The 144,179-nt window shown below is 33.7% G+C and overlaps 9 protein-coding genes and 3 long non-coding RNA genes across 37 annotated transcripts; 7 read left to right on the top strand and 5 right to left on the bottom strand.

Moving 5' to 3' along the window:
• Positions 1–14,157: 14,157 nt before the first annotated feature.
• LOC128158503 (uncharacterized) lies at positions 14,158–18,855 on the top strand. The gene is made up of 3 exons (XR_008240005.1): positions 14,158–14,269; positions 17,429–17,594; positions 17,732–18,855. It is a non-coding gene; the product is annotated as an uncharacterized LOC128158503 (long non-coding RNA).
• Positions 18,856–24,544: 5,689 nt separating this feature from the next.
• LOC128158501 (uncharacterized) lies at positions 24,545–32,512 on the bottom strand. 10 transcript variants are annotated; one of them, XR_008240001.1, is made up of 8 exons: positions 32,335–32,512; positions 32,000–32,159; positions 28,582–29,064; positions 28,164–28,338; positions 27,579–28,074; positions 26,622–27,431; positions 26,381–26,478; positions 24,545–25,288 (listed from the first exon to the last, which is right to left on the bottom strand). It is a non-coding gene; the product is annotated as an uncharacterized LOC128158501 (long non-coding RNA). The 10 variants fall into 10 exon arrangements; XR_008240004.1 differs by lacking the exon at positions 32,000–32,159 and having other exon boundaries at positions 27,579–27,788; positions 27,905–28,074; positions 32,335–32,511; XR_008240003.1 differs by lacking the exon at positions 32,000–32,159 and having other exon boundaries at positions 27,579–27,788; positions 27,915–28,074; positions 32,335–32,510.
• A 4,447-nt stretch (positions 32,513–36,959) lies between these two features.
• LOC128158498 (uncharacterized) lies at positions 36,960–46,681 on the top strand. Of its 9 annotated transcripts, none has more exons than XR_008239991.1 (7): positions 36,960–37,117; positions 37,825–37,939; positions 42,295–42,452; positions 42,590–44,392; positions 44,654–44,786; positions 45,934–46,094; positions 46,263–46,681. XR_008239991.1 is itself a non-coding variant. In XM_052821369.1 (4 exons), exons 1-4 carry the CDS (start codon positions 44,353–44,355, stop codon positions 46,392–46,394), a joined length of 423 nt encoding a protein of 140 aa, XP_052677329.1. In that variant the 5' UTR covers positions 42,691–44,352; the 3' UTR covers positions 46,395–46,681. The 9 variants fall into 9 exon arrangements, 4 of the variants coding, with proteins under 4 accessions (XP_052677329.1, XP_052677330.1, XP_052677332.1 ...); XR_008239993.1 differs by having other exon boundaries at positions 42,590–44,424; XR_008239992.1 differs by having other exon boundaries at positions 42,590–44,448.
• A 1,730-nt stretch (positions 46,682–48,411) lies between these two features.
• Positions 48,412–54,507, top strand: LOC128158500 (uncharacterized). The gene is made up of 4 exons (XM_052821373.1): positions 48,412–49,471; positions 52,119–52,245; positions 53,328–53,488; positions 53,695–54,507. Exons 1-4 carry the CDS (start codon positions 49,420–49,422, stop codon positions 53,793–53,795), a joined length of 441 nt encoding a protein of 146 aa, XP_052677333.1. The 5' UTR covers positions 48,412–49,419; the 3' UTR covers positions 53,796–54,507.
• A 2,562-nt stretch (positions 54,508–57,069) lies between these two features.
• On the bottom strand, positions 57,070–73,423 carry LOC128159831 (carbohydrate sulfotransferase 11-like). Of its 4 annotated transcripts, none has more exons than XM_052823026.1 (6): positions 73,369–73,423; positions 65,494–65,529; positions 63,376–63,437; positions 62,856–62,988; positions 60,379–60,425; positions 57,070–59,703 (listed from the first exon to the last, which is right to left on the bottom strand). In XM_052823026.1, the coding sequence occupies exons 4-6, from the start codon at positions 62,965–62,967 to the stop codon at positions 58,765–58,767; spliced, it is 1,098 nt and encodes a 365-aa protein (XP_052678986.1). In that variant the 5' UTR covers positions 62,968–62,988; positions 63,376–63,437; positions 65,494–65,529; positions 73,369–73,423; the 3' UTR covers positions 57,070–58,764. The 4 variants fall into 4 exon arrangements, with proteins under 4 accessions (XP_052678986.1, XP_052678987.1, XP_052678988.1 ...); XM_052823027.1 differs by lacking the exon at positions 73,369–73,423 and adding an exon at positions 73,115–73,316; XM_052823028.1 differs by lacking the exon at positions 63,376–63,437 and having other exon boundaries at positions 73,369–73,403.
• A 2,987-nt stretch (positions 73,424–76,410) lies between these two features.
• On the bottom strand, positions 76,411–81,556 carry LOC128161233 (tripartite motif-containing protein 5-like). Its single transcript, XM_052824460.1, has 3 exons — positions 81,340–81,556; positions 77,387–77,582; positions 76,411–77,071 (listed from the first exon to the last, which is right to left on the bottom strand). The coding sequence occupies exons 1-3, from the start codon at positions 81,465–81,467 to the stop codon at positions 76,628–76,630; spliced, it is 768 nt and encodes a 255-aa protein (XP_052680420.1). The 5' UTR covers positions 81,468–81,556; the 3' UTR covers positions 76,411–76,627.
• A 457-nt stretch (positions 81,557–82,013) lies between these two features.
• Positions 82,014–86,400, top strand: LOC128159586 (protein rolling stone-like). The gene is made up of 2 exons (XM_052822716.1): positions 82,014–82,249; positions 84,927–86,400. Exons 1-2 carry the CDS (start codon positions 82,172–82,174, stop codon positions 85,719–85,721), a joined length of 873 nt encoding a protein of 290 aa, XP_052678676.1. The 5' UTR covers positions 82,014–82,171; the 3' UTR covers positions 85,722–86,400.
• LOC128159587 (uncharacterized) lies at positions 85,907–105,315 on the bottom strand. The gene is made up of 2 exons (XR_008240161.1): positions 104,917–105,315; positions 85,907–87,164 (listed from the first exon to the last, which is right to left on the bottom strand). It is a non-coding gene; the product is annotated as an uncharacterized LOC128159587 (long non-coding RNA).
• Positions 91,511–94,194, bottom strand: LOC128159585 (uncharacterized). The gene is made up of 4 exons (XM_052822715.1): positions 93,033–94,194; positions 92,612–92,743; positions 92,391–92,518; positions 91,511–92,293 (listed from the first exon to the last, which is right to left on the bottom strand). The coding sequence occupies exons 1-4, from the start codon at positions 93,887–93,889 to the stop codon at positions 92,268–92,270; spliced, it is 1,143 nt and encodes a 380-aa protein (XP_052678675.1). The 5' UTR covers positions 93,890–94,194; the 3' UTR covers positions 91,511–92,267.
• A 121-nt stretch (positions 105,316–105,436) lies between the features above and the next one.
• On the top strand, positions 105,437–118,880 carry LOC128159583 (uncharacterized). Of its 3 annotated transcripts, none has more exons than XM_052822712.1 (2): positions 105,437–105,589; positions 116,965–118,880. In XM_052822712.1, the coding sequence occupies exons 1-2, from the start codon at positions 105,536–105,538 to the stop codon at positions 118,531–118,533; spliced, it is 1,623 nt and encodes a 540-aa protein (XP_052678672.1). In that variant the 5' UTR covers positions 105,437–105,535; the 3' UTR covers positions 118,534–118,880. The 3 variants fall into 3 exon arrangements, with proteins under 3 accessions (XP_052678672.1, XP_052678673.1, XP_052678674.1); XM_052822713.1 differs by lacking the exon at positions 105,437–105,589 and adding an exon at positions 106,151–106,306; XM_052822714.1 differs by lacking the exon at positions 105,437–105,589 and adding an exon at positions 106,166–106,311.
• A 4,203-nt stretch (positions 118,881–123,083) lies between these two features.
• LOC128160664 (uncharacterized) lies at positions 123,084–131,253 on the top strand. Of its 4 annotated transcripts, none has more exons than XR_008240317.1 (2): positions 123,084–123,238; positions 125,178–126,674. XR_008240317.1 is itself a non-coding variant. In XM_052824030.1 (2 exons), the coding sequence occupies exon 2, from the start codon at positions 129,338–129,340 to the stop codon at positions 130,904–130,906; it is 1,569 nt and encodes a 522-aa protein (XP_052679990.1). In that variant the 5' UTR covers positions 123,131–123,243; the 3' UTR covers positions 130,907–131,253. The 4 variants fall into 4 exon arrangements, 3 of the variants coding, with proteins under 3 accessions (XP_052679990.1, XP_052679988.1, XP_052679989.1); XM_052824030.1 differs by lacking the exon at positions 125,178–126,674 and adding an exon at positions 129,338–131,253 and having other exon boundaries at positions 123,131–123,243; XM_052824028.1 differs by lacking the exon at positions 125,178–126,674 and adding an exon at positions 129,338–131,253 and having other exon boundaries at positions 123,152–123,238.
• A 67-nt stretch (positions 131,254–131,320) lies between these two features.
• On the top strand, positions 131,321–136,919 carry LOC128157803 (uncharacterized). The gene is made up of 7 exons (XM_052820429.1): positions 131,321–132,054; positions 132,982–133,038; positions 133,460–134,308; positions 134,494–134,616; positions 134,910–136,288; positions 136,426–136,645; positions 136,780–136,919. The coding sequence occupies exons 1-5, from the start codon at positions 131,716–131,718 to the stop codon at positions 136,257–136,259; spliced, it is 2,718 nt and encodes a 905-aa protein (XP_052676389.1). The 5' UTR covers positions 131,321–131,715; the 3' UTR covers positions 136,260–136,288; positions 136,426–136,645; positions 136,780–136,919.
• The last annotated feature ends 7,260 nt before the right edge of the window (positions 136,920–144,179 follow it).

Below are 144,179 nucleotides of genomic sequence, written 5' to 3'. Positions count from 1 at the left end.
TCATTTTGTAATAAATAAATAAAAAAGAAGAAAACTCAAACAGTTAAAATTTCTATTTGTAAGTTGCATATAGTCAAACCTTTAAATAATATTGGGATATCACACGCATTAAAGGGGGAGGGAACATGTCTCCAACGCACAATAATATAACATTCAAAAATAAAAAGATTAAGAACAAATTTTATGTAACAGAGGAAAATAATTAAAACTCGGATAGCAACAAGGAACAACAAGAAAAATAACACTGACAAGCAATTTATTGTTTACCGATTTTATTGATCAATTCTCCACCAAGCATTATTTAAAAGTAAAGGAATCATCATGCATGATTGTATTTGCATAAAAACCCTAACTACTTTATTTTTATCAAAATATCTTAAAAGTCTGATTTACATTTGATTAATGCTCAGTTGTAGTTGGTTTATGTATATGATCGAGGTCGGAACACTTGTAACAAATGTTTTATAACTATTTTTGGTAGAATTTTCTTTGATTATAATAGCAATGCTTGCTAAATGCTTGCTTGTCATGATCATGCTAAATGGCAAGTTGACTATGTTTAGATGGTGATTTTTTTTGTACCTTTTATTCTCTTTTCATTATTTCAGTTGAAAAATGTAATCTATAAAAATAATCTCATTTTTACCGTACCAAAATTGATAACGCATTTAAGTTTTTCTGATTATAATTTGCCATCTTCAAAGAAAGTGAGACAATTCAGTCCGAAGGTAAACGAAATGAAAGAAGTTATTGCATTATAGATATCATCCGTTTATTGAGGCAAACATGTAATGGTAGTGTAATATCCCATTACCTAGGTAAATACATTAAATCGGGACGTTAATCTCTGTTAAAAGATGGGTAAATATACTGTTGATTGGGTCAACATAAAACAAGAGCACCGTTTATGCTGAAAATTTGAAACACAAATATACATCTAACATATATACCATACATATAAGTAATACACCGTGTACAAACAGGTATGCGGGGACCATAGTAGTGTCACGCGGGGACCGCGATTTTGAAGCGTTGAAGGTAGGTCATCGAGGATTCAAATACTCATCGTGTTAAATAAAAATCATTCTTGATATCCAAACGTATAGCGCTGAACACAGTTGAGTATCAAGAAACTACTTCAAATAAAATTGAAGATATCTTTGGAAAAGCTGAAATAGTTTTTAAGGTGCAATGGGCGCCACGTATTTTTTTCTAAATTCGGTCAATGCAGGTTTCAAAAGACTGGTTAAAAATTGTAGCGAACAGACAAACAATCCCATATGTTTTATCCCTCATTTGTTGGTCAAAAAATGTTTAAACCAAATATAATACTGTTTGTGTTATTTGCAATGAAGGATAAAGTACATATGGAGGTAAACCATGGACTTTGTAAGTATTACAGTACCCAGTATTATTAAGGATTACTATGAAAATATCAACAGATTAAAGCGTTCATAAAACGATACATAAAATATTTATGTAAAGTTAATTTGATATGACATAAATTTGGTAATAAATGAAACAGCATAGTAAATGCTACTTTGTAGGAAACTGTGGTCCCCTAAATTAACCGTCACTTGATATGTGTTGATAATTCTTCCAAATGGGGGTCATAAAAAAATTTCAATTCTACAAGGGCATACCCTAATTTGAATTAAAAAATGAAAATTTGAATAATAATCAAATTTTACTTATCCAGTAGATTCTTAAAAGAGCTGCTGCTTAGTATTAAGTTCATCTTTTATTAGAATAAATATAACAGAAATATGCTCCAGTTGACTTTTTTATGGCCTTGGCTTGATATTTTACGTATTTATCAATTCATTATGTAGAACTTAACAAAGCAGCAGCACTTGTTATTAAATTAATCATTCCCTTAATATATGGCCAAAAGATCGTAATGATCTCTTAAGGGTATTCTCTTGTAAAAGCGGATTTAGACTTTCCGATGCCAACCACTCAAACGTGTAAATTAACAACGCTAGAAAAAATTCATTCACGCTCTAAAAAAACTACATGCTGAATTAAAACAAGCATAATGAATAGAATTTAATGGTACCAGGGATGGGATAATGGTAATTTGTGATGTTAATTGAGTGTAATTAATTACAAATTTTGATGTTATTGAAAGTAATGTGTAATTGGCCAAATTTTCAATTACATGTAATGGTAATTTAATTAATTAATGTCAAAAAAGAGGTGTATTTCCAATAACTTTCAATGACTTTCAATTACACACTGATGTACATATAAATACGCAGCACTGTTAATGTTTACTTTGTGGTTGCGCCGACCAGAAAGTACGGGAAATTAGAAAGTACAGGAAATGTAACCATGACATCACACAAAACAACAAGTCGTCAAAAATGCTAATTGTTATGGGTACGAAAACATCAAATTACATTAAAAATTACCTATGCGTGCAACTTTGTAGTCAAATAAGTCCAACAACGATAAATATAAAGAATAGACTGATCACGGTGCACTTGTCGATGTGAAGTCATATTAAAAATTTTGACGCATATTATGTGTAAAGAAAGGCGGATCAATCAATTTTTTAACATGAGAAAATGCATTTTATAAATGAACGGATCATAATCATTAAACAATTATTATACCATTAAATACTATCTACTATGCTTGTTTTGATTCGGTATGTAATTATTTTTTAAAGCGTGTATTATTTGTTTTTTAGAGTGTTTAATGTACAAGTTCGATATGGTTGACATCGGGAAGCCTATCTAAATCCGCTTTTTACAAGGGCATACACTTAACAGATTATTATGATCGTTTGGATATAAATTAAGGATATGTTAAAGTTATCAAAAAGTGCTGCTGCTTCAATGAAATATACAAAATGAATTATTAATACGAAAAATATTATGGGAAGGTCATATAAATTCCAACCGGATCTCATTTATTTGATATTTATTCTAATAAAAGATGAACTCTATACAAAGCAGCAGCACTTTTCAGAATTTACCAGAATAGTAGAATTTAATCATCATTTAAAATTTTAATTCAAATAAGGGTATGCCCTTGTAATATTGAAATTTGTTTGTGACCTCCACTCGGGAGAATTATGAACACATATCACGTGACTATCAATTCAGGGGACCACACTAAGTGTCATACAAAGTAGCATTTACTGTACTGTTTCATTTAATATCACATTTATATCATAATACAATAACTTTACATAAATATTTTGAAATAATAGATGCATCGTTTTGTGGACGTTTAAATCCGCTGATATTTTCATAGCAAGTCTTTACAGTGCTGCGTATGAAGATGATCACTACTTTTTGCTCCCATTGCTCTATCGTTGTGTCAATGGTACCAGTTCAAGGTAGGAGGAGAAGTAATAAGCATTGAACTATTATTATATTTACCATATTCAATATTTTTCAAAATTAACTTTTTTCAGTGATTCAATATCTACTCATAAGTTTCCCAAATTTAATAAATACATGTATTTTTACTTGATTTCATTTTCTTTAACAATACTTATTTACCTTCTTATTGGAATAGTTAATGTGTCAATTGACTCAATTATCATTGAATTAGTTAAAACAATCACTTTTTAAGTTACAAATAAAAACAATGTTATATAAAATAATAAAAACTATTAAGTTATACTCTGTAATTGATAGCATAATAAAATACATAGAGCTAAAATGTATGGCTTCAAGTGGGTTTTAAGTTTTTGATGCCAAACATATCCACAGGTCCCTCATTGAAAACGTTAGATAATTAGGTACAGAACATTGAGAACAACAGGTGCGAATTGTGTTTTGACAACAATTATTATAATAGTCTGCCCCTCTACCTGAGAGTAGCCTGTATTTTGGCATTGTGTTTATAAAGATTAAAAAGTGGAGATAAATGCAAAGGAGAAAATTTTCGGATAATAGATTTGCATGCAGGAAATACTTTAGTTAAGACATGATAGGTGTTGGTTAGGGATATGACTTTCAAATGTTTATTGAATGCCAAAGGTGGTATGGGACACTTACATTTAGACTACCTTCGTTTTGAAATAAACAATAAAACCAAATTTATATTTTTGTTCATTCCCAAAATTGTTACCTATCAGAGTAGTTAGTTAGCAAATTCTAAAACAGTGAAAGTATTTTGATTATGACGAACTTTTACTCCCATTATAGACATACCTCCTTAAATGTTTATTTTTTTTTTTTTTTAAATACCATTTATTGATTCCTTATAAACAAGTACATAATAACATATCAGAAAATAGCATATGGTGAAAACAGATTTACAATATATATCAGGTATTTATAAACTAAAAATGTACACTGTATATGTATATGAGATAATCAGAAAAAAGGAAAAAAATCAACATATGTTGAAAAAACGTATACGATATATATCAAGTTTTTATGGGGAAAAAAAATGTTACATGTACACCGTACGTACATTCAAAACATGTATGTGTTGATCAGAAAAAAGTGACAGAAAATAAATCCTTGCATTGATAATTTACATGTGATTTTTTATTTTTTGGCCCACACATAACAAAGGGTTTCCCTACCATCAGTCAAAGTCTGTGTCCATGTTAGAAACCCTTGTATACAACAGAGGGACTGTCTCCCTCGGAGGGTGGGCGTATATAAATATATATATATATATATATACATACATAATAGATATAAGCATAAATACATATTCATTGCATAAATGAATATTCACAGTAAAAATGCAAAATTTTGAAAAAGTTTCTTTTCTTTCATTTGAAGTAAAAAAAGATAGAACAGAACAATATGATAAAGTATTCTCTTTAATATACATTCTTAACGATTGACTTGTTTCTTCTAAGTTTTCGACTCTACAGAACATTTCATATTTGTAAATTTTGAATGCAATAAATGAGAGGAAGATATTATAAAGCTTTGTTGTTTCGTTATCATCAATAAAAAAACCCACAATGACATTTTTCCAAACAATAGTAAAATTTAAGCATTGGCTTGCCATATGCCAAACATGTTTTACATTTACACAATCAAAAATTAGATGCTGTGCATTTTCTATCTCGGTTCTACATATTTTGCATTTGTTATTTACCCCTTTATTCCACTTACTAATTAACAGGTTATTACTTAGTAAATTGTTTAGAAGTTTATAATTAAATTCCGCAATACTTTTATCTTTGACATTTTTAATTTTGTTGAAATATATTGATTTCCAAATATCCTTATCTGGGATTTGGAAATCCCTACCAAGCTTTCCTTGTGAAATTGGACTTTGAAATTTGAGCTTTACAAGCTTCGAATAAAAACATTTAGTTTTGTATTCTTCGTCATTCTGTTTCATTTTGATATAGGGGATTTTAGAAAAATCATACATGAATTCAAATTTCTTAAACACTTTTTGTATTATTTTATACTCGCAGATCCAATTGCTTTTTTTGTTTAACCTATCAAATATATCTCGTGTACTTTTTAATTTACCATTTTCTTTAAAGATGTCTTTAACATACAATATTCCACTTTTAATCCATTCATCAAAACATATCGTTTTACCTTTAAAAGTAAATGAAGTATTCGACCAAATTGGTTGTAATAAAAACGATTCGGTATTTATTGATCTGTCATTATTTTGCTTAAAATCTTTACATAGATTAAAACAGGTAAAAACTTGCTTATAAAATTCTGGAAAGTTTTTTAGTATACCATAATTTTCAGTCGATATTTCTGTTGTGCTCATTAAATAGTTTATATTGATATTCAGCGCTTTACAGAGACTATCTATATATTTTTTTACAACATGATTAGTTGTAATTAGGCGGGCAATCCACGTTGCCTTTATAGCCTTTAATTTAGAGTCTATGTCGGTAATGCCTATACCGCCATCCATAATATCACCTATCATCGTATTTCGTTTGATTCTGTCAGTTTTATTCCATATGAAATTGTATATTACTCTATTTATATCATTCACATAATTTCTTTCGGGAAGTTCTAAAATACTAGAAACATATATAAGTTTAGGTAAGGCAAGAGAATTAACTACAGTAACTTTACCGAATAATGTTAATTTTCTCTTTTTCCATGATTCAAACAAAATTTCAATATCGTGGTAAATCTTCATCCAGTTTTTATTATAACACTCGATTTTGTCGTGTCCTAACAAAATACCTAAGCATTTTACAGCCTGTTTAGCTACTTTAATACCTTCTAGATTTTCGATTTGGTCTTTTAAATTTCATAACAATATGAATGTTTATGTGTTTATAATTATGTGTTGTAGCTAAATCATGGTTTTAGTAAATTTTGATTATAAATGTAATTTGTAATTTAATTAATTACATCTACATAGTCATTGTAATTTAATTAATTACATTTAAAAACTATTGTAATTGTAATTTAAATGAAGGATTTAAGCAAGTAATTGTAACTTAATTAATTTCTTTCCATTGTAATTGACCCCATCCCTGAATGGTGCAATATTTGTTTTAAGATAAAACTCCGTTCGTGTATAAAAGGTATTTTCCAATGTTAAAAAATTGATTAATCCGCCTCTTTCTACACATAATATGCGTCAAAATTCACAATTTCACATCACATTGACAAATGCATCGCGATCCGTCTGGGGTTTTTTTTTTTTATAAATTTAACGTATTTGGACTTATTTGACTACAAAGTTGCACACAGGTATTTTATAATGTAGTTAAATGTGTTTGTACCCATAGCAATTTTATTTTGAGGCATTTTTGACGACTTGTTAGTTCGCGTTATGTCATATTCAACATTTCCCGTACTTTCTGGTCGGCGCAATGTAAACCGTAACAGTGCTGCGAAACATTAAAATACTATTCATTTTTAAGAAAACAACGATAATAACGTTGTTGTGATAGTGAACCGCCATTCTGTGCAAAGCGTTTTGATACATAAAAATAGATTGTATACTTTCATAAAGAAAATATTATAAATGGCGGGCATGTGAATGTTTGTATAATAATTATATTAATAAGTGTTAATTAATAAGTGGTCCCCCTTTGCCACAAGATTATGAGGTACATACGCAACATCGATTTGAAACAAATTAAATTTATGGTTATAAATTGTTTTATGTAAAGTTCGAAGTTTGATTGCTATTTGTTGTACATCCCACTGGAGGCCTCAATTATGTATAGATGTATGTAAAACAAGTACCCTGTGTGGGGCCCCAGTGTTTACAATTGTAGCCAATCACAGCTCAGCATCTTCATTATTCTTGTGTTTTCTCGATAGTGGCGGCTGTAATTTTAGCTCTACTTATTTTGCGTATTCTGTGTTGTATCTTAAGGGTTGTCTTGATTATAATCCTTGCCATCTTCAGGTATAATATTAACTTAATCTTTTACATCAATGAGCTACTTTGTGCACTCTCAGTGTGTTTGCATATTTTCAATCGTGCTTGTGTTTCTATGTGGAGACTTATAACGTGGGTCACGTGACCGATTGTTTTTTTAAAACAATAAAGCCAATTCGGGTTTGTGTGTTGGGACATTCGTTTATATGTCGTCTCAAAAATTTTCTTTAACGGATGTGAAAAATGAAAACTTTAGGTTAAAACCGGAGAACTTATCTTTCATTGGCAAAAAACCTAGCTTCATTGTTGGCAGTATTCTTAAGAGCGGAGAAGTTTTACTTAAAATTAAATTTATGGTAATAATTTTTTTTGGGTAAAGTTCGAAGTTTGATTGCTCTTTGTTGTACATCTTACTGGAGGCCCCAATTATGTATAGATGTATGTAAAACAAGTACCCTGTGTGGGGCCCCAGTGTTTACAATTGTAGCCAATCACAGCTCAGCATCTTCATTTTTCTTTTGTTTTCTCGATAGTGACGGCTGTAATTTTAGCTCTACCCTCCTCCACCCCAGCTACATTTTTACCACCTTTATACTTTCATTAAATAATTGTCATGGCATGGCATACATTTTTGCCTTTTGTATTATAGCTTTGGTTTGGGAGGTTCTCCTTGTTACAATTGTCATATTGTGAGTTATGATATGTAACCAATCTTGTCAAATATTTTAGTATATGTTGTTTCGAGTGGCCTCCCAATATTTTTGTGCATTATGTTTTATTTTCAACGTCATTGTTCAATAAATGACATTTATGGAACCCGATATGTCGTTATCTTATATTGGCAAAAACCTAGCTTCATTGTTGGCAATAATTTTAAGAGCGGAGAAGTTTTACTTAAAATACTTTTCAAATGTGATTGTTTTTTGTTAAGAATATTGTTTATCAATCCACAGTGACTAGTTTTGGTAGTATGCTTTTGCAGTAGGTTTTGAAATTTTTCAGAATTAATGAAAATATTGAAAATTATACGTGGCACATTCCCCACCTGTGTATTTGTCGAAGTGTTTGAGCTTTTCGAAAGATATCGCAACTCCCATGTTACTAGGCGGAGTTTCTCAATAACCACCCCTTCAGTGCAATACTTTTGGTTATCAAATTAACTTTTCTTATACATATGTCTTAGAATACTTGCTGAATTACTTTCACCGCTTCAAACTCACGATTCCCGCGCAACACCGATCACAGTTCCCACATGTGTGATTGTTCACGGTGTAATACGTATATACACCAAAACCGGTATGATAAACGTAAGGGTTCAACAGACATAAAAGATAAGGATTTATCGCGGTTTAAATAAATTTCAAGGATTGTCAACTTTAACTTAAATGTAAAATCGGAAAACCTTTTCTAAAGTGTTCATTGCATGAGCAGCACTTGTCGTGAGAAAGTAGTTTTTGCTAGTATCTACTGTTCTTAAAAGGATGTCGCAACTTAGACGATTTGATTCAGTTTTGAAACTGTTTCTGGTTTTTCGTAAGTATTGTAAAACTGGCGTGTTCTAGTTAATTCTTGTTAACTTTTAAAATCATCTCAATAATGATTTAATACGCACAAAATGTTAAATCAATCTACATTTGTCTCAAAATGTGGTTCTATATTTAAAAAAATACCTGTATATCCCTGTGTGGTATCATCTAATATCTAGAATATCCTAGCTAGCTTTATTTCAGCAATTATAAGTAAATATCCAATTATCCTTTATAAGAACAAAATATTTCAATATAAAAATATTTAATACTTTCCTTTTATCTATGTAGTAGCGTTTTCTTTAAATATGTATAAATGAAAACTCCACGTCTCAGGTTCGATGGATTTATTATAATTTCATTATGAACCCTGTAAAAGGTCAACAATAGCGTATAAGCATTCATTATAACAATAAACATATTATATTAATACAATGACATTTTAATAGAATTATACATGAATTAATTTCTTTAAATATATACTGAGTAAATTATGCAAAAGAATCATAAAAGTTATTCCCCTTATATCAAAGTGATATACACGTATAAATTTATATAAGAACTTGATCGTTGATAAGTTCACGTACACAATCATAAATGATAATCATATGAGTTATACAGCTCTTATTCATAATAAATATAATACATATTCTATACATGTATACCTGATTATGGATCAGGGTTCCAATTAGGTGTACGGCCCGATTAATGGGTGAAAATACTGAATGGCCAATAGCCCTATTAATAAACATATAAAACCGATATACAAACTTCATATACATGTACTTTGATTCAATCACAGCTTAATTTGATCACTACTAAGTGAAACTCAGTATATTGCATTTAAATTACATTAAAGGTAAAAAACAGATTAATTAATGGAAAATAAAGAATTAGTATGAAAATGAAGTCAACTTACAGTCAATGTCCTAGAGTCTTTCGTAATTAATTAATGTAAATATATATATATATAGTCAAATAACCCAGGAACCAAGATTGACATCACAACTGGCTGAAAATATTTCTCGCTCTGACTGACCAGTACCAAGAACTTGGCGGGAATTCCCCTCAACCAATGAAAATCAAGGATTTTAATAACTAGCCTCAGGACTTATATGAATAAGTAAAATAAAAACCAAAACTATTGTATGCTTTTATTAATTACGGAAAGTCATCGCGGATATTCAAAAACGCGAATTGTAGAAATTATTGGTTGCATTTAATATTTAATCATTTAAATAAAAACAAATTAAAAAATAACACTGTACCACATCTACTGCATATTTATGGATAGGTGATAAATGTATAATACGACGATTTGAAAGTATCGCTTCAATTACAGTAAAATTAGTCTGGTACCCGCCCCCGCCACTGCGTTTTCATTTCGTTTTGGGGTTAGGTAAAGGCCGACGCCATTTCCAAAATGGCGACCTCCACGTCTGGAAAGAGATAGGAATTTACCACCGAAGAAAAATTCGGGAATATCTTCTTATGACTATGAACATTAATTCAACCAACCATTACCGAGTGTAAACGAGAATCAGTTGTATCGAAAAATGTAGTTTTTTGAATATGTCAGAGCCCTTTTATTTATTTATCCCAGTTTTTTTGCAATGTGTACATACCCCCCGAATTAAATATCGATCTATGATTATTTAACCAAGGATGGCTTAACTTTCTAAATCAGTTGACAAGTTTACCGAAGCTATACACTAACAGAAATCACCGAAAAATTGGTAGGGCCACGCTTGCATGACTGGAAATGCATGTGCTATAACTCGAATTTCCTCTGTATTAGTTTTTGTGCATGAATTTGAGGTAAAAAAAATCAGAATTAAGGCTGATTATTGACTTGAGGAAAGTTGCGTGACGGCGTGGCCAGGCTACAGAAAACTGAGTTGTTATAATGGTGAAGCATGTCTACAAAAAAGGTATGTTAACCAGGTTATTTTTTTTTACAATAAAATGATGATAAAATAATTCAATTTTATAAAATGGAGTGCTGAAGCATACAAGCTATATGTACTGGTATTTGCCAAGATACTGGCACATGGAATCAATGGATTCTTTCTGCATTTATTTATATTTTGCAGCGCCTTTTATTTGTTTTAAAAAAAAAACCCACTATATTATAGATATCTTGTGACATTACATTTGCCGAGAGGCCTTCATCTGATCCTCAACTACAATGCCAATTCCTGCAATTTCATTTATTTACTTCTGTTTTACAGGTGTAAATCTTTATGTTTTCCTTTTCCTTTAACAGTTCCTGACATTAGAGCAATATTTCCATGTCTCTTGAAATGTATGACAAATGAGGCTGCATTTCATTGATATGGAGGTGTTGTCCATTTTTGCTGCATTTTTGTTGAGAATTTATACAGAGTGATCATTCTAATCTTCTATTATAGTATTGTAGAAGCACACCCCAAAATGTAAAATTTATGGATTTTTACTTTACGAAATAAAATTTTATAGATACACAAATCATATCTGAAAGTTTTTGGTAGATCTATCTGATGATTAATTTGTTGATTATCGAGCCTCCTCAAGGAAAAACTAAGATGGAACAAGTATAATGTATAGTTTCACCATGTTAAATTTTATTAGGTGGATCTGTGAATCCCATTGTCAGTTCATGCAGTGTAAATATAATAACAGCTTTACATGGATAATACAAAATTTCAAATTGCAAAGATTGACACAGCACTTTTGTCATGTTGTTTAAAATACTAAGTAAATTTTTCTACTGGACTTGCATGCTCAAAGGTGTCACTAATTAAATTTATAATGTGTTCATCACTTGTCTTGTGTCATTAATTATTAATTGTCCTCTCCCCAGTGTTTAAAGTTATTTGGTAGTAAAACAACATTTCTTCTTTTCAAAGTCGCACAAAATTGAATAGCAAAAACATGCTGTAAGCAACTGGATTTCAATGTATAAAAAAATAAAAATCAATACAAATATCTTGAGTCAGGTACATATGCCTTAGTTGGTAGGGATATACGGCAAACAAACAAAGTTTTAAATTTGTATTGACTTGCTACTGTACATATACTGCTTGATTTGGTATTCCAATACGCTGTATTATCAAATACTCATCAACTTTAAATTTTACCCAGATTAGGTGTTGAACCTAAATCCCTTGTGTCAAACAAGTGCTTTTCCATTAAGCTATCCAGGTTATTTTAAAATGAAATTGATGAGTTTCATAATGCATGTGTATCGTATATAATTTTTTCTACAGCTCATTTTGGTTTGAATATCAGCCCTTTCCCATTGTAAATATTTATGCAGTGAATTTTAAAGTGTAAAAAGTAAAAGGAAAGATTAATAATATATGTAATCCAATGCACAAAAGATGGAATTAGAACATAGCTTATCAACAAAGACAATGGCATTAGTTATTCCCAACTGATTAAAAGTTTGACGATTTTTCTCAATTCAACAGCCAAGGGCTCCCCTTTGAAAACCAAGAATATTCACAGAACTATTGTTTTAGATCTAATGAAGAATTGGGACAATATTTTACTTACCTCTCTGGAGGTTGTTAAGGATGGTACTGAACTAGCATTGGCAAAATTTGTGTGCTTCTCAAGGTGGTTGATCATCTAAGATGTACCAAGGAGTCTATTGTGCCATACCCACACTAGTCACTGTAGCTTACAATCACCCCTGCGAATGTGTTCGGAATGTTTTCTTTATCGTTGCTCAGTATGTAATAAATCCAGAGGTGCTCGAATGAGAGTTCACGAGACTTCACCGAGATTTGTTAAGTTCCTGTGAAATTTCGAGCGGAAGTATAAGTGTTTGGATTATATTCTCAAAATACGTAAGTACTGGTCAATTTTTATATCATATCCTACTTTGATTTATGTGAAAACATCAAAATCTTGTAAGATGTATGTCTTATTTCATCATCTAGCTGTTTTTTTAATTAAACGACGATAGTCAGAACAGAGTTATCGTTCGTGTTCAACCACGTGTAGAGGGTTGAAAATATAAACATTGGGTTGCTAAATAAAATCATAGCTATGTTTGATGCTTGTGATGTGCAATACTATGTTTTTAACACAAATAATGGGTGAATGTTTTGCATAAAAACTTAGTATACCGAGGCATTTTCAAGGAACATTCTGCATAAAATAGAATAGTCTCTTTCACTATTGATGTTATTACTACGTCAGGCGCGGATCGAAAATTAATTCCTAGGGGGGGGATCTCTACACGCGTGTTAATTGTTGCAACAGCAGAAAAAAAAAGCTATTTTTTGTATTGTCACATTTATTTCTAGAACACATTTTATCCACCAATTAATGAAAATTAAGTTTAAAATCAATATAGGTCTAGAATTTATATTTGACAACAAGTACCTAGATTCTATAAAATAGACTATGAACACGAGGCACGATTCTTACTGCGAAACTGAAAGGGTAAAATAAAACCACGTGGTCTAAAATTTAAATGACAATAACATTCGCAGGGGTGACAATAGTATGAGACAATTGTCAAAGCTAGGAAATTCATCTAGGAATGAAACTAGCTGAAATGACAGTGGCTTCAGTACAAAATTATATGCCTCAATCTTGCACAGAGTTATGACCACCTATTGATGAAATTCTCAGTCTTACAGATAAAATTACAATTCCACTCACGACTGGTGTGGTTTTTAACATGTTTAATATTAACAAGGGTAGCTGGTCAGAAAAGATTTCATTGTGATGGTTTTATGTATCAATAACTATCGATAAATAATTCATACCATCATGTATGTCCTTATCAAACTATGCAAAAACATTTTTGTTCATTTATTCCAAGCTATACCTTATAAATAATGTTAAATGATTGAAATAGAGGAAATTCGAGTTATAGCACATGCATTTCCAGTCATTCAAGCGTGGCCCTGCCGATTTTTCGGTGATTTCTATTAGTGTATAGCTTAGGTAAACTTAACAACTGATTAAGAAAGTTAAGCAATCCTTGGTTAAATAACTATAGATCGATATTTAATTCGGGGGGTATGTAACATTGCAAAAAAAAACTGGGATTAATAAATAAAAGGGCTCTGATATATTAAAAAAAACTACATTTTTCGATACAACTGATTCTCGTTTACACTCGGTAATGGTTGGTTGAAATAATTTCCATAGTCATAAGAAGATATTCCCGATTTTTTCTTCGGTGGTAAATTCCTACCTCTTTCCAGACGTGGAGGTCGCCATTTTGAAAATGGCGTCGGCCTTTACCTGACCCCAAATCGAAGTGAAAACGCAGTGGCGGGGGCGGGTACCAGACTACAGTAAAATTACAATGTTTACACTGTCAGTTCCGGCGCAGTGCTCTTATTACTGCTATTACTACTACAGTTATGTACATACTATGCAACAAGACAGCGCTGTTACTATTATTACTACTACTACTCATCGTCGAGGTAAGTAAGACGTTTGTAACTTATACTTCAATTTATCATTACACATTTACCATTTAAAATGTAAAGTATGATTACACGTAATTTAGTTATTATATTTATATTTTTAAAACTTTTTTTTTCTTACAATGTACATGTGTATGCTTAGGTTTCAATAAAATACATAGCATTAACTTAAGAAGATCGTGAAAATCATAGTCAAAGGGTATTTAAAGGTATTTAAAGGGCAAAGTATCAATACGTGTTTTAAATATTGCATTTTAATTGAACGTGACATTTTATTGATCAAGTCAACAACAAAAATTAGTATTTAATAAATCCTGTTGCCAGTTCAATTTCTCAAGTAAAAATTTAAAAATTTTTTCTCCTACTCATCTTTCACATTATGAATTTTGATGATTTTGCACTTTGAATTTGGCATTTAAAAGTTTCTTCATCTTCATTTTGCTACAAAACTGAATACGGATACGTTGATAAATAATTATATTCTTACACAAATCGTAAGTAGGAATTTTATGAAAGGATTCGGGTTTTTTTTTACCTGAGAGCGGAATATAATCACATATCAAATGTGAATGCGAAAAAGTATTATAATATTCAAAATTGAATATGCTTATAAATGTAGTTTGTTTTCTAATTTCTATTAGAACCTTAATGAACAGATTTAATTATAAACATTAAAATTGCATTATACGACTCAACAAAATGGGCATTTGCACTATTTAATCTTCCATATTCTTCATGCTTGCTGAAATTTGAACGTCAGATCTATACATGATATAGTATCTATACATAAGATATTAACAATAACATGAAGTTAAAAATTTCTAAATTTTAAGAAAAATTCTACTCTTTCTTACACATTAACCAACATTATATCATATCATTGGTTCGCATAAAATTGAATTACAACGTTAAAGGTAAATATATCTCAACTCTGTCAGTTTCAATAGCTTTGTGACCTACAATCGATTGCTTATGAAATGCGCAATGAATGTAATTCAAGTCGAGGGGTTCATTTCAAAGTCATAGAAGAGGATTCAGTATCAGGTTACTAGGAAGTAAATTTAAACGAAATGCCAATTGGTTACGAAATAGGTTCCAGTCTACAAAATCAATTCAAGTTCATCTGTAGATAGAATTTGTTCTTCGTTTTCAGCTACACTGATGTTTTATGAGGTTGTTGTATAAATTTAAGCTGGTTGAAATTTAAACTTTACATCGATATATATGTCTTCATAAGTTCTTAATTTCTATTTCATTTAAGTAACTGTGCTTTTACAACATGTTAAATTAGGTGACTGAAAAAACAAAAACGTAAAGGTAAATAGTAGAACGTCTTCAGATAAAGATTTTAAAGGCTATAAATGGATTTCACTAAAAAACCAGTGACGTCTGGATTTTTCCTAAAAGATTAATTTCTAGGGACTGTGGTAATATTAAAGTGAAATGGAACATAAATAAATATGAAAATTCTTAACAAACAGAAAAATTGGCAGAGTTGACATTATATCGTAAGTTACGTGGTTGGCGACAAATATGTTAAATTCTTATGTCGATACATTCGATTCAGAAATTGCATGTATACTTAAGTTAGCTAGCTGTGGGGGTTTTTTTTTGGGGGGGGGGGGGTATTTATTTTTCTTCTTTTTTTTAAAAGTTGAAAGGAGTTTATGCCTCATGTAAGGCTATAATTAATCACCGAATTGTCTACTGATTTTTGCGGGGTTTTTTTTATTACGACAATGAGTACACGGTGGATGTGACCAGTTAGCAGATGGGACTTACTCCTCCATAGCACCTTATCTTCCCTCTAGCTTAAGTAGCTGAAAATGATTTAAATATAATTTTATAGTTTATAAAGTTGATAAAAACCAAGTCTTAAAAGCAATAAATCGTTATGTTGTTTCATTAGCTTATTATTAGAATAAAAAGAAAGGAATGATTTCATTTTAGTCCAGCTACAGAGATATTTAGCATAAGACGTCGCTCAGATTTTAACAAAGTTGATCACATGATCTAATTTTATTATCAATTTGATGTTATGTTTTCTTTCATTTTAACTTTTTTTATGTATTCATTTTGTTTTTATATCTGTCAATGATTTTGAGGGGGATGTGCGGCCATCTTCTACATTTGAGGATAAAACTGTAAACATTTCTTGAAAAGGCTTGCTTCTGCCTGAAACTGACTAAATATGTTGTCAAAAGATAAAATTAGAAAAATTAACTATGAGGTACTACATATACATATTTTCTGTATACTAATTAGGCATACATGAGCAGACTACCAATGCCATATAAATCTTTTAGGACTAAGAACAGCACAGCTACAGATTGAAATTGAAAGTTAAGAAATCTATAAATAAATATAAAAGCATGGCATTAGTGTCCACTTTATAACCATTTGTGGAGGAAAATGTTTAAATTTTCTTATTTAATTTATAACTATGTTTTCGAAGAGGGTACTTTATTCTTAAAACGGGTCTCAAAAACGTTAATTCTCAAGAGGTATTCTCAGTGTATTTAGGACTGCATTGAAGTTATAATATTCTTGAAAAATATGGGTATATATTTTATTTAATATTTTAGACCCCTTCCCTTCTTCTTAAAAGATATAAATCTAAATTATACTTATATAACAGAAAAATAAACCTTGTTGTTTTTTGGGAGATGTCTGTCACATTCAACATAGATTGTTAAGTATTTACAATTTTCTTTTTTTATGAAAATGAAACGTCAATGCGCCGCCATAAACAAAGAAGTTCTGATGGAAATCGGTTACCCTATTTTAAGGCAAAGATACTAACCAAATAAAATGCAAGATTTAACCTTTTTATAAACAGCGGTTGTAGAGAAGATACCCATAAACCCTTTTCTCAATTATCAGATTTTCAAAGCCTTCAACAGAAATCTACAGCTGTTTTAAGCGATTTAGAAGGCATTGCTATATTCTTGTGTGTGCAAATTGCATACAAAACAAAATGTAAAACCTCATATTTGTTTCTTTCTCATCTTTTGACAACATTTATTTTCAGTTTTGGCTAGAAACAATGCATTTCAGGGAAAGTTTACATTTCTGTTCTCAGATGTATAAGATGACCGCACATCTCCTTTTCATTATTTATCATTTCAATAAGCAGAGCATATATGTTTATATTAGTTCTTCGTCTTCGGCTGGAACGATAGCTGGCGGAGTAATTGGAGGTATTTTTGGGCTGGTTGCTTTTTGCACCTTTGTTGCTTTGTGTGTGGCAAAATATGCAAAAAGCAAAACCGCTGCCAAGTCATGGTGCGCCCTCAGCAGCCTGCGGTCTATACTAGTTCAAGTATGTAATTTAAAAAAAAAAATAAGAGTAAAAGTCTCTTTTTGATCTTGAGCTTATCTACATCTGTTAATATAAAATGTTCAGTTTGGATTTCATTATCTACATGGTACATTTTGTACATTGCTATATAATTTCAGCTACACAATAAGGATATCAACAGCCACCAGCTCCTGCTCACCCCTATCCGCCACCATCGTATTCGAGTGGACAGCTTTTCTCTCAAAATGGATAGGACACTGCAGATTCCTTATTTTACGCGAGTTTTTTTTATTTCGCTAGGCAGTCGTTTTTATAATGATTTCAAGTAATTTGCTGTTTTCGATTCTTGAATTGACCATTAATATTTACATCAAGATCATTGAATTTTTTTGATTATTTGTCCTAAAACATTTGCTTACAGTTTCTGGATATCGCATTTGAGCTACATACAGATATATGACCATTTTTTAATAACCTTGATTATTTTATGGGCGAAATTTGGAACATCAATTTAACATGACAGCATTTGTATTCTGAATATGATTGACTTTAGTTGTACTATGGTATGAATATTAATATGCAGTTTTTTACGCTTATTTTATTGTACTTGTGTGTCTTTGATATGCTGAGTTTGGTGACAGTTTGTTATTATTCATTTACCAAGTATTTTACTCTTTTCCCTTCTTTGATTTTAAAAGACTTTTTTTCAAACATTGAATAAAATTTAAAAAGAACAATTTCATTAATTATCACAAATGTGCAAAGGTCTCAGACTGAGTGGCTCCTCATAATTACCGTTGTTGTCATAATACACTATTCAGTTTGACAAGCATCTGGGCTGCAGATCAACTGACAATTTCCAGAATGTTATTAATGTATGAAACAATTTTCGTTACTTCTCTTGAACAATTGAACCAATGGACGTGAACAAATGGAGATGTGTTTTAAATCCACTGTCGTTGTAACAATCCACATGGTAGACGCCTACTTATTTGGTTATGTTGATTGCCTTACTGAAACAGTGCACATCTTCTTTGACATGAAGTGTTGTTTTGATTTTATTTTGTCGAGCAATTGTAATTATAAAGTAAGAAGAAATTTGAATATTACTAGTTTCAGTTTGTTCCCGACTTAAGGTGGCATTCTACACCCACAGTTTATTCCAAATTTCGATAGAAAACCACACAACATATACATATCAAATATTAAAGAATAATAGTGCTACTATAGGTATCTTTAAAGAATTTTTAAATGTTTTTTGTGTTTTTGTAAAATAAATTTTAAAAAGTTAACTTTTATCTGTCGATTTATATAGTGGATTGAAGTACATTATTATTGAAATACTTTCACCTGTTTAACATTTTCTATCACAATAATTAACCAAAAAAAGTTTAAGAAATCTTTGGAAATGTAAAAAAAATTCTAATCCTCAGCGGGATTCGAACTCATGAGAGGTCCGTAGTGAATCCTCTGACCCACCGCGCTACGCTGAAAGATGACAATGATGGGAGAGAAACTATTAATAAAATAATACTTGATGTTATCATTTCGATAAATAATGCGACATAAACATAAGGTGTCTCATACCACCTTACATATACATAATGAATATTCTAATTATCAAATAAAATCTATTAATTTAACTTTTTTTTTTCAAAAGAGCGGTCCCCATACAATTTGCCTCGGTTGAAATCAGCCAGTACCGGAATTGCATGCTTCCAGATTTACTTCTTTGCGTACTGTGTCATCAATAGTGTTGTATAGAGCCACCCTAGGTAATAAGGTATAAAAGATTCAAAAGTTTAAGTCTTTGTATCAGTTCGTGAATATTTGATATGAAATTTGCTATAAAGATAATCAAGCTATTTCAGTTATATATCTTATTGGATATTTTATTCTTCATATATATATATATATATATATATATATATATATATATATATATATATATATATATATATATATATATATATATATATATATATATATATATATATATATATATTTCATAAGTTTCAAAAAGGATCTGATCTTTTTAAATATTTAGACGTCACTGCATCAATACAAGCCAAATTTTATTGTTTTACATTTATATAAAACAAATAAATGAATTTTAAATGTAATATATAATATAAAGGCTAAATAACAAACAAAACATGAAAACCGTCGAACAGTATAATAACTAGACACGATCTCGTTGCGAGCAACGAGAAGACCTTCGGTCCGATTTTCAGATTGTGGAATAAAACCTTGACTTCAGTAATCGACAAGCAAACGTGATCTAAAATTGGGGCACATTCTTCATTTAAAGAGTTTTTGGTTATTCGGCGTCAATAGCAAGAGCTGAAGATGAAAGGTCTAAGACTCTCAGAGGGAGGTCGAATAGAGCAACACACAAAAATTCCTATTATTGACAAAAACTTATATCTTAAATTCTATAAACCTGCAGGCACCTTTCATTTACTAGATCTTGACCTTAACTAGCATATTTTTATATAATCTCAGAAACTAATAATATTATAACTCAGAAAAATGCGTTACGTTTTTGAATTATTACCTAATGAATAGATAAGGTATACTATTCAATATACAAATACCATGCAAATTTTTGTTTGTTCGATAAAGGTATGATAAAGCAACTCCGACAATCAATTAAGCAAAAATTTGCTTTATCAATATGACGTCAAAATTACAAGTGTGATATTAGATTTTACTTAAAGATAGTCATTTTTAACTTTATCTCTTGTCCAAATTATAAAAACTGCAGGCGTAAAATGACACTAGAAACTCTTGTAACTGGATATATATTTTCGATTTCTCTGTGTTATGTATTATTATCATTAATGACGTCACAATAATAACAGTAGCTAAGATCAGTAACTCCAAATTTAGATGAGTGTCAGTAACGATATAATCCGGACAATTCAGGCATAGATATTTTGTTTTATCAGCAAGTGTTATAAGGTAAGCAGATAGACAATTATTTGGCTTCAGCGGCCTTTTCTTTGTCAGTGTGTACAAAAAGGACAAAAGTTTGATACCACCCCGAATATCATGAAATATGAGTTTGGAAAATATCAAAAGCCTATGATCTAAAATACTGAAAAAGTGCTGCTAGAATCTTTTTTTTCGTTTCTCATCGATCGTCTGCGTAAACATGGAAAGCCATTGTAGGATCGTAAGAATCTGGGGGAATAAGCCGTTGCAAATGCCCACGACCCTCTCATGCGTCTTATAAGAAGTAATAAACGTACGAGTTAACTGGGCATTTAAACAGTGGACAGTATTGTCCAAATGAAAATGTCCAAATGCGAGAAAGGGGCAATCGACATTTGAAAAGCGTAAATGCGCTTCAATTTGTAGTATTTACATATACTTTAAACTGGCAAATTTAGAACGACAATCACATACTCATTTAAAGAGTTAAAATACAAAAATGTTGATTACTTTCTAACAATATTGAATTTACTAATTTACCTCAGTCATCGTATACAACCCCTAACGCAGGGGAGTCGACAAAGAGTATGGGGGAGTCGATTTTCCGCTTCGGAGACAGAAAGAATTTAGTTAACTCCTCTTGTAGGTATTCAAAACAAGTATTTTTAAAAGAAATATACAGTGGCGTCGGAAGAAAATTAAAAGTGAGGGGGGGGGGGGGGCTAAGTCCCCCTTAGCCCCCCCCCCCCCCCCTCCCGGTTGATATATACCACACGGAAGACAGCGATAGTCAAACCAGTAACGTATAACAAGGGGGCTTGTTATAAGTCACTGGTCAAACTTTGTGTTGGTCATTGGTCCTACTGGTCTTTGTGTCTTTTGGTAGAACTACTATGCTTTTTCTTTCACAACAAAACACGCATTTGTAATGGGATTTTCCTGCCGATACAATTGGAAGTGAATTACTTGTCTAGTAAATCGTTGAATTTTCTTTAGGCGCCTACTGTACATTTGACTTAGCTTGTATTCTGCATTTTGTGCACAATTACATGCTTTTGTTCAACGTATGTCCTTGTTGTGTTAACAAGACTCTCAAGGATTCAAAGATGGAACGTTTTATCTCGCCATTTAATTTTTTTTTCATGCACAACAACCTTTTGTTTACAATATGAAATCGTGCAATCTCAAAGAGAATAACATACATTTTATATTTTATAAAAGTAGTGGAAAACGTATGTCAAATAATTTCAAGATATTATGAGGAAATTCTTATTATTAAGAAAAAAAGAAGGAAAATTACATTTTAACAATGTATATTATTAAGTAAAAAAAGAAAATTACATTCCAACAATGTAAACAAAAAGATAAACAAAAAAAACCCTAACGCGTACGATTCGAACACCAACTTTTACAGTTACATTTGTTAAAAGAACTCCTCGCTTAACACTACAAAACCGATTCGCTTGTTTAGATGCAATAATATAGCTGATTCTATTGTTATCAGTTTTACGCAAACGACTGGACTTAGTCATTTAAAGACCAGTCTTAAAAATTAAAAGAAGAACACTTACTTTTTACCATAGAGTGGGTTTTCGTACCATTATTTGGAAAATTGAAAAAGATAGATGTTAATATGTGTTAACAATATTCGTTCTTTAAAAAATGGTACGATGACCCACTCTATGAAAAAATATAATTTGAACATCCGATTTCTATATCATTTTGTTGCCAAATTAGCATATACATGTAACTATTTTGTTGTCTAAATATCAATTAAATGTGAAGTTTTGTGGGTTATGACAGCACTGAATGTATATGATTACATATATTTTATAAAAGTAACAAAAGTGAAATTTGCTGGAAATAAAATATTATTTTTTTTAATGAATCTATGTGGTTTTTTGCCTCGGCTTATTCCCCCAGATTCTTTACGTCAAGGGTGTAATATTTTCGAACGTAGAAAAATATAAGAACGCTGTTCCTCAAACACGTGTGTCTTTATTGAAACACCCGGAAGTACAGTACTGTTTTTCAAGATACGGGGTTAACATAAAACATAGCAAGACCATTTGATTTTACAGGGGCCGTTTCAAAATACAAAATCTATATTATTACTTCACCCCTTTTTTAAAAGAATGCAATGCTGAATGAAACACAATTATGCACATACAGATATAACACAGTTTACAAAGACAGGATAGAACAGTGCTTTACCACACGACCAGACCGAGTCACATAAGTTTCAGATTTACCAGTATTTGCTGCATGGGACACTATCTGAAATTTTAGATTTTAGATTTTGGGCCACCCATAGACGAATTGTCTGAATTTATAGTGGGAATTGCCAAAGGTGGGGCTGGGACCTTAGTAGGGCTCTGCTTAATGGCTAACGGGGTAGCAAGATTTATGGTCACGACTCAGTATGGTAGATGGTTCAAATTCTGATAGGGTATCCTCGTGGGACTTTATCAAATCGCGCCTATTCCGACGGTACTCTCAGCCATCCGTTGTTCCATAGACATATAACGAAACCGGGAGGCATAGAAACCAGGTAAACAATATGGCAATTCATTAGAATGGGTGGCAAACATTGTTGTGTCGTGGGTTGTCATAATTCCAATGCGAAAACAAAATTACTTGAATCGGAAAGAAAGCGGATCAGCTACTTTTCTTTCCCCAAGGACAAAGAATGGAGAGCTAAATTAATTTTAGCAGTGAATAGGGCAGATGCATCATTCAATCCAGACACTGCTCATATTTGTTCGGTGCATTTTGAGGACAAACATTTATTGTTTCACGGTAAATAAGTTAAGAAGTTCAACACATGTATGAATTACCAGTTCTGTTTGATGTTATAATTTATCAGAAAGTTGTATTTTCCAGATTGCTGCGCGTTGCAGTGTCTTCTATGGTTTTTTATGCATGATATTTCTTTGTGGTTACTGATATAAGTACTGAATATGACTTGTATTTTTATTCAAGCAATTCAGTTACTGTGTCATTTACTGCATTTTTAAAACTTCAATCCAGACCATTTGCCAGCACTCCTGAAAACTTCGATCAGCTGCGGAATAACTCATACGGTGCACCGTATCCTTTTTGATAAATCAAATATGCCAATTTCAATAAAGAACTTATAGAAGTAAATTTGCCAAACACTTATCCATTAGAATTTTTTCAAACTATTTCAAATTTTGAAAATATTTAAAAAAATAAAACATATTCTTTGATATGTACACTACATGACTGTATACTTATTCAGTTTAAAATTTAATCTCATAAATTCACAGGCAATGGATACAAGCTCATCACAGGAAGCTTACCAACTTTAAACCTGCCAAAAAAGAGCATAGAGACACCTTGTGCTCCAGCAAGACCAGACCCAGTAAAATTGATTAACATCATTATCTACATATTTTTTCTATTTTATCTCTACAAACACAAAATGTTCACAGAGCCAGTTGCAAAAATATTTGAAAATTATTGCAAAAATCAGAAGATTTTTAAATAGCATTTAATTTTACAAAATTAATATACAACAGTCGCATAAAACATGGATACTGATACTATTTCAGACCTCTCGCCCAACCCCCATTGTCCCTGAGAGAGTTGTTTACTACTCCCTTGCAGAGGTTCGAAAAGATTTTGAAAAAAATCATAATGGAGATTGGGTAAAGGTTAGAGATGATGCTTTGGTGCTAGGAAAGTATAACCAATCCGCAGGAACCATGGAAAAACTTGTGACAATTACTGATGACCTGGAGGTCACTGTCCGTTTTGGTGGTATTGTTATTGTCAAGTCATCCTTATAATAATAAGCAAATTATACAGTACATGTATTTATTGTAAATAACACCACTGGGTTTTACAAAAGAACTTACGACAAAGTCATAGATATTTTCAGTCTGATGAAATATCTTTAAAAAAAAATTTATGAAAAACAATTAAAGGCCCCCAAAAAATTGTTTGTTGGATTTGCCTCCCATCTCATTCAAATGCCCCTTACTGATAAATTTACTACCAAAAAATAAAGATTTTTTTTTAATACATGTATATGGAGATTTTTATTTTTTTATCGATTTTTAATTAGTTAAACTTTAGATTTAGAAAATTAATCTATTTTTCTATTCCTCCATTCTTCTATCTAGAAACTTCCAGGTGGCAATTCCAAACAAACATTTTTTTAAGGATGGCCTTATATTTACAATTATTTTGATTTCCATAAAAATCATACTTTGTAAAAAAATTATTAGTTCCTGATTAATAAGCATTCATTAATGTGGCCATAAGTTGCAATCCTTTAGTTAAACGCAGCCAAGGACTGGTTTCAAGTTAACAATTTTTTCCAAAAACAGAGGTGGTGGTCCAAGGATTCGAGAACTCAGTGGAGAAAATGCATGTCAACATATTTTTGGAGGCTGTAGACAAAATAACTAAATGCGCTGGGATTAAAGACAGCCCAGATGTCACTATCAAAAGTTCGCAGGGATACCGCTTTTTTTCCACCCACGTCATTAATGGAAAACCATCCAACAAAAGTGTGATTCGTGCCAATGGTTGCTTAGGAGGAGTTCAGGGCAACGCATTATGTGGTCCTTGTTCTAAGCTTGAATCCTCACTGAATGCACAGGAAAATGCTTCTCCCAATATGCTTCATCCTAAAACCCCTTTGAAACATGTCCCACATACAACTCTCATCAAACATTTCAAAGTCATCCGAGAAGAGAACAGAAAGCTTCAGAGTCTTGTAGAATCTTTGAGTAGAGGTAAAATAATGTCTGCAATGAAAAAAACAACCAGCAATTCAATACATTATATTTACATTCTACATATTTTTTGCTTGTAAAGTGTTGAAAGCTACGGCAGTTAAAACACTGTAATGCACACAGGGTACTCAAAGGTTAAAATGATGATTTTTATCATGACTTCACAAACGTTGTTAACTGCAACGTCACAAGCGAAGTCAAAGTTCACGCTTGCGGCTGTTACTGTAGCTCTTCCATTAATATGAACTAACCCTTAGGATAAGATAGGAATTTTAAGGTATAAATCACATTCGCAGACAAGGCATGAAGTTAGAAAAATGTAAATATAAGCATTGAATCATGAATTTTTTGAAGAATACAATCTCATAAGTGCAGCGATGTGTGCACACAAATTTTCATAACGCGCGTTACTTAATTTGTATGCACACACCGCTGCAGTTATGAGCCTGTATACTTGAAAGAATCATGACTCAATGCTATAATGGACCACAAAAAAATAAACATCATTTTTGCATACACCATAAACATATACATTCATAAAGAAACAGTAATTAAATTTATGTTCAGGCATGGAATAATCTTAATAGAGTAATCATAATCAATTGTAATGATTACTCTTCCTCAAGTAATCAACAAAAATCTGTAATTATGAAAGTTGAAGGTGCAAGATCAAGATTTCACTCAGACTCATAAACTGCAAAGTTTATGACCTTGTTTAAATTTAAAAGATTGCTTATAATTTTACATTTGAACATGCATAATAAAGTTGTAGAAATTATAAAATGTTATCTTATCAAGATTGAAATATGAAGTCTTAGATTTCCATAATAAAAATACCTTGTTAACTCATAACCCTAATGAACTTGAAGGGTTTTTACAATATATTCAGAAGAAGAATCATTTACATTATAGTGGGGGAAAATTGAAGTGATCATTTATTAATCGATAACATGTCATATAGTAATTGATTACACAAAATTCCTCTATGTAATCAATTATTAATCGATTACATTTTAAGTTATAATGCATATGCCTGTTTCAATCAAGTTTAAGTTTTAATGCCTATGCCTATTTCAATCAAGTTAATTTGCATAAATTTATTACTTTAAAGGTGAGACAGCTTCCGTTGCTGATGATGTTGGAGAGGGCCTTTTTGCAACTCTTCAAAGTTGTAAATCTGGCAACGCTCTCATGGACCTTTTCTGGGAAGAACAAAAGAAAGCATTAACAACTAGTCCAAAAGGTTTACAATAGCTAGATCATTTTCCGCAATACACATGTTTTTGTAGGAAAGATAATTATAATATTGTTAGAGTTAACAATTTTGGTATACTTAATCTATTACCGTTAATCATTATTAGGAATGAGATGGCATCCGATGATGATCCGTTTTGCCATTTATCTCCGTTGCCAAAGTCCCAGAGCATATGAGTCATTGAGAGAAAGTGGAGTCCTTCGACTACCAAATCAAGCTACTCTTCGTGACTACACTAATTTCATCCAGCCTAAATCTGGTTTTCAGGCTGAGGCTTTTCAGGTGAATATCATTCTCAGATTAATATGATGTACTGGCTTACATAAAATGTTTTTGTTTTAGTAAAATAAATATTTCTAAATGGCCTAGAAAAGATGTTCAGTGTAATTTAGATTGATCTTTCAATAAACTATTTGGATAAAGGAATTAAAAAAAGTTGCCAAGGACTTGCCATCAGAGAAGAAGTATGTGTGTCTCCTACATGATGAAATGAAGGTCAAGTCGGATCTTGTATATGACAGGAGAAGTGAGCAAGTTATAGGGTTCACCAACCCAGAGACCTGGACATTTGATGAGGTTTATACACTTAAAAAGTTTTGAAACATAATGTTAATAAAATCATGATGGCATGTATAACTTTTCCTCTGTTCATATCCTTCTTTGATCTTCTTATTTTCACTTTAACTGCTTAATTCCATTTCCAAAAAACCTTATATGTAGGATGAAACAAAACGAATTGCCACCCATGTCTTGGTTTTCATGGTGATTGGGATTAATTCCAACATCAAAATGAGCATTGGGCATTTCCCGACAAGATCTTCAACTGCTGATGAGTTGTTCCCCCTTCTTTGGAAAGCTGTGGCCTACCTCGAGATAACTTGTGGATTGAAGGTTCAATTTCTAAAAAGATCAAGATTAAACAGCTTGCAAATGATTTATCAAATTTCCCTAAAAAGAATACTCAAGTTTCTATACACAGTATCACACTATCACTTAAATCAGCTTGAAACCATACTTTTGATGTGTAAAATAAACTGGTATATTTACATTTAGGTGATCTCATCCACCAGCGACAAAGCGTCTCCGAATCAGAGGCTTTACAGGCTGCACAGAACAGGGAATGAAGATGTGGTGTTCTTTGCTGACAATCCTTTTTCCGAAGAAAAAAGAAATATCTATTTCTTTTCTGATGTTCCACACCTCATTAAAACCATAAGAAACAATGTCCACAAGTCTCGTCCAGGTGGCACCAAATATCTGTGGGTGAGCAATTGAAATAAATGTGTACAGTCCAATAATAAAAAATTCACAATTATGCAACTATCACCTTCCTATGGTTATTCATTCTTCTAATACAAACTATTTTAGAATACCAACTCAAACATTTTATGGTCGCATGTTGAGACAGTTTATAACGATGACATGCAAGGACAGTTGTACAGGACCAAGCTTAAGTATGACCATGTTTATCTCACTCCTTCATCGACCATGAATGTCCGTCTGGCAGCACAGGTACACATTTCCCAACATGCTCTAGCAGCAGCTAAAAAAGAAAATAATAAATTAATCATTGGCTTCATTTCAAACACTGAAAAATGACTTTTAATAAATACAATAAATTTTATATTAAACCTCTAGGTGTTAAGCAGGTCTGTTGGTAGAATAATGTCTGCCTATTATGGCCCAGAGATGGCAGAGACCTCTAAATTCTTCCAACTGGTGGACAGGTTTTTTGATTGTTTGAATGGGCGGTCACTACATGAGGCCATACGTACACGGAAACCTGACCTTGCTCCATACAAGCAGGCTGATGATCCCAGGTTTGAGGTATTAATAAAGACAAAGAGTCACTCTAACACTATGAGTATGATGAGTACACATAGACTGTATAGTCTGTCCAATATATTTATACTGCACAATTTCTTCAATATTTATAAATACCTCTGGGTTCAAACAATGTTCATTTAATAGTATGAAAATATTATCATATATTATTATGATGATTTTTTTCAAATTTTGGCCGAGAAGGAATATTTCATGGTACACAAACCATAATTTTGTTATTTCTTCTAGTTTTTGAGAGGCGAATTCCTGGACTATTTCAGTAACTGGCAGGCCTCAGTCACAGCAAGGCCAGGATTTACGAAGCAGGAGAGAAACAAGATGGTCCTTTCACATCAGACAATTGAAGGAATCATCATGACAGGTAAGTCAATTTACAGATAATAAATTAGTGGATTATTCTTACATCAAAACAATAATACATACATATTTGTATATACTATATATTCTAAGGAGAAATGAATCTCCTGGTGTGAATATTTTATAACCAAGCAAAATTCATAAATAAATTTTTACCTTGCAGTCAATGCCTTTGTCGAAAGTACAAAATATCTTTTGAGGCAAGGTGTGCCATACATCTTGAGCCAGGTGTTTTGTCAAGACCCTCTTGAGGAACATTTCGGGAGACACAGGGGACTGGGGGCTCGACATGATAACCCCACTGTTCACCAGTTCAGGTGAGTGAATTCCCCTAAATATCCAATATTTACATTTGCAAATATGTTTCCTAAAATGAACATTATATGAACCTTAAGAGTAGCGAAAGTTTTCAACTTTGTGTGAACTTTTTCATGATGTCACAATGATCACAGAACATGCTTATCAGTTGGATTATTGTAAACATAAAATCTCCATTATTTTAACAATTCTAAAGGTTTTCCTTCTTCAAATATAAATAATAACAGCATTGTTAAAAAGTTTACCGGGATATGAACTTTGTTGGTACATGGTCAAATCTTCAGAGAAGCCCTTTGGGCTTCACAGGATTTGATCACTTGACCAACTATGTTCATATCCTGGTGAACTTTTTAACATTGTCATTTATTTCTTAATTGTCAAGAGGAATGAAAGTTTAATCTATAGTGTGTTTTCAATGATGATAAAAATCAACATCAAAATTTCGGTTTTTCTACACCTACCAGTTATTAAAACTAACAGGAATTAGAGGTTTTTAAATTCTTTTTATTGAAATGTCATAGCCACAAAGTTAAATACCATTTATAATCATAAATTCAGCAAACTAACTTGTTTGTTTTAACAATATTTCAGCCACCATGAAAAATACCATTTATAATCATAAATTCAGCAAACTAACTCTAGTTTGTTTTAACAATATTTCAGCTACCAAGAAAACCAGCTGAGACTTCAAAGGTCCCTTGCCATGACTATAATTCCAAAGGGCAACACAGCAGGGAGGACAGGGGAGAAAAGGCAGCCAACTGTTTCAAACAGTCCCATTAAAAAAATCAAGAGACATTAAAAATCTAATAAATTCAATGAACTGGTCAAAAGCTTTTGTTATTAATCAACATTGTAGATATTTTTTTGTTAAATTATAACAAAAGGTAAGCCTTTCTAATACAATAGTCTATAATCTAATGCTGATTGGTTAAAAAAAAAACCCTGGGGGTAACATTTGGAATTTCTTTTTAAGAATTTCATCACAAAATGTGGGGTTTAAAATCATATAATTCATAATAATGTAATATACAGTGGGTAACTGACAAATACTGATATAAAAAGTGTACGATTTTTATGAAAACATATTTTTCATAGAGGCACCACTCTTTTTCAATTGATTCTGTCCAAAACATTTAAAACATTGTATGGTAGCTAAAAAAGCAAGAACCAATTATGTCATTTTCTAATACTTTAATTCTAAGACAACTTTCAAGAAATAAATATCAATTAATAGACTTACGAAGAGCTTTTTGCTTGCTTACCATTTTTGTTTTCATGTAAAAATTTTCCATAATTTGCCTGCATTTTGCATGACACCTGACTTTATGAAAAAGGGACAATATTGTTAAAAACAACTGTTCTTGCACATCAGTTTTTGACTCTGTGTGATAAGTACAATTATATAATATTGAAACAGCATCATTTTCCAGACATATGGAATCAGTAAATTGTTGAAGTGTAGGAACAGACATTGAAGTACACAACTTTCTGAACACTAACTCCAAGATCACAAAAAAATCTATAATATCTGATGATGGCTGCGTCAGAGCACCTCTAGATTTAACAGATACTAATTTGGTTGAACCATCTTTGTCGGTTAATCTATCTATGCATTGTTCAGTGTCATGTTGTGAACAAAACTTTTTTTTGCACCGAAATAGCACAAAGCCTGCAATGTAAGCTACAATATCTCTTTCATCAGATTTCAAAACCTTGCTACCTGCAGTATTACATTTTGCTGTTGCTTTACATTGTGGTTTGCTTATGATTTTCTCAGCTGTTTTAAGTGAAATAAAAGCAGAAAGCTGGCGATGTTTGATAATTTTGAAAATTTCATCAATAAGTGAAGGCTGTTGAATCTGGTAGTTATGCCAGGCCTTTTCTTTGGCGGAAGACGAGAAGATTTCTGATTTAATAATGTTGTCTAGGGACTTTAAAGCTGGAACCAACTGGACAGCTGTAATTGTTATTGTATAAATCTCATTTTTAAAAGAATAAAATATTTATAATATATTTAAAATATTTAAATGAAATTGTTTAACCTCATCCTTTAATAAACAATTAATGAATTCAAGCATAACTTTCATATAGTTTACAGTTTTTATTATATATTATCAGTTCAATTGACAGCATCTTTGTCAAAAATTATTGATAGTATTTTAAAGTTTATATTTAATAAATAAGTGACAATTACTGAGTTTCTCTTTGTTTAGTTATTGTATTAACAATGAAAATGAAGATGCAAATTGCAACATGTATAAACTCTTTTGTAACTTCAATGAATTAAAGCTGACATGAATTCATAATAGCATTAGGTCACCATATTAGTTTCGATTGCTCCTCTACTGCCATTGAGGTATATATACTATTCAAGAAAGTTACTGTCAATTGAAAACTAAATGATAGTAAATCCAAGAAAGTAACAATGTAACATCGTTTCCACGGTTTCTACAAAAATGTTCCATTTCTATAATCTATGTGATCATTGACATTGCTCGATCTGCAACAGTGCAAGGTTTTCACATGTGCATGTTTGGTGCTCTTGGACATATATAGGGGGTGTGAAGCGATGAACTGAACAATAGAAATCGACAACTTATATGGTGGTGGTCGGGAAATAATGCATATCTATTATGTAATGTCAGCTTTAACAATCAATATGTAACTTTTAAAAAGGATAAAGATTTTTTTTTTACTGTTCTAAAACAAACTTTGAAGATTGATTGGAAATTTTTGCCTTCACTTCTTGATGAAATAGAATTTAGTCCATTATTTAAGTACAAAACTGACTATCAAATTAAAGCCAAGCTCTGTACTGTTATCAGCTTTCACAGAAAAATAATTATAAAATGCATTAAGGCAAGCCATCAAAGAAAACAGCAATAACAGCATAATGTAATATATCAACAACATTGCTTCAACTGGCTCTTTAGAAAATACATTACCATGCACGGACACGAGCATTTGTTTAATGTGCTCTGGCAACAACTCGTCACATTTTAGGTCATAAATGACACCCTCAATCAATGCCTCAGTAACGCTCTCCTCTGATTGATTTGTATTAACAACAGATAGCTGTTCAGGTGGACCTTCGGCATCAAAATCCTTATCGCCAATTAAAAAACTTGGTTTTCAAAATACAAACCTGACACAATTTGAACAAGTACAATAACATGTGTTTTCGATTGAAATAATCAATTAAAAAGGGTAATGGTAAAAATATCGTGGCTAAACGCGAAACAGTTATGGTCGATATAGCAGATTGATATGAAGTACTTACCTCAGCTTCGAACACCGCGCTCAAATCATGCAGATCTTCACTCTCTATGATGCTCGCCATGCTCTTTCCGATAACAGGAAGTTCGATGTATGCCTCCCGGTGAGGGCGCTGCGAAAAGTAGAAGATAATTTGGCGCGAACGTGAGTCAGCGGTCCCTTCGTTATATGTCAATGGTTGTTCTTACAGTGTATGACCGAGGATCAACTTGACCAGTTATAGTTGATGGAACACAAGTGCCTTGTTTCTTAATTCTGACGGTTTCACCCATTTCGAGAGGTTTAAGTGCTGTGGATTGTCTCGAATAGTATTAACTTTGTTTTTGTCGACTAAAGACAAGCTGGTTCCGAAATTGCTTATGATTGACAGGTTTCGGTTGCAACTGTTCGTGAGTTGATGGTATGATGGATCGAAGACGTCGACTCATCAAAGCTTGCGCGGGGGGGGGGGGGGGGGGGGGGTATTACATATTAATGGAGTTATTAAGTATTCAAGGATTCCCAAATAAGGATCCTTACGGTCAGCCTTACATTTGCCAAATATGTGTTTTATGGTTTGTACCGTTTTCTCGACGAGACCAATAAACTGTGCCTGAGACGGACTCGACGTCACGTGAATAAATCCGTACTGTTTACTGAACTAAGCAAACTCATCGCAAGAATATTGAGGTTCGTTATCAGATACAAGTTTCTCTGGTATCCCATGATGCAAAAATGCGACTTTTATTTGTTGAATGACTGTACCTGCTAGAGTATTTCGAAAACGGTATACCGGTACCTCAAAGTGTCGACTGTTATAGTCAGCTATGGTAACAAAATCGTGTCCATCCCAACAGTCATTGGCTACTACTTGCCAGGAACGCTCAGGGACTTCATGTGGCATACAAATGTAAAAGGTTCCTTGGTGTTAGCGTTGCGTTTTTCGAAGATGTTACGTTTTTACCCCAGATCTGATAAAATTCAAAGAACAAATTCTTTTTTTTAAAAGACAATAATTTCGACGATCATTATATGTTGTCCTAACCTACCTGGGTTTCTCTTTTATTCTTATGCATGGAAATATTCAAGATATTTCTCTTATAATTAGACAGGTTCTGCTTAAGATTACTTTTAAATTTTTTTAATGACAGTAATGATAAAGAACTAATGATACTCTGTCTCTTGTTAAATAAAATAAAAATTGTCCATAAGCTTAATGCCGTGTGAGACACCTCAATGTTTTACGTTCTATTTATCGAGATAAACAATAAAATATAATGATATGTAAACTTTTTTTTCTGATCTATAAAAATTATTTGTGTAAAATAGCTAAACAAATTCTAATTACTTCAGAAATGTACTTTTGATATGATCATTTACATGGATACATCATTCCAGATGCTACACAGCAAGAGTACAAAAAAAAATACAAGCTTATTCGCCGCAAATTGATTTGGGCGGACGGAAAATGTTTCATGTACCGGATGTACTCTTTTGGGAGATTGTGTTTACAACTAACTATTAGTAGCATTTTGTCAAACATTATTTTTAGTCAATGAATGAAATATATGGACGTTTTTCAATCTATTTATTTGCCTATCAGTGATTGTTTAACCATATAACTGTTAAATAAAAGGAGCATACATGTTTATATACGGTTCGTCTTCGCCTGGGGGGATAGCTGGTGGAGTGATTGGAGGACTCGTTAGCCTGGCTTTTTTATTTGTGCCATTGTTTGTGTGTGTGTCAGAATCTGCAAAAAACAAAACCATGGTAAAATCATAGTGTATCCTCAACAGCTAACGGTCAATACCACTTCCAGGACGTCATTGTCAAATATAAAGGACTAATGAGGTGAATTACATATCTTTCTATTTAATCTAACTCTAATCTATACTTGTTTAGATATGAATTTCCTACATGGTTCACTGCTATTAAATTTCAGTTACACAACAAGGATATTCACAGCCATCGGTTCTCGTATATTACTATCTACCATCAACTTATTCGAACGGACAGCAAGGTTTCTCTCCCAGCGGATAAGATACTCATTTAAAAAAAAGTTAAAAAAAACATCGAAACTTTCATTGGTATTTAACTTTCATTCTGAAAAGAGAATGTGCTTAAATGAAATATTCTTAGCAAAAAGTTTACTAACAATTGATGTATGTAATGATTTTGTGGAATTTGCTGTCTTTATTTGTTGAATTTACATGTTCTTTATATTTACATGTTCTTTTATATCAAGCTTATTAACTAGTTTTGATACTTCGTTCTAAAACTGATGCAATATGCTTCCATTACATGTAGGTACTTAGTGATTTATTAAAATATTGTAGTATCATGATTGTTTTATGAGGAAGAGTGTGAGAAAATCAATGGAATATGACATTTTTATTTTGATCATGATTATCAGTAGTTATAATATTTTATAAATATTGAAATGTAAACCTTTAAAAGCTTATTTTATCATACTCATCTTTCATTGATATGTATTGTTTGTTGTTTTTGCTTTTCCATGTATTCTATTGTCCCTCTACTATAATTAAAAAATTTATACCAGTTGATAAAGAACAATTTAATTATTGATTGCGGTACATCTCTTAGTCACACATCCACGGTTAGGTCTTTGTTTTTAACCTTAATAGCCAAGCATATACATTATTCAAGTGCGTCATTTTATTTGTTATATATGAAAAACTCCGTTGTATTAAAGCCTAAGAAATGCTGTTATATTTACCTTATTATATTATCTTTTGACATGATCTTTGACAAAGATACATGATTTTAAGACAGAATGGTCTTTAAATGACAAGATTTCTCCAAAAGTGGGAACACATCAGCTTAGAGAATCACAGTCTTACATCATAGTGGGTTGCAATATCAACAATCTGTTATCAGATTTTGACTCCGAAGCAAAAGATGTTATGAATAACATTGCACCTCTTCGAACCAATATCATTACAGGCTATTTCATTTTACCGTGGTACAATCACTATATCCATATAACAAAGACAACTGCAAAAGACAGCTGGAACGTAAAGCCTTGAAGTGCAGAGATAGATGCTTAAAGAGCAGACCAGAGTTGTAGTGCACATAGTCAACTTAGAAAGTCCCGCTACTCTCAGAAAATCTCACAACAGCGGATACTAAAGATACGTTTTGAGTTATTAGCAGTATCATGTATAGTAATTCGGGAACCCCCTTTATCTTGGTCAGACCCTTGCGGACAATTTTCTACACCTCCTCTAACACAGAATATCAGACAAGTTCTGGACAAGGCATTTTCTCATGACAATACAGATTCTCCAGACCTAGACAAATCGGTGCCTGAACTTGGGTTCTTTTAGATTTAGACGCGAGAAGTAGTTGACAAGATCTTTTAAAGCTGTGCCAGCAAAGTGTGTTCACTTGATGTCATCTCTAATGCGCTCTTAAAGGGGCATGGTCACGATTTTGGTCAAAAATTATTTTTTCGATTTTAATGTTTACAATGCTTTAGTAAGGCATTTTCAATAGGCAACCAACATTTGAGTGTCATTTGATGAGTTATAAGCGAGTTACAGAGCTTACAATTCTTCGCTATGTAAACAAAGCGTTTGTTTACATTTCGAATGTTGAAGTGAACATTACAGTTTTAAACCCAAAATAAATGTGTTAATCGTTCAAAACTGTTTATTTATTCTTTAAATGAATAACAAAATAGACAAACCAGCTTTGAAAAGATTTTTTACTGGTATATTGAACCTATTTAAACAAAAACAGGCGAGAGCCGTGTTTACATGACGAAGGATTATGAGCCCTGTATCATGCTTAAAACTCAACGACTGGCACCCAAATTTCATTCCTAAAGCATTGCAAATAATAAAAACAGAAAATAAAATTTTACCAAAATCGTGACCATGCCCCTTTAAAGAACTATTCTGTTCTTCCTCTAGTGCTACCGACCATTATTAACCTGGTGAATGTATCAGTCTCAACTGAGATCTGTTTAAATAATCTTGAAATTACCATTTCATACTTCATAGAAAAAGACTGTAATTTACACAATTTTATTGACTATAGACCAGTCTCAAATACTTTATCAGCAGGGTTTTTGGGCATGTTGTTACTCAGCAAACGCATAACCATCTCATTAGGAAAGTTCTGTACGAAAACCTGCAGCCAGCATGCATATCATGTACTATGAGACAGACATCCTGCTAACAAAGAATGAAAGCAGACATAGACAAGGATCTAGAAGACGGTTACGCCATTCAGAAGAAAGGAGGTTTGAGTGAAGGACTCGGCACTCTCATGGATACAGATATATCTAAATGGCCACGCGTAAGGCCTGAAAATCAATAAAAAGCGTCAATTATGCCAATGTCGACAGGAATGACCCTTAAGAGCTGGGTTTTTGTCCTCTTCTCTTTTAACAAATACAAATATATCAAACAAGTTAATCATACGCCTATACTATATCAAATGCAGTATGAACTTGGTTCAAAAAGATGAATAAGTGTAAAATACGAATGTGTAAATAATTAGATGTATATACATGCCTTATATTAATTTAAAATCCAATGCATGTATTAAGTTATCTTTTATATAATTGAAGATATAAAGATAACGGTTCTACTGCGGCGTTGCTTGAATTTGAAGGACTGCCAAATGTTTCTTTATTTCAAAAACGGAAAAGATTTTCTGACGTGTGCATTGCATGAGAAGCCCTTGTCGTGTGAAGAAGTTTACGCTAATCTCCACTGTTCTTAAAAGGATGTCGAAACACGGTTTCGATTTAGTTTGGAAACTGATTCTGGTTTTTCGTAAGTATTTTACGTTGCAGCAGAAATGTAATAGTGATTTCTTGTTTAATCTATTTAAATTATTATTTGAATTTGATGATAATTTGATACTAACAAACAAGTTTTATTTAGACTACATTTTTATCTCGAAATTTGGTTCTTTGGTAAAACTGCCTGCATATCTTATTCAGGCACGTAGCATCGTTTTTGAAAGTGGGGGGGGGGGGCAGACTTATCTAAAAAATCTTGACAAGCAAAAAAAAATGACTTTTCTAAAATCTTCAAAATCCTGATCCGTGGGGGAGGGGGGGGGGGGCTAGCGTAGTCTATAACTTCAATTTTACTCCTAACTTCTATTTTTTTCATACCAATTTTTTACCTGCTCACAAAAAAGTGGGGGAGGCAACTCTATGATAATTAAATTTTTTACATGTAAATTTTCAAAAATCAGTTGCTGCGAGAAAAAGTGTGCCCCCTGCCCCCCCCCCCCCCCCCCCCCCCCGATGCTACGTGCCTGTTATTATTTGGTATAATCTAAGATATAGAAGATCCTCACTTTATCTCAGCAATACTGCGCAAATATCCATATATCCTTTATGAGAACAATACAGTGCAATATCAAAATAGTTACAACATTGTTGATATCTACTGCATATTTTTGTTAATCTGATAAATGTATACAAGTAATACAAACGTTTTAAAGGATGGTTTAATTACAATGTTTACAGTGACAGTTACTGCGCAGTGTGCTTCTTACTGCTATTACTACTACAGTTATACCTACTATACCACAAGGCAGCTATGTTACTATTACTACTACTATTACTACTACGACTCGGATAGGTGAGTAAGGCATTTGTAACTTATAGTCAGATTAATCATTTTACTTTAACCATTTAAAATTGGAAAAATTAATGCTCGTAGTTAGGTTACTACATTTCTATTTATAATTCTTTTTCTTACAAGGTACATGTATAGAATATGGTTTCAATAACATTCGGGGTATTAATTTTGTGGGTTACGTGAAAATCAATACTAAAGGGTACTTAATTTCTTGGCAAAAAATCTGTACTTTTTCTAATTATTTCTTTTTAATTTGACATGTCATTTTATAGATCAAGTCAACAACAAAATCACCAAAAAAAATTAATGTTGCATATCAAATTAATTCGTATTTTTATATTCTATTCAATTTTCCCATTACAAATGTTGATGCCTGTGCTTTTTAATCTTAAATTTAAAATGCTGCTTTAATATTGCAAGTCTTGTCGTCCAGTAAATCATTTTAACGCCCTATATTAGGATTGTGTAATGTATATCACGTTACTAGGAAGTAAATTATTTCAAATACTCGGATATATCATGTTTTCATTGGTCTAAATCGAAATTTGATTATAGAAATGTTTGCCAATTGAGCCTGTCTACAAAAACGATTCTGTAGTTCATCTATAGATAAAGGTTGTCTTTTGTTTCATGCTAGAGTGATTTTTTACGAGATGGTTGTTTAATTAATGTTGATTGCAAATTGAACGTCAGATCTACGCAAAAATAACATTTTTACATAAGGTATATATACCTTATTACATATAACATCATTGGCGATACTCGGAAATGTTTTACTTTCAATGCTTGAAAGTTTTAAGCGCTATGAATTACAATCCGTTTGCTTAAGAAATGCCCAGTAGATATTAAAAAGTCATTTAAATTATTCTAACGCCAAATAAAATGATTGAATATTCGGTTATTAGGACGTAAATTGAAAACACAAAAAAATGCCAAATGATTATAAATCAATTATATCTAGTATTATTTATAAATAAAGGGGGTCATTTGTTCTATGTTACACCGAGGTGGTAATTTAAATACCTTAAAAACTCGAAAATAAGCCTGTTTCGTGTATGTCATTTATCGTCTAATAAATGACTGGGCTATTTTTAAAGCGTCCATCAGTATGCAAACCGATTACTGCATAACGGGACATAAAGTTAATATTTTTTTAAACAAATCATAATTATTGCTTATCTTCCTACACACTGTAAAGTCCAACAGGACACCTGAAATTTTTAAACAAACATTTACCACGCGACGAGTCAACATATGGCTGGTTACGTAATGGCGAATACTATGGCTAAGACTTGTTAGATGCAAGAAACAGTGATCAGAATGCATAAATATTATAATACATGTGTAACGGGATGGGTGAAATAATGACGGACAGGCCGAGTTTCGAACCCGGGCCCCCTGAATCTCTAGTCAGGTGCTCTACCAACTGAGTTATCGGTCTGACCGTCACATTCCTTCCCCCTTAAATGATCTTCGCCCTCGAAGATCATCCCAGGCTCTTCCCCTGGCAGGAGTTCACCTGTCAGTTCCAGGGGTTGGTCACGGCACCAAATGTAACGGGATGGGAGAAATAATGACGGACCAGACATGGTTTCGAACCCGGGCCCCCTGAATCTCTAGTCAGGTGCTCTACCAACTGAGCTATCCGGCGCCGGTATTCGAACCGGTCTGGCCGTCACACATGAAATATCAAGGAAGCAATATAGCAGAAAAATACATAACCCGATGTTTTTAATGTCTTTAAAATCATTGTATCTCGATTTAAATGATTTCAGAATTGGCGCAAAGCATCACTAGGTAAAGGAGATTCATGTTTGTTCAAATTGTAACGTGTCGCGGCCTCGACCAGGCGTCTCGGTCCGTACACGGTTCACCCGAGTTTAATAAGGAATGCAGACACTTGCCAAGTGCCTCTATGATGTACAGAAAAGCTTTAATTCAAAATATACAGATATAGGTTAACCACTGCCTTGTGGTAATTCTCAATATATACAGATATATATAACCACTGCCTTGTGGCTATTTCTATGTTTGTCAACCGCCCTTGCCACCTGGCAAGGCAACTTGTCGCTCAGCCACTTGGTCGCTCAATCTGGCTATGCCACTTGGCCTATCAATTTGTCATTCGAAGAACCTGACTTAATCCTACTTTAATTAACCAATGTTTCCTACTTACAGAATTCACGGCTGTGAATTACTTTACATATGAGTCTTTCGACAGACTATACAACATCAACAAAACAAATTAGCGAAACCATCTGGCTCTTAAACCAATTGCATTGTATCTAGCACAAGTGTTTCAGAACATCCAAACATACTCTCTCGATTTATAAGTCTATCTGACTAAAAGGAAACTAGAATGACTGTTTTCGTTGTTTTGTTTTTATATAATAAAAATACTTGAATAACTCTTTTAATCATTTGACATTTTAATTACTCTATTTACAATAATTACTGATAATAAAAATACAAACAAGGGAAGATAACTCTTTCAAACGTTTCAAAATAAAGGGACACACTTTTTTTTAAAGGGGAGATAATTGAGAATTTTAACAAATTGTTGGTATCATTTAAGACTCTCAAAACATTAACCTTGTATGGAAGCATTCTTATGTAGCGTAGATTCAAGTTTCTTCAAATTATGGTCCTTAAGGGAAGGTTTGGGGTCACAATGAAAAATAAAGTTTTACTTAAGAATATCAAGATATTTTTTTTAATCTTCTCAGAAATTATTTGACCAGATAAGCTTAAACTTGTGTGGAAGCATCATCAAGTAGTGTAAATTCAAGTTTGTTCAAATCATGGTCCACGGAGGTTAGGTGAGGCGACAATGGGAGTAGGGTATTGCCACCATGGAGTGAAATTTTACATAAGATTAAATTGAGAAAATCTTTTTTCAAAAACTTCTTTTCCAAAATCATTCAGCTAGAAAAGGTCATTTTTGAGTGGAAACATCCTTAAATATTTAAGATTCAAGTTTGTTTAAATCATGGTCCCCGGGGGTACGGTGGGGCCATCATGGGGATCAAATTTTTACATAGGAATATATAGAAAAAATCTAGAAATCTTCTTCACAAAAACCATTCGGCGAGAAAAACTTAAACTTGTGTGGAAGTATCCTCATATATTGTAGATTCAAGATTGTTGAAATCATGATCAACGGGGTATGATGAGGATACAATGGCAGGGGATGGGGAGAGGGGCTCGAATATTATCAAAGGAAAATATACAGAAAATCTTTGAAAATCTTCTTCTCAGAAACCATTTTGGGGGCGTAGAGTAGGAGGCGTACATAGGAGTAGAGAAAAATCTTCTTTAAAATACTAAAACAACAAAAGGGGCTTGGTTAGTACCATAAACATATTTGGATATGGCGGATTAAAAAAATAGCAAGATCTACCTACTTAGTTGTCAAGATATTTTGATTTTGATACTGTAATGCTTATTCTTATTTTGACAGGAGTATCTAAATGTATAATGCATCTTTTGTATTTTCCCCAAGTTTGTACACGGTTACGATTGTAGTAAACAAAGGCTTTACAACACAAAATCAAAAATGTCGGTTGATCCCTACTATGTTGTAAAGTTTCATGCTTTTTATAAACACTAAATTCAGCGCTAAAACTTGTTGATTTATATGACTTAGATAACAATAGATGAAGGTGGATAAAAATAAATTATGCTTGATTTGAATCTACATTTTTATTCATTTTTTACCCAGGGCCCATAAGTGCACTTGTTCTTTTAACGTCATTTTTAATTTCATTTAATTATTTTTATCAAATGAAATTGTTTTAACAATTACTACACATTTTATTTAATATGAATTTATTTTAGAAAAAAAACTTGTATCGCTGAAAATTTAAAGTTCCTGTCTTAAACAAAACCGGCACGGTTTCTCAAAAATTTTCTAATCAATATTATCTTTTGAAAAAAGCAAATCGGAATACGTTTAAATGACGTCATCCATGTATCATTTGTGTACCGGTATATCCTTGGAAGTCATTGGGGTAAATAGATGCACACGAATAGAAAAATCTTTTAGCAGCTGGGAAAGGTGGATATAAAATAAAAGTTGATAAAAAGCTATACATAAAGAAAAGGCTTTCAAAACAGACTGTGGATTTAAGCATGGTTTCCATTGTAGTTCATATTTGAGCTATAGGGCTATTTAGCGAAAAGACAACAATCAGATGACAACATAATTGCTCAGAAAATATATTTTACATATGATTTGGGTTTTTTTTTTTATTTTCTTGGTTTTCTTTTTACTTTCTTTTTTTCATCTTAGTTACATGTACTATACATTCATTTATCAATGTGATTAGCGGAGTATATCTTATGTTTATATTTAGTTCGGCTGGAGCGATAGCTGGCGGAGTTATTGGGGGCATCGTTGCGCTGGCCGTTATTTGCACCATTGTTATTTGTGTGTGTGTCAAAGTCTGCAAAACACAAAACCATGGTCAAGTCTTGGTGTACCCTCAACAGCCTGCGGTCTATACCAGTTCAAGTACGTAATTGTGTGTCAAATATAAAGGTCTCAATAGATGGGGGAAAGAATTAGTTTTCAGTTTTACGATAATCAACTTGTTTAAATATTCACTTTGGGTTTCATCATCTACATCGAAAACTACTATATAATTGTAGCTACACAACAAGGATATCCGCAGCCCCCAGCTCCTGTCTACCCCTATCCGCCACCAACTTATTCGAGCGGACAGCAAGTTTTCTCCTATAGCGGATAGGATGTTCATCAAAAAAAGTTATCAGCTACTAATGACAGTATCTAATTAGTACTTAACTATCTGACAAACAGAATATGCCAGTATGAAATATAATTACAGTGTAAGTTAACTCACAGAAGATGTTTGTTAAGATTTTAGGTAGTTCACTATCGTCATTTGTTGCATTGCATTGACCTTTGTTTGATATCAAGTTCATTCACTAGTTTTTTTCCTTGTCCAAAATCTACTGCATACTGTTTCCATAACATTAGACTAACCTAGCTAGTGGTTTATGACATTGTTATGATAGCCTTGAGTTTTATGAGAAAAGTTTGGGGAAAAAATTCATATGCAACATTTCTATCATGGTTTTGATTATCAATATATTGTATGATATTTATATCTTAAAGTGTTTTTTTTATTGAATACATCTGTCATTGATGACAGTTTGTTCTTATTAAATATATGATAAAACATTAAAGCTGCTTGGTCCGATTTATTTGTTATTACAGTATCAAATTTTTTTTCCACACAAACCATTTATCTTAGAAAGTTATGGACTTTCTCCTATTTACACCAGCAGAATCAGTCTCCTTTCAAAGTCAGAAATATTCAAAGTAAATAAAAATAATTTCGTTTTGGGCAAACGGAAAAACAAACCAAATGCATCACGGGAATGTTTAGAAACCGAATGATTGGCGTCATTCAACCCGCATGCTATGCATCGATTGTAAAGAAAGAAAACTTCAGAAATATTAGCGAACAAAACGCATACATGTTTATTTTAATTTGTCTGATAATTTCGACCTTTATTCACAGCGATGACAGAGTCGTAATACAACCATATCCGTCTCGCCGTCAGGGAGGAAATTTAATATGAGGCGAAATAACGCGGTACCCTTTTATGTCGTTTGTTTTGTTTAGCAAATTTTGTACGAATTTTTCTTCATTGAAATTTGGCTTAATTGACTGGGAAAACTACTGCAATGTCTATTATTATACATATACTTAGCATAACCATCGTTTAAAAGCGTGCATAAAATTTGATATAAAATCGGACCAAGCAGCTTAAAATAAAATTGATAAAAACCGATTACTTTTTATCTTATTGTATTCATCTGTCATTGATAGGTAGAGTTTATTGACAGTTTGTTGTTGTTGTGAAATAAATAATAAAATATTCAATGACATTGATAAAGAACGATTTCATAATTAATTGCAAACTTACAATGGTCTAAAACTAAGCGATCTCGTCATTTATAACACAATTACCGTTGTTGTAATTATACTTTATTTCGTTTGACCAAGATAAATGCATCTGGGCTGAAAAACGACTTTCTAAAATCCGAAAATACCGTCAATGTATATTTAATGGTTGAAATTGTTTTCGTTGCACCTATAAAACATTAGAATTATAAGTCGTAAAGACATGGAGATTTAATTTCGAAATACACGAGAGTTAAATGAACTGCTAAACGTACCACCTCCTCTAATCTTCACTGTCATTGTGAAAATTTACAGGGAAACGCCTACTTATTTTATTATGTCTATTGCGTAACTGTAGCAATGTACATATTTTTGACATGCATTGTTGCTTTGTTTTGTGTATTGTCAAGCTATGATTATAAACAGGTAACGTGAAATGTACATTTCATAATTTTCGGGTTATTCACGACTTGAGCAAGTATGGAAGATTCCAAAGTCTTCAGATTGTTCATAACAATTTGTGAGTATTTGACCTGTAATAATGCCAAAAAGGTAAACTGTAATAATGCCAATAAGGTAATTCAATCATTAATAAAAGTTATTTATTTATTTTTAGTATACACTCTTCATTCTTACTTGGATGTTAATACATGTACAATACAAGCCAAATTATTCTGTTTTTACATTAATATTAAAAAAAAATTATAAGGTAGAAAAATACATGCAAATTTATTAAATCTTATCAATTAAAACAGTAATGACTAAGTTAAACTGTTTACAGTTATGGTGACAGTTCCCGCACAGTCTGCTTATTACTGTTATTACTACTACAATAGCTACTACTCATCTAGAAGACAGCTCTGTTACTACTACTACGACTATTACTATAACGACTCCTCTCAGTCCCCATTTAGGTATGTAATTCAATTTCTAAAATCTATTTAACTTCCTATTATCATTTCATTTAATTGTTTGGAGTTTTTTGCGTTATTTTCTTTCATAAGCACAAATCATAGAAAGTGCGTTATTTTCAGAAAGGTTCATAAAGTCTTAATTAATTTCCTTTAATTCTTTTAATTTTTTTTTTCTGTTACGATTTGTTCAAAAGCACGAATCACAGGAATTTTGACAATAAATGATAATGTTGCAAATGCTTAAATGTCCAAAAAAAGTATTAAATGCTACCTTTTGAAAATGCATATATATTAAATTTTATTTCATATATAACCATTGGTTCTTAGGGGAAATATTCAGACAAGTTCAAAAATGCTATATATTTATATCAGATCAAAAACTATTCTTGAAAAAAACACATCAAGTATATTGTTTTGGGGTTTTATGGGGGTGGGGTCCATTTACAGTCTTAGATATTGCAAAAAATATTAATTTATAATATTGACAAAAGTAAATAAAAGCAGTACAATAAATACACATAAAAATATGTTGTTTGTATTTTAAAAGTCTGGAAAAGATCCAAAAGAAGGAAAACCATTCAAGTGTCTTGCAAATGAGATCATAGTACAGTAAACAATCCATAGAAAAATTTAGGAAGCAACATTCTTATTACGAAATAGGACTTAATGAACTGAAATATGAATTGTTCGATTGTTAGTTTTGAGATAAAAGGTTTTTTTGTTTCAACTAGCACGATTCTTATCTAATCTCAAAGATAATTGATGTTTTGATTCACAATTTGTTTTAGGATTTTTGAAACATGACCTAATGAATAGAATTAGTAAGGTATACATGTATTGTTCAAGGTACAAATAACATGCATTCTTTTTGTCCGTTTCTTTTTAATTTTATATTTATATTTATATATGGTAAATATTTTAGATAGTCATGTCCATATAGCATGAAGTATTGTGTTGCAGTTTTCTTGAACTCTTTAATTTGTTACCTTTATATCACCTTTACCTTTTCATTTATCTATCATGTTTCTTATATATATATATATATATATATATATATATATATATATATATATATATATATATATATATATATATATATATATATATATATGGTCATTTGTTAATTTCATTATCATATATGTTTAAGTCCTTCCGCTGGGGTTATAGCTGGATCCGTCATTGGAGGCATCGTTGGTATCGTCATTATCTGTGCCGTCGTTAGTTGGGTGTGTGTCAGAATCTGTCAATCACACAACCATGCTCAGGTATTGGTGTACCCTCAACAGCCCGCAGTCTATACCACTTCAAGTACGGCATTGTATTCGTTAACAAAACAAAAAGAACCCCTCTAATTGTCTATAGAATAATAATAATTCCGGTATAATTTAAATGTCTAAAAGTTTTACGCAAATTCTTTTCTATTCACCTTAATATATTTACTTTGGATATGACCATAACATGGATATATTATTTCAGATACACAACGAGAGTACCAACGAACCTATGTTCGGGCTTCTTCGCCATAAACTTATTCGGGCGGACGGCAAGTCTTCGCATGTATCGGAATTATTGTTTCGAGAGAAGATGTTAACATGTGCATCTGCTTGAAAATAAGATATTGACACACATTATATTCATAAATGAAATCATATGTAAAGTGAAATACGTATAGTATAAATCAAAATAGCAGATCGCATTGTTTTATATGATGAATCAATCTTTCTTCTTTAAATTTCAGATGTATATAATTTATTACTTTTGTTTATCTAAATCTAGAACTGTTGTGTTGTACTTTTTTCACGTTTCGGATACCCAGTTGTTTAAAAAAATTGAAATGCTTTAAAAGTCATGTTATTTTCATGAGTGAAGGTATGTTAAATAAAAAGTATACCTGACAGTATCTTAAAATTATTTAGCTTTATAATTCTACTGATAATAGCATGGTTTAAGTTCATGCATATCTTGTTTACAGTTGTCAGGAAACATTTGCTGATAGTCTAAAGAACAGTATTTTATTCCATAATGGGTTTTTTTCTGAAAAATATTTTTTAAACATTATAAATTCAAGAGAAATAAGGAATTTATTTGGAAATTTAAAGTGACCATGGCATCATTGTTTATAGCATTATGGGCGATCGGGGGAGTTGCGCAGAACTTAAAATGTCACAGATCTTTATTCTATTGATAATGATTAAAGTCATTGATCTGAGAGAATAAGTATCAATACATATAGTCAACAGTTGAGATCCGCGAGACTTATTCTCTCCGTTAAACCACAGGATAAAGATTTGACATTCAGTTAACAATACGGTCAGCAAAGAGCAAATTGGACGGCGTAGCTCTTTTATTTTTCAAACCATTCAGTTAACATTCAGTTTACTAAATGCCAGGGCTTTATCTAGTTGAACATTCTTCACATCCATCTCTTTGTGTGTCTGTCTTTTTTATCATTTACGGCAGAACTTATTACCAGCACATTTATCCTTCACTCTTGCATATTTAGATATAGTAGCTCACTAAACAGACTTTCGTTCCTTTGATGAGGTAAAAATATGCAACTGTAGTTATGCTCTTGTATCCCCACCTTTAGTGACCCAAATTTCAATTTCCAAATTTTTTTTTATAATGATAGTTTTTTTAATAGATGAAAATTGAAAAGGATTTCATTTTCTTTACTTTAAATATTCTACGCAGAACCAATATTGATGAAAATTTAAACTCTTTTGATAAGCTATAATTGCGCACTTGTCGCGTGTATACGTAGTTTTGTGCGCTTGTTTCGGTTTGGTTTCAGACTTGAACAAATATGGCTGATTCCAAAGTTTTGTTAGTTTTCTTGACAATTCGTGAGTATTCAATCTGTAACAACAAGCTATAAACAATAGTTTGTCCTTAATGTTTATATTATTGAAGCATGCATTCTTTTATCCCTTTTCAATGAGAGGTTTATTTGTCATTTTTTAATGTTTGACAACAGTTACACATTTCTATTTAAAATGATTGTTTTTAATCAATAATCAGTTTGTTGTACAATGTAAAAAAAAAAAATGGAATTAAATAGTGATCAGTGGAAGTGGCAAGACGGGTGGACAGAAAGACAGACAGACAATCCAAAAAAATACGATCTTTGTTTTCTTGGACATTACAAGGAAGTCTGTGATATTTTTCAAACTTATTTATGGTAACTTACAGAAGGTAACGAAGACTTGATTTAATAAAAAGATTTAAAATCCAGGTAGATAATTGTCTACAAATGCAGACATACGACAATAAAGGTCATTGTACGGTGCTGCGATTAAAGAACTTCAATGGCGATTATCTGATCATACGATACACGATATTTAACAAAAGAATTGTTTGGGTTAATGATCGATTTAGAAAATTAAATATAAATTTTGGAAAAAAAGAAAACTGCATCAAAGCATTGAGAAACCAGAGGAATCGTGCATACAAAACGAAAGTTCATTAACGAAAAAATTGTCTAAAATTCAATAAATATTCATTATTTGTAAGCGAGGAAAATAAAAACGCATGTGCAAACTATAGTTAAGAGAGTAGTTTCAAGCTAATGCTATCCCACAGAAGCTGACAGCTACAAAGGGCATGCGAGTCTTTAAATAAACCATCGGTAGTTATGTTTTTTCATGAAATACTTTTTATACAATAAATATGCTTGATAATTTTAGAAGCAATTATTCGCGGCAAGAATTTTTTGTTTAAACTTTGTGGAGTTTGTAATAGCTAAAATGACTTAATTAAGTACATTGTAATGAATAAAAGAGAGAGAGAGAGAGAGGGAGAGAGAGAGAGCTTGAGCTTATATTGTTTCCATTGCATAGTCAATAAAGTATAGTGCAAGGCGCAGTGCGTGAGCAAACAGTAAAATTTGCAGGATGCCTGATGTGGATACACGTGTGATCGGCCGAAGTCGATCACAAAAACTACATGAATGTAGATACCAATCATATACTGTTGACATTACAGTGATAAATATTTTCCAAAAAAAAAAGAAGGGAAGTTATAGGAGACAGGATGAAGATATACGTAAATAACGAAAACAAAGCCGTTTACAAATGTTGGATAGATTCCGAAAATGCTTTTCATAATATATTCCTATTAGACGTTTTTACTAATTCTAAATTGTATTAGCTTTTCATTAATCAAGTATTGAATAATGTTTTATTATGTTACTGAGCGGATTAATTTAATATATAATTTGTTTTCTACGCTTAAGTTGAAACTTCATTTATATTCCACATTTAACAAAACGCTATTAGTTCTAATGGCGCTTAACTTTACCATTAATTACGCTAATGCACTGCAGGTGATACTCAACATGTTGATAGATTCTTTAACATTTAAATGCTCATTTTTTCCTTTACATTTGGTTTATAATAGTTCCAGATTTAAAAAAAAATCTTCGCTAAAGTCCAGTATACATGTACTTCAATGTTTTTGTTCTGGAACTCCGTTTCCGGTCCAGTTAATTGGCACAACTGCTACAACGATCGACATTGATTGTTAACTTTACCATTCAAACAACAATAGAAAACTCAAAGTTGTGCAATATACTAACGCAAATGATCACCTGAACAAATCTCGGCTGGCCCCATTATTATTTTATCCAAAAAGAATGTCGGATTTTAAGCTTTTTGTTTTAGTATTGGAGATTATATGGGTCCTCTGTAAGTATTTATGAATTTTGATTCATTTCGACTGTTGTAAATATCGTGTCGTTTGATAAACTATCGGTTGACGAGGATTGAAAATTATGTTAAAGGTGTATTTTTTATTGAAACAACGGGTTAAACTTGCTGATTTACTGATTAATGCATACAGTCCCTTCTAACTACACAATGTATGGTCATGTTAAAAATGTGACTTTTGTCTGGTTCACAATTGGGGTTCGTTCTCAATTGGACATTTTATTGTAAACAATCAACAACGTCACAGTATAAGTTTACCAAAATGTATCTTGCACAGCATATGAATTTAAGGTACTCCGACAAAAGCATGCGTATTTTGCAAATTTCTGCCTACAAGGAAGTCAAGGAAAGAAATTTAAAACTCGGGGTGATATCGATGAAACATTTGTATTCTGATACGATTTTGCGGGTAGAATGCACTTTACCGGTACGGCCGCCATTTTGATTTTAGATCCGCGCGTGAGATGGGGCGGCCTTCTAACTTAGCAACGAATCAACAATTATGGGCGCCGCCATTTTGATTGTTGGTGAGGCGAGAATGTGAAAGCCGGCGAATGTTTAAGCCATAATAGACATTTTATGAGAATTTAAGCGGGGGTATGGGGGCAGCAGCCCCCATAATAACGGAAATAACAAATAATTTTGAAAGCCAAGCGGCGTTTGAGCTTTATTAAAGCGGGGGTTTGGGGGCGGCAGCCCCCGATAAAATAAAATTGACCTAAACTACATCTATTTTATAAAGATGTTTAACTTACCTTCAATCAAATAAGTCAAGGCTTCCATTTAACGTTTCTTGAGACAATGAGGTGGGTTGATTTAGTTGTACTTCCGTTAGAGGGGTTCTTTTTTTACAGGGGAAAACGCGTTTTACAAGGTCCAAAAAGGTTGTAAATTTATCGTCGGTATTTTGTAGGTATTTCTTTCTTATACAGTATTCTATTAAGTATGAGTCATATAGAGATTTCACAGTTCCAGTTTTGGGTAGGGATTTCTTGACTGCATTCCAAGTTGATTCTATAGTATTTGTACATGCGCCAGTTTCTTTGTTTTTGAATTCGATGGAATGGTTTACTGTAAGGTGTTGGTATCCCTCACTTTCAATAGACGAATAGGCCTTCCAACAGTCCGATAGAATGGTTGTACCTGGTAGTATGTATTTCTTTATAATAGGAATTAGCGTGTTGGCGCTCCTGTCTTCAACAACTTCAAAGAAACACTTTTTAGTTTCCCTCTCTATTCCTCCAAAAACCCACACACCGTCAACTCTCTTACCTCGGTGGTATTTACGTTTTCCAAACTTACTCTCATCGATCTCTACTGTTCGACCGGGTCCCCCGATTTTTTCATTATCTAATTTCAAAATTGATAAACACACTTCCCCAGTCAACAACAGTGTGATCACTTCCTATGCGCAATTCCCTGGAGATAAAGTCGTTGGGAAGATCGTAGACCCAATAGTAAGTGAGTTTTACAATTTGTTCCAAAAGTAAGTGGCTCCCTGAAAACCAGGATCCTTCTCTAACGGACACTTTTTTGTTGCATTTTCTATTCGTGCAACGCCACACTACACCATCTTTACTGTACGATTTATCTTCTACTAAATGTAGCGATCCCTCCGAACAGTGGTCACATAAACCGTTAAAATTCCCCAACAAACCTTTTGTTTGTAGCCAATCAATCAGAAATCGCCTATTTTTACAAAATTCATAGATATCGTCGTAAACGAATGGCATGCTACTGTCAAAATCAGCTGTGTTTACAACTTATGCAGACGTCACTTACCTGTTATCCAATCAGATATAAAGACAGTGTCACGTGACTAGCAACGTCATGCCTTTGGAATGCAGTCTAGAAATTGACACTATCAGTATTTATTTACGTTATCCTGCTAATTCTCGTTAATATACTTCGTTAATAAAACGAAGTTTATTAAATAAAAAACCAACGAGGAGTTCAAAAAACAGGTTAGTTTTGCATTTTAAAGCCGTTTTAACGAAATCGTCACGCTAACGCGTGACTCTACTATATAGGAAGAGCACGTGCTATTTCCATATATTTTGTACGTACCGGTAAAGTGCAGTTGTCCCTTTACATCTACCAAGCATAATTTCCTCTATTTCTTATGGAAACTTATAGTTAATTCATTATAGCTCTATAGATAGAGCCAGACTGAAATCTACAGGCCCTATTTATCGATTGGTCGAAATCTACAGCGGCTGAAAGTGACAGGACTCAAATTGACACGCCCTGTTTATCGATTGGTCTGAACCTACAGCAACCTTAGTAAAATCCCGGACTGCACGAAATAATCATGACGATGCCAGACTCAAAGTCTCACAGGAGACGATTTTACTAACTTTTCATAATAAGTTTATTAATTAGTTAAAGAAAGATGTTAATATAAACAATAAAATGCTTTCTTTGACGATTCATGCGGGTTCTGAAGGTAGCGATCATTGCAGGAAAAATTTACATAACCCGCGTTATTTTTCCTGCAATGTCGCTACCTTCATATCGCGAACGAATCACCAAAGAAAGCATTTTATTGTTTAAATAAATTCACAATTCACGTCCTTTGATTTTTATCATGGAGACCACTGTAATATCGTTAATTTATTTATTTCAGTGGCAGTTCCTGTGCAGTGTGCCTATTACTGCTATTACTACTACAATTCTTACTATCTCAGAAGGAGACAGTACTGTTACTACTACTATGACTACTATTACTACTACTATTACTACTCGTCATATAGGTAAGCAAGATTTCCGTGACACATGTATATACGTGTGATGTATTTATGTGATTATGTGATTTCTATATTATTTATACCTTCTTATGAAGATACCAATATCTACATATCTCCTTTTCAAGGAGCTATACAGAAAAAAAAATCACTTACACAGATGCAATGGAATTTTTTTTCCAGTTTCAGAGTTAAATATAGATGGTACAATGAATTCCTGTATTTACATTATTAGTGAAATAGGCCTATATAGAATATTCAATGTAAATTACATTTATTCGATTTATGATGCTTTATAACTTGTTTGAAAACATTCATTCTAGAACGCAAAAAAGTTTTTGTTGCGAACGACTCTTGATGAACAGTTCTTGATAATAATCAACTATCACAGATAGTAATATCATACATATCTCATCAACATAATGAATATTTATCTCTAGGATCAAAATCGATGCGTGCGTTTGTGAAGAATAAAAGCATATAAAGGAAGTAAAGGAAATAATACGGCATTTAGTTTTGATCAAGCCGTTTAGAATAGCAAATACAATCCGTGTCTTCAAAGCTTAATGAAATAAACATTTTTAAAGTTTACATTTACACAGACACAATGGTGATTATTCGATTGGATTCAATGCAAGAACAGTTCAAATAATAAATGTAAAATAAAGTTCATCCATTGTTTTGGTTTAATATGCTGTATTTTTCAATTGGTGTTGCTAGTATCAATATCATCACGAAATTAAAATATTGCTATATACAGGCAACAAAACAAAAAGGGGGAAGTTTCAAAGTCAAACAGCTTCATAAAATATACTAGTTTTCACTATTTTTAAATGGAAAGGAACATCTGTTCAGAGAGACTTACATCAGTACAATGCGCAAGGGACAATAATAATTATGTATGCACAAAGATTTTGTAAGCTCTTCAAGCTATCGTTAAATAATAACCAAAATTTATAAGAAAATTTTAACTCTTTTTTCAATGATTAAATATATCATATTTATAATAGATAGAAAATTATTATATTTTTCATATTGCTTAAATAGCTGGATTTTAAGTGAATTAATAAGGATGTATGATTTACTTTCAGTTCCTCGGCTGGTGTTATAGCTGGTGCTGTGATTGGCGGTATCATCGGAGCCCTGCTGATCTCCACCATCGTTGTTTGTGTTTGTGTCAAACTCTGCCAGAAAACAAACCATGGTCAAGTATTGGTCTATCCTCAACAACCTGTGTTTTACACCAGCTCAGGTAAAAAACATTTATCAAATATAATAATTAACTATATATTGTAATGAAATTTCTAAATCAAATTCTTTTTATTATGTATGAAAATAAAACCAATATATTTCATTTGGAGGGGGCTATAGGTTATTATCATTCAGTCTATCTAAACTCTATACGCCTACAAGTATTGAAATAAATTATATCTATGGAATACTGCTTTTTAATTTCAGACACACAACAAGGATATCCACAGCCATCAGCGCCGGTGGCCTACCCCTATCCGCCCCCGCCGTATTCCAGTGGACAGCAAGTTTTCTCTTATAACGGATAGACTGACTCCTAGAGGAACACTGTTGTTAGTTTCCTGACGTACCAGTTACAGTGAAATGTCTATAAGATCACAAACAAACAATATTACAATGGTTGATATCGTAATAATATCAAAGAGAAAATTATCATTATGTCCTTATTTTATTTGATGTATATATAGTGCTGACATGTTTTTAATTTCTGTGTTACTGATCACACATTTTGTCTTTTCTGTTTGTTATGATAGAAATGTTCAAAATGTTCAATATTGTTACCATTTATTATGATCATAAACCAGGCATGTAAAAAAAATCAATATAGAAAAATAACTGCCCCCTTCCCCCGATGCTAAATGCCTGCAAACAGATTTTAAAACGGTTGAAATGGTTCTATTATAGAGGAATTATTTCTTATCATTTGGTTGTTTATATTTTAGAGGTTTGGGTGGTTAATTTATATTTGAGAAGGGGAGAGTTGTCTTTTATATCAATATTCTTGTGATTTGTGGATTTTTTTGGGGGGTGTATTGTTGATATATTTCTTTTTTGTTAGCAATTTTACAGTTTTTTAGCATCACTGCAGTACTCATGAATTTAATTCGCATAAAATTTAGATTTTATTATCCAATATGCATATGAAAGGGTAAATCTAAATTGTGTTGAGATAAGTTTATGTAATTATAATCACATAATTACTTTCATGCCACAAAACTTCGCTCATTTGTATGCTTGTTTGTTTTTATATTCTTGTTATAAATACATTTTTTTAAATAAAGTTTTTAACACATAATTTGCGTTATTGTGTAGTTACATTATTTGTTCAAAAAATTGTCTTCTCTACACAAATGTTACGTTACAATTCCATCAAAAAACTTATGTCTTATCAGCAAGTGTTCCATGATATATTTTTGCAAATATTGTGTTCGTAAATTTCATGCAATTTCTTTTTTCATATAATCACGAATTGCATGTAACGGAAAAATCTTTTTGAAAAAACATAAACAATCTTACCAATTATATCACAAACACAGTTTCATTTGTTTAAAGATAAGTATTTGAAGAAATAAAACAAAGAAGAAACATTTAGCAAGTTGAGGATACAAAGATCATCATGGTATTTAATCCATTTGCAATGAAATTTATAATTAACTGCAAAAATGGGAAGGCTTCACAATAATCATATATCATGGTAGAAAAAAAAGTAGGTTAAGGATGTTAATTTTCATACTTTAATATTGCAACACTATCCTTTTATTTTATTCTTCAAAAAGTTTTATTGTTAGCAACCCTAAAAAAAAAAAGGACCGGTTTTGCCAGTCTTCTAGAAAAAAAAACGAGTTGAAGCCATAATGAACAAGCAGCGATCACATCGAAAATCAGGAGAAAAAATCGAAACTTTTTTTTTTTTTTTGGAAAACGTTGGAGATTTTATTTCAATTACATTATTGGTAGACTTTAAAGCTCTTTAAAGGTCCATAGAACTCATAATGTATGACACGCGTTTAGCATATTTCTTTTCTTAGAAACAGGAAGTAGCTGATACTAGTAATCTTTTGAAAAGGAATTCCAAAATGTTTCACAGATCATGCGAAAACAAACCTCGTCATTAAAATAAAAGCTTCATCATTCTTAACCCACTAAACATTCTTTTGTGGCGTATTATAATTTCTTTTTAAATGTCTGTCGGATGCATTGATGTATGTATATTTAATTAATGATTGGTATAAAGTAGTATCCGGTTAAGGATTTTTAGAAAAGTAAACGTAGTTTTTCTCTGCTGTAAAAAGAACAATATTATTCAAAGATTTTGATTAGGTTTAAGTATTTATCCTTGTTGAAAGTATAAGTTCAAATATTAAGTTTAAATACATGTATTAAGTTAAAAAACTTTAAATATAACTTTTTATTGACCTTTTCACGTATCAGAATAAACTCTTTGTTATATAATAACAATTAATAAACATACATTTACAGTACTGATTTGATTCAAACATTAATTTTAAGTGAAATGTACAGATTACTCTTCATAAAGCTTAATTTAGGAGAGACATCAGATGGCGATCGGGGATCCAAATGCTGGCTATAAAAATACACTATTCCATTATATATTAATGTTTACAATGCTTATTCGGGTATTTCTAAAAGCCAGCCAAAATTTTACTGTCATATGTCAAGTTTTTGATAAATACTATCTATCTAGGTACAGACAAAAATTTCAGTGTGTGATTTAAGTTTTGTTTTTATAAAAACAGGTTTTGTTGCCAAAGACCTCCTTTCTTCTTTATCGGAATCGTTTTGAATCTCTGTAATTTTTTCTAATGAAAGCAGGGATTACATAATCTACATTTGAACATCAAAACCAGCAAATTTGCTAGTGTGAAAACGTCAGGGTGATACAGTTCTCTGAAATGTCTATCACAAGCTCTCTCTATTCGTTATTTTAAAACGACAACAAAATGTTGGCATAGCCACTCATGAAAAAATGGCATGAAGTTTTCGCATAAATTTTATCATTGCTACTTAAAGACTCTTTCTCATGCAAAGAATTTGCATGAAATTCCCGCAAGTCACTCTTGTCTGTTAAAGCATCATGAATTCGTGTGCATCTTTTTAACCTCCTACTTTAAAATTCATATTTTAAATTATGTAAAAAAAAAAATATATAATAAAAAAATTATATTTCTTAAAGTTATTAAATATTTGAAAAAACAAATATATCATATCTAAGTTTATTTTAATAAAAGTGATTGAATGATACATATCAAAGTAAATTTTTGTTATAAAATACAGTCGCATCAAACTTATTACACATAAACAAAGGGTGAAGAAACATGCATGTCAGTCATCAAAAAGTGTACAGTTGAGGACAAAAAGTCCCATCAGATCGAACTTCAAACCTTAGGACGGCTAAATGGTCCTGGTCATTGTAAGACTATATTAACCTCCTTGCAAAGAAGAGCTGTGTGTTAACAAGGTAAAGATAAAATTGAAGTGTCAGGTCTAAAATATATGGAATTTTTCTTTACTAAATAATAGTTTGTGGCTAAATAATTATGATCATCTTAATTTTTCAGGTAGATCTGATGGAAGATAGATTGACATCTAGCCTCCTAAAACAAAATGTAATGAATCTCAGACATTGATCAGATATAGAGGATAACATTCCCAGTGTTTCTACACATAAAACTTGTAAAAGCAAAAAGCAAATTAAGTGAAACAAAAATTAAAAAGAGAAAAATTATACTGAAAGCGGTGTTGGTTATTATTACTGCATTTTGTTTTATCATTTAATTTATAAAACATTAATATTAAAATACTAAATAAACATACAGAGATACAATAGAAAAAAGGCTATGTTGAACAAAGACTACAATGAACAAACAGAACAAAATAAGACTAGAATGCCAGCAAATTTAACATTTCATAATAAATGAAGACCAGCAACTCTGAACAAACACCTTTCCATGCCACAATATTTTATCAAAAAATAAATGGTAATGCAACATATGATACTAAACAATGGAATAAAATATTCACGTGTTGTCCTATAGGTTGTATCTACACTTTAAACAAAGGAAATTCTTGTAGACTAACATGATTTTTTGTGACAAGAAAAGCATCAATTATCATTTTTTTCTATGCTATAAAGAATAACTGTGGAAATCTATTGAACCTCATCAAAATCATTACTCACAAGAGCTTGTATACACATATTCTGCAACGACACTTAGCATTCCATTTTGAATGGTATTTAAACATATACCGCCCGATCTGTATTCCATTTAAACGGTTTATCATACAACTCTTCTAACAAAAATGATTGCATCACAAATAACGTCAAAAACACATGGAAACTGGATTTCAGTATGGTGGGCTTTAATAATTAAAGATGTCAAAAAATTCAACAAAAAAAGAGATCGTTAAACAATAACTTGTACAAAAAGTGTAAAACAACAATGCCCCTTTATTAATATAAAAAAAAGAATTAGCTTCATGAATTTGTAGGATTGATTCATATACACCAATCTGTCCTCATAGAACCCTCTTAACCTGGATATCAGGACAAATGATGGATCAAAATAAAGAGAGATGGAACAATATAAGGAGAGGTGGAACAGACAACTTCCTGAAAGTAGCACTACAAAGAGGATTTTTTAAGTGTATCGCAATAGTCACTATGGTTATGCTTGTCAAACCAAAATCCTACCAAGTGTAACAGAAATACTGTAATATTAATGTTTTTGCCTTTACATGCAACAATGTGTTGTACTTAGAAATCTTGCGATATTCCTGAGAATATTGGTAAGTTTACAAAAAAGAAATAACCATAAAAATGTTTGTATTGTTATTGAGAATGGCACTGAACAACTGTGCAAATATCAAATTCACAGGGACAATTTTCATGGGTTGCCAGTTTAACATAGGTTTGTGGGCATGTAATATTGTTATTTTTTTCATAAAAAATGACAAAAGATTTCCGCAAGTTTTTTAATTTGTTGAGGATTAAGTTTGAACTGTTGTAGGATGGCCTTTTTTTTGCTTTTTTGATTGCACTTGCATTAAAATGTTATTGAACAAATAAATGTATATAATTTTTGATTGGATTTAACAATTACATGTAAATAAATATTGTCATAAACAAGTTACATGTAATAATTAAATGAAAGGAAGACTTCAAAGTAAAAATCATAATCTGTCTAATTACATGATTACAAGTATAAACAACCTGGTCATGGATTTCCTTATAAGTGAAAAATAAATCAAGAAAAAATCATATAAAATTTCTAAAAATTAAACATACTTAGATAAACATTATCTAAAAAAATACTTTTTCATATTCATACTTTCACAATAGCATAGTCTTGAATACAAAATACATCTATAAATATGTTTAGTTCTAATTGTGTAAAACTGAATTGTACAAAAACAAATACATTGTACTTGCTATAATTGTATAATACTTGTAATAGTTCATTATTGTGATGTTTGCCATTACACTTCATCCTCCGGAGCAAGAAACTTCTCCAGGAATTGTGGGTAAGGATAGTCAAACAAATTATAGTCCGAGCGATAAATCTTCCATAGTTTTCCCAGGAGATCTTTAGGAATAGTTTTGTAGAATGACTCGAGTTGGTCCCCGGTTTTCGTTCGTCGATAGGTGGCATTTCTTTTTGGAAACTTTATCAGCTCGTCTATCTTCAAATCTTTTAACACAAAGTTGACATCTTCGTCAATGGACTCGTACTTCCCGATTAAGTCATATTGCACGTGACAGGGGTGACAGAGGGCGGAGTAGTGAGCCCAGTGTTCATTGAACCCCTCGTTCTCCATCGTGTTCTCGTCAGTGATGTAGCGGACAAACTCTAGGAACGTCACATCGTTTCCCTGTATTTCCTGCGACTTGTTCACTCCATCTCGAAATTTGCGGACAATTCTTCTTCCAAATCTCTTATGAAAATAGGCACTTTTTTCAATGAATTTGTTTCGATACGCCGACAGCAATCTTTCTAGAGGTTCTCTCACAAAGATGAGCTTTTTGTACGTTCGAAGCTTTTCGGCAGCTTCTTCATCCGAATATGAATCTAAGTAGGTCAAATATTTATCCAAACTCATGTGAACATCTTTACTCTTTAAAGCCAATGGATTTGTAGTGTTCATCTGACCAGTCAGAATGAGGAAGACTCTCTTCATGTTGGTGCAGGCAACCTTTGGTATGTAGCAAAACAAAACTTTATACTGGTCATTGACTATGATGTGGCCTAGTTTCTTGGCTGGGACTTCCTTCTTTATCAGTTTTGCTTCCTCTGCTTTCTCACACTTCCTCCTCAAATTGTACAGACGCTCTTTTCGGATGTAATCGAAATCTCTCTCTCCCAACTGTTTCAAGAGGGAGCCCATGGGTTGATCTTCTGGAGACAACTTGATTGTTTTCTAGTCAGCAGAAAAAAAAACTGTGTACTAAATATATATACATAAAGAGATGATATGAATAAATGGTAAATTCTGTTCTAAACAGTTTAAGTGAGAGTTAAATGAGCTTTTAAAAAAGCACCCAAAAGACTTTTAAACTCAAGCATATACAGCATTCCTTCATATATCATAGAAACCATTAGTTCTAAAACTGTAGTTAACTGAGTTTCCCTATTTTGATTTGAGGCCATAAAACTTGGACTCAATCTGGCCAAGATTTGATCCTAGCTGCAAGCATGTAGCTGCCAGTCTGAAAAATCTTCTGATGGACTACCTTGGAGCTACAGTTCCTTACTGTTAAAAAGTAAATTACAGCACACCAAACCTTGTGCTAGTTTTAGACTGATTGGCCTAATGTCCACACAACCTTAGCTCCTTTCTGCAACATACAAGTTTCTGATGACCTTCTTTAAACCTTTCAGATCAGACATGAAATGTCATGTTGATGGTGATGATGTGTCCTTGACGTTTGGGTCATAATTCTCATTGATTAGCACCAAATATGATGAGGCAAATAACCATGTATGATGAAATTATAAGTATCTTCTGTTCTTTACAAAAAAAACTAAAATATGCATAATTCTTGCAGCTGGGATATAACAGCTGGGCCTTTTTCATATTTCACATCTTTCTTACCTTTGATTTCTGTAAAAAATCCTTCCTGGCCACCAGCTTAGACCTGTCTGAAAATAAAGAAGGTGAAAAACCTGTAACTCAGGTAATTAATGAAATGTATAATAAGCAGATGAAGATATCATACATTAAAACCAGACAAAGTAGATCTTGATACCATACATCAAAACTTGACACATTAGATGATCATATTTTACGTTAAAACCAGACAAAGTATATGTTGATATCAAACATCATAAACCAGACAAAGTAGATGTTGATATTATACATAGAACCTGATGTAGTGAGTGATTACAAACACGTAAACCAAGTAGACAAGATAACAGTCTGTTTCAAGCAACAGTTGAGAGTCAGCATGTCTATCCTACCCATGATGCATCAGTGTTTCTCTCCTACCCAGAATGTATCAGCATTTCTCTACTACCCAGAATGTATCAGCATTTCTCTCCTACCCAGAATGTATCAGTGTTTCTCTCCTACCCAGAATGTATCAGCATTTCTCTCCTACCCAGAATGTATCAGCATTTCTCTACTACCCAGGATGTATCAGTGTTTCTCTCCTACCCAGAATGTATCAGCATTTCTCTCCTACCCAGAATGTATCAGTGTTTCTCTCCTACCCAGAATGTATCAGCATTTCTCTCCTACCCAGAATGTATCAGCATTTCTCTACTACCCAGGATGTATCAGTGTTTCTCTCCTACCCAGAATGTATCAGCATTTCTCTCCTACCCAGAATGTATCAGTGTTTCTCTCCTACCCAGAATGTATCAGCATTTCTCTCCTACCCAGAATGTATCAGCATTTCTCTACTACCCAGGATGTATCAGTGTTTCTCTCCTACCCAGAATGTATCAGCATTTCTCTCCTACCCAGAATGTATCAGCGTTTCTCTCCTACCCAGAATGTATCAGCATTTCTCTCCTACCCAGGATGTATCAGTGTTTCTCTCCTACCCAGAATGTATCAGTGTTTCTCTCCTACCCAGAATGTATCAGCATTTCTCTCCTACCCAGGATGTATCAGTGTTTCTCTCCTACCCAGAATGTATCAGTGTTTCTCTCCTACCCAGAATGTATCAGTGTTTCTCTCCTACCCAGAATGTATCAGTGTTTCTCTCCTACCCAGAATGTATCAGCATTTCTCTCCTAACCGGGACGCATCAGCATTTCTTTCCTACCCAGAATGTATCAGCATTTCTCTCCTACCCAGGATGTATCAGCATTTCTCTACTACCCAGGATGTATCAGTGTTTCTCTACTACCCAGAATGTATCAGCATTTCTCTCCTACCCAGAATGTATCAGCATTTCTCTCCTACCCAGAATGTATCAGCATTTCTCTCCTACCCAGAATGTATCAGCATTTCTCTCCTACCCAGGATGTATCAGTGTTTCTCTACTACCCAGGATGTATCAGTGTTTCTCTACTACCCATGATGCATCAGCATTTCTCTCCTAACCGGGACGCATCAGCATTTCTCTCCTACCCAGGATGCATCAGCATTTCTTTCCTACCCAGGATGCATCAGCATTTCTCTCCTACCCTGGATGCATCAAAGGTCAAATTTTGACTATGTTTTAATTCTGTTGATCAACAATTGAATGAGCTGTTAGATTTTTCAAGCAACTAGAGCCATGAGAGAATTTTGTGAAATGCCTAACTTCATACAAAGGTATTTTTGTCAAACATAAGCATGATATTGATACTAGATGCCCAAAAGATATATTTTCAGGAATATATGAATCTATTCTAAAAGCTTACAACCAGTGACCAGAAATTTTACAACTTTATCAAATGGCAAATATCCTTCCAGAGAAAATACTGTTTATAATGTGTTCATTGAAAACTTGCTGATAATTGAATATTCCATCAAAAGCTACTTGATATACTGGATAAATCCTACTTGATATACTGGATGAAACCTATTTGATATACTGGGTAAAACCTACTTGATATACTGGGTAAAACCTACTTGATATACTGGATAAAACCTTCTTGATATACTGGATAACACCTACTTGATATACTGGATAAAACCTACTTGATATACTGGATAAAACCTACTTGATATACTGGGTAAAACCTACTTGATATACTGGATAAAACCTTCTAGATATAACTGGATAAAACCTTCTTGATATACTGGATAAAACCTACTTGATATACTGGATAAAACCTTCTTGATATACTGGATAAAACCTACTTGATATACTAGATAAAACCTACTTGATATACTGGGTAAAACCTACTTGATATACTGGATAAACCTACTTGATATACTGGCTAAAACCTACTTGATATATTGGGTGAAACCTACTTGATATACTGGATAAAACCTACTTGATATACTGGGTAAAACCAACTTGATATACTGGGTAAAACCTACTTGATATACTGGGTAAAACCTACTTGATATACTGGGTAAAACCTACTTGATATACTGGGTAAAACCTACTTGATATATTGGGTGAAACCTACTTGATATACTGGGAGGCAGGCTCCACATGGAGTACAGGGACAGGATAGCAAGGGAGACAACCACTGCCAGCACCAGGTTTCCTAGCGTAACCTTCCTCATCCTGACTCTCATTGGTCAATCTTTATTGAATCACTAGACAAAACCAAAACAAATGCAATTTACATGTACTGGTACATAAATGCAAGCTAACATACATTTATGTCCTTTTCTTGCAATTATAAAAAAAAAGATGGAAACGGTTTAGGAGATGACTATAAAGAGTGTTAGAATCATGCGCTAGCTGGTGGAGAAATTTTTTTTCCATGGAGGGAGGGGGTCCGTGGGATAATTTTGTTTGCCAGCAGAGATCCGAGGCATATTTTTGGTAATTTTTCTATCTGGAATGAATTGAATAAGTCTGAACTTTCAAGGTAGGTCCGGACCTCCCAATCCCATTTCTAGTTCCATGCAAGATAACGGTCTGCATGACACTTTTAGCATTCTACATTATCATATAAATTCACAGATCAAAGCAGTTACCTCTCCAATGTAATCTTCACATAACAACATGGCAGCATGCACCAAATCCTGTCCTTAGTTTCCTACAAGTTTCAACATTGTATACTGTCAGAAATCAAGATGTTTAATCAGTCAATTAACAGTCATTCAATGGAGATTTCTTTATTGCACTCAAACAGAAATCACAGTGCAGGTTAGTATATGACTCAAATGATTTTGATATGTGAAAAGATGCAGTTTTATAAAATGCAAAAGCTTGTGGATAGACTATTTACAAGAGGTGATTCTATATCCTACAAAGAGCCACTGTAAAACATATAAAGAATATACATGAAATAATGAAAGCATGCACAAAATTTAATCATATCTATGAACTAAATATATCTAATGTATAATGTACATGTATGTATGACTTCTGCCACTTTTGGTTTTTGCCAATAAATTGAATTTTGAAAATTTTATATTGAATTCGTCATGAATACAAAAAAAAATATTTTAAATTCAGATCTTTCTCAAAGAGTTTTAATTTTTTTCTGGTTTTTTTTTTTTTAAAGACTTCTCGACCTTTAAAGATAATGTCTATAGGAAATGCTCAATTATCAAAAGTAATGTCTAAATAAAATAAAAACAAAGTAAATGTCAGTGTCTCAAATTATACAGCTGAATGTATCATTCGTAAGCAGCAAAAATAATGTCCTAAAGGTTTGTTCCCGTTTTGCACACATTTGAAAATTAGGTATCGAAAAAATGTGTGCAAAACGGGAATTTGACCAGGTGGGATAATTGCTTAAATGCTATAGTCTATATCATAATTCCTGCGAGGGCAATTGACAATAAAATAAATAAAACATATCTACTTGCAATTGAAATTTACATGTATTATATGTTACAATATAACTTGCATAAAAGCACATTTACATAATAATTGACATCCATATTCATGAATTTGATTTCAAACATCAATTTAGTCATGAACAATTTCATTATTGTTTTTAAACAAGAAAGATTATTGCAAAAATGTTGAATGTGTAGCGCCTTTGTTTAAGTTACTGCATATAGGAAGTACATGTACATGCTAAAAGTTTGAAGAGAAAATATCATATGTTAATATTTAATTATTGCTTTTGCTGACATAAATGGAAGAAATGTGTCTAGTGAAAACTCTACTAAATATTTTTCATTTATGTTGTGTTATATCTTGAATAATCGAAGAAAATAGACAAACTGTATGATGATAAATAGGCAATTTTATTTGCATGCTTCAAAAACTGTAAAGATTATTTCACAAAACCTATCAAATGTAGACCGAATTCATGCATTTTCAACCTTTTTCAGTTTGAGGTATATCACATCAATATTAAAAACATAAAACTTGAAAGTGACCCGCCATATGCTAAATCGGTGATGTCATAAGAACTACTGTCAAGGTCGCTACTTCAAACATTGAAATATTTTGTGATAAAGATCTGTTTTCTTTCTGTTGATACCAAACAATTAATTATAAACATTCGTTTTACATAATATGCAACTCAATTGTAAAAAGAGACACGGAGTACCCCATATGACTGTCTATGTAGTTTTCCCCTTCATCATATAATTATCCATTGAATCAGCTTCCAATTGGCTTTGGACCAGCAATTTTTCCTAAATCATTTGGTTTTATATTTAAGGTAAATGGACAAAAATGTAAAAGTCAATTCATCTAATCTAATCAATATTTTTTTCAGACTTTTTAAATATATCTATCTTTATTTTATCATATTTTATTTAGACATAAAACACAACAAAATATCTGTATTCTTCTTGTTTTATCGTTAAGGCACTGATAAAACACAGGTAAAAATCCAGGTAAAATATTTGACCGAAAGCAGACTATAATTGCTATCACAACACAAATCACACCTATTGTTCTATACCCAATTATCAAATGTGTGCAAAACGGGAACACACCGTCCTAAAGGCCATAGAATATACCCAATACAACAAAGGTTTAATTAGATGTCTTTAACAACAACAAAAATATAATATCCCAAATACATACATGTAGGTTATATGGTATTGTCACACTAGTTATACTAATGATAAGTACAAGTTAATACATAATGTCACATAACAACATAGATGGGCATCATCACTTACCAAGCTGGCTTTCCATTGCTGAGGTCTCACTAGCTCCTACAAAAATAATCAGAGTTTTGACGAGAATGTTACAATGCTTGCTATTGATAAAGTGTTAATATTTGTTCCATATTTTACTTTATTATTTTCAAACCAATTATCTAGTACACACACTTATCATTTTACTTAGAGATGGAGAAGGAAGTAAAAAAACTTATATCAGAAACAAAGATTCTTAAAAAATTGTGTCTACTGCAAAGCTACCTAACAATCAAAAACTCAGGACAGAAGATAAGTGAAGATTATATATTATCATAATGTGACGGGGGTCCTCCCTGTCACCGGCACTGATTGATAACTATTGTTTATATTTACAAGTTTATTTACATATTTACAACAAACACGAATTACACAATATATAGGAAACACAGGTTATATCACAAATGCGTCCTCACTCTTTAACATCCAAACTCATTCTCTACTGTCTCCCACGTGTTCCCTGGGTATGGCCATACCAATTATCTATCACTCCTCAGACTCACCCATAACTCAATCAACTGCTCACTTTCATCTCTCAGAACTTTATCATGTACAATAAACAAATGACAACTACAGATATTAACTCAGAAATTATAGACTCATGTTCGCTCTCTCTCACTTGCCTAACGAGCTAAAATGATACTCTTGGGAAACAGGGCTACAACGCCTGCGTCGCGCACCTGCAACCTTATCAAACCTTTTATATGACATTTTTCATCCGACACTTATTAAAGATAATTAACCCAAGGGGATGGCCCTGTAACATACCTCCCCTCCTAAGTGTGGCGTCCCGACACACTATGATAATTAGCCGACAGACTTTCATTATACATGTAACTAAATAAAATAATTGCATTACACATACGTAGCACAAACAATAATACAATACTATTTACGTGCACTTTACAACTTTCCTTTTTTTTTTTTTTTTAAATATATATCTTTAATTTTTTTTTTCGTCATTTTTTTTAATGTCAGTTTTCTCCTGCTACATATATACACGCGTTTATTTCTTATATATACACACGTTTATTTCTTGGATTTAATAAAGTCTTCTATGATTTTAAAATTCCCAATTTCTTTTTCGTTGACCCACTGGGTTTTGCCGTTTTTAAATTGGACTAAGTAAAATTTCTCTAATCGCCTGGAGTCGTTTCTTTGTCTCATTAGATCCAGAATTTTTACTATATCCTGATCATCACCGGTTTCTAACTGTGACGGCGTTTGATCGGGGTCATCATTGTGGTCGTCCGGGCGATCGTTCGGATTGACGTAACTTTTCATCCTGTTTACATGCGACGTTAAAGTCTTTGATTTGTTGTCTGGGTCTTGCAGCTTGTACGTCACATCGGACAATTTCGTTAGAACTTTGTATGGTCCGTGCCAGTGATGTGTTAATTTCGCGGACAGTCCTGGTTTGGTTACCGGAGTGTATAACCAGATTTTGTCCCCTTCGGTGTAATGGGTTTCTTTAGAGGCATCGTCGTAATGTTCTTTTTGCTTTCGTTGGTTCTTTTGTAAATTTTCATTCACTAAGGTATATGCCTCTTGAAGACGGACTTTGGCTTCTTCCTTATAGTCGTCTGCTATGGCATAGGAGAATGTCGGCGGGCAAAGTGCAGCTTCAATAGGTAAAACGGCATCTCGTAGGTGCATAAGGTAAAATGGTGATTCTTTTGTAGACTCGTGGATGGCGGTCCTATATGCAAACAGGATGTACGGTATGAACGTGTCCCAGTCACGTTGATGACCTGACACATACATTGACAACATCGTTGTGAGGGTGCCGTTAAAGCGTTCAACCAAGCCGTTGGTTTCTGGGTGATAAGCAGTAGTAAATGTTTTCTTGGTGTTTGTCAACTTGCAGATTTCCTTCATCAGATTTGATCTGAAGTTTTTACCATTATCTGATAGTAGCTCACGAGGTGCTCCGTGACGACACACTATTTCCTCCACAAAAAGTCGCGCAGTAGTTTCTGCGTCTGCATTGTTTACTGCGAAGACCTCGGGCCACCGGGTTAAGTAGTCACTAAACACAATGATATACTTATTTGACTTGTAAGTCGGTGGAAATGGCCCAAGAACATCTACAGCTACTCTGTCGAATGGTCCATTAACGGTTGGTAGCGGGTTCAGTGGAAACTTTGGCCTGTTCTTTGGTGACTTCTTGGTCGCACAATCTACACATGATTTACACCAGAATTCTATGTCCGAGTACATTCCCTTCCAATAGAATCTTTCTTGAACTTTATCATAGGTTTTCTGGAATGAAAGGTGACCTGCTGTTAAATCGTCATGACAAGCATACATCACTTCATCAATGAGGCTCCTTGGAATAGCAATTTGGCGTCTAATTGCTTGGCGTCGTCTGTGAGATCCGGGCTGCCAAAGATGGTACAGCAGACCATCATGTCCGAGTTCATAATCACCAGATAAGATAACTGTTTCACGAGCTTTCGAAGACAGTTCAGGTAATTCCCCTAGCTCTAAGTATTGGATGATAGCTGCAAGAGAAGGGTCGTTTTTCTGACGGTCGCGAATGTCCTGATACGACCTCTTTGGTATGATATCTGTTTCAGCTTTAGCACAGGTGGTCGCCACTGAAGGTTCTGCAGGAATTCGAGATAAAGCATCTGCGTTTTGATGAGCTTTTCCTGGACGGTGTTTAATGGTTATGTCATACTCTTGGAGAGTTAATGACCAGCGTGCGAGACGACCAGCGGGATTCTTGATGTCCATAAGCCACCGTAATGGATTATGGTCAGTAATCACAGTGAATTTACGGCCAAATAGATAGTGTCTAAAGTATTTCACACCCCACACAATCGCAAGCGCCTCCTTTTCGATTACTGCATAATTCTGCTCGTTTGGTTTTAAACTCTTACTTGCGTAGGCTATAGTCCTCTCGCCATCGGGTCCATCTTGCGCTAGCACTGCGCCAATACCGGTGTCGCACGCATCAGTGTACAGAACAAATGGAAGCGAGAAATCTGGGTATCTTAATATAGGATAGCTGGTCAAGGCCTCCTTGAATGTTTTGAATGCACTTTCACAGTTACTATCCCATATAAATTCAACTCCTTTTCTTAAAAGTTTGTGTAAGGGCGCAGCCTTACTAGCAAAGTCTTTTACAAACTTCCGGTAGTAAGAAATAAGCCCAAGGAAGCTTCTGAGTTCACTAACATTTGAAGGTTCGGGAAAGTTGTGAATTGATTTTACCTTGTCCGTGTCCGGCGATATTCCCGTTGCTGAGATCTTATGTCCAAGGAACGCAACTTCGGTTTTCCCGAATGAGCATTTCTGGGCTTTAAGCTTTAACCCCGAGTCCTCAAATCTCTTTAGCACTTCCTCGAGTCTTTTGACGTGGTCACTGATGGTTTCAGAGAAAACGATTACATCATCTATGTACACAAGACACGTGTTCCACAGTAATCCTGAAAGCACAGAGTCCATAAGTCTCTGGAAAGTAGGAGCACTGTTGCACAGTCCGAATGGCATATAATTATATTCGTAATGCCCTCCGAAAAAGGAAAACGCAGTCTTCTCTTTGTCGCTCTCCTTAATTGGAACTTGGTGGTATCCTTGACACAAATCTAAGACACTGAAGTACTTAGAATTATTAAGCGCATCTAACATATCGTCTATCCTCGGAAGAGGGTATACATCCTTTTTGGTGACCTCATTTAGTTTACGAAAGTCGATGCACATGCGAACTTTGCCATCTTTCTTCGGCACTAGGACGATTGGAGCTGAATACGGGCTCTTGGACGGTCGTACGATTCCGTTAGCACACATTGTTTCTATCTGAGACTCCAGTAATTTTCGCTGGCTGTGGGGAATTCTGTACGGCCGCAAGTGGATGGGTTTGCTGTCCCCCGTATCTATCGAATGGTCAACCAAATTGGTCCTGCCTAATTCGTTGTCATTAAATGCAAAAACTTTTCGGAACTTATTTAACACCTTCATAATTGATTCACGCTCCGTTTGATCTAAATTTTCTGTTACATAGAGATCGTTAACTGTAATATCTTTCTCGCCAGGCTTCACACACTCACTGACTTCAATTCCGTTTAAACTTTCACCCTGATATGCACCTTCCAAACTCTCACTGACTAGATTCGCATCGGGGCTGAATGAGACGCGTTCACCATTTATATACAAAGAATCATTTGCAACATCAATGTAACATGCACAATCTTTAAGAATATCTAGTCCTAAAATACAGTTATATGGGAAATTCCTAGCAACAAATGCATTGTAAACAATGTCAGTCTTTTCGCCAATTCTAATTCGAAAGTCACATTTTCCAATTATATCGACTCGGTTGCCCGTAGCCGATGTAATGCTCACCCCTCCAGCCGGCGCCATGGTACCCTGGTCTGCGAATTCTTCACTCACAATTGTGACACTGGATCCGGTGTCGATTAACATTGAGGCACTTTTATCATTCACATCTCCTAAAATTTTGGCGGTACAAAATTTAGGATTCAACTGACATGATACAATATTTTCACATACATATTTCACAATTATATTATTTTCACTATTCCCGGAGGAATCGAATTCTTTCACTTGGCGCAACCGGCTCTCTTTCGGAGGATGTTTAACTTCCGCTAATCCTTTACCTCCACACAAAGGGGCGGACTTTAGTTTCCCGAATTGGTGGTTCTTTGCTCTTTACATCGAACTGCGATATGTCCTACCCGCTGACAGTTGTTGCAGATTGGCCTTCCGTCCGTTGTCCTAAGGTTCCGGTCAGACCTGGGCTGCAGTCCACGGCCTCTTCCTCGCCAGGATCCTCGGACGTTCTGTCCCCGGGTATTTGAGGTATATTGTCGCTGGGAAGAAATGCGCCCTATCTCGGTAGCCATCACTGATACCTGGGCTGAGAGGTCTGCGATGGATTTTTCCAGCTCCTCTGTTCTCTTAGGTTCGTGTGACATAGCTGCCACTCTTGTCCTCGAGTTGTCCACAAGAGAGTTGTTACATTCCTCTCTTTTCGCATGACGAAAAGCTTCCTCAAAAGTCTTTGGGTTTGAAAGTAGAACAAACCTTTTTATTTCAGGTCTTAACCCTTGAATGAAATGTTCTTTGGTAAGAGTTTCTTTTTGTCGTCTTGGCATGTCCATGTACGCACGTGTGGCTAGCTTCGTTATATTTGCGGCATAGTCGTCAACAGTTTGGATCTCTGCTTGTCTGTATCCAAAGAGGTTTGAGTAATACAATGACTGTAGCTCTTTTGGGATGAACCTTTCCCGGAGAGAGTCACAAACAGAGCGATAATCATCTTTTAAATCATCGTCTAACGATTCGTAATAATCTGCTGCCTGGTCTCGGAGGAACGCCGGTATTGTGACACACTTCCTTCCGTCGCTCCAGAAATTTGCTCTGGCGATCCGGTCAAAGTCTTTAATCCAAGAGTCAACATCTTCGTCTAACTTTCCGTAAAAAGGAACGGGCCTAACTAAAGTTGATGACTTCGGCTCTGGTGTAACTTCATTCACAATCATTTCTTCGACAGGCTCTTGCCTCTTTTTCTTCGGCATTTTGTTCCTTTGTCCTTTGGTTATCCCACCGCTGCCACCATAATATGTGACGGGGGTCCTCCCTGTCACCGGCACTGATTGATAACTATTGTTTATATTTACAAGTTTATTTACATATTTACAACAAACACGAATTACACAATATATAGGAAACACAGGTTATATCACAAATGCGTCCTCACTCTTTAACATCCAAACTCATTCTCTACTGTCTCCCACGTGTTCCCTGGGTATGGCCATACCAATTATCTATCACTCCTCAGACTCACCCATAACTCAATCAACTGCTCACTTTCATCTCTCAGAACTTTATCATGTACAATAAACAAATGACAACTACAGATATTAACTCAGAAATTATAGACTCATGTTCGCTCTCTCTCACTTGCCTAACGAGCTAAAATGATACTCTTGGGAAACAGGGCTACAACGCCTGCGTCGCGCACCTGCAACCTTATCAAACCTTTTATATGACATTTTTCATCCGACACTTATTAAAGATAATTAACCCAAGGGGATGGCCCTGTAACAATAACAGTAACTTGATCCAAAGGGTCAGATCAGATTGAGTAGCCAGATGCAGATCATTAGATCAAATAAGAAGTGAAGCATCAAGATTGATCTGAGCCACAAAGCATTCAGGGATTTATCTGGCTATTTTATTTTACTACCCTTTTTATATTTAAAGGGATAAATAATAGTCGTAGCTTCTATTTAAGCGCTGGAGGCGCGAGAATGCTAAGGGGGTCCGAGGAAAAGCCCCCAGGAAAAGTTTTGAATAAATGGAGCAAAATCCTGCATTCTGGGAGCTTCTAAAGTTCATTTCTATACATTTATGAAAACAAAAATACCTACCCTTTTTAGGAAAAAAAAAAAAAAAACTTAAACGAAAAAACCCATATATTATATGTTTCCTGTCCCCAGACGAAATAAATTAAGGTAGGTAGGTAGGAATTTAAATTTTAAAAAAAAAACATTTTTAACACTCGGGAAGAGGAAAAAGTATATTCATGCATTTGGGGTATTAGTCTAACCCTTTGACCCACTTACTACCGTTATGTAGAGGATCTGTTAATTTTAAGATAACTCTTTACAAACGGTTTTATAGTAATTTTAACATTTATAGCTGATTTATTAACTAATAAAATGTGATCAGCTAACTGCAGTGATATCAGGATTAAAAGTAATAATCATCGTTTTTGTTATTTCTGATGCATAATGTAAGGTATGTTGTTGCATCACCCGTATCTATAACCCAAGATGATTTAATGTGTTTCAAGTAATTACTCACCACAGGGTTAATTCACGCAGTGAAAATATTTTTTAGATTAGTTTACTATCATTCTTTTGCCATTGACATTAATTTACACGGTCGTGTACTCAGAAGACAGAGCAACTTCAACATCTCTTTCTGAGGAAATTCTGGCGTAGTTACCGATCATAAACACATCTATTCTCCATTTGATCTGGGAATTTTCTCTCTGAAAAAGGGGAATTTTTGCACATATTTTTAGAGGGGAAAGGTACCGTTTACCGGTAGTAAAAACAGCTTGATGAATCCCTGGCATTGAGTTTGATCTGATGATTAGCACCTTGCAACGAGACATGATTTGACTCTCTGGATCAAGTTACTAGACGATAAATAAATTATAAATAGATACCTTTCCTTCCATTTAAAGGATCTTCGTTTCTACATTGTATTCTTTCTAAACTAACAAACTCTTTTAAAACATGTTATATAATGTGTACTATATCATCAGTTTCAGAGAGGTGAGGGCGTCAGAAAAAAACCACTAAAAAAATACATTATCCTGGCAAAGAGAAATCAACATTTTAACAAGAAAAAAAATTAACCCAGAAATTATTTAAATGATTAAAATCATTAATGTCCACAAGTACCATTTGAACCAATGATTAGAACTTTTCCCAAAACTCCACCTACATGTATATACCCCCCCCCCCCCACACACACACACACACAAACACACACTTTAATCCTACACGTCTCAACACATCACACCCCGTCCCACCCCACCCATCCCCCACCCAATCAGTACCTGGGTTTGCGGAGAGAAGTGGATGATGGCGATATGCTCATCTACAAATTTACAAAGACTGACGAGAACGCTTGGGTTCTTAATCCAAGCTAATCAGCTAATGTCAGTTGAGCGTGTAAACTTGTGTGAATCCTATTGCTAAAAGATCTCATAAAAAGCTGAAATTAGTAATCGAATACATTAGGAACGTATCCAAGGTACTAAATGTGTGCAGCTGTTTCACACGACAACAAAAGCAATCAAAAGATTTTTACCAGTTTCGTCTATCCATCCATGAGCTAATCCGGAAGTCTAATCTTGCGTAATGTCGAACCCGATCTAAAAAAAAAAAACAACACCCCCACCCCCTACCCAGCCCAGAAGATTTGGAGTTTTAGTAACTTATCTGATAACCATTACTTTGTTGCGTTGGAGTCTTGGTTTTTTATTAGGCCTATTTATTTTCATGACGTTTAGCCACATTCTATTGACACAGATTTTTAGATTTTTATTTTGTTGTGTAATTTGGAAATGAGTAGTGTTACAGGCACGTAGCATCGGGCGGGGGCAGCGGGGCCCACTTTTTCTCGCAGCAACACATTTTTTAAAATTTACATATAAAAAATTGAATTAACATGGAGTTGCCCCCCCCCCCCCACTTTTTGGGACTATGTAAAAAACTGATATGAAAATAAGGAAATGAGGAGTGAATTTGAAGTTATATACTACCCCCCCCCCCCCCCCCCCCACACACACACACACACAGATTAGGATTTTGAAGATTTTGTGAAACTTTAAATTTCGAATTCCTTTATTTTTTTTTTTGGCTTGTCAAGATTTTTTGGATGAGCTAGTCTGCACCCCCCCCCCCTTTCAAAAACGACGCTACGTGCCTGTGTTATCACAGGCAAAGACACTGAAAAATGTAAATATTCAAAGTTTAACTATCGTTGTGTTGTTTTGGGGTTGGGTGAGCTTTATATGTGTATGTTTATGGGGGTTTTTTTTGTTGTTTTTTTTTGGGGGGGGGGGGTGGGGGTGGGGGGCATTCCTTTTCTTTGAGGGGGTCTCTTTCTACATTTTCTAAATGTTAATCATCAAGGTTGCTAATTCAATCAGGTAGAAATATCATAGTCTGGGTTAAGAGCGTAAAAAGAGGTCAGCTACTAGCAGGTACATGCACATGACCGTGACGTCTTATAGCATTAGACGATGTTAAATAGTTGATAACAGGTGACAGCGTCAAAAGTGTTTGAACAGATGTCATTTATTCAAATTAGAAGTTCAATGCATTAAGCAGCAGAAGCGACAAAATATTCATGGGACCGCCGATGAAAAATGAAGAGCCGCTAATGCGATAGGACGAGCGGCACTCGTCCGACCATGCGCTTCATCGTACGAATCAGAGGGGATATTATATAAATAGTGCCTGTATGGGAGGGTAACTGTTGAAATTGACACCCCGAGACAACCATTGTCAACCGACGCGACATATTACCACAATTTTGTTTGGGCGAATTAAAGACGAACCAAAACCATAAGTAGAAGCGAAATATCACGAGGCGAAAATAACCCTGTATCAAGTATATACTATAGCATTGAATCATGATTTTTTGAAGTATACACTCTCATAACTGCAGCGGTGTGTGCATACAAATTGAGTAACGCGCGTTAGCGCGTTATGAAAATTTGTATGCACACAAATTGAGTAACGCGCGTTAGCGCGTTATGAAAATTTGTATGCACACACCGCTGCAGTTATGAGAGTGTATACTTCAAAAAATCATGATTTAATGCTTATATTTACATTTTTTAACTTCTTGCCGCGTCTGCAAATGTGATTCATACCTTAAAATTCATATCTTATCCTAAGGGTAAGTTAATATTAATGGAAGAGCCACAGAAACAGTCACAAGCGTGAACTTTGATTTTCGCTTGTGACGTTGCAGTTTACAGCGTTCAACGTTTGTGACGTCATAATAAAACTCATCAATTTGACCTTTGACTACTTGTTGCATTTAGAGGCGTTTGAAGATCACAGAATTTAATGGAAAAACACAGTAGAATGTAAATATATGTATATGTACTAGTGGCGGCAAAGCATGGAATCTGAAACCGATAAATCTTGATATGATACATGTAATCATTAAAACGTTTGAAGATTACAGGGGACACGTTGAGTAACCGTCTCACAATCGAAAACGCATGCATAAAACAGATTCAATTTATTTTACGAACATTAACAACCGGGCATCGCTTCTGCGAGTACACAAAACGTTGTAAAACGCTCGTACTATTGCTCGTCCGTTGCATTGCTATAATTCGGATCACATTCGATCGCGTCTGAATAGTATGCATGTCCACTATCTTGAGGAGACTTGATGCGACCACAAAACGCATGCAATGAATGCGGAAGCTCGTGCAGTGTGCGATAGCTCCAGCGAAGCCAACAATTTCGATCGCAAAGTGTTGTAAAGTGCTCGTGCACCAATTGTGAAAGGGATTTTAAGAGCCTTTAACAACTGGCGCACGAACAGAAACGACAAAATATTCGTGCGACCGACAAGTTTAGACAAGTTTAGATTTGGATCGTAAACTGTTGCTGAAAAGTATTCTTACAAAATTTGACGATCTAAAGCGAACGTTATGCGATCCAAACACATTAAATCTTGCGATATATCTTTAGTGTATATGCGACTGTTGCACAATGAAAGCGAGTGTTATAATATAGGATCGCGCGAGTGATCAGGTGATCGACCGATTGAACGTACGCGAATGCGATTAGACGTGCGGCGCTCGTGCGATCATGCGTTCCATGGTACGAATGCTCGTTGGAGTTAGAGGGGGTATAAATACTGCCCGTTTCCGACGCATTTTTGCTAGCTGAAATTTTACGATCCACTTCTCTCCTCTAAAAATTGAAGAGTGGAGAGGCGGATCATAATCTCTTGGCTAAGGAAGAGGGTCGACAGGTTACGCTTTCAAATGAGGAACATTTGATTAACGACAATGTTTTCATTTCTTTTCAATAATTTTGAAGATGCTTCTAAAGACCCCTCTAAGAAAATCTATTTTTGAAAATAAAGCATGAATGTAAAAAAAATTACACAATAATGGCGATGCAACCTCCAGTCAATGCTTTAAATCACTTGGACAGTGTAACCTCTAATTAAGTACAGATAGTGCCGTAGCCACACACAAGTATTTTGACCGAATAACTATACAACCCCCCCCCCCCCCCCTCCGCATTATCAGAAATTGATTTGTTGCAATCTTTGGGGAAAAAAACTACTGATAACATTTCAATAATTATGCATTTATTATTATCCTTTTTTAAGTTTGTATATATTTGTAAGTTTTCAAAAAATGTATATAAATTTACAAATATTCTTTCTGGAAAAGGCCAGACATAAATTCATCAAAATGGCGTCGTCAGTGTTCTAGCTTGAGAAAAATGAATAGGTCAACGCTTCTTCCCGTGAAAAAATATTTACCAAGAAAAAAAAATAATATCAAAAGTGTTATTCTATTTTTCTAATGTGAAGGCCCATAAACGGACACAATGGCCGGGTCGTAAGCAGGGTGGCCCGCATTGTACTGTGGGGTCACGGCTGGGGCAAACTTCCAAGGCCGACCACCAAAGAACAGGCCTCCCCTCCCCCTGTACGTGTTCTGCGGCCTTCCGAAGGATTGGCGACTGCGCGGAACAAATTCGGGCTGGTTGACGTTGAGTTTGCTTTTCTTGACGTCGACATCTTGATCCCATTTAGTTTTTGATTTTTCTTGTGACCTCATGTTTTCATTACATGCTGGGCTTCCCAGATGGTTTTCCCTGATTTTGGCGATCTCTGCGTAAGTACTGTGAATGACATTGCCTTTTTTCTTCAGTTCGTAGAAGACGTTGTTCATATTCTGCTCCACCTTCTTCAGCTTCTCGTCCAACACCGCGCCCGTCTCGGTATTCGTTGCTGCGTCAGCCTGCAGAAGTTGTAATTATCACATTTGTCATAAAAAAAATTGCTGGGTATTTATGATTTATTTAATAAAAACAGTCATTGCCATTAAAAACGCGAGTTTTATATATATATATATATATATATATATATATATATATATATATATATATATATATATATATATATATATATATATATATATATATATATATATATATATATATATCAAAACGATGAATGCAGTACAGGTATCTATTAACCCCCCCAAAATACTGTCCACCAAGTCTTTTGTTGGCACAGCAAAACTGTTTATTTATGCATAACCAAAACCACCTACTTTCGGCACAGACTGAAAATTGGTCAATGTTTCTTTTATGGAACTCAGCGCGTAGTTTAATCGAACACCATTCTTCAGGTTGTTGACGTCATCCAGCTTGACTCCATGGCGACAGTTAGGACAGAGTATGGTGACGTCACAGCTTACTGCTGGTTTCGCGTTCTTCACCCGATGTCGGCCTATTTCGTTCAAGCATCTGAAATGATAATTCAAAAATATTCAGATTTAGACATGCGAAAAATACCTATTTTGTTATACTCCTTCATGAAGTGAAGGTGGTAAAATTATTACGTTTATTGTATGAATATGTTCAAGCAAATCATTGATGGACCTTGGTAAAAAAAAAATATGTACATGTATATTTTTTCCGCACAGTCTGATGGTTTAGAACTACGGAGGTGAAACAATATTTTTTTCATTGATTATTAATTCAATTTTGGTTGTAACGCAGCATTTGATTGGATAGAAAAAATTAGTTAAATTTGTATAACCTTGTTTGGAGCAAATAACGCTCTTTTATAATCCGCTTCGCAAATTATAAAGTCAGGTTAAACTGTAAACTGGCCCAACCCAGGTATAACTAACTTGGGTAGACATTGAGTTCATTTCCTAAATAATATTGAGTTCATGTATATCAATGATATACATACATCTGGGCATCCACCCTTCAGATTACATTCATACATTGTATCATGTCCAGACAGACCTTAACATCTTGCGAAGTTATAAAAAGAAACACTAACGTAAGTCTCATGTTATATTTTGCACCATTTTTTAAATGAATTTTCTTATATAATAACTGTACATGTAGTAGCTGCAGGTCTGTAGCTCCCGGTTTAAAAAAAATCGGACCGACGAATTTTTTTCAGACCGGGAGCTACGGACCTGAAGCTATACTATAGGTGTCAGCGAAAAACAATTGAAATCATTATGTGACGAAACAAACAGACTCCTGGCTCATTTTTTCAACGATATAATGCGGGTACTTTTCATGCAAAATCCCCGTTAACTGTTTTATTATTGGTTGTGTATTTAAACCTGAAGCAAAAAGAGGATAAAGACATAAGAACTGTGCGATTTTTATTCTAATGAATGTAGTTCGGGCACAAACGCACTACAGGTAGTTTTATTAATTGCTAGAAACAGAAACTTGGAACGGAATACATTTACAAAAATCCAGTTGATGCGTATCTTAATTGTTAACTTTGATGGACCCATATATGACGTGTGAAAATATTATAGAGAGAATTCATATGTTACATGGAGGGACCATTTCATGAAAAGTATGTTTTAGATATGGTTTTTAGTTAAGAGAAAAAATCGATTTTTTTTTAAATGGTGGTGGGGGGGGCTAGGTGCTTTTATTTTTATTTCGATGATAAATTTAATGAGTAGCATATATTTCTTGATTTAACTAGCTAAAAAAGGCACTAATAGAGAAAAACAGTTCAGTTGATAGCAGATAATAAATATTTTTGAAACAATTGTCGTTTGATGTGCTCAATAGGTGTGGAGAAATTTCGTTATAATTTCTTAAAGGCTTTTAGCGCGTTTTAAATATTGAATTAATTGAAAGTTTTTTTTATTAACCTTTGTAGGTATTACATGTACATGTATAATAATTAAAATAGTAACTTGATCCAGAGTTTGATCACGTTGCCAGGCGCGGATCATCAGATCAAACGAGGCATGCTCCTATACCCCCTGGATTAATTATTTAAGTTTCCGTTATGATGATAAATATGATCTGATATTATTTTTCTTCTGTTTATGATAACTTCATAAAAACAAACACATTAATTTTTTTTATCATAAATCAACATCCTTTTGGCGGCCAGTGATTTGAATTGGCAAAACTTTGGAATTCGTTACTCTTATGTAAAGGTACAATGTTCAATTCTTTACTCCAGGCATTAGAAATCTGCATATCTTGAGTATCATAAAAATACGTTTTAATTATCATTTCAAGACACGCTAATGTTTATTTGAAGAGGATAGTACTACAAAACAACCAGAAACCGCGACTCCTTACTTCAAGATCGCCTTTGATGGCTGTTGATGTTTAGGGCTGTTAATTGGGAGACTGGAGCCGACCCCTGCCAGAGAGATCGGGGTTACAGACACCGCACAGACGCTCATAAAACGTACTCATCAGTGCCAACACATCCACATAACCAACGTATTTATCGTCTTTGACAACTCGAATTATGTTTGATCTGCCCGTGGTATTTTACAAAGAATTTCAATAAAGTTAATTTAAGAATAGATCAATGATATTATCATCTACTCTTGCAGATTTTACTCTTTATTCCATCACCCCCCCCCCCCCCACCCACCCACCCACAACCCATTGATAAAAAAATCCTAAAATTTGACGTTCTATACAAAATCATTTTAAACATCTTAAAATATCTTAAATGTATCTCGTATATACGATTTTACGTAAAATAATATTTACTGGCAGTAAAATACCTCCATAAAAATGTCCCGTACGTTGCGCTGACATTAACGGGGCGGGGGAGTATAATAAAATATATTTTAATGTTTTGTTAGAAAAGATGCATGCTGATTTACATGTATATACAGGAACTTGGTGTGCAATGTTGCTTATTAGCAGTGCCTAACGGTGATATTTCTTATCATTTATAATCCTTATTTAATTTCCTACGGTATATATTTCCCCGGAACTTCATCCGACGGTCGTATGAATCCGGATTTCTAAATTCGTTAACGCTTCAAAGTACGAACGTCGAGCAGGGGCTTAGAAAGGATAGTGTGGCTATCGTGATTTTTTATTCCTTGATATTTCGGTGATTTTTTGCGATTTTCTAACATGGTCTCTCCCTCCCCCTCCTGGCCCCTGAATTTAACTTCGACAAAAACGACCTACGTTTATACACGTACATGTATGTGTGTGTGTGTGTGTGGGGGGGGGGGGGGGGGAGGGGGGTAGCGTAGTATATCTATGACTTTAATTTTTCTTATAATTGTCTTATTTTCATTTCAATTTTTTACTCACCGGGATATGAAGTTGGTTGCATGGTCACGATTGGAACAATTGTGTTACAATAATCCAAGCGACAAGCGATATTAGAGCGTGCTATGATCATTGTGACGCCATGAAAATTGAACGTTTTCGTTATTCTATGGTTTATAACAGGAAACATATGTAAATATATGCTCCTAAAAAAGTGGAAAAAGAGCCAACTCCGTGATAATTCGCTTTTTTATAAGTCAATTTAAGAAAAAGGTTTGCTGCCCCCCCCCCCCCCCCCATGCTACGTGCCTGCCCATATTTTCCATATAAATGTTAACTTGTATTACAAATGTAATGATTATCATTATCAATATAAAATACATTGATGTGGATTAGGATTTCTATCCAGTTTATATCTCAATTTTCACTAAATTATTAAGTGTGTTTTATCTAAATTTCCTCGTTATCTCAGACCTTTAAGAGGTAATTCTGGGAAATGCCTATACTTGTACTTTGACCGGTTAATGTATTTGTCAATTTGTAACCCCCCCCCCCCCCCCCCCAAAAAAAAAAATCAGGCATATCAATTCCACACACTTAATTATTGTGCGAAAAACCTTTGAAAATGTTAAAATCAATTATACTTTTTACCCTTAGCATTTCTTTATGTTATTTAGATGCAACTGTGCAATCTATTTAATCTGTTTTCAAGGATCAGCTTTTAGATATCCAATTTGTTCGTCGACTTTTTTAGTTAAATATTCTTCATTTTTTGAGTCAATGCGGCATTATCCTGCCATTAGTACCGCTGTGCTTATCATTTTCGACGGTTATTTTACGGTTCTGTGCTATCAATAAATTTCTTTAAAATGGCAAATTCAATATAAAAATGTACCTTTCGAATGAAAAAAAAGGTTATCAAAAACAAAATCTTATAGATCGAAAAGGCAGAATTTTTTTAAAAGATCCACTTTACCCCATACAAAACGTGTGTCCGCAAGGCAAAATGGTGGGCTCCGTGAAAAAATCCCAGCAAATGTTGCACTTCAATAATCCTATCACATCGCTGCCTATAATCTTTTCCAAAGCGTTCTCCTTCTCCATAACGCAATTAAGTTTGAAAATTAAGAAAAGAAGAAGAAAATGCAATCTTCTGAAACATAAAAAGATACACTTTCGCGTGAAAGCGTGTTAATCGCTATGGATAAATAACAAAATATTATTGATGGAAACAACGTATATTCATTATGACGTCATAAGGCGATGATTTGCGCGGTCTTTGGCCAACGGCATTCCTGGACTGTCCGGATGGAATTTTTTTTTTTGGGGGGGGGGGGGGGTTGAATGAAATGTAGTATGAAAAAGTTTTTTTTAGCCACATTTTGGGTAAGAAGCTTCTATACATGTTTTATTTTGTATACGCAGATATTTCTTTAAAATCGTATTCCCTACCCCCCTCTCGCAGCTATTTTTGAGTTCTATACATACCACTACCTAAGTATCAAAATTATAGAATTAATACGAAAATTATGGAAAATATGAAATTTGTTGAAAACCTCATGCATTTACACGTGGACACTGCTACATATATATCTACTATACGTGGACTATATAGTGTACTGTAAGTGGAGGTTCGGCAGGAGTATGCGCCGTGTTGTTAAGTGAGTAAGCAGTGATAACAACTCGATAAAGTGTAGCGCTGTCTTGTTTTATGGGAACCGCGTGTTCCAGGTGAAATATACTTGTGGCGCGAGAGGCGGACAGCCAGAGAGGGAGCGGACCAGAGTGGGGCACTACCTGAAAAAAGAATGTCATTGAGGGACGAGTTTCAACTGAAGAAAATCGGACTAAGTTACGACAATCCAGCTCATTTCTTCTCTTGTCAAGTAAGATTTAATTTCTTTTTTTATCCTTTTTATTTGGAGGGGGTGGGGATGGTAATAAATTTAATTGTGTTATTTGATTGTGCTATAGTTTTTTAAAACTCATTTTCTTGTAATATCCGATTTTCATGATTTAGAATCTAGTGGATTCAGCTTCAGAATATTTCTTTAGGGAGAGAGGTCACGGATAGTGGCGGAAAATGATAATATACAAGTGTTTCTTTATTAGATGTAATGTTTCCAGTCAAAGTAAAATTGAAACAATTCGTTTTTAACATTAGATTATTTATCATCTTTTATAAGTACATTTAAAGGACGCCGTTAATACCACATACCGATACATATATATTACAAACGAGGGAAACTAAACATTAAATGGCCTGATTAGCCCTTTCAATAAAACTCTAACAGACACATGTGTGTGGAGTGATATTCTGACCAGCGATTTCATCTGACATATTTTGATTTTTATTTCTAAAAGCACTGACGCTGTATATGTTATTGATATCGAAAATTTTAATGTTAAAAATTAAATAGAAATGTGAGTGCGGCGTTTGCCCGAGTAAATGTCAAGAGTACTTGGGGGGGGGGGGGGGGGGGGGGGTGATAATGGCATTTATGAAGTACGTTTGTAGAAACAAATATGTTACAAAATTTATTATTATTTATTTCAACTTTGAGCAATAAGCTCATCAGCATTAAACATATATAAACATATGAGAGGCACGCAAAATGCGAAGCCAGTAGGCTTCAGAGTCTCTGCAGAGCGTGCACTCTCGCTATGGAGAACAATATACAGCTTTCATATATGTTTACATCATATTAAATATATATACACATACATATATAAAATACATGTAGTGAAATAAATACACATAGGCATGGAGAGAGCCTTGGTATCCCAACGCGTGGATTTACTGTGTGGCCCAGTTACCCCGTCCCCGCAGAGATTTATAGATTCACGACATTCGGGAATTTTGTCTAGTCAAAACACTGCAGATATTTCTGTAGTTTGACGGCGTAATTTCTACACCACAACTAAGCTAAGTGAGTGTGTTAGAAATTGATTTTGTTCCTTAAAAGTATAGAAATACATGTACATACGATACATGTAGCTTTAATATATATTTGCATTCTATTTATGATCATCTCGCAACATCATGATCGAGTGGGCTCCGAATGGGAGAGATCACCATTAATGTTCGATGGGTCTTTAATATATTTTAATTTCTTCTTTGAAAATTAGAAATAAATTATACGTGTTGCTGTATGATATTTTAGCGTTTTGTAATATTTACACATGTTATCACAAACTTGACAGTATCAATGGGTTTGGGATAAGATTGATCACCAAATCCGACTTAAATGTGCATATATTTCGTACTCAGAAAAGGTAAATGTGTGCAACGAGGTGCCGAGTTGAGCACATAATCATTATGCTAACATCTACCAGTGGAAAGCAAACAAGATGTCCAATCTGGCCACAAGGCGCTTGGCAAAACGGTAGATCTATCATCGCGGAGTTTTGAAGTCGCTATCTGCTCTCGGCCGATTAAGAGAGTTTTTTTTTTTAATAGAGCCCCCAATTACATGTAACTCTTTAAACCGGCTGACTCTCCACTGCCTCAGATTACACTGACCCGGAATAATAGATTTTATCAATTAAAACAATTCTAATCAAAACTAGACCTGTGATGTTGTTTCTCTACGTCACACTCTAGTAGAAAAGTAGTCAAGCGAGTTTGGGGTAATCCTGAACTGATTAAATTATATGATCAAGGCGTGCGTGTTATACGCCTCGAAAAGTTATAAAGTGTAAACAATTACTTTAGATTTCTTAGAAAATCAAAATTCTCAGAAAATTAAATTTATTGAAAAATCAAATCATATTTTTGATATGATAATCAGACATTCTATACAGAATAATGATAAGTATTCTACCGCATTGAACCCACTTGTTATTACGTGCTTTTTAAGTTCAAGTATTTTTTTATTCTACAATCTTTTTTTTTCATTCTTTACATTCGTTATGTGCACAAGACATACAACTTATGGCATATATTATAACATATACTTAATAGTTATATTGAAATAATGGTATGGTACTTGTACATGTAAAGTACATTGACAATGTATATAAAATAAAATTTTACTAACAGGCGAGAAAAAAAAAGAAAACCAGAGAATTTTTCTTAATTATCATGAATATTGAAAGCTAGATGGAGATACTTCCCCAAATTACACAGTTCTTTAAAATTTTGAACACTTACTAATTGTATAAATTTGTATACAAACGGGTTTTTCCAATAATATATAATCTTAATATATTTTACTCGAATTTCCCTATACTGTCGGCATTTCAAAACAAAATGGAATTCATCTTCAATATCTGAACAAAATTTACATAAGCGTCTTTCCACAAAATTATCTTAATAATATATATATCTCAATAATATCTTATTACAATCATAATGTGCATACAACTATATTCTAGTATTTTAAAGAGAATAAAATGTCTAAATTTCAAGTAAACAAAAAATAAATAAAGCGGTGCCAAATGGTCTGATGTGCACGCTTCTTAAAAATATATACCCATATCACTTTCATAACATCTGTCTCTAGCTATTAGTAATCTTTGGCATTTTAAACTTATAATGATGGACATTTGTTTCTCTTTCAGTGGAAATGGCCTTCTGCGGCGTATATTTTCATCCGGGTTTTTCTGTCGCTTTATACGACAGGTGCGTTGATCGCGGTGTGTGCGATGAACGCCACGTACACCCTGCTACAATACTTGACGGTGTGGACGTACATTCTCCTTACTCTCCACTTCATACTAACCGCCGTGATAACTGTGTTTCATCACTTCCGGCGGCCAAGAAAAGTAAGTTGTACCGAAAATCAACACATAACAGACGAAAGCAAAAGTAGAGAAAACCGGGGATTTGTTGGCGAGAAAATGGAGCCAATAGGAAAGAGCATTTCTGAAACTCCCGAAACTGACCGAAAAAGTTGCAAAACTGAGCTGGTTAATGGAGTCACGTGGTACATGAAACTATCATGGCTGCTTTCGAACATTGTACAAGTGTTTTCTGTAATAGTGACGGTCGTGTACTTTAGTGCTATTTATCCAACTCTCCATGTCAGCAACTCCGAGCTCGTCAATGATACCAATATGCACGCAATCAACACCATTTTTGTGCTCGTCGACGCGGCAATATGTGCGCGTCCAGTCCGATTCCTACATTTCGTGTACCCCCTAATTTACGGCCTAGTGTACATTGGGTTCAGCGTGGTTGTGTACGGGGTGTCGGGGACCGTGATTTACAATGTCCTGGACTATAGCCAGCCTCTGTATCCCAGTATAACCGTGCCGGGACTGGCCATCCTTGTGATCCCACTTTTACAGTTGGCTTTTTACGGACTCTATAGACTGAGAGTTTATATCTCGACGAGATTTCAGAAACACGCCTGATACCAAACAGATAGTCACTCATGACAGTTGATAACGTTTGTAATGTTAGGTGGGCTTGCGATACAAGACAGGTGTTATTGTAAGGATTATTAATAGTAGGTAGAAAGAGGATGTCTTGTATGGAAATGAGCAAATGTTTTTGAAAGCAAGTCAATCGTTGCCATTGACTATAACAGTATTTTCAGGTATTTCATTTATGTTGTAGCAGAATTGAACAATTTTGGAATGATTTGTAATAGTACGTCTTGTAGATATGAGTTATGGAAATGAAATAGACCAAACTGACTATTTCCATAGCATCAAATGAAGGAAACGTTTTTTATATCAGAACGTGTGGAGTCATGTTATGAATTATGTGTTGTTTCTAATACAGAAAAGACATTTAGCAAAACGTCTAAATAAAAATTTGAAACGTTAACCTACAAAGAAGGTAACATAAAACAATATTCAATGATCATATTCAACAGTAGAAAAAGCAGGCTATATATAGACCAACCATTTCAAACCCATTATCATTCTTTGATAAAGCCTTCACAATTATATTCAGACTATAGTGAACAAACTTTTTATAATCCATTTTATATGAAATATGGTCGTTAAAAGACGTTTTTACAACTGAATAGCTGTTTGGCTGAATTACTGTTTTAGAGACTGTTATTTTTTATAAAATTATTCTCAGCTCTCAGCGTTTTTTATTTGAATTTCATGTGGTAGAGCTTTTTGAACTATTGGACAAAGATGACCAATATAAAATAAATGTGATAGACATCCTCTGTATAATGTTAATGAAGAATTGATCGATTTTTGATACCGTATATTTAAAAATTGGTTAAACTGGGGGGGGGGGGGGGATATTTGACCATATCAAACGTAGTTCTTTTATGAAATCATGAAATATTTTTCCTCATTGCAATCTTAGTGAAAAAAAAATATTTACCAATATCAGTTTACTTCAATATAACATGCAGATGGGTAGACTCGATCGAGAAAACTTTGCAAGATTACTTTACACAGCAATTAATCCACGATGGCATTTCAAGGAAAACAATATATGAACAGTCTATATAAAAGTATAATTTACATGCAACTTTCAAATCGGTTGTATGCTAGAATGTTTCTATTTCAAACATTGTCTAAAAGAATGTATCCGATAATTTGGCAAATAAATCTCAAACAAGGACAAGTTTTAATGCCCCGTTTATTTGCAATTCTTTCTTTTTTTTATACGGAATTGTACAATCTGTCTAGCTGATCAACGGTATGTCAACCCGAATGCACAGTTCTGCAATTATTCTTGAGTTGTCGTTCGTAGGTAAAATATTGAGACTCGGCACACACATAAAGGCGATGGACTGCCGAACAATTTTCCTCAATGAAACAAGTCCAAACCAGTTCCTTCTATTTATTTACATGTATGAATGTAATAATGTATCACCCATATCCCTGAAAAAATATGAAAACTGGAATTTAAATATTATATTTTGTGCATCGAAACGGTACAAATTGATTTATTATAGCGAGCGCAGCTCGCCGGCGCGCAGCGCCGGCGAGCGAAGCGAGCTCTCAGAACCAGTGTGCGCGGGAAAAGAACGAGCTAAACTTACAGTTCATCAAACAAAATTTTTTGTCTACGTCCCATAATGCTCTCTAATGTTTTCACCCGTGGTGCTATACCAAAAATGGCCGACTTTTAACTCGTAATTTACAGTGACTTAAAGTTTGAAGACACGTTTTGAGTACCGCATATGCTTTGGCAAGACTCAAAAGATTTGTTACATGCTTCCATACTTCCGTATTGAGCCGAGAAACGTAAGAACGAGACTAAAGGCAGCTCCCTGCACACCATGTGACCATCACTGTGACGTCACTCACAAAGTGAAAGTAACAGGATGTAAACATTGCTAAAGCAGTAAGATTTTCTCACATAAATACGTGTATTTTTACACACAAACGTATAAGATTAATAATATTTTATACGTCCAACTTCAAAGTAACATAGTTGTGAATGTGATCGTTATATATTAACCATGTTAACGTATATAACCTGGATACCCACCCCCCCCCCCCCCCCCCACACACACACACCGAGCTGTTCGTTAATTAAGGCAGGTTGAAAACAAGAGTTGTTTGCTAGAAGAAACTTTATCATAAAATAAATTGAAAAATTTTGTAATTTGATGTAAATATTTGATATAAAACCTATGTTGTAGTGGCTCTCCCCCCCCCCCCCCCCCCCGAACATCCCCGGCAATCCTCCACTTCTAAAAGCACACAGTATCTTTTGCATGCATTCAATGACTTCTCATTTAATGCCTTAATTTTACACAGTGTTAATGTTGTGAAGTAATGCGGTTTATTATCGCAAATCCAACAATTGTTTCCAAACAATAAGTACAACATACGGTAATGATCAACTGCATTTAGTGTAGGTGACAATTCAGTTGCAATTTGTTTTAATAAGTTAAAATTATTTGGTAAATGTATTCTAAATGTGCCCTGAATATATTAAGTAATGCATTAACATATGCAGGGAAGGTATAAACAAAATCCCCTCAGTTTATTGTTAACAAATAGTCAGATAATACATGTACTATGTTGGTGGGAATGTGATAAATTGAATGTAAAAGGTGAACACCGCTCGTAAATAGGCACCATCACACAGATACTGTGGTTTCATTGATATTCAAGGGTATCAATTTTCGTGGATAAAGTAAAAATCACAGTTTCAAGGATACGTAAATTCGTGGCCAATGACCCTATCAATACAAAATGTTAATAGAAATTGCATTTCAATGAACATTTAATTTCATGGGTTAACTTAACAACGAAATCCATGAAAATTGGTATTCAACGAATATTGATGAAACCACAGTACCTGGTATATCAACCCTTTGATTTTGTTATACTCGATTGCACACCTGAAACTCGTGACTGACATGTAGTATTCCTTTCGTGGTCTTTGGATTTTATGCATTTATTATTCTATGTGCATATTGTTTGTAAATAATGCATTGCCCAATTTATTTGATGTTAGTATTCATTTGGCTTGAAAAAAATGTGTAAAATTTGATAATTTCATCGCAACCGAATAACAAGGCGAGACAAGATGTGTGTCCACACAGGTGAGACCTCTACAGTGAAGTACTTTAAACTGTTCAGAGGTCTGCCCCTTATATAAGGGTTGTAGGGACATAGTGATGAAAGAGAAATATGGCCAACAGTGCCTTACACATATTTAACATGAATGTCCAGGGGATATACATATGCACTTCTGTATTTTAAGCATCGCCTGAGGAGGTGAGAATAAATTAATCGAATCCTTGGCTAACAAAGAGGATTAAGATGGTGCAATATTTTTGCCTAGCTATTGGTCTGAAGTGCAAAATATTTATTTAAAAGAAAATTTATTTTAAACGAGATCAAGGCCTTATGAGTCACTTGAGCATAAATGCAACCATGTTTAGGGTTCATAGAATAGGAATTTCATAACTGATTAATAATTATTTTCATGCAATATAATCAGCAAGAGGTAAATATCTTGCTCAAAAAGATTCTCAGAGTGATGATGGATCAAACAAATTAATTATTTTGATAGTTCAAATGTAACCAAGCAGTCAAGACAAGATATTGGTAGTGAATCTGATGAATTTATTCATATAAAGAAAAACAGCTTTGACATACAAAATACATTACCTTAAAAAATGGGGAAAAAATGTTAACAGCTTCAAACTTAAAAAAGTTTTGTTATGTAATCCTTTTGTTGTTTTTTTTGGCTCTTACACAAGATAATGTACTTTTAAATTGAAAACAATCCATTAAGTTTTAATTCAGTAAAGCCTACTTGCTCATCCCTCTGGTGCACTTAGTTTGCCTGCTAGATATGCCAGGTATTACATTTTTTTTTTACAGGTCAATGCATATTCCCCATAAGACCAATCGCCACTGACCCTCTCCCCCAATTTCATTTAATATTTTACACCTTCTACTCATTAATAAAGATATTGCAGTGTAAAATAAAATATAAATATTACATCGAGAAGATTAAAATGTCTTTCATGCCGAGTTATTTTATTCAAACACAACAACAGGTGGATTGATACTTTTCTGCTTTAGTCTGATTGTGATATAGGCAACTTAATGCATTGGCTGTGCAGATTATCTGATTACAAAAATAAATTGAACACGGTCAACATACCCTACTAGAAATTGGCAAATCTTAATGGTGAATTAGAAACCTTATGAGCTAGATTTTGATTTAATGTAACTCCCTGCAGACTAAATTGTATAATCATTGAGCTTAATTTCAAGTAAGCTGATGAAAAAAAATATATTTAGTTGATATTTCTTAATTCTCTGTAAATGACAAATACCCGGTACATGTACTGATATACATGTATTACATACTGATACTTAATTAAATGTTCTCTTTGGGCCTCATCAGTCAGGTAAGAGAACATATTTATAACCTGATACCTTCTTGGTGCAAAATTGATTAAATAAATTTGAAATATATATTGTTCTTTTATCACAAAATTTTCTTTAAATTACTAGTATACGTATCAATATTATACCAAAAAATTTCAGAAAAAGCACCAAGAAGGTTTCGGCCCTTATAAAAAAAACAACTGAAAGAAAATGTTCTCGACCAATATTAGGAAAGTTTCTAATCATGGCTGCTGGTTTGGAAGCTTATCAAATATTCATAAAATTTAGTATGATTCACTGTATAAAGATCTACTTTTACATAAACATGTATATAGATATTGATATAGAAAGAATTTTTTTTATAGAAATGTTACTAAATTTAGTACAGTGAAATGAATTGAAAAAAAAAGGAAATGGAAATGATATGTATGTACAGAAGTTGTTTTCACCATGGATTTGTGTTATGTTAATTATATACAGATCTAGAAACATCATAAAGATAATTATGTGCATTAACTTTCCAAAGAATTTCAAAGAACTTGAAACAATAGATAAACAGGCAAAACCATACGTCAATTTTATTTGTGTGTCACACAATATGCAAAAAAAATAATAATAATATGGGTAAATTTGTAACTTTTTGAGTCATTATTGCAATTTTAATTACAAACAATATAAAAATATATAATTTTTGCTTATTCTAATTTTTTATGCTGTGAAAGTTATTACAAAAAGCTAAAAATAAGATCATCATAAAAATAATTTGATATATTTATATATTTACATTTGCAAATATGTTTCCTTATATGAATCTATAGAATAGCGAAAACGTTAAATTCTGTATGAACGTTTTTGTGACGTCGCAATGATCATAGCACACGCTTATCGCTTATCAGTTGGATTATTGTAAACATAAAATCTAGGTAATATTAATAGTTCTGAACGATTTGTCTTTCTCAAATGTAAATATATGTAATAAACAGCAATGTTAAAAAGTTCACCGGGATATGAAGTTGGTTGGTCACATGATCAAATCCTGTGAAGCCTGATGGGCTTCTAAGATTTAATCATGTACCAACCAACTTTATATCCCAGTGAACTTTTTAAATTGCTGTTTATTTCTTAAATATACCGAATGCAATGTACATCAAATAAATATGAAATGATACTGAAACTTTTAGAAAACAAAGGGCCTATCAATGGTTCAGGAAAAAAAGCATGCAAAAAAAAAATGAAAGAAATAACCTTAAATCAAGTACATGTACTAGTGATATATCAAGCATTCAATTTGACCAAACAAGACAAAAGAATTTGAATAAAAGGTACTGAATGCATAATTTATTATTCGCAGAATGATCCATTGCAAATATTTGATTTTAACATGGAGAAAAGAACTGTGAAATCTGACAGTAAATACTAACTTCTAAAAGTCACTCACTTGTCTCATTAATATTTATAATACCTGTACATGCAAAGTACTTGGTTTAAAGTTAATATATTAAAATATAGAACCATAAATTAATTCAAACAAAAAACAACTAGCAAAATGAACAATAACTCTAAAAAACAACAACATTTCTGAAGACTAGACTACCAAGTTTCTATTAAACACAAAGCAAAAACTATTAACAAAAGAATGACTTCAGATAGACACTGTCCTTTCAACCTTGCCAGCCTACTAAGGATTGACTTGCTGTTCTATCATCCACTTGCTATCATCCACTGCAAGAAACTTATCCTAATCCAAATCCAAACTTATGAACTAAAACCAATTAGAGAATGAAGCAGAACAGGGGCCTAGGACGTCAGATGAACACTGTCCTTTCACCCTTGCCAGCCTACTACAGGACTGACTTGCTGTCCTACTATCATCCTCTACAAGAAACTTATCCTAATCCAAATCCAAACTTATGAACTAAACCAATCAGAGAATGAAGCAGAACAGGGGCCTAGGACCTCAGATGAACACTGTCCTTTCACCCTTGCCAGCCTACTACAGGACTGACTTGCTGTCCTACTATCATCCTCTACAAGAAACTTATCCTTATGAATTTACCCACCCTGAAAACAGAAATTGATGTATTGAAAATCAAACTACAAGACTCTTCATTTTATCCCAATTCACACCCCATCTTTGTCTGCAGGATCTAGAAGAAAAAAGGAAATACATGCATATATTTTTCAAATCTATATTTCAATAGATGAAATAAAAATACAATTAAATTTCATCTAAAAATTAAATACCATTTCTTTGGTCTTCTCTTGTGAACACAATGACCTGTTTCTTGCCATTGATGGTGGTTACAATCCTCCTACCAAGCATAGAGGGAGGCACTCTCATCCATGTTGGCTGCCCCAAACCAGTTTCAACACTAGATTGAAGTATATATATATAGTAGTTAAAAAGATTATGTTTGAAAAAGCTCTCTGAAGTAGGTAAAGTACAAATGATATTTAAAACATACCTGAATACACTTTGCTGTGGTGCAGGTTGTGTAGGAAGTGTATTGGTTGTCGGTGGAACCAGTCTCAGGGGAGGATACGGAGCCACAGATGGTCCTGGCAACGAAACTGGCACTGTGGAATCTTGAGATGATCTAAATAGTTGAAAAAAGATATTAAAAATCATTAACATATACATAAATGAAAATACATGTACCACAAATGTCTTTGAACAATTACAAAAAAAACCTGCTTGACTACTGGTAATACAGTAAAACATGGTTATAATGAACATGCAATATTGCTAATCCCTGGCACTTCGCTATAAGCGTTTTTTACTGTGTATATAACATCATCTTAAGATTTGAAATTATTATTTTGGCATCATTCACACTGAAATTTTATGTTTAAAATCATTCTTGAAAGAGAAGATTGAAGCCATACCCAGAGACATTAGGAAGAAGGTTCCTCATTTCTTCCTCTGTTGGTTTTCTTAGACGGGGTTTTGGGATCCGGCCAGGCTTTTTGACAGTTGGTCTAAATCTAGGCTGCAACAAATTCTTAGCATTAGAAGAAATTTTCTCTGTCTTTTTGAAATCTTTCATAGAATTGTGTATTTGATTGCTACCCTCATTTGCTGCAATAATGTGGTCTAATGCACTTAAAATATTGTCTAGTCTCTGTTTTTGAACTGATGGGTTGTTTTTAATCTGTTCAGCTATTGTGTTTAATTTCTGTTCAATGTGCTGTATCTTTAATTCAGTACAATCACGTGTAGATGTTGAAGAATCAGTGTCCCTGCTACTTGCATATTGTTTTGACGAAAAGTCTGTATTGGCATTAGATGGATGATCTTTGTGTGAATTAAGGTTGGCAAATGCATGTATTTTGTGCAAATGTTTACAAACATGACCATTTTTGTAATCCAGACAGGAGCATGAAAAAAGATGTTTACAAAGGTCGATGCAAGGAAATGTTTTACACTTGTTGAAGCAATACTTCTCACTGCATATGTCAACTAGTTTCTTTATGTCATACGTTGAATCAGATGAAGTAACTGTAAAAAAAAAGTCACTGATTTGAAAAATACAGGAATCATCAATTTCTAAACTTCTCTGATGACGATCAAAATTATTAATATTTTCACCAGAGGGCAAATTATAACTTAAACGACGAAGTCTTGTCATGAACAGATTTTTTTCAATTTGTAAGAGGGTATCAACCAAAACATCAATCCGTCTATTGCGTTTTCCTTCAAAATATATAGTTTTAAGTTGATTGTGAAAACTTTCTACAAACATATTTGTATGAACATTTCCAAATTCCCCACTTCGAAAACATTTTGCCCAAATTTCTTTTCTGCTCAGGTAAAAATTCTGAAAGTAATGTAAAAATTCTTGATTAGATTCCTGAAGTTTTCTCAACAATTCCTGGACATAAGAAGAGAATAGATTTTCAGACTGTGCTTGTAAACAAGCACATAAATAAGTATAAATTTCTGCTTGTAATTCCTCATCCTTAATAAGTTGTCGAATCTTTCTTTTCCAATTTTCATGAACATGCCAATGACAAAGAAAATGTTTAAGGTCCCCCCCAAAAACTTTCTTCGCAGCATTCCAACCTGAATTGTCGTCATCTGTCATCAGTATATTAACTTTAGTATTAGGAGATTTCATTTTGACGGAGTTCAAAAAGACAGAGATTACATCCTCACTCTCTCTATTGCTAACACAAAATGCCACAGGATAAACATGCCTAAATTCATCTAAAACCAAGAGAGTTATCAATTTAAAAGAATAAACATTTGTCTTGTGGGTTGAATCCATACAAAGTATAAGTGAAGCAAATTTTTTAAACATTTCAAGCTGTTGTTTAGTCATTATTGCAAGCATAAAATCTTCCTTCTGTAGACCTGTCAATGGATCGTCAATGTTCTGCTGTTTGTACACTAATACTGGATTGTAAATTTCATTTCTTAATTCATTAACTTTCAAAAAGGTTGAAGTTGCATCGTCAGAATGTCTCATTACAGATGAGTCAACAATAGTTTTCTTTAAATTGTGAATAGTTTTCCTATCCAACAAATGATAGTATTTTAATTTACTTAAGTCGTCACGTTCGTTGCGTTCACCTACATTTTCTCGTATTCTGTCAAGTATAGTGTTTATTGGTATTTTCAGGGCTAACATTGTACAAATCTCGGACTTGACAGAATCTGGTAAAGGCAAAAATTTGCTTTCTTCAAAGGACAATGAGTGTGTATGCGATTTGATATACTTAACCTGAACAGATCCATCTGACTTAACTTTAACCGACATCCTCGAAGGACACAATTTTTGAATTTTGCAAGACCCTTTGATATTTTCTTTGCGTTTTCCTAAATAACTTTTACCCTTTTTTAAGTGAATACGTTTGACCCCATCCCTGTGACACACAAGAGTATAGGACTGACTGCCATCTTTGTTTACTTTATTTTTCCGCTGCTTTACATATCTGCTGTGTATTTTAATACTCTCCTGCTCTTTAAACTGTTCAAATAAATCAATACTTTCAAAAGTAAGACTTTCAACATCTATACATGCTCCATGAAAATTTCGAAGGTGATCAACTAATGTATCCACATTATGAAACTTCAATGCACATGTGGATATAGAACACAATATTTTTTGGCCATTTTCTTTCTCATGAGCCAACTTTTGGTGACGCATCATAGTTGCTTTGTTGTAAAAACTTCTATTGCACCTAGGGCATTTTGTCTGAGACCTTGAACTATCACCTTTGTCAACATACTGTCTACCATATGAATGTTCAGTATTTTGATTCTGTACTTTGTGGCTTTTAAAATCTTCCAGCACATCTAAACTAAAAGGTTTGCAAGTTTTGGCATCAGATCTCCAATTGTAACTGCTTTTACCTGTATTATTGTCTGAAACACTGGCAGTGTTTTGTGATGACCCAGTTGGAGCTGTGTGTTCCTTTAATGCTGGATTTTCTATTACTGATTCATAATGCCCACCCCCAGCCCGTGTCCAAACCAAATGAATAATATTATCCGAGTTGTGAAAATTGTGTTCTAAAGTATTAACCACTGGATTTTGAGAATCCCCTCCTATAGTTACAAGTATGTTCAAATTTAACACTCTTGATAAAGCTAGTATGGATTCCTGCCCAGCAAATGTTCCTAATTGTCTTAAATTATTTAGATACCTGGTAGTTTCTGTGTCAGTCATGGGTAATCCATTTTCTCCATACAAATAAAACCTAAAGTCATCTAAGTTTTCCTGGATATGATTCACAGCCAATTCTCTCAATGCATAATGATGGTCTTCAGTGCCATATAAACCAAAACTAACAGAACGAAACAAACAGTTACCATCTCCCTGAATATGGGCCCTATACAAACCGTACTGATGCAAATATTCATCCTGTTGAATTACTTGCATTTGGTGTTCATCAACATTTTGAAGTTCTATTGTCTGAGTTTTACTTATTTCATGCAAAATGTTTTCTGTTGACTGAAATTCCTAAGAAAATAGAAAGTAATCGAAATAAATATGATGCATCAAAAAGACCATTTGTAAACAACAAAAGAAATTTGAAACATTTGATTTACTTTTGTTCAAATAAGAAAAGTTTTTTGTTGAAGATAAAATAGTGGAATTTTCTATGTAATTTTCATAACATAAATTAACAAGACATTATAAGTTAATTTAAATCATATAAATGAGAAGAAAAAAAATTATGAGGCATAATAATTATAATAAATGTATACTTTGTTTCTGTACTTCAAACAAAAATAGATTAGTTTGTTAATTTAAGGCAGTGACAAATATGCTATAATCCATTAGTCATACTAAAGGCCATTCAACTCTGGCAGTGATGGGAATTGAACCCATGTCTTAGACTGTCCATACACTACCTGTCCTGATGTTAGTTTAGTGCAGCAAAATATTATATTATGTTAGAAAGTTGCAAAGAATTTGGTAAGCAAAGTGTAAGCAAGACAAGGCAAGAAAAGAAAGTGATATAAAGTAGGCTAGTGCTTTGAACTTAATTAATGTATGCAGGGATTAATCTAGGGCATATTTTCAGCCTATATTCAGTATCCCCCCCCCCCCCCCCCAGAAAAAGGAAAAAAATTCCCCTAAATCTCCTCTTTTCCCCATTTGATAAGTAAATATTCTCCCTTTACTATATAAAAAGCTCATATATTGTTTTTCTTTTTATTGTGCTTATAGCTACTCCAAATGGGGTTAAATATGTAAGTTATGTGGGCATTTGAATTGTGTGAGCATTTTATGTACTGTTAAAGATCATAAAATGTTGAAATTCAATTACAGCCAGATGGCTTTGGCCCTCTGGTCCCCTGAACAGGACTCTGACCCCAGACTGATTTTCCCAAAATCTCCAGAGAGGGTAGTTTTCCCCAAAACCTAGATTAATCGCTGGTATGACTGATTTTACACCATCACCATCAATCTATAAGTATTTTTCAAGATAAACAAAGCAATGTGAGTTCCAAGTAAAATGTGCATAAAAGTGATAAAAAGGGTGCAAGGTAAATACATCTAAATATTGTTATTTCTATATATCAAGTGTTAATGTACAAAAAGAAAGCAGAAGACAATTCTCCAGAGAGGGTAGTTTTCCCCAAAACCTAGATTAATTGCTGGTATGACTGATTTTACACCATCACCATCAATCTATAAGTATTTTTCAAGATAAACAAAGCAATGTGAGTTCCAAGTAAAATGTGCATAAAAGTGATAAAAAGGGTGCAAGGTAAATACATCTAAATATTGTTATTTCTATATATCAAGTGTTAATGTACAAAAAGAAAGCAGAAGACAATTAAGCAAGATAGAGTTATATATAATTATGGGGATCAAACCCAAATCTTCTTCTTCATAATCCTGCAATAATTTCAAACATCTTCATAAAAGTTACTATTCCAATCTTATCAAATCTTATCAGCAACATATTTGTTGTTCAATCACAAAAACATAACAAGAGTTACATGGGCCAAATTACTCACCTAAGCAATTATAAAATCAGTTTTATGGAGTCATATAAAAATATATGAACAATGTAGTAAAATAATCATGTATACAAAAGATTTCTTTATGTTAAATACTGAGTCCCTTTTGTAACAGGATGATTTCATAGCCATATCACAAATATTGGACATTGCAGTTATCAATAAGATCTTAAACATAGCAAGAGACAAATAAGCCTTGACGGTCACCTGAGTACCATAGCCCATACACAAACTTGTCGAGGGGTCTCATATATGCATTTAATTAATTCTCAATCTAGAGTAGAAAAATTATAATATCGTAATGTTGACCACCTCCCTGCCTAAAATCTTTCAAAATGGACTACGAAATCTATCATTTTACCAAAAAACTTCAAGATCATAATAGAGTGCATGACCTGATATTGAAAAGGTGCAAGACTCTGATAGAAAATAATTTTCTCATATTTGTTAACTTTCAAGATAGGTTTTATGTGTTTATGTTTTTACAGATAAACTAGTAGACATGTTTTATTTAAAAACAACAACCTCCCATCCCCCATCCCCAGGGGCTGACAGAAACTTTCCTTGTGGGCATTTACAAAAAGAAACAGCTTTAAAAGCTATAATATGTTACTCACTTTAGCTTTTGAACATTCAACCTTCACTAACACTCATACCATCTTGCATTTATACCAAAATCAGTTTACATGTACTGCTTATCAGTGATTTTGGTTATCCAATTATTACTTTACTACTAACAATTCTATTTGTTTACTTAGAAAGTTCAAAAATGGTTTTTGTTTCAAATAATAAAAGTACCTGCATAACTCCTTTGATCATACAACTTCTTAATTACATTTATACATCAGAGCCACCCTCCACTGGATTAGACAAGTTTTACTGTAAATGCTGCTATGGGTTAAATACATTTAATGCATGCCCAGTGTGAATTATTAATTGTTTACAATTATGAAATAAAAAGAGTTTACTTTGACAACAACATTGCCCAAATTTTGATCAAAAAAGCCCAGGTGAGCTAAGTTACATCACTCCAAATTTGCCAGTATTTAAGTACCAAAAAATATCCATTATTTTTTAAAATTCACAAACATGTAACATGTAACAGTTTATCCTCTTTTATGAACTGCTCCACAGTTTTGAAAGCATAAATTGACCCTTGTCATGTTATCAAGTATAACAAAGGTAGACATTAGATTCTTACCTTTAATGCAATTATGTACTTGGGTGAATATATGCATCAAGTACTGTAGACTTATAGACAAAAAAGTAATTATACATGTATTTTTTAAAAATATTTTTCGACACTTACTCCCTTATTACGACTACTTACTTGTAACTGGGCATCTGTCAATAAAGGTGGCAAAAGGTTTTCCTGTAACAAATAATTAAATATTTAAGGTGTGATAAAATGACCACTGCATTTACCTCAGTGTTAATTTTCCTTCTAATTATTAGCTTATATTCATTTAAGGAATGAAAGGCTGAATGAGTTATCTTTTGACACCACAAACATTGAACACTGTCACAAAATTCACACTTGTTGATGTTACAGTTGCTGTTCCATTAATTGGATGTAACTGTCAAGATGTAACAGGACTTTTGAAGTATAAATCACATTTACAGACATGGCAAGAAATTTTAAAATATTAATTTATATTAATGCCTTAGTATACCCAGTGTCTGGACTTTACCTGAGACAGGAATGGCAGATGCAGATCTTCACCAATGCAGTGGACAGGAGTCAAGAGAGCAATCTGTTAATTATTAACCAGCAAGAGTAACAATACAGGACTTTTTTTCACTTACAAATTGACTGCAATTTAAAAAATAGCAGGAGATAACAGGTATTGATACTATATACAAATAACATGGATTGAGACTATATATACTAATATTTTGAAACAGGAATAAAGAAATAAAACCATAAACCATCCTTCAAGCCCCTGAGATGGCTCCATCCTCTATTTAATTTGCTGTTTTGGTTTGGTGGGTTTTTTTTATCACACTTATGCTATGTAGGAACAATATTTTCAACCAAACACATATAAATTTTAGTAAGGTTCTGCGCTAATTCTGGCAATACCATTAAACCTAATAAATTTCACCTCACAAGTTTTTGTTTCATCTAAATAATGTGTGCTGTTCTAATAAGATACATGCGTGACATATAAATAATAAATAAATAATAATTATATAGCTCATGAAAAAGCTATAGATATACACTGATATACTCGTTTGTAAAATCAACAAAAGAATATAAACCAATATAGTAAATCACTGAAATAGATTTGAATTTATGTATTCTAAAATATAATTTCAATCAACCACAAAGTAATCAAACAACTAAAGTTTTTTCTTCAATATTTTTTTTGGGTACATGCCCATCTACTGGAGATATGGCAAAATAAATATTCCTTAGCTATAATGAAAAAATAAATCAATAGCTTCAAAGAAAAAGATTAATATTTTTCTGTTTTAATAACTAATTACAATTAAATGACACTTGATTAAAATGGAACCTACCAAGAAGAAAAAACCTTCAAGATTCATTTCAGTTCGTCTACCCGCCATGTTGAAACGAAGTGAAAGAAGAGAAAGCGGAAGTGTGAATGCGCATGCGCAACTGTGTAGCAGGGAGCTGCCGAAAGTTGAATCTGAAACGTAAACTAATACGAACAAAGTCATGGATGACGTCACTGTGCACTCGCGCTATATTTCCCGCGATAAATTTAGAGGTGGATCAAACATCTGTAATGCGTTTACTAGCTATTCCAGAATAGACTGCGATACCTGCTTCATTGACGGATGATTTGTTTTTAATTTTTTTTTTTAATATGGAGATTTTATGTTTATATATATTAGCAAGAGCCATACTTTACTGTCATAACAATCCATTTTTAAGCTAATTGTGCATGCATGAGTAGGGAGGAAATAAACAATAGGACATTTTGAAATAAATAAAAAGGAATAAAATGAAAAATAAACAGTTAAAAAAAATTATGTAAATATTGCATATAGTCAGACCATTAAATTTAAAAGTGGGAAATTACACACCTACAAACAGGTACCACTCTCTCTCTCTCTCTCTCTCTCTCTCTCTCTCTCTCTCTCTCTCTCTCTCTCTCTCTCTGGGAAGGGGGTTGCGCTGTATGTATCATAACCATTAAAATTAGTACATTTGGCATACTTATTGTAGAGCAATACTCTCTCAAAAATTCTTTGACGTTCGTTGATACCTATATAAAACTATAAGTTGACAATGATGCAAAGTATGTGTAATTCTTGCTGCGCTCGCCATAACGGTAGCACCGTAAAACATATTACTTTCATGTTAAATACTGAAATCGGATTGGTTTAGACGCAGTTGGTAATCCGTTTTTATTACCCTCGGCATTAGCAACACACTTGACAACGGGTAACACAACGCATTGTTATATGCGCGTAAATTATATGCGTACGGTTTGCCGTAGAATTCACGTCATTTCTATATAAAGCAGAAAATTTTCTTTAAAATTTAGACATTCAGTATAATGAAATAAATAGTGCCTCTTTGGGAAGTTAACTGTTGAAATTGACATCCCTCGAAAACCATTGTCAACCTCCGCTTCGCGTCGGTTGACAATGGTTGTCTCGGGGTGTCGATTTCAATAGTTACCCTCCCAAACAGGCACTATTTATATAGTATTTACGAGGTATTATGATATTGTTAAGATTATTAAATATAATCATGTCTACTGGTAAAAACAGGGAAGAAATGATAAGGATGCTATAAGATAAGGAAGGAAGTCGTTGATATGTATACATATTTAAAACAGAACATTGTTATGTCAGAAAATATCAAACTTAGTTCAATATTTCACATGTGCCAGATGGTGCCTTCATAAAGATATCAGGAAGCAGGACTGCGACAAAATAAATGTTAAAAATTGTCATATTTCTTTGAATTGGAGGAATTGCCAATGTCTTAAGTGCAACTTTATATATTTAGATCTACCATGTGTTATTTCCTCTATTTCTTACAGAAACTTAAGTTCATTCACAGCTCTATAGAAACAACCAGACTGAAATCTACACACCCCGTTTATTGATTGGTCGAAATCTACAACGGCTGAAACTGAAAGAAATTTGACAGGACTAAAATTGACACGCGCTGTTTATCGATTGGTCGAAGCCAACAGCGACCTAAGTTAAATCGCGGACTGCACGAAATAACTATGATGATGTCAGACTCAAAGTCTCACAGGAGACAATTTGGCTGTTTCATTTAGCTAATGAACTGTACATTAACAGTAATTTAGTGAATTTTCACTTTTTAATAATCAATTTATTAATTAGTTAAAAAAAAGATGTTAATATAGTGAAGATTGATCATTGCAGAAAAAAATTACATGACCCGCTAACGCTCTGCAATGTCGCTACCTTCATATCCCGAATGAACCCCCAAATAAATCATTTTATTGTTTAAGTAATAACATTAATACAAAGTTCATATAATTAAGCAAAGAACGAAGCCGTTTTCATTGGCAAGAGTTAACACGAAATTTCACTTGAAAAGAAGGTGATTGACCCCCCTCACCCATTAATTGGTGATTATTTGCATGGTTATTATATATTAAGCTACAAGTCCTATGATAGTTTTTGGCAGTTGCTCGGAACTGGAATGTGGTGCTGGACCCGTGAAAATGTGAAAAAGGGCAAATTTTCAGAAAATTTTGAGACCGTCCCTGGCTATTCTAAATAGTGCTATATGTAAATTGTACTTGTTTGATTCTGAAATCTTTAAATTCTCAAGAGTCGGGACCTTGTGTCCCTTGCATGCAAACCAATTTTAGCAAATTTAAAAATCCACTGGAAATAGATCACATCTATGAGTACTATTTGCCTCAACTTTCCTCGACCAAATTAACTCCCCTGTCACCAATATAATGTGAGGTGGCAGGGGATAGTTTCGAACGAAAGACCCGTCAAAATTTGAAATAAAGGGAGAACCTAAAGGTTTGTCTGCTTATTTGAGGGGTATAAATTGCTAGAATATTTATTGCATTCATTTTGTGGATAGAAGAGCTCATGTCAATTTCATTTATAAATGACACTTTGATACTGGTAGCACTTTTCATCAGATATGGAATGAAAATGCGAAACTGTGGCCAAAATTTTCACTTTTGGTTTTGAACCTGAAAAGTAGGGTGGGTGCAGAACACGAATTGTCACTCGAAAAGAAGGTGATTGACCCCCCCCCCCCCCCATCAGTTGGGGATTATTTGCATGGGTATACATTAAGCTACCAATCCTATGGTAGTTTATGGCAGTTGCTCGGGACTGGAGCGTGGTGCTGGACCCGTGAAAGTGAAAAAACTTTTTCAAAAAAAGTTCAAAAAATTTTGAGACCGTCCCTGGCTATATAGAGTCCTTTATGTAAGTTGTACTTGTTTTATTCTGATTTGTTTAAAAATTTTCAAGAGTCAGGACCATGTGTCCCCTGCATGCAAACTAATTTTCGCAAATTTTAAAAATCCACTGAAAAATCAAATCACATATCTGAGCACTATCTGCCTCACATTTCCTTGACCAAAAAAACTATCCTCTGCCACCTGATTATTCAATACACATGTTCAGTCGTATATTAAAATATGAACTCAATGTCTACCCAAGTTATAATCGTATAACCTGGGTTGGGACAATTTACGCTTTTTTATAATCCGCGAGGCGGATTATAAAAAAGCGTAAATTGCCCAACCCAGGTTATACGAGTATAACTTGGGTCGATATTGAGTTCATTCCTTAATCCTTATAATTTAACTTTCTTTAATTTGCTGTAAAAATTGAGTCCGTTTTACTTTTAAAAATGATATTAATCTGTTCAAAATTCAAACGTAACGTCAAGTAGATTAGTACGTTTTTGACGTTGGTGCATTGTGACGTGTGTTGTGACGTGCAAACCAGATTATACAAATCTAACTAAATTTTTGATCCAATCAAATGCCGCCTTACAACCAGAATTAAATCATTCGAAAATAAACAGCAACTTTGATCTGCATTAGATTTTCCTCTTGCATTAAGTGGTGTTAATTCATTGAACAGAAAACCTGAAAATTTGGGGGTTTTAGGCAGACAAACATGCTCTCAATGGAAATATTCACAATCGATGCAAGACTACTCTCGATTTTCACGAGTTCAAAACCGTCTTATTTTCGTAAAGTTACAACGAATTAACATGCTAATCTATCTACAATCGTGAAATAGTTTTCTTGCTATTTGCCCATGGTGAAAAGTCATCGAAATTATTCACCGGCAGTATTCGATTTCCCTCTTTTTTTTAACTCTCACCCCAAAAAATCCGGGTTTAATCCCTGATTTAATGCCCAAACTGGTTCAGGAAATATCTACTCTCAATGAGCTCGTGGAGACTCCTACAGGGCATCAATTGTTCTAAAGATAGGCAGGAGGTCCTTATCAAGGAGGAAGTTGTTGAATGACCCACGCTTGATTAAATCTATATCAGAGATCGCTCCCCCCCCCCCCCCCCCCGGCCTCCACTCCCTACTCTCGGTATGGAAGTTTTATGGTTTTTACAGTGACTTGCTTATTTAGTGGTTGTGAAATTTTTGGGTCTACTCGATTTGACTTATCGTAGGTAAAAAAATATTCATAGTCACCCAACGCTTGTCAAATTTCAGCACTTTACACACATGATTTTATTGATATAAACTTTTTCAACCGTAACTTTGAATAAGATATATTGAAAAAAAAAATAGGACAACAAATAGGATTCACAATTTATAAATTAGACAATCAGCGGTAGTTTGAAAGTTGTATGTACTGGTGGGAATGTGTTACACTTTTAAAGGATGAATGCACTTAATGCCGTATTTTGAATCCCTTTTCGGTCACTACTGTTACGTTTATTCCTCCCTCAATTTTATGGTCAATTTCTTATAGAAATTTACGGTCATAATGGTGTTAAACTGCGTTGCAATAAAATGATTTGTTGTTTTATTACCCTTACTGCTCTGCACACATCTTGAATAAATTTAGACGTGTCTGCTCATGATTGAAGATAAGATTCATATACACAGGTTGGGCAGTTACTCTATAGGGGAATGATTGCGCTAAACGGGAGATATTATATTCCTCTTTTTATTAACAAAAAAAAATCCCGCAAATGCATATTTTTTAAAAGATGTATGCCCCCCCCCCCCCCAAAAAAAAAATCAAAAAATAAATCAAAAATCCAACTCACATTAACAATTTGCATAAGAAATAGGTGCAAATGTTCTTTACAAAACTGACCTTCGAAGCATAAACAGTCCTCCACTGGTGGCTGCAAACGAAGAAAATATTCCTTAGCCATTCCGATAATATTACAGTTTTTAACCACTCGTCTGTCTAGAATTATATAGTGAGAATATACTACTGAATATAGTAACAATTCTTATCATTCCCTTGTCATAGTTGTAAAGTAAATTAAGCACGAAAGACAACTCATATTGGTTGATATCCTGGACATTCAATCACATGAATGGTTTAAATTTGTTTTGATAAAGCAATTCTTTATTTCATATCATTATATTTTTTTTCTTGCTAAAAAGCAAAACCAAATCATCTCGGCCGTGACTACCCCATGTATATCATTTTGACGCGGGGTTATTTCGACCAGTTTTCAATTTTCAAGTCCTCTTATTCATTTCCTTAGTTAAGATTCTGAAACGACTTTGCTTTCTTAATCTTTTTTTAAAATTTATAACGAATCGTTATAATTTCCTGGTATATCATGCTCTGCCTACTTATTACGTTATTTCCTGGCATATCACTAGCTTTTTCTACATGTACGTATATTTACTATATCGGCAAATTATTGCTATACATGTAATATATCATTTCTTTGTCCATCCAATTTGTTTACTGTGTGATGTACTGTTTAACAAAGAAATATAGAACCTGGATTTATTACGCTCGTGATAAGGTATAGTATCATTACATTTTGAACAATAATCACTTATATTTGCATATCCATTGTTCTTTCCCACTGCAAGTCCATACGGAGGAATTGCAATTATTTCTCTATAATCGCAATTGCTCCGCCTGTATACTATGACGTTAAAAAGGTGTGACGATATATACTTTTCCATGACATTATAGATTTTAAAAACCACTATACGGTACATCATGTGTTTTTCACCAACTCCATAAAATTGATATATTTAATTAAAACAAGTCTTATTATAACATATCATTGATTCTGTTAACAATCAATGTGAATTAAAAAGGTACATCTCAGTCTGAATATTTATTTTTGATGCAATCTAGGCTAACCTAAATCTAGGCTAATACAGGGTATTTGCGAGTGGTAAAATGCAAATATGAGTAAAAAACAACGATTATTAAGTGAACATGGCGTTATGAATAGCAACTGCTCTGCTGGCATGGAATATGCCAACAGAACAATTGCTATTCATAACGCCATGTTCACTAAATAACTTTGTTTATTTCTTAAGTATTATCGTTATAAATATGACCCTGTGTGGTGCCCCAACTTATTTCATTCGGCATATCTCGGTGTGATGAAGGGAAGCGGAATGGCCCGAGGTTTCCGAATACTCTTTATCGGTTTTGCTTAATCTGACTGTGTGGTTATACACGCGTGTGTATCTATGTGTGTGTGGTGCCTTTTGTTGCTCAGGTAAGGTATGTTATTAAGACAAATGGTACATTCATTTTCTTGATCTGCTCATAAGTAAACATAAGTATGGTAGTATATGGTATTATTGGACTCCTTCCGTAGAAGACGGACTGACAGGCTATGAAAAATCTATATCTACCATTCCTTGTCATTTTCTGGAGAGTTAGGATTATGTGGCTTCTTGTAGATTATGAACCAGCTGTATATAAACCGATTAAAAGATTGACTTGCTGTGTTGTGATGTTAGATGGATACATATGTAGCTAGACACATGTATGTATAAAGGGTTTAACAATTTAAGTCGGGTCCAATGTATCGCACATAGGGTTCACGTTACTGTCTATTGTGTGTTTTTTACCAGCCCCGTAAAAATGAGATCAATTGTTACGTAAGACACGCCCATTTCCTTTATAACGAGGAAAACAGTATTGGTAACAATGTTTTCGGAACCGCTCATCTTCTAAACAACACAAACAGGGCTGCGGACCGAGATGTGGAGACAAGCCTGAATCCCGATATTTTCTCCGTATATGTTTTCCATGCCCCGCGCATATCCCAGTCCCCTCAACAAGCTGCGAACACAGCAACAAATGCAGAAGATTTAAGAAGACGAAGAACTTACATGTAGCTTACCCCTCTAAAACGAAAAACTGAAACATGTGCATATATGTTGTAAAAAAATCTTTTCTTTATTTGCAATACAGTACATGTACGTAACAGGAAGTTCAAAACAAAAGTTACCAAAAAATATTCTTATTTTGAACAATATCACTGTTTCTGAACATAGTTGGAAAGAAAGAAAGAAAGAAAGAAAGAAAGTTTGTGTTTTTGTTTTTGTGTATAATGTGTGTGTGTGAAATTCCTGCTTGTGTTGTTTAGAAGAGGGGCGGTTCCGAAAGCATTGTGACGAATACTGTTTTCCTCGTTTCAAAAGAAATGGGTGTATCTTATGTAACAATTGACGTTCGATACAAAGTTTAGAATATTCCATTCAAACGAACATTTTTACCACTTCAGTGCGCTTCATTTTACTTTCAAGCGATAACTTCTCTGTTGTTTATTACCCACAATTCTTTGCAAACTTTGATACTTACTGGTCCAGTAGAGAATGTTGATGTATGCATGCATAGTTTCATTCAAAATTGTCTCCCCAATATTATGAAACTAATTGTTTCCGGAAGAAGCGGGGTGGGGTGGGAGAAGCTTGATTTTCAAATGCAAAATTTAAAAAAATTGAAAATTCATTTGTAAATTGAATGAAAACACACTCTCTTGATGTTGTAGATGGCTATACATGTGTTTTCTTTCGGGAATTTTTTGCTGCTTACTTTAAATGATTTTCAAATGTCAGACCTGCGCATGTATGTAAGCACTGGCAAACCACTGGTTCGTCATGCAAAAGAAAACACGTCTCTCAAATCTAGTTCCCCGTAAGCAATAACACAATGCACAATGATCTGCATTGTTTATTTTGCCAAAATTCATATGAATTATAAGCAGTTGTAACATACATACATAATTATAAAATATCCATACACTCTATCTAAGCAAAAGCGAACGTCACTACTATAGTATTAATGTTTTACAATATTCTACAAGAAATATTATCCATACATGCAAATTCATAGGAGGAGAGACCCTATAGATAGATAAATCCTTAATTTATGTAAATGATATAATAATGATAATACATTAATTGGATGTACAAATAGCCTGGCATTCTCGTTTTTTACCAGCCTCACGCAGATACATTGCGAGACGGCACAATTGTTTGCGATTTATAATGGCAAGTTGAACTAATTTGAACATGGAAGGACGAGTCCAGTAATATTTTTTTAATTACAATACACGTAGACATTTATAAAAAGGACAGATAGGTATAAAATGGAATTCATCCTCGAGTTCACCTAAATTACAATATTTGCAGATACGCATCGATCTGACAGTTCCATTAGAACGGCCTTGCTCTTCCAAAAGCATATGCGATGACAGTCTACATGTATATTTTGTTAAAAGGACAAGGTTTTCCGGAATATTTTTACGCAAATAAAATTGCAAGGAAAAAAGTCAGGCAGATACTTGTACAATAAACATTAAGAGGAAGCAGCTACACAATGCTCAATTGATATCATTGAGCATGCCAAAAATTCTTTACAACCCAGTTGGATTTAAATTTTATCGATATGGCATTGAAAAAAGTTGATTTCTAGCATTTAATGAAATATAAACGTGTGACACACAGTGACGATCCTAACTCAAGACTTGGAATCACTTCTATACCTTTTATGTCATAACCAATGGTAACGACCCACGTGAAAAAGCCGCGGGTATTTACTTACAAGGGTTGATCCAAACGCAATGGCACAGATGCGATAAAGTCGTGAAAAATCCGCATGAAGTGACAACAATTCGTGCTTCTTATATTGAATAAAATATTGTTTAAATTAATATGAAGATTTGTGCTTTGAGATCTCTACCGAATTCAATTCAGTCCTGATAAATTGAATGCATCATTATGAATATTTCTAAAGATAATATATTTTGTAGAGCGTGAGGTAATGATTACACTTAAGAACTAGCAAAGATTATAGAATGAGATCTCTTTCCCCAAGCTACAAGGGATTGCATACAATATGATTTCACAATAGGACTGGCATGAGTTTCATAAAGGGTCATACACCATCTTTTATCACCACAGTTCTTTGGCACTGTAAGCTACTGTCTTTTAACTACAGTAAAAAAAGGAAGTCATAGGAAGTGTCAGTGCTGTCCAGGTGTTGATCTGTGTGTACACAAAATCATGTTGTTTAAGGATCCTCGACACCCTGTGAATTCTTTTTTTTATGACAGTACGTCACAACATGGCGATTTTCACCCATATTGTGAAACAGTTTGTATCCCCAAAATTTAGTGTCTATCCCTGTAGCAACTAATAAGTGTATCTTCGGTTTACTGGCTCGTAGGTCCCGGGTTCGAATACTGCAGGTACTTTTGTTTTCATGAATAGCAGTGAAATTTTAATAGTTGATGTCTTCTCCAAAATTGAATTTTTTCTGTCATTTTCAAGTCGAACACATGCTAGAAATCAACATCTTTTGAGTTTAGAAGTACGGGCTTGTAAGCAGAAAACAAGAATAACGAGAAATTTCTGATTTCCTAACAAAGCTATATTCCCATCTCTACTTTTGTATCTACAAACAAATCTTTATGACTATCTAAATTTATATAAACTACTTCAAAACAGATGTATGGTACTCATAAAAAACACTTATGATACGCTTTGTATGAACCAATACGGACCATCATGGGATACTTGGTCACAATGCTTCAGGCATTTACTCTGCCTGGTACAAACGACGTTAAGTCACACAGTATAGTGCAGATGTGCAATAATGAAATTAGTGCATGAACCACAGCATTGTGTGCACTACTCTGTCGTTACAAGGACTGTTAATAAGTAAACCATGTTCATGACTCCATACTGTGGTGGACTAGTCCTTACAGTAACAATATACATGTATATATTTACATTTTCCAGTGTCTTTTCCGATTTTGTACTACATATATATAACCCATAATACAAATGACGCCAAATTGAGGCGCCAGCGGGGTTTGCTTATTCATATTTAAATATTTAATCCTACGATGGCTTAAAATTATATAAGTAATAAGGAAACATTCTTTGAATATTATGAGGTGATAATTTCGGTCGGGGCGTGATCAAATCTATCATAAAGCCCGAAAGGCTTTATTGGATTTGATCACGCCCCGACCAAAATTATCACCTCATAATACTCAAAGAATGATTCCTTATATAGTGCCCATTATGATTGTCTGAAACACACACTGTGGGTTATATAACGCACATGTCTAAATACTAACTGCTTAGCAATAATTAGACAGGCCCACTAACCTTTCCGCTAGCGACGTCGTTTTTAAATCTTTGGCGTTCTAATAGATTTGTGTAATTTAGTACTCGATATAAATCAATATAAATTTGCAACGATGCTCTGTTGTACATCTTTAATCATTTTTTTTCCCAAAAAGTAACTAAACTAGAGCAGAGCTCGTGGCAAAGCCACGAGTAGGTCTTCCATTGTTGCTGCGAGATGAAAATTTATGTGATTTGGTGTCAAACGATTATAATGACTAATGACTAAAATTTCACTTCTGCTTTTGTTATAAAAACGTGCTGTGATTAAAACCCTGTATAAAGACAGGAAGAAAATATTTTAGGAAAACTATTTGTCGAACACAGTTTGTGTAATATTAATTGTTTTGAAAACTTTTTGAAAAGTTGCGTTCCCGTGGCGTGTTCACGGCGTTGTAAAATTCATGGAATCGCCGTAGGATCACAAGGAAAATTCAGAAAGGCGTTCTTACAGAGCTCCCAACTACGTTTCCACAGTGTTCTACTTGGCGATTGACTGCCCTCTCGCTGGGTATCCGCCGAGCGCTCATGACGTGCTAGGAGTTTTTACCGCGCATCCACAGCGTGCTCTGTGCGCTGACTGCGTGTACATGCGCTGTTGGAGACTTAACGGCGCTGTCATGGCGACCCTACTCCACTTCTACGGCGTGTTTATCGGAACGCAGAGCCACGGCGCGTACTTTGTGCATGTTCAAAGTGCGTGCCGTCGCATGGCGTTCTAAAATGTTCTAGGCTAGGATATCCCACCGCGGCGAACGAAGATGCCGTAGAGTTGTTACGGCGCTGTAGAAGACTCTAATTTGTTTACCATGGCGTTTAACATTATTCAATTACGAAGCGGGATCGCTGTGAGGACGCAGCTCCAGTGTGACAGGGGTTTAAACAATGAGAAGTTTAATGGCGAGTTAAATTTTTTAGGGTAGCATGGATTGTTATACATTACATGTACTCATGATTCATGTAAGGAAATGTACGTAAAAACGTGCATAAAAAACACGTAACTTCTGTAAATAAATCTTTCTAATTTTTTGAAGACTATGTGCAAGTTTAAATTTGTTTCGTGCTGTCAAAATTTGTTAATAGCCAAAATTGATGGCATCTCTGAAAATTTATTCAGGGCTGATATCATTTGATAATACGAGTAGACTTGAACATTTAAAATAATAATCAGGTATTAAAGATCATCAGGAGAATTTATGCATAAGTGAGCGTCTAAATTTTACTCCTGATATACAGACACCGCTATGTACCGTAAAATTTTATAACATTATTTACAGAAATGAATATTACTTCTCTCTACGATGCAATAATATTCAGTTTTTTTCTCCTTTATCGGATCAACAGTTATTCTCTCGGAGAAAGTTTACGTATGTATTTATTAAAAAAAAGGGGGGGACACTTCAATAAAAATAATGGTGTTACGGTTTTTATTTTCAGTTAATTTAATTAAATGTGACAAAGGCGCATATTCGGTCGGATTTTTGGAAACATGTACATGAAGTAAATTTGATGCAAGTTCCATGTTTGTTTTTTGTGGTTTTTATTTTTTAATTTTTTTTGTTTCTCTCTGCTTTATCATAAAGATAAATCAAAAAACTACGTACATGTCACAAGCAATATTTGCCTTCTCTATTTATCTTGTATTTTAATAGATTGGGTAATCATTGTTGAACTAAAATTAGTATTCCACTGGCTGTAGCTAACCTTGTAAGTAAATTAAGTTGCATGACATCCTCATAGCACACAACTTCAATACAACTTTTTTTTAATTCAATTTTCATATAATTAGCAATAAAGAAAATCCCCAAGAACACATGTCCATCTCACTGAAGTGTAACTTTGAGAAGCGCATATATTTTTTGGAGGCAGATATGTCGCTATATTATAGTCTGTAAGTCAAGTAAACTAATCTGTCCTAACTTGCAATACTTTGATGATTTCTATGGCGACCACCTGCATAGCATAATGTAGTCGTATTTCATAACATCTTATCCCAAGAAAAAATTACATTTGACTTAAAACTTTTAATTATAATATACATTATTCTGTTCATAACTATCTATAATAGAAGTTTAGCGTGTTCGACATGTTAATTTATTATAGCCACGTTCTCAGATTACGATCTCGCACCTTTCATGTGAAAATGAAAGTCTTGTTGTTTGATAATTGACCACTTTGAAGAAAGCACCCTTCGAACTGTTGATTAATTACATAACAATTGATGATCTGCAGCCATAAATAAGCTGGGGCTATATATGTTCTGAGATTATTGCGCTGTTCAAAGTGACACAAGATTTTCGATAGCACGTGGCGATTGAATTTACGCAATAAAGAAAGTTGAAATTTACAAAGACTGACCGAATAAAAAAACGGGTGGGAAAGAGAAACACGCTCAGGAGAAAATGTTACACATAAGAAGACGTCACTATCAAATGATTTTCGACAGATCTGGAATTAAAAAAAAAAGCACTTGGCAGCGGGGCGGTGGGTGGGCAACACAGAAATAAGTTCGTTTTCACAATGAAACTAACGACCATGCATGTAGAAACACTACAGAAGTTATTAATATGTGACCGATAGAATCTAAACAAAACTTGTTTCAAAACTCATGTGAATATTCTTTAAAATAATCACCGTATGCCTTAATTCAGGGCATTCTTTTATCGTGTCAGCACCTACCGCAAACATGACACTTTGATCATAATTTGATTTGATTTTTTTAAATTACCTTGTACGCTGTCGTATAAATCAATGCTAAATCAACTGTACGAGTAAAATTAATTTTTCTGTTCATCTTAAACCAATATAATAGTTTTAAACATAATAAAAATAGTTGTGTTCGTACAAAATACCAAACATGCACGCGTGATAAGGTACATATGTACATGTAGAGGTCACTTGCGCGGGATCTCCTCGGCCATGTGCGAGCTAGGGATGATCATCATTTAAAGGTTTTAATATGATTGAAAACATTATTTGTACAGTTTTTAAAACATTTAAGACTTACAAACCAACCATTCAAATATGTCTCAAGAGTATTTCCGATTTGGAGTAATATCGCTTTAATAATTTTCAGAAGGACTTTTTAATTTACTCTCCATTTTTTAATTTAACTAAATACAAAATGAACAAACTTTTATAACATAAAATTAAAGCAGTGTACAGTGTATTAACGGCTATATAAACTCAAACACGTTCATATTCATGTAAGTGTGCGGGTGCGAATCTTGTGTATTAGATAACTAGTGCAGCCGTGGATGATTTCCTTGGCCGCGGGCGAAGGATAGATTACATAAAGGTTTAACGCATACACACGCACAGCTAAGAACCTAGGAAGATTTGAAAAGTTTGCAAATTAATGACTTAATTCTATCAAATAGAAATTCTTTTTTTACTTAAAACCCACCATTGATATATATGTCTGATATTGCATTAGATTGAGAATGGCATTGCTTTTATTAATTAACTGAACGATTTCTTAATTGACACCCTATCGTTTAATCCGATTGAAGAATAAACCTTTATGTGTAATCAAAACTGAAATAATTCTTCAGTTTGCAGCTAACTTAACTCATATATGAGAGACGCAACTCTCGTGTATTAGATAACCGCTGACCGCTAGGTAGTCCAGCCACGACCATGGTGGCAGATTTTCTCGGCCGTTGGCGAGGGATAGCTTACGTAATAATACACATCTCTGATTCAAGGTGGATTTTAAATGCATGCAGTATGATAACTAAAATGTAATGCATAGAATTTTTTTTCAATAAGTATTTTGTGTTTTACTAGAAAAGAAAAAGAATGTTTCGATTCTCGTCTTTAAGGATTGTGCACTATAAGAACTAAACGACAATGACTTCAACTTCTATTAAAAAAAGAAGCATGTGTTCTAATTTTTTTCTCATGAATTAAAGCCTCCTGTATAAACCATCATACTTTCTGTGGTAACTTTTTGCCAGTTTTACGCGCAAAGACTTCCGTTAACTTGCCAAATGAAAGCAGGTACATGTTAACATGTAAAGCTTTTTACACTCATATTACACAAATCACTTACAAAATAACATTGTAACGACCTTTATGAGATCCCAACAAACAACTTTTTCAGCGACAGCAATATCGAAATCCTAACCGTTTTTGAGTTATTAAGCAAAATCTTTTGAGGGCTACTGGCCCTTAATTTAAGGCGCCAGCCCTTTTTTATTGGTGTCAAATGAAAGCCCTTAACATTATGCACAACTTTTGTTCTATATGTATTTAGGAAATATTTCAAACTAAAAAGTTACGAAGCTAAAACATGAGAAAAATTTTGCTATTTTTAAAACATAGATTTCGATTGATTAATTCGAGTGGAATAATTGGAAGAAACTAAAATCTAAAAATCAGAGGACAATATTCAAAGTGTCAATAATAGAGATTTTTAACTATAAATTATTTGCTACGGATTATTTCGGAGCCTTTGTCTGGAAACTAAGGCCCCTAAAATTTTAGAAAAAGGGGAATAACTCAAAACCGGAAGTTGCGATTTCAATTTTTTTGGTGCTCTAGAAACCTAATTCAATTTACAATATACCGTGAAAATTTGTATGAAATCAAATGACAAACAAAAAAGTTATTGAGGATTTAAAAACGTCTAGAAGAAGAAAAATTATAATGAAGAAGAACCATCAGAATCAGTACAAGGTCTTCCGTTGGAAACGGAAGACCTTAATAATTGATTGAGTGGTATATTGGAATATTTAATGTGCGATCGGTTTGTCGTGGTCTCTTCAAAATGTCACGAACGTAGCTTTATAATATAGCCTTTGACGTAGGAACCCAGCTTTATTTTTCCTTCAGAGCGTATGTCTTCTATTTAATTTATTCATTAACATGACATTTTCTTTTATTAGATATAGGAAGCACGTTTAAGGTACCATGTTCACTCGCTCTCAATTTTAGGTTGATATATCAATTCCAATACATTTTCTAATGATTTCTATCCATCGAAGCAAAAAATGAATCATATTACTATGTAGGAACTTAGCAATTTGTCTTTAATTTTTTTTTTATTTCATTAAAGTGTTTAAATTTTTAGACACATTTACTTTTTATTACTCAAACTAACAAACCGAATAAAGGTGTCTCAAATATTTCTCTAAGTTTGAAATTAAATTAATAAAATATTGGGAGTTGTGTTTTAAAAATTGGGTAAGAAGTTTTCCATGGAAGATGACATGAATACTGTTCATATAATCTAAATAGCTTTTCTCGGTTTACACTTTTTGTTGGCTTAATAATAAAATTAGATTAATTAGTCTAATCGATTGAATAATTAGACACTCTTTACGATAATCCGCTATCGAATCGTTGACAGGTGAATAGTTTTCATTTTACATCAGAGTATATAAATTACAACTTATTAACGGTAAAGTACAGCAGGTGGTGTTTTACCTGTGAAGAGGACATCTTGCAGAAACATTATTTACCCGTTACAATTAGACAGTGTCCGTCCTTGAGTTACGACCCCTGATGTCCTAAAACAAATCAGTTTGTTTCCGAGGCCTAATTATAGGAGTTTTATCGAAAACAGCTACAAAACACCAAGCAGTTGTTTCTTTTCAAGACCACTGGACGAACTGGTATAAACCATGTAATTATTGTTAAATGAAGTTTAGGTTATGTAAGGAGGCTCGATTGTCAACAAATTAACCATCTGACCTACCTAAAATTTAAGGATATGATTTGTTTTCCTATAAACTAATAAAAGAAACCAGAGAAAATTCCCTAAATTTTACATTTAAGATTTAGGTAACTTCCTCTATTTTTATATATAGCTCTTCTTCAAAAAAAGGAGATAAATACAGTCTAAAAATAGCGACGACTATCGATCCCTCTTCAGCCGACGTTTCCTGTTTAAAACACAACATCCTACATAATGTGTCGTTTTCCTTTCACAACAATGAACCCATGTACACGTCGATATGTGTGTATTGATTGTTATCTAGATTAGGTCGTGTTTTATACAAATTGCTTTATTAATCATCATCATCATCATTTATTTATTATAGTGACATGGGTTACATCTTTTACAAGTGAGTAGTATACAATAACATGTATCAGACACCCGGCCCATTGGACCTATAAGTCACTGTAATACTAAGTAATAATTTTTAATTCATGCGCGAGAATTTACTTTGCTTAATTTAAATGCAGAATGTATAAAATTAGCAGTTTGTCTTGGAAAATTGCAAATGAGAGTTTGAAATAGATTGTCTTGAGATAAATATGAATTATTAGGAAAATTAACACTTTTGTAAAGTTCACTTCTTAGATTGTTATATAGAGCACATTTTAGAAGAAAGTGGAATTCGTCCTCTATTTCGTCCAAGATACAGAATTTACACGTGCGCTCAGTGACAGCTTCCCCCCGAAAACGTCCGGTCTCTATCTTCAGCGGTAATACCCCACACCGAAACTGTGCCATTGCTGACCTAATATGTTTAGGAAATAATTTTCTAGGCAGAAATTTTCCTTTAAAAGTTTGTAGTTTAGGAGTGTTATGTATATCTATTTGCCGTCTGAGTCCCTGATCTGACTGTTGTTTGCCGATAAAATAGGTTATGTTACATGGGTGCATATTTAAATTATTAATTATTATTATTATCATTATTAAAAGATACCGTCTCGTCTTAATGCAAAGTGTAATAGTATAAATATGTAGTTTTAAAATATTTATATTTGTTGACAGATACTGGTGAGGATGAAATCTGGACGTCAAGCTCCTCCGATTTTAAGATGCATCTCTGGCAAATTTTCCCGTAACCTGATCTATCTGACAGTATTTTGTGCAGCCATTATTTGCATTCTTGTCATCAATCATCTCATGTTTTATAGAACTAACCCTGAAACTTTCCATGATCATTGTGCAAGTTGGACAAATGAAACTGACTTTGTGATTCCTGGTGATGAAAAACTTGGCATGATGTCCCTCTACGAAATCTCGTGCCTGTTCACGCGATACGTCACTTCCCTTCAACGTCTTTGTACAGAACCTAAGCGTTTTGGTGACGTTGACTACGGCGGTGTTCGTATTTGCACAGACAGAGCAGTGGCGCCGAGTCCAGGATGTGTTATATATAGCTACAATCACGACCTCAGTCAGAGATTCACAGATCAGATGGAAGAACAATTCAAATGTGATGTGGTATTTTTTGGTAGAGACGTAATTTCTAGCAGTTATGACAGTACTAGTGGCTTTATCAAAGTTCTCGCCAGTCATCAGCAAGTCATAAGTGTTGTTGTCATGAAATTAAACTCCAAAGATTTCAAATATTTGACTCAGTTTATCCGTACTTTGCGTAGAATGCAGGTCAAGCAAATTATCATTGAAATTCACTTAAGCCCAAATTCAGGAACAAAATCGGACTACGTTCAAATTATGACGGCACTGCGGCGATTAAACGAGTCCAATTATTTTAAATATTGGTATGACAGAAATTGGAATTGTATAGGAAATGAAAGGAAAAGAAATAGGTATTCTCGATGCTGGACCATTAACATGTTTTTGAAAAATGGAGACGAAGAGGACGTTGTGATATCAAAGGGGTCCGACTTACCAAATATAGCCCCTCTTGGTACGAGTCCAATAGATGAAAATGAAAAGAAGAAGTATAAAAATGAGTACCTTAAGTATATCTCAAAACACCAGATTCTGTGCAAACAGATGCTTCGTCTTGGAAATATTGTGGATGGGGGGTGGGATATTTGTCATGATGTCCAGTTCCGTCCAAAGCCTCCGTGCATTGTGTATTCATTCGGAATCAATTACGATTTTTCCTTTGACGAAGATATGGAGAAAACTTACGGATGTGACGTGTTTTGTTTTGATCCTAGCATGAAAACCGCTGATTATAAGCATTCGGATCACATCAGTTTCTACAACGTGGGGTTGGGTGATAGAAATAAAGAAGTAACGGTCAGCGGTGAGACATGGAAACTCAAAACCCTGAGGACCATTCAAAAAGAGTTAGGTCACACCAATAGAAAAATAGACGTTTTGAAAATTGACATCGAAGGAAATGAGATCAGCACCATCCCTGAAATGATATCATCCGGGGCTCTAAATAACGTTGTCCAGTTATGTTTAGAATTCCACCACTACTATGATCTGGGCTCTCTTCGGAAATTATACGACATTGGTTTCCGAATATTTTGGGCCCATCAAAATCCTTTTGCTGCTTTTTACGCCAATGGAGAATCTTATTCTTATGGAATGGAGGTTTATTTTGTAAATATTAATCTGGCTGCAAATGTTTGACAAATCAAGTAGTCTGAATTAACTGATGCTCATTTACGAATGTTCAATCTTCTTGTGAGTGTGTATGTCACTGTATGTCTGTTTAAGAATGTGTGCTAATATAATGTTCTTTTATAATTTATTTCTGTTTATATGTTTTTTACAGTTTCATTTTTCTCTTTTGATGAAGCAATGTTTTCTTGAATTTAATGCATTGTCTCCATTACATTGTTTTGTTCCATTTCTATTGTTTCCTTTCAATAATACATTCTGTTACTACAAATATAATTTCATTTTTCATGTCATTTTAGGATGAAGAGTCCATGACAAAATGTGGCATCAGTCACAATAAAATTTGCGATACAATGTTTCCTTTCTTATTTGTCAATACCTATACATTAACTGTACAAATTATTACACGAAACGGTATAATTTTTTTTATTACAAATGAGTTCCAAGTATGCCATCAAACAAAACGCACTGTAAATGATAATGTATCTGAGTGCTGGTATTAGAGATGGGGAAAATGGCGTGTTCTTATTTTTTAGTCGTGCTCAGCTTTCGTAATATAACTTTATTTAAACACGGACGAATTGTTTTCCTTTTCCACTTCCACTGTAATCTTGTATGCCATCTGGGCCCAAAATTAGAAATAAACTTTTATAATAGTATAGATGTAATGGAACGGGCGTTTACATTAGTGAGGACTATACTGATACTTTACTTCAGGTGTATTGATAAGGAGGCTGACATTAGTGAGGGCTATACTGGTACTTTACTTCAGATGTATTGGTAAGGATGCTGACGTTAGTGAGGGCTATATACTATATACTGATATTATAGTACAGATATATTGGTAAAAATGCTGATTTTAGTGAGGACTACACTGATACTCTAGAACAAATGTATTTGTAAGGATGCTGACGTTAGTTAGGGCTATATTGATACTAGTGGTAAGGATGTTGATGTTTCTGAGAACTATTCTGATACTCTAGTACAAATGTATTAGTAAGGATGCTGACGCTAGTTAAGGCTATACTGATACTCTAGTAACAATGTATTGGTAAAGATGCTGACGTTAGTTAGGGCTATACTGATAACTCTAGTACACTGATACTCTAGAACAAATGTATTGGTAAGGATGCTGACGTTAGTTAGGGCTATATTGATACTAGTGGTAAGGATGTTGATGTTTCTGAGAACTCGTGATAAGGTATAGTATCATTACATTTTGAACAATAATCACTTATATTTGCATATCCATTGATCGCAATTGCTCCGCCTGTATACTATGACGTTAAAAAGGTGTGACGATATATATTTTTCCATGACATTATAGATTTAAAAAACCACTGTAAAGGTACACGAGTCCGGCGTACTTAACATAGACTCGTCCGTTAGCGACCACAAGGCTATTTATATTTCCTTCTCCATCGACATTGAACTGAATCGGGCATACGAGCGTAATATTTGGGTATATAAAGATGCAGATTTTGAAAAATTAAACTCTCTAATTTCCAACTGCGATTGGGATATTACAATTAACAGCGCTCCAAATATTGATGCGGCAGTTGCACAGTTTACTTCAACATTTATGGCATATGTTCGTGAATGTGTACCCGAAAAAACTATAACCATACGCCCCCGCGATAAACCGTGGTACGACTCGATGCTTCGTAAAACTATGAGAATTAGGGACCGCTTACGAAACAAAGCTTTAAGAACCAATAATGATGCCGACTGGACAAAATTCCGACACGTTCGCAATAAAGAAAATAATATGAAAAACACGCTATAACTAATTATTATGATAATATTGAATCTGCATTGCATGATAGTAGTAGGAATGGTAAAATATATTGGAAGTTGATGAAAGATTTATTCAAAGTTAAAGCAACAACTGAAATACCCCCATTGCAATTCTTTGAAAATGGACAACCTACATTAGCCTTTTCAGATATTGAAAAAACAGAAACTTTGAACACATATTTTTCATCAATTTCAAATATTGAATCTGCGAATCGTTCATTACCAAATTTATACTATATGTGTAATAATTTTTTTTCAGATATTCACATAGAGGTTCAAGAAGTTTTTGACATTATATCAATCTTGACCGTTAATAAGGCTATTGGCCCTGATAATATTAGTCATAGAATGTTGAAATATACAAAATTTGCCATTTCAAAACCTTTATGTATGTTTTTTAACAAATCACTTGTTGAAAATTCATTTCCAAATTATTGGAAAATAGCTCATGTTCTACCGCTCTTTAAGAAAGATGATCCATCTGTTGCAAGTAACTACAGACCGGTATCCCTGCTAAGCTGTGTCAGCAAAATTATGGAAAGGATAATTTTTAAACACGTTTATAATTTCTTTCACGAAAATAATTTATTCTATAAATACCAGGCAGGTTTTTTTGCCTGGCCATTCCACGGTATTCCAACTATTAGAAACATATCATAGCATTGTCAAAAGTATAGAAGATGGGAAAATGTGTTGTATGATTTTTTGTGATTTGTCTAAAGCTTTTGACAGGGTGTGGCACGAAGCCCTAATTTTTAAACTTCAAACTTATGGTATAAGTGGGCATCTTTTACAATGGTTTAAAAGTTACTTAAGTGATAGAACACAAAGGGTAATGTACAAAAACAAGTTATCATCAACGTTATGTATCAATGCTGGTGTTCCACAAGGGTCAGTATTAGGACCACTTTTATTTCTTATTTACATTAATGATGTAGCAACGAATATGCTATCATTTTGTAGACTTTATGCTGATGATAATTCATTACAGCATTGTGATTTATATACTAAAAACATTGAAATTGTATTGAACCATGATCTGAAAATTCTCAGCGATTGGTCTGACAAGTGGTTATTGAAATTTAATCCGTCTAAAACAAAAGCTGTTTTTTTCACTAAGAAACATGTAGAAGAATTTCCTAAGTTATTTTTTCAAGGGTGTCAACTGGACTATGTTTCAACCCACAGACATCTTGGTTTACTTTTTTCTAATGATTTAAGTTGGTCTCAATATATTAATAATATAGTAAACAGTGCATACAAAAAGTTAGGACTTTTGAAAAAACTTAAGTTTACTCTAGGTAGAACTAATTTATCAAAAATGTATATCACGTTTATTAGACCAGTTCTTGAATATGCTTCTGTAGTATGGGACGGTTGCAATATGTTTGACATGGAGAGATTAGAAAAAGTTCAATTAAGTGCTGCAAGGATTGTTACTGGTTTACCCATTTTAGCATCTACAGATTCTCTCTACACAGAAACTGGCTGGGAATCTCTGGTCAGTCGACGAAATAAGGCTAAATTAATAACCATGTTTAAAATTCATACAAATCAAGTACCTGAGTACTTGAGCAATATTATTCCTCCCGTAACAAAAAATGTCTCAAAATATCACACAAGAAATAGCGAAAATTATAGTGTTCCAATCAGCAGATTAGAACTTTACAAAAAATCTTTCGTACCTGACACCACTCGGAAATGGAATTCTCTCAAATTAGAAGTTAGAGAAGCAACGTCTCTCAACATATTCAAGAAAAACATTACTGAAAGTATTCCTCAACCTCCAAAATATTTTTCATTTGGTAAACGCACTATTAATATTTTACATACCAAGTTGAGACACAACTGTTTTTTGAATTATGATCTGTATAGAAGAAACATTATTGAATCACCCAATTGTATTTGTGGTCAAAAGGAGGATATTTATCACTTTTTCTTTGTATGCAAGAATTATGTAAATGCAAGAAACAATCTTTTTGAATTACTTTTTAATAGGCTTGATGAAACAATTTTAATTAACTCACATTTGCTTCTTTGGGGTAGTGACAATTTGTCTTACAATACAAACTGCTTTATTTTTTCAGCAGTTCAAAAGTTCATTAATGAGTCTGGAAGATTTAATAATTAAATTCCTTTTTGCTTTTGCTTTCTATACTGTACATTAACGTTATCTACTATATATTTGCAATTACTTTGTAAATGTATGTCCATGAATTTAATTATTATAAAGTCAATAACTATAAGTAACATGTAATATTACATGTACTATGACAATTGTATATATTGTATGTATTATCATTAGGAGAGGAACTTGTAAGTTGTAAGAACTTGTTTCCGATCCTTTTGTGTTACTTACACAATAAAATATGTTCAAATCAAAAAACCACTATACGGTACATCATGTGTTTTTCACCAACTCCATAAAATTGATATATTTAATTAAAACAAGTCTTATTATAACATATCATTGATTCTGTTAACAATCAATGTGAATTAAAAAGGTACATCTCAGTCTGAATATTTATTTTTGATGCAATCTAGGCTAACCTAAATCTAGGCTAATACAGGGTATTTGCGAGTGGTAAAATGCAAATATGAGTAAAAAACAACGATTATTAAGTGAACATGGCGTTATGAATAGCAACTGCTCTGCTGGCATGGAATATGCCAACAGAACAATTGCTATTCATAACGCCATGTTCACTAAATAACTTTGTTTATTTCTTAAGTATTATCGTTATAAATATGACCCTGTGTGGTGCCCCAACTTATTTCATTCGGCATATCTCGGTGTGATGAAGGGAAGCGGAATGGCCCGAGGTTTCCGAATACTCTTTATCGGTTTTGCTTAATCTGACTGTGTGGTTATACACGCGTGTGTATCTATGTGTGTGTGGTGCCTTTTGTTGCTCAGGTAAGGTATGTTATTAAGACAAATGGTACATTCATTTTCTTGATCTGCTAATAAGTAAACATAAGTATGGTAGTATATGGTATTATTGGACTCCTTCCGTAGAAGACGGACTGACAGGCTATGAAAAATCTATATCTACCATTCCTTGTCATTTTCTGGAGAGTTAGGATTATGTGGCTTCTTGTAGATTATGAACCAGCTGTATATAAACCGATTAAAAGATTGACTTGCTGTGTTGTGATGTTAGATAGATACATAGGTAGCTAGATACATGTATGTATAAAGGGTTTAACAATTTAAGTCGGGTCCAATGTATCGCACATAGGGTTCACGTTACTGTCTATTGTGTGTTTTTTACCAGCCCCGTAAAAATGAGATCAATTGTTACGTAAGACACGCCCATTTCCTTTATAAGGAGGAAAACAGTATTGGTAACAATGTTTTCGGAACCGCTCATCTTCTAAACAACACAAACAGGGCTGCGGACCGAGATGTGGAGACAAGCCTGAATCCCGATATTTTCTCCGTATATGTTTTCCATGCCCCGCGCATATCCCAGTCCCCTCAACAAGCTGCGAACACAGCAACAAATGCAGAAGATTTAAGAAGACGAAGAACTTACATGTAGCTTACCCCTCTAAAACGAAAAACTGAAACATGTGCATATATGTTGTAAAAAAATCTTTTCTTTATTTGCAATACAGTACATGTACGTAACAGGAAGTTCAAAACAAAAGTTACCAAAAAATATTCTTATTTTGAACAATATCACTGTTTCTGAACATAGTTGGAAAGAAAGAAAGAAAGAAAGAAAGAAAGAAAGAAAGAAAGTTTGTGTTTTTGTTTTTGTGTATAATGTGTGTGTGTGAAATTCCTGCTTGTGTTGTTTAGAAGAGGGGCGGTTCCGAAAGCATTGTGACGAATACTGTTTTCCTCGTTTCAAAAGAAATGGGTGTATCTTATGTAACAATTGACGTTCGATACAAAGTTTAGAATATTCCATTCAAACGAACATTTTTACCACTTCAGTGCGCTTCATTGTACTTTCATGCGATAACTTCTCTGTTGTGTATTACCCACAATTCTTTGCAAACTTTGATACTTACTGGTCCAGTAGAGGATGTTGATGTATGCATGCATAGTTTCATTCAAAATTGTCTCCCCAATATTATGAAACTAATTGTTTCCGGAAGAAGCGGGGTGGGGTGGGAGAAGCTTGATTTTCAAATGCAAAATTTAAAAAAATTGAAAATTCATTTGTAAATTGAACGAAAACACACTCTCTTGATGTTGTAGATGGCTATACATGTGTTTTCTTTCGGGAATTTTTTGCTGCTTACTTTAAATGATTTTCAAATGTCAGACCTGCACATGTATGTAAGCACTGGCAAACCACTGGTTCGTCATGCAAAAGAAAACACGTCTCTCAAATCTAGTTCCCCGTAAGCAATAACACAATGCACAATGATCTGCATTGTTTATTTTGCCAAAATTCATATGAATTATAAGCAGTTGTAACATACATACATAATTATAAAATATCCATACACTCTATCTAAGCAAAAGCGAACGTCACTACTATAGTATTAATGTTTTACAATATTCTACAAGAAATATTATCCATACATGCAAATTCATAGGAGGAGAGACCCTATAGATAGATAAATCCTTAATTTATGTAAATGATATAATAATGATAATACATTAATTGGATGTACAAATAGCCTGGCATTCTCGTTTTTTACCAGCCTCACGCAGATACATTGCGAGACGGCACAATTGTTTGCGATTTATAATGGCAAGTTGAACTAATTTGAACATGGAAGGACGAGTCCAGTAATATTTTTTTAATTACAATACACGTAGACATTTATAAAAAGGACAGATAGGTATAAAATGGAATTCATCCTCGAGTTCACCTAAATTACAATATTTGCAGATACGCATCGATCTGACAGTTCCATTAGAACGGCCTTGCTCTTCCAAAAGCATATGCGATGACAGTCTACATGTATATTTTGTTAAAAGGACAAGGTTTTCCGGAATATTTTTACGCAAATAAAATTGCAAGGAAAAAAGTCAGGCAGATACTTGTACAATAAACATTAAGAGGAAGCAGTTACACAATGCTCAATTGATATCATTGAGCATGCCAAAAATTCTTTACAACCCAGTTGGATTTAAATTTTATCGATATGGCATTGAAAAAAGTTGATTTCTAGCATTTAATGAAATATAAACTTGTGACACACAGTGACGATCCTAACTCAAGACTTGGAATCACTTCTATACCTTTTATGTCATAACCAATGGTAACGACCCACGTGAAAAAGCCGCGGGTATTTACTTACAAGGGTTGATCCAAACGCAATGGCACAGATGCGATAAAGTCGTGAAAAATCCGCATGAAGTGACAACAATTCGTGCTTCTTATATTGAATAAAATATTGTTTAAATTAATATGAAGATTTGTGCTTTGAGATCTCTACCGAATTCAATTCAGTCCTGATAAATTGAATGCATCATTATGAATATTTCTAAAGATAATATATTTTGTAGAGCGTGAGGTAATGATTACACTTAAGAACTAGCAAAGATTATAGAATGAGATCTCTTTCCCCAAGCTACAAGGGATTGCATACAATATGATTTCACAATAGGACTGGCATGAGTTTCATAAAGGGTCATACACCATCTTTTATCACCACAGTTCTTTGGCACTGTAAGCTACTGTCTTTTAACTACAGTAAAAAAAGGAAGTCATAGGAAGTGTCAGTGCTGTCCAGGTGTTGATCTGTGTGTACACAAAATCATGTTGTTTAAGGATCCTCGACACCCTGTGAATTCTTTTTTTTATGACAGTACGTCACAACATGGCGATTTTCACCCATATTGTGAAACAGTTTGTATCCCCAAAATTTAGTGTCTATCCCTGTAGCAACTAATAAGTGTATCTTCGGTTTACTGGCTCGTAGGTCCCGGGTTCGAATACTGCAGGTACTTTTGTTTTCATGAATAGCAGTGAAATTTTAATAGTTGATGTCTTCTCCAAAATTGAATTTTTTCTGTCATTTTCAAGTCGAACACATGCTAGAAATCAACATCTTTTGAGTTTAGAAGTTCGGGCTTGTAAGCAGAAAACAAGAATAACGAGAAATTTCTGATTTCCTAACAAAGCTATATTCCCATCTCTACTTTTGTATCTACAAACAAATCTTTATGACTATCTAAATTTATATAAACTACTTCAAAACAGATGTATGGTACTCATAAAAAACACTTATGATACGCTTTGTATGAACCAATACGGACCATCATGGGATACTTGGTCACAATGCTTCAGGCATTTACTCTGCCTGGTACAAACGACGTTAAGTCACACAGTATAGTGCAGATGTGCAATAATGAAATTAGTGCATGAACCACAGCATTTTGTGCACTACTCTGTCGTTACAAGGACTGTTAATAAGTAAACCATGTTCATGACTCCATACTGTGGTGGACTAGTCCTTACAGTAACAATATACATGTATATATTTACATTTTCCAGTGTCTTTTCCGATTTTTTACTACATATATATAACCCATAATACAAATGACGCCAAATTGAGGCGCCAGCGGGGTTTGCTTATTCATATTTAAATATTTAATCCTACGATGGCTTAAAATTATATAAGTAATAAGGAAACATTCTTTGAATATTATGAGGTGATAATTTCGGTCGGGGCGTGATCAAATCTATCATAAAGCCTTTCGGGCTTTATTGGATTTGATCACGCCCCGACCAAAATTATCACCTCATAATACTCAAAGAATGATTCCTTATATAGTGCCCATTATGATTGTCTGAAACACACACTGTGGGTTATATAACGCACATGTCTAGATACTAACTGCTTAGCAATAATTAGACAGGCCCACTAACCTTTCCGCTAGCGACGTCGTTTTTAAATCTTTGGCGTTCTAATAGATTTGTGTAATTTAGTACTCGATTAGTACTCGATATAAATCAATATAAATTTGCAACGATGCTCTGTTGTACATCTTTAATCATTTTTTTTCCAAAAAGTAACTAAATAATTGATTGAGTGGTATATTGGAATATTTAATGTGCGATCGGTTTGTCGTGGTCTCTTCAAAAAGTCACGAACGTAGCTTTATAATATAGCCTTTGACGTAGGAACCCAGCTTTATTTTTCCTTCAGAGCGTATGTCTTCTATTTAATTTATTCATTAACATGACATTTTCTTTTATTAGATATAGGAAGCACGTTTAAGGTACCATGTTCACTCGCTCTCAATTTTAGGTTGATATATCAATTCCAATACATTTTCTAATGATTTCTATCCATCGAAGCAAAAAATGAATCATATTACTATGTAGGAACTTAGCAATTTGTCTTTAATTTTTTTTTTTATTTCATAAAAGTGTTTAAATTTTTAGACACATTTACTTTTTATTACTCAAACTAACAAACCGAATAAAGGTGTATCAAATATTTCTCTAAGTTTGAAATTAAATTAATAAAATATTGGGAGTTGTGTTTTAAAAATTGGGTAAGAAGTTTTCCATGGAAGATGACATGAATACTGTTCATATAATCTAAATAGCTTTTCTCGGTTTACACTTTTTGTTGGCTTAATAATAAAATTAGATTAATTAGTCTAATCGATTGAATAATTAGACACTCATTACGATAATCCGCTATCGAATCGTTGACAGGTGAATAGTTTTCATTTTACATCAGAGTATATAAATTACAACTTATTAACGGTAAAGTACAGCAGGTGGTGTTTTACCTGTGAAGAGGACATCTTGCAGAAACATTATTTACCCGTTACAATTAGACAGTGTCCGTCCTTGAGTTACGACCCCTGATGTCCTAAAACAAATCAGTTTGTTTCCGAGGCCTAATTATAGGAGTTTTATCGAAAACAGCTAGAAAACACCAAGCAGTTGTTTCTTTTCAAGACCACTGGACGAACTGGTATAAACCATGTAATTATTGTTAAATGAAGTTTAGGTTATGTAAGGAGGCTCGATTGTCAACAAATTAACCATCTGACCTACCTAAAATTTAAGGATATGATTTGTTTTCCTATAAACTAATAAAAGAAACCAGAGAAAATTCCCTAAATTTTACATTTAAGATTTAGGTAACTTCCTCTATTTTTATATATAGCTCTTCTTCAAAAAAAGGAGATAAATACAGTCTAAAAGTAGCGACGACTATCGATCCCTCTTCAGCCGACGTTTCCTGTTTAAAACACAACATCCTACATAATGTGTCGTTTTCCTTTCACAACAATGAACCCATGTACACGTCGATATGTGTGTATTGATTGTTATCTAGATTAGGTCGTGTTTTATACAAATTGCTTTATTAATCATCATCATCATCATTTATTTATTATAGTGACATGGGTTACATCTTTTACAAGTGAGTAGTATACAATTACATGTATCAGACACCCGGCCCATTGGACCTATAAGTCACTGTAAACACTAAGTAATAATTTTTAATTCATGCGCGAGAATTTACTTTGTCTTAATTTAAATGCAGAATGTATAAAATTAGCAGTTTGTCTTGGAAAATTGCAAATGAGAGTTTGAAATAGATTGTCTTGAGATAAATATGAATTATTAGGAAAATTAACACTTTTGTAAAGTTCACTTCTTAGATTGTTATATAGAGCACATTTTAGAAGAAAGTGGAATTCGTCCTCTATTTCGTCCAAGATACAGAATTTACACGTGCGCTCAGTGACAGCTTCCCCCCGAAAACGTCCGGTCTCTATCTTCAGCGGTAATACCCCACACCGAAACTGTGCCATTGCTGACCTAATATGTTTAGGAAATAATTTTCTAGGCAGAAATTTTCCTTTAAAAGTTTGTAGTTTAGGAGTGTTATGTATATCTATTTGCCGTCTGAGTCCCTGATCTGACTGTTGTTTGCCGATAAAATAGGTTATGTTACATGGGTGCATATTTAAATTATTAATTATTATTATTATCATTATTAAAAGATACCGTCTCGTCTTAATGCAAAGTGTAATAGTATAAATATGTAGTTTTTAAATATTTATATTTGTTGACAGATGCTGGTGAGGATGAAATCTGGACGTCAAGCTCCTCCGATTTTAAGATGCATCTCTGGCAAATTTTCCCGTAACCTGATCTATCTGACAGTATTTTGTGCAGCCATTATTTGCATTCTTGTCATCAATCATCTCATGTTTTATAGAACTAACCCTGAAACTTTCCATGATCATTGTGCAAGTTGGACAAATGAAACTGACTTTGTGATTCCTGGTGATGAAAAACTTGGCATGATGTCCCTCTACGAAATCTCGTGCCTGTTCACGCGATACGTCACTTCCCTTCAACGTCTTTGTACAGAACCTAAGCGTTTTGGTGACGTTGACTACGGCGGTGTTCGTATTTGCACAGACAGAGCAGTGGCGCCGAGTCCAGGATGTGTTATATATAGCTACAATCACGACCTCAGTCAGAGATTCACAGATCAGATGGAAGAAAAATTCAAATGTGATGTGGTATTTTTTGGTAGAGACGTAATTTCTAGCAGTTATGACAGTACTAGTGGCTTTATCAAAGTTCTCGCCAGTCATCAGCAAGTCATAAGTGTTGTTGTCATGAAATTAAACTCCATAGATTTCAAATATTTGACCCAGTTTATCCGTACTTTGCGTAGAATGCAGGTCAAGCAAATTATCATTGAAATTCACTTAAGCCCAAATTCAGGAACAAAATCGGACTACGTTCAAATTATGACGGCACTGCGGCGATTGAACGAGTCCAATTATTTTAAATATTGGTATGACAGAAATTGGAATTGTATAGGAAATGAAAGGAAAAGAAATAGGTATTCTCGATGCTGGACCATTAACATGTTTTTGAAAAATGGAGACGAAGAGGACGTTGTGATATCAAAGGGGTCCGACTTACCAAATATAGCCCCTCTTGGTACGAGTCCAATAGATGAAAATGAAAAGAAGAAGTATAAAAATGAGTACCTTAAGTATATCTCAAAACACCAGATTCTGTGCAAACAGATGCTTCGTCTTGGAAATATTGTGGATGGGGGGTGGGATATTTGTCATGATGTCCAGTTCCGTCCAAAGCCTCCGTGCATTGTGTATTCATTCGGAATCAATTACGATTTTTCCTTTGACGAAGATATGGAGAAAACTTACGGATGTGACGTGTTTTGTTTTGATCCTAGCATGAAAACCGCTGATTATAAGCATTCGGATCACATCAGTTTCTACAACGTGGGGTTGGGTGATAGAAATAAAGAAGTAACGGTCAGCGGTGAGACATGGAAACTCAAAACCCTGAGGACCATTCAAAAAGAGTTAGGTCACACCAATAGAAAAATAGACGTTTTGAAAATTGACATCGAAGGAAATGAGATCAGCACCATCCCTGAAATGATATCATCCGGGGCTCTAAATAACGTTGTCCAGTTATGTTTAGAATTCCACCACTACTATGATCTGGGCTCTCTTCGGAAATTATACGACATTGGTTTCCGAATATTTTGGGCCCATCAAAATCCTTTTGCTGCTTTTTACGCCAATGGAGAATCTTATTCTTATGGAATGGAGGTTTATTTTGTAAATATTAATCTGGCTGCAAATGTTTGACAAATCAAGTAGTCTGAATTAACTGATGCTCATTTACGAATGTTCAATCTTCTTGTGAGTGTGTATGTCACTGTATGTCTGTTTAAGAATGTGTGCTAATATAATGTTCTTTTATAATTTATTTCTGTTTATATGTTTTTTACAGTTTCATTTTTCTCCTTTGATGAAGCAATGTTTTCTTGAATTTAATGCATTGTCTCCATTACATTGTTTTGTTCCATTTCTATTGTTTCCTTTCAATAATACATTCTGTTACTACAAATATAATTTCATTTTTCATGGCATTTTAGGATGAAGAGTCCATGACAAAATGTGGCATCAGTCACAATAAAATTTGCGATACAATGTTTCCTTTCTTATTTGTCAATACCTATACATTAACTGTACAAATTATTACACGAAACGCACAGGCACCTGACGTCATATATTTTTCTCATAATAAAAATAATACACCGCTTACCTAATAATACACAAGGTACCCATCCCCGCCATCTTGGATTTTTTTAAAACTGTCACATCGCCGTGAATTTTCGCTTATAACTCAGCGGTAACATTTTTCTGCGATCATCTCCGCCGTCCGATCGGTCACTCGATTTATTAGCTTACTGCTGATTCAACCAAAACGGCCCATAACATCGTTTATTAATAAAAATATCTCCTCATTCTGCATCTACTGCTGCTGATTTGCGACAAAAGGCTAAAGGGTGGACGGAAGTTGACATCTGTATGTAAATGGGGATTCCCTTCTTAAATCTGATTGGTTAACAGATACACTTGCGTGACGTTGAAGTATTGCGGGAAAAACAGCCATGTTGAACTACGAACAATCACAGGCCTTAGAATTTATCAAAAGTGGACACAGTTGTGTCGTTTTGGGGCAAGCAGGGACTGGGAAATCATATCTTATAAAAGAAACGCTCAAGAAACTTAATAACAAAAACGTTTCTGTTACTGCAAGCACGGGACTTGCAGCCCGACAGTTCACGGGAGCCACAACTATTCACCATTGGGCTGGACTAATGGATGGGAGATTTGAAAACCAGCATCTTTTGCGTATTATAAGTGAAGAAACTCGAAACAGAATTAAAACCTGTAACGTTTTGATTATCGATGAAATCAGCATGATCAGTCGGAAAGTTTTTGAGCAGGTGCGTGTGATTTTTTTAAAGCTATATACAGACGTTGCAAAAATTCATAAGTGCATTCTGTTAGCGGATGTTAGTATATATCATGGTGTAACTAGAGAATGAATATATCAACCAAACAGCATATATAAGAAACAACATATATTATATTTTTATATAGATATTTAGTTATATATTAAGTTTTATATGTTTATCATGGTTTATTGTTGTTCACTAATTTAATCAAGGGCCCAACCCTCTATTGCATAATGTAAACAAATTATTTATCATTTTCAAAATGCACATAATAGAAAACCACAGGCAACTGACGTTTTATAATTTTCTCATAATAAAAATAAATACCATGTTTCTAATAATACACTGTATCACAGGCACCTGACGTTACACATTTTTCTCATAATAAAAATAAATACCCTATATCTAATAATACACGTGTATTACATGTATTAGATATAGGGTATTTATTTTTATTATGAGAAAAATGTATAACGTCAGGTGCCTGTGCACTGTATGTATGTATTATTAGATACAGGGTATTTTTTTATTATGAGAAAAATATTTAACGTCGGGTACGTGCCTGTGCTTGAACGGGATAGTCTAGGTTCCTTTTGATTTTAATTTTACACAGCCTCATTTCCGGTAATATCGATAATTGTTATAATTTCTGAAATCATGTGAATAAACAAAACATGATTGACTAATTGATACCTAAGGAAAGCCCAGTTACAGTACTTAACTGTTTCACATCAAAATACGGTTTGTGTTTAGATTACTTGAGGCAAGATTCTAATACTGATATTTTGAGCTCAAGCCCACCAAACTATTTTGTTAATATGGTTTATTTTGTTGTATCTTTTATTATTTAGTGCATTTTTCAAGCTACCAAAAAAAAAAAAAATACCTATAAGATTATGCATCTTTTTTTTTCAGCTTGAGTTTATCTGTAGATCAGTTAAAGATCCCAGTCTTTATTTTGGTGGATTGCAGGTTAGTATGGAAATCTTTTAAACATGCAGGCCTACGGGAGCTGGGAGGGCACATTTGTCCAAAAAATATTAGACTGTAGAATTCTTATATCCTAATTTCAATTACACCTCGATAGCATTTTAGCTCATCTTAATTTTGAGTTAAAAATCTTAAACAGCTTCCCAAAGGCCTGAAATTTAATAAGGTTGTAAAAACATTTACATGTACCACATATTACTGGCCTAAGACCAATTCTCACAAAGTTCCATTTCTCGCCACAATGTAATTTCATGTGCTGATTAATGCAGTTTCAATGCACTGGCGAGAAATGCTACTATAGATGAGAATTACTCCTGGGTCAGTAGAATTTTTCACTATTTCTTCCCATTGGAGACACAACATTTGAAGCTTCACAATTGAATGAATTTTTTAACTATAATAGGTTGTCTGTGTTGGTGATTTTTTCCAATTACCACCAGTTCCAAATGACATCTACAGGGATCCGGGAGATCACGCATTTGCTTCAGATACATGGAGAAAGACTGTTCCACACATTATTACACTCAAAACTGTTATTCGCCAGAGTGACAAAGACCTGATCTTAGCCATCAATGAATTAGAACGGGGGGTTCCAAGTCATCAAACTAACCAGCTGATGCTTGCACTAGAGAGACCCTTGTCAAGAAACAATCCATGTGTTCTCTTTGGAACAAATTTTGAAGTGGATTGCTTTAACATGACAGAACTACACAAAATGCAAGGAGAATCAACAAGCTACGTTGCCGAAGAAGAAGGCGAACAAAAATATCTCCGCAAGATGAATGCAAATAAGGTTCTTCTTCTTAAAGAAGGTGCTCCAGTAATGCTGATTAGGAACCTTTCTGACACTTTAGTCAATGGTTTACTTGGCACTGTTTTCAAGTTGGAAGATGATGGGCCCACTGTGAAGTTTGAAGACAAAATAATAAAATTAAGCAAAGTGACATTTAGTGTGTATGACCCTTCTCAATGTATTACAGTAGCTGAAAGAAAACAATATCCAATATGTTTGGCTTTTGCCATGACTGTCCATAAATCTCAGGGATTAACTTTGCCCTGTGTTATTGTTGACTGTAAAAACATATTCCAGGCAGGTCAGATAGGTGTTGCTGTTGGACGTTCAACAGACCGTGAAGGACTCTGCATCAAGAACTACGATCCCAAATGCAGCAAGCAGCACCCTCAGGCTGTGAATGATTACTGTGCATCGTCAGGAGCTCCTGCTTTAGAAGATTTATCTTGCTGCCGAAAAGTATGTGCATATCTGTTTAATTATTACATAATTATGTTATCATTCTTTTTTTAGGATGTTTCATGCTTTAATAAACATAAAATGATAGATCGTGAGATTTTTTTTAAAGTATTGAATTGATGTGTCTATAAAGAAATAATGTCAAATTTATAATATGTCTTATTTAATTTTTATTATTTTTACAGGTGTTTGAAGATGACATATTTGAAGAGGAATTCTTTCCTACCTGTGATATATATGTAGCTGAAAATTCTGATGAGTCTGACTTTGATGAAGATGACATTAAAATGATGGAAGAGCTAGAAAGGGTTAGCACAATGCTTTTAATTTTGATTACTTTTCAAATCATGAAATCATTTTAGAATCTGCAATATCAATTTTATACATGAATCATTAATGCTAATATTTTGAACATTTTTTGAATCAATAGACACTAACAATAATTAACAGATATATATGAATGTGAATGGAATTGAAAGAAACTTGTTGCAACTTAAAATTACCACTGCATGATACAGGACATTTTAAATACCATACCCCCCCCCCCCCCCCAAGGAAAAATAATTTAGTCAGGCATTTGCATTCCATATATACATTTCAGGTTGAGAGCACAAGCACAAATACAAGTGATGGTCAAGGTCATCAACAGGATACAAGACAATTGCTCAATAAAATGAGGGCTCCATACCCTTTATCAGACAAACAGAAGGGACTGAATGCTGACATAGATTATATTGAGGGGAAATTCCATCTATTTGTGGATTTTGTGAAAATTTTGTCACAAAAGATAGAATTAATGAAGAATGAGCATTGTAGTACTTCTCAAACAGTGAAAAATTGGAATTCATTTTATTCGAGCTATCATACCTTTATGCAGTCTCCGGAATACAATGCGTTATGCAAATCTCTTTTTCAAAGTCGAAATGTTAATTACTTACTCTGTGGAAGTATTGCTACAGCTGTCCGAAAGAACATCATTACATCACAGACACCTAAAGAGTCAGACCAGCTCAAAACATCTTGTGATATATGTATATCTGACTTTGCACATGGCAAAATACGTTATGTTGGGGGTCGTGCTGTGGCAAAAGTGAAGTATCATAATACTTACTTGGTGCGAAATGACTTGAGAAATTTTGGGCAAATCTACAACCAACAAGCAAAAGTTAAAGTTTCATTGCTTCAAACCACTATTGTTTCTCAAGCTGATGTTGAATGCTCTAAGTATTCTCGCAGTATAATTGATGTCAAAAGAAAACAAAATTTGTCATGTGGCCTTACAAACATATCAGACAATACATTTGAATTTTTCTTGGAATTAGAGAAAATTCGAATTCCTTTATATAGTGAAGATCAACTTAGGATTCATGGACAGAACATGCTGCAGCATATTCACTCGACAGTACTTAAGAACGAAAAATTGTTCAGTTTATGGACTAGTTTATTTTCTAAACTGCAGACCAGTATGTTTACTTTAGATTCAGATTCAGATGATTGTTCTTTGATAGTGTCTGACATGATAGATGGAGCTTCAGCAATAGTCTGTTTATTTGAAGACATTGTGCAATCCTACTTGAGAGTCACAGACTCCGAATACCGGAAAAAACTTTTAGAAGATATCGGACAAAAGAAATCTATGGAGCTTAGAAAAAAGGTTTTAACAAAAGGAAAAGCTCAAACCTCCACAACAAATACGGACATTTCCATTGATGCTTTGCTTAAAACTACATGTTCAAACAGAGAAGCGTATCATTTAAAACTTAAGGCCGCTTTACTTGAAAATTCAGGAATACTAAATACATTTAAGAAGAAAGAACTGTTAATTTTGGGAAAGTTTTACAACACTAAGCTAAAGCAATCTGACAAGAAGGAAGTTCAGTGTGATATTTTAAGGAATGCTATTTTGAAATCTGAGAAGATGCCAAATCCAGATGTTGAGTTGAGTCTCTGAGGTCCTCAGTTATTGTCAATCTTAGTAAGGTAAACTATGTAATATTCAATTTTACCAAAGCTTCAAATAAGAATAATTAAGATAAATAATGCAACAAATTAATTTATGTATTTAATGAATTTTATCAGTTTTGTTAAGATTTTTATTGGTTTTGTTTTATGTTCAGATTATTGCACAGCTGTTTGAACGGAAGGGCTGATCCTCCATGGGTGTTTGATTTCCTTCTTGCAGCATTTGATTTTTTGGAAACTAAATTCTGGCAAAGGGTAACGCTATTTGTTGCAGTACAGTATTGCTGATAATTTGGATTGCTCCCAGCACCGTGATGGAGCCCCCTTTGCTGAGAAAATATATTTTCCACAATATCGCTGTTGATGAATCCAGGGGTAAGTATGTAATTTATATCATTCACAACAATTGTACATAATTTTTAAAATCCATACAGAAGAACCTTTAAGTCTTCTCGTGTTTCATGTGACATCAAGTTTTTTACATCTGAAGTATCTTTTTCCCACTGAAGAAAGAAGAGAAGGGCACTTGAAAGATGTTCAAGGCGTTCATCCTTCAGGTCTGCAATGGGACGTCGATCATGAAATATGGCAATCAAACGACTAGTCTGCTCCAGTAATTTGATGGGCCCATCACAGAGGGAAGCTGCGGAGGAATTTTCACACAAACTTTCCTTGAACTGTTTCATGAGATGCAGCATATCTGAATTGAGACATTCCTCAGCAAGGTGATTTCTCATCTTCTCAGCCTGGTTTGGATGAAGATGTTGAGAGGTAAGTTTTTGATGGATAGAGAGACCATGCTTTTTATCCCAGTCATAGGCATCAATAAATGTTTTCCATGTTGTTACACACCCATCAATCTTTAGAAGTCTTGTGTGCCATTTACATGTACCACTGCTCAGAATATTGTTCCTGATTTTTTTAAACAGGTGTGATGGGTCTGCAATGAAGACTACTGGATGGGCATCACAGAATGGATTAAAGCCAGCCATGTCAGATGATGGTGATGGAAAATGCATATTTATGAAAGATCTGTTGTTAGATGCGCCATCTAAAGAGGTATAAATCACATGGAACCCCCATTGTTCAAGTGCCTGGACTACATCCCAAAACATTGTATATATTTGTGGCGCATTGGCTTGAGTGGTGGGATAGTGGGCAACAAGAAAGCGGAAACCTGTCAGGCCATGAAACATGAATTGAATGACATGGTTTGCCATTTGGTATTTAGAGGACTGCAATTGGTTACCCTCATCTCCCAAATCAGGCATTCCTACAAATTTGCTAGATCCCCCATGACGTTTTATCTGTATGTCTTCTTGTATGGCCATTTCATCCAAAATTAGGCCTCCATAGTAACCTTCATGTGGAATGTTATCATTTTTTGCCTGCATAAACATCCACTGAAGCATGGTGTCATTCACCCCAGGAGTTTGGTAAACAGAGTTTTTATATTTAGATAATGTGTTTACACATGGTAGAATTAACTTTTTACTGAAACATAGTTGTTCATAAGCCCTGGGACTTCTTGTCCAAATAGATAATGCTAACTGCATAATGTCAAAATCCCATTTCCTAGATTTCACACTGCTGACACTTGAATTCATTAGTTGGGATTTTATTAGTGCAAGTTGTCCCTCTACTAAATATGGTGCCACCTGTTTAAGATAGTTCACTATTTCAGTTGGGGTGTTCAGAATACTGTTGATGGCTGAAGATGGTGGAGGAAGAGACGGAGGAGGAGGAGGTGGAAATGGTGGTTTTTCTATGGGCAGTTCTGGTTCATCAGAATCCTTGTGTCGCATACTTTTACAGTGATGACATGTGATGGTTTCCCTTTTAGAATTCAATGGCAACACTTTGATGCACTGTGGAGAGTATGCAGTACAGTTATGGTGAGCATTTGTTTGTAGAATGATGTTCTCTTTATTTTCTTTGGAAGTCAGTTTTGCGTCTACTCCCTCACAGAAGCGAAAAGATTTAAGCAAGCAAAAAAATGAATTGACTTTAAGGGAATTCAGATCAATCTTGTCAAGGTCTTTCAATGTTTTTATTTTATTTCCAACAGATATCTGAATAGACCCATCCTCATGGATCATCACCTCCATCAAGACTTTGAAACCATTGCAAATCAGCGAGGTGTCTCTTCCATAGACAGCTGAGGTGGATGAACTCCGTATTAGGAAAAAATCCTCCGGAATGTACTTTGAAATGCTCTGCAAGTTTGCAGGAATAAGAACACAAGAACGGGTAGCAATTCCCTTGTAAACGTGCAGTCTTTGTGACCAGTTGCCCTTTTGACGTATTCTTTCTTTTTTTACCCCCTTAAATGTACTTGAAACAAGTCGACCAATCAGTATGGCAACATCTTTTTGTTGGCCAAAATGTTTGCGAAAAGTTTCTACTACATCTTCTACTGGTACAAATGAATCTTTATCTTCAATGTAATGCTGATGCAACCTGCATGTTAAAAATTATGAGGTTATTTATTTATGTAAAATAGTTTGAAAATAATTGTACTTGTGTCAAAAACTAGTTGTATAGTTGTATATGGAAAAATTAAAGGTGTTCACGCATTGTTACTCTGTACAGCCTTATAATGTCAACAACAAATTAGGAAATTCCATACAGTATCTTTATAATTAAGTACATGTAGTGAAGTGTCAACTAAAACAGAAGGAAATCTTGAAAGAATTTTTTTTTATTTTTCAAAATACCAATCAGCATACGGTAATTGATTTAAAATTTGGGGTATATTGTAGATTTCAAAGAACTATGTTGTACATGTAATATGATCAAAGCTAACATGGCAATATTGATTTGAAATTAAAATTGTGTAATTTTGAATCTTTAACACTTTATTTCATCTAAACAGCAGGCTAATGCTACATGCATATTTATTTAAATCAAATTATTTTGGGAATAGAAATGTACATGCACGTTGTTCAATATACATTTACATTGTTCAATGTACATGTTGTTCAATGTACATTGTTCAGTGTACATGTACATTGTTTAATGTACATTGTTTGGGAAGAAATATTTTGTATCACAGTGACCTTCCAGTATGTTCATGTCGTTTATTGAAAGTTATTAATGGTAACAGCCTGCCATAACACCTAGACAAATTCCCTTATGGTCTCGGTCTCACTTTTTCACACTACCGGCCCCAGGGCCATAAAACTTAGACGAGCTCACTTGATCTGTCTCACTTCTCAACAATATGTTCTTTTTGTAAAAGGTGAGACTTGGATCAGAAGTGAACTCGTCTAAGTTTTATGGCCCAGGAGCCTGGTATATGCTTTTTGTAAAGTTAGACTAGGATCAAAATTGACTTCGACAAAGTTTGTGGCCCAAAAGTTAGGTCCCGGGGCCATAAAACTTAGATGAGCTCACTTTTGATCTTAGTCTTAATTTTCCACTTTAATTACTTGCTTGCTATATAGTCTTTAATGTAAAATGAGCTCTTCAAAGTTTTATGGCCCCCAGGTATATATGCACATTTTCAAAATGTTATAAATGTAATTATTAATAGATCGTATTTATTTTAAAAGATTGTTTTATAGTAAAATCAATGTATGAAATAAAAGTTTATTGGATTAATTAGCTTATATGTGCCAGTTGAATGATATGTGATAAAATGCAGGAATTTATGTGTTGAACAACTCAGCAGAAGCCCAAAAATGTTCACCTGGCTTTTCTAATGGTACTTGCATGACTTAACAGGAGTGGGGGGGGGGGGGGTCACAGGCACCTGACATCATATTTTTTCTCACAATAAAAAAAATCACCGATAACGTCAGGTGCCTGTTGGGTGTGTCTCTAGGTTCTCCACATTTTTGCAATGGGTATTTATATATATATATATACAATTGCGTTGTTTAGACCCCCCCCCCCCAATACCTGGAAAGAAAAAAAGCTAGATCTACTTGAATGCTTATGCTTTTAAATATTTTTGTCCTTAAAATTACAGTCCCTCTCACCCCATTAAACAAGCTTCTACCTAATAAATCATCAAGTGTCCGAGTTGCAACCATTAATACGTAGATTTTGTATGTTTGTGTGTATATGTACGGGCACCTGTCAGTTATAAATTATAATTCTCTTATATTACGAGAAAAATAATATCGTCAGACGCCCGTGTGTACTTTGTGTATATAATTACATACAGGAACATGTTATTATAACTCGTAATTACCAGTAAAAGTGATCCACTTCCATCGTTTCTTATTTGCACGCAATACAGAATTCAAAAATGACCGCCATTTGAATATGCATAATAGTATTTTATTAGGGAAAAAATGCACCAATCAGAAAAGGGATATCCCAAAAGATGACGCAAAGATGTCAACTTCCGTCCACCCTTTAGCCTTTTGTCGCAAATCAGCAGCAGTAGATGCAGAATGAGGAGATATTTTTATTAATAAACGATGTTATGGGCCGTTTTGGTTGAATCAGCAGTAAGCTAATAAATCGAGTGACCGATTGGACGGCGGAGATGATCGCAGAAAAATGTTACCGCTGAGTTATAAGCGAAAATTCACGGCGATGTGACAGTTTTAAAAAAATCCAAGATGGCGGGGATGGGTACCTTGTGTATTATTAGGTAAGCGGTGTATTATTTTTATTATGAGAAAAATATATGACGTCAGGTGCCTGTGTTTACTTCAGGTGTATTGATAAGGAGGCTGACATTAGTGAGGGCTATACTGGTACTTTACTTCAGATGTATTGGTAAGGATGCTGACGTTAGTGAGGGCTATATACTATATACTGATATTATAGTACAGATATATTGGTAAAAATGCTGATTTTAGTGAGGACTACACTGATACTCTAGAACAAATGTATTTGTAAGGATGCTGACGTTAGTTAGGGCTATATTGATACTAGTGGTAAGGATGTTGATGTTTCTGAGAACTATTCTGATACTCTAGTACAAATGTATTAGTAAGGATGCTGACGCTAGTTAAGGCTATACTGATACTCTAGTACAAATGTATTGGTAAAGATGCTGACGTTAGTTAGGGCTATACTGATAACTCTAGTACACTGATACTCTAGAACAAATGTATTGGTAAGGATGCTGACGTTAGTTAGGGCTATATTGATACTAGTGGTAAGGATGTTGATGTTTCTGAGAACTATTCTGATACTCTAGTACAAATGTATTAGTAAGGATGCTGACGCTAGTTAAGGCTATACTGATACTCTAGTAACAATGTATTGGTAAAGATGCTGACGTTAGTTAGGGCTATACTGATAACTCTAGTACACTGATACTCTAGAACAAATGTATTGGTAAGGATGCTGACGTTAGTTAGGGCTATATTGATACTAGTGGTAAGGATGTTGATGTTTCTGAGAACTATTCTGATACTCTAGTAACAAATGTATTAGTAAGGATGCTGACGCTAGTTAAGGCTATACTGATACTCTAGTACCAATGTATTGGTAAGGATGCTACTGTTAGTGAGGGCTATATATGTTGAAATCAGTGAGGGCTATACTGATACAATAGTACAGTTGTATTGGTAAGGATGCAGATGTTAGTGAGGGCTATATACTGATACAATAGTACAGTTGTATTGGTAAGGATGCAGATGTTAGTGAGAGCTATACTGATACTCTAGTACAGATTTTTTGGTAAGGATGCAGATGTTAGTGAGGGCTATATACTGATACAATAGTACAGTTTTATTGGTAAGGATGCAGATGTTAGTGAGGGCTTTATACTGATACAATAGTACAGTTGTATTGGTAAGGATGCAGATGTTAGTGAGGGCTTTATACTGATACAATAGTACAGTTGTATTGGTAAGGATGCAGATGTTAGTGAGGGCTATATACTGATACTCTAGTACAGATTTTTTGGTAAGGATGCTGATGTTAGTGAGGGCGATATACTTGCTCTTGTACAGTTGTATTTGTAAGAATAGTATTGGTTCCTGTGAAATTTCGAGCGGACGTATTTAGTGTTCGGATAATATTCTCAAAATACGTAAGTACTGGTCGTTTGTTTTTCATATCATATCCTACTTTGATTTATATAAAAACATGAGAATATATTAGGATATATGTCTTATTGCATCATCTAGCGGTAATTTAAACTAAACGATGATATTCAGAACAGAGTTATCGTTCGTTTTCAACGGGTTACCTCTCTACACGTGACTGAAAATATAAACATTAAGTTGTTTTAATATAAATAGCCATGTTTGATGCTTTTGGCGTGCATTACCATGCTTTTTAAAAAATGAATGTGTGTCTGTTTTGAATTAAAACTTAGTATATCGAGCCAATTTCAAAGAACATTCTGCATAAAATAGTATAGTCTGTTTCACTGTTGATGCTATTTCTAGGTCAGGCGCGGATCGAAAATAAAACCTTAGGGGGATTGCTACTAAGCATGTTATTTGTTGCAAGAGCAGAAAAACCTCTATTTTCTATTGTCACATTTATATCTAGAACTCATTTTATCCACCAATTAATGGAGGTAAACTTTAAAATCAATAAACGTCTAGATTTAATATTTGACTACAAGTACCTAGACTCTGGGATATAGACTATAAACACAAGGCACGATTTTTACTGCGAAAAACCACGTGGTCTAAATTTGAATGACAGTAACATTTACAGGGGTGTATATAAAAACTAAGCCCTGTCGTGAAGACCAGACTACAAGTGCTATCTATGTTATTTCCTTATCAACCAAGGTATTTATTTCAGTCCTGTTCCTTATCACAGTAGTTAAATAAAATCATTTGCCATAAACTCCTTTAAATAACTGGATATTCAGAAGCAATAATTACGGTAGTTCATGACATCTGGCATAAGTGTATTTAGGTGTGCTAAGTTTTTGCAGTTTTATTGGCAAGACCTCTTTCTTATATCATTCTAAAAATAGTAGCTAAGATAAAAAAAACTAATTTTATTATCCAATAGACATACCTCTATGATAGGATGTCCTGTGTATTAAGTTTTCGAGAAAGCATTCTTTAATTTGGTAAAATCACTCACTAACCATTTTTAGTGTTGTTGTGGTCCGCAGCTTTATTAAAGCTAAGCTTTGAATTTCATACACCCACAAGTTTAAACAGTGTCCAATGAATTACATTAAAAAACAAGAAATCATATTGACGCAAGCGTCAAAAGGGCCGCAAAAAATAAAATTGTTGTATGAATCATTGGTTGTTTACATGAACACACACCACAAAGAAGAAAATAAAAGTTGGTTGTACTAATTTTTATGGTAAATCTTAATATACTTTCAGCAACTTTTTTTGAAGTTTAACATTTAACTATTATTATAAAGAATCGAATTCGTTACAGTAAGCATTTCTAACGGTAAATGTGTTATCATTGCCATAGTATGAACTGATGAAGTAATGGAGAACACATTGATTTGTACATTACTCTAATACAAACTTAAGTTCAACTCATCATTTTTCTCTTGTAGATTATGTATTTCAAACCATTTTGGTTTTTTGTTGTTGCATTGTATTGAACGCATTAGTTTATATGATTTCAAGGGACCACATGATAAAATAGAAATAGATTAGTTCAAATTTTCAGTCAATTTAAATTTTCATTTCTGTCATATTTTTGCGTAAATATTTGAAATGGATGTCACTTCATGATATTTTCTACCACATTTTACCACATTTTACATGGAAATATAATAAATACACTCACAAAGTCATTTTACTTGACACAGCACATAGAAATTCAAATACATGTATATCATTTATATAAAATTTAATGACATTCAGGTCTTTAGTATTTCAGGTCTTTAGTATGTCCCGCATACCGATCCCGATCATTGTTTTGAAAAGAATAAAGAACTCCGAAATTTTCCGAATAGATTATAGTCTCGATAAAAACGCGCCAAACACGACACTCTACTACA

The sequence above is a fragment of the Crassostrea angulata genome, chromosome 8, assembly GCF_025612915.1.
Source record: "Crassostrea angulata isolate pt1a10 chromosome 8, ASM2561291v2, whole genome shotgun sequence".
Classification (NCBI taxonomy): Eukaryota; Metazoa; Mollusca; class Bivalvia; order Ostreida; family Ostreidae; genus Magallana; species Magallana angulata.
This window is presented reverse-complemented; position numbering and strand designations above follow the sequence as displayed.

What these genes read in the sequence shown, in the direction of transcription:
- LOC128158498 (XM_052821369.1), top strand. Translation starts at nt 44,353, where the DNA reads ATGGAAGATTCCAAAGTCTTCAGATTGTTCATAACAATTT. An exon ending in TCCTCTCAGTCCCCATTTAG is followed by an intron (nt 44,787 to 45,933) that starts GTATGTAATTCA and finishes TATATGTTTAAG; the next exon opens with TCCTTCCGCTGGGGTTATAG. An exon ending in AATCACACAACCATGCTCAG is followed by an intron (nt 46,052 to 46,262) that starts GTATTGGTGTAC and finishes ATATTATTTCAG; the next exon opens with ATACACAACGAGAGTACCAA.
- LOC128158500 (XM_052821373.1), top strand. Translation starts at nt 49,420, where the DNA reads ATGTCGGATTTTAAGCTTTTTGTTTTAGTATTGGAGATTATATGGGTC. An exon ending in GGAGATTATATGGGTCCTCT is followed by an intron (nt 49,472 to 52,118) that starts GTAAGTATTTAT and finishes TATTTATTTCAG; the next exon opens with TGGCAGTTCCTGTGCAGTGT. An exon ending in TGTGTTTTACACCAGCTCAG is followed by an intron (nt 53,489 to 53,694) that starts GTAAAAAACATT and finishes TTTTAATTTCAG; the next exon opens with ACACACAACAAGGATATCCA.
- LOC128159831 (XM_052823026.1), bottom strand. Translation starts at nt 62,967, where the DNA reads ATGAGAGTCAGGATGAGGAAGGTTACGCTAGGAAACCTGGTGCTGGCA. An exon ending in CCTGCCTCCCAGTATATCAA is followed by an intron (nt 60,426 to 62,855) that starts GTAGGTTTCACC and finishes CTTTATTTTCAG; the next exon opens with ACAGGTCTAAGCTGGTGGCC. An exon ending in ATTTTTTACAGAAATCAAAG is followed by an intron (nt 59,704 to 60,378) that starts GTAAGAAAGATG and finishes TCTGCTGACTAG; the next exon opens with AAAACAATCAAGTTGTCTCC.
- LOC128161233 (XM_052824460.1), bottom strand. Translation starts at nt 81,467, where the DNA reads ATGGAGAAGGAGAACGCTTTGGAAAAGATTATAGGCAGCGATGTGATA. An exon ending in GGACACACGTTTTGTATGGG is followed by an intron (nt 77,583 to 81,339) that starts GTAAAGTGGATC and finishes TTATCATTTCAG; the next exon opens with ATGCTTGAACGAAATAGGCC. An exon ending in ATTTTCAGTCTGTGCCGAAA is followed by an intron (nt 77,072 to 77,386) that starts GTAGGTGGTTTT and finishes CAACTTCTGCAG; the next exon opens with GCTGACGCAGCAACGAATAC.
- LOC128159586 (XM_052822716.1), top strand. Translation starts at nt 82,172, where the DNA reads ATGTCATTGAGGGACGAGTTTCAACTGAAGAAAATCGGACTAAGTTAC. An exon ending in CTCATTTCTTCTCTTGTCAA is followed by an intron (nt 82,250 to 84,926) that starts GTAAGATTTAAT and finishes TTTCTCTTTCAG; the next exon opens with TGGAAATGGCCTTCTGCGGC.
- LOC128159585 (XM_052822715.1), bottom strand. Translation starts at nt 93,889, where the DNA reads ATGTTTGTAGAAAGTTTTCACAATCAACTTAAAACTATATATTTTGAA. An exon ending in CCACAGCAAAGTGTATTCAG is followed by an intron (nt 92,519 to 92,611) that starts GTATGTTTTAAA and finishes ACTTCAATCTAG; the next exon opens with TGTTGAAACTGGTTTGGGGC. An exon ending in AAGAGAAGACCAAAGAAATG is followed by an intron (nt 92,294 to 92,390) that starts GTATTTAATTTT and finishes TTTTTCTTCTAG; the next exon opens with ATCCTGCAGACAAAGATGGG.
- LOC128159583 (XM_052822712.1), top strand. Translation starts at nt 105,536, where the DNA reads ATGTACTGTTTAACAAAGAAATATAGAACCTGGATTTATTACGCTCGT. An exon ending in TTTATTACGCTCGTGATAAG is followed by an intron (nt 105,590 to 116,964) that starts GTATAGTATCAT and finishes ATTTGTTGACAG; the next exon opens with ATACTGGTGAGGATGAAATC.
- LOC128160664 (XM_052824030.1), top strand. Translation starts at nt 129,338, where the DNA reads ATGCTGGTGAGGATGAAATCTGGACGTCAAGCTCCTCCGATTTTAAGA.
- LOC128157803 (XM_052820429.1), top strand. Translation starts at nt 131,716, where the DNA reads ATGTTGAACTACGAACAATCACAGGCCTTAGAATTTATCAAAAGTGGA. An exon ending in TTTATTTTGGTGGATTGCAG is followed by an intron (nt 133,039 to 133,459) that starts GTTAGTATGGAA and finishes TAACTATAATAG; the next exon opens with GTTGTCTGTGTTGGTGATTT. An exon ending in TGATGGAAGAGCTAGAAAGG is followed by an intron (nt 134,617 to 134,909) that starts GTTAGCACAATG and finishes TATACATTTCAG; the next exon opens with GTTGAGAGCACAAGCACAAA.